The sequence below is a fragment of the Pristiophorus japonicus genome, chromosome 2, assembly GCF_044704955.1.
Source record: "Pristiophorus japonicus isolate sPriJap1 chromosome 2, sPriJap1.hap1, whole genome shotgun sequence".
Taxonomy (NCBI): Eukaryota; Metazoa; Chordata; class Chondrichthyes; family Pristiophoridae; genus Pristiophorus; species Pristiophorus japonicus.
In genome coordinates, this window is record NC_091978.1 from 69,508,003 (window position 1) to 69,652,181 (window position 144,179).

General features: G+C 44.2%; 1 protein-coding gene across 1 annotated transcript; it reads right to left on the bottom strand.

Annotated features, from left to right (window-relative positions):
- Positions 1–31,350: 31,350 nt before the first annotated feature.
- Positions 31,351–114,694, bottom strand: lman1 (lectin, mannose-binding, 1). The gene is made up of 13 exons (XM_070867897.1): positions 114,485–114,694; positions 103,090–103,244; positions 102,892–102,999; positions 99,338–99,399; positions 89,913–90,012; positions 79,640–79,763; positions 79,407–79,465; positions 74,510–74,645; positions 72,453–72,643; positions 70,436–70,506; positions 51,622–51,766; positions 47,128–47,249; positions 31,351–32,029 (listed from the first exon to the last, which is right to left on the bottom strand). Exons 1-13 carry the CDS (start codon positions 114,660–114,662, stop codon positions 31,993–31,995), a joined length of 1,488 nt encoding a protein of 495 aa, XP_070723998.1. The 5' UTR covers positions 114,663–114,694; the 3' UTR covers positions 31,351–31,992.
- Between the last annotated feature and the right edge of the window lie 29,485 nt (positions 114,695–144,179).

Consider the following 144,179-nt stretch of genomic DNA (forward strand, 5'->3'; position numbering starts at 1 on the left):
GGAAGAGTGACCATAATATGTAGAATTCTTCATTAAGATGGAGAGTGACACAGTTAATTCAGAAACTAGGGTCCTGAACTTAAGGAAAGGTAACTTCGATGGTTTGAGGCGTGAATTGGCTAGAATAGACTGGCAAATGATACTCAAAGGGTTGACGGTGGATAGGCAATGGCAAACATTTAAAGATCACATGGACGAACTTCAGCAATTATACATCCCTGTCTGGAATAAAAATAAAATGAGGAAGGTGGCTCAACCATGGCTAACAAGGGAAATTAAGGATAGTGTTAAATCCACGGAAGAGGCATATAAATTGGCCAGAAAAAACAGCAGACCTGAGGACTGGGAGAAATTTAGAATTCAGCAGGAGGAGGACAAAGGGTTTAATTAAAAGGGGGAAAATAGAGTACGAGAAGAAGCTTGCCGGGAACATAAAAACTGATTGCAAAAGCTTCTGTAGATGTGAAAAGAAAAAGATTAGTGAAGACAAACATAGGTCCCGTACAGTCAGATTCAGGTGAATTTATAATGGAGAACAAAGAAATGGCAGACCAATTGAAAAAATATTTTGGTTCTGTCTTCACGAAGGAAGACACAAATAACCTTCCGGAAATACTAGGGGACTGAGGGTCTAGTGAGAAGGAGGAACTGAAGGATGTCCATATTAGGCAGGAAATTGTGTTAGGGAAATTGATGAAATTAAAGGCTGATAAATCCCCGGGACCTGATAGTCTGCATCCCAGAGTACTTAAGGAAGTGGCCCTAGAAATAGTGGATGCATTGGTGATCGTTTTCCAACAATCTATCGATGCAGGATCAGTTCCTATGGACTGGAGGGTAGCTAATGCAACACAATTTTTTAAAACGGGAGGGAGAGAGAAAGCGGGTAATTATAGACTGGTTAGCCTGACATCAGTGGTGGGAAAAATGTTGGAATCAATTATTAAAGATGAAATAATAGCGCATTTGGAAAGCAGTGACAGGATCGGTCCAAGTCAGCATGGATTTATGAAGGGGAAATCATGCTTGACAAATCTTCTGGAAGTTTTTAAGGATGCAACTAGTAGAGTGGACAAGGCAGAACCAGTGGATGTGGTGTACTTGGAATTTCAAAAGGCTTTTGACAAGGTCCCACACAAGAGATTGGTGTGCAAAATCAAAGCACATGGTATTGGGGGTAATATACTGACGTGGATAGAGAACTAGTTGGCAGACAGGAAGCAGAGAGTCGGGATAAACGGGTCCTTTTCAGAATGGCAGGCAGTGACTAGTGGAGTGCCGCAGGGCTCACTGCTAGGACCCCAGCTCTTTACAATAAACGTCAATGATTTGGATGAAGGCATTGAGTGTAATATCTCCAAGTTTGCAGATGACACTAAACTGGGTGGCGGTGTGAGCAGTGAGGGGGACGCTAAGAGGCTGCAGGATGACTTGGACAGGTTAGGTGAGTGGGCAAACACATGGCAGATGCAGTATAATGTGGATAAATGCGAGGTTATCCACTTTGGGGGCAAAAACGCAAAGACAGAATATTATCTGAATGGTGGCAGATTAGGAAAAGGGGAGGTGCAACGAGACCTGGGTGTCCTGGTTCGCTAGTCATTGAAAGTTGGCATACAGGTACAGCAGGTGGTAAAGAAGGCAAATGGTATGTTGGCCTTCACAGCTAGAGGATTTGAGTATAGAGCAGGGAGGTCTTCTGCAGTTGTACAGAGCCTTGGTGAGGCCTCACCTGGAATATTGTGTTCAGTTTTGGTCTCCTAATCTGAGGATGGACGTTCTTGCTATTGAGGGAGTGCAGTGAAGGTTCACCAGACTGATTCCCGGGATGCATGAATCCCAAAAAGTTAGTTTGCAGGTGCAGCAGGTAATCAGGAAGGCGAATGGAATGTTGGCCTTCATTGCGAAGGATGGAGTACAAAAGCAGGGAGGTCCTGCTGCAACTGTATAGGGTATTGGTGAGGCCGCACCTGGAGTACTGCATGCAGTTTTGGTCACCTTACTTGAGGAAGGATATACTAGCTTTGGAGGGGGTACAGAGACGATTCACTAGACTGATTCTGGAGATGAGGGGGGTTACCTTATGATGATAGATTGAGTAGACTGGGTCTTTACTCGTTGGAGTTCAGAAGGATGAGGGGTGATCTTATAGAAACATTTAAAATAATGAAAGGGATAGATAAGATAGAGGCAGTGAGGTTGTTTCCACTGGTTGGGGAGACTAGAACTAGGGGGCACAGCCTCAAAATACGGGGGGGCCAATTTAAAACTGAGTTGAGAAGGAATTTCTTCTCCCAGAGGGTTGTGAATCTGTGGAATTCTCTGCTCAAGGAAGCAGTTAAGGCCAATTCATTAAATGTATTCAAATCACAGATAGATAGATTTTTAACCAATAAGGGAATTAAGGGTTATGGGGAGTGGGCGGGTAAGTGGAGCTGAGTCCATGGCTAGATCAGCCATGATCTTGTTGAATGGCGGAGCAGGCTCGAGGGGCTAGATAGCCTACTCCTGTTCCATGTTCTTATGTTCTTATGGCTGGACTGACATGAGGACAGACTGGATCAACTGGGCCTTTATACATTGGAGTTTAGAAGGATGAGAGGGATCTCATAGAATCATACAAGATTCTGACGGGACGGGACAGGTTAGATGCGGGTAGATTGTTCCCGATGTTGGGGAAGTCCAGAATCAGGGGACACAGTCTTAGGATAAAGGGCAGGCCATTTAGGACTGAGACGAGGAGAAACTTCTTCACTCAGAGAGTTGTTAACCTGTGGAATTCCCTGCCGCAGAGAGTTGTTGATGCCAGTTCATTGGATATATTCAAGAGGGATTTAGATATGGCCCTTACGGCTAAGGGGATCAAGGGGTATGGAGAGAAAACAGGAAAGGGGTACTGAGGGAATGATCAGTCATGATCTTATCGAATGGTGGTACAGGCTCAAAGGGCCGTATGGCCTACTCCTGCACCTATTTTCTATATTTCTATATCATACAGTTCCTTAGGTGGTAGGCCGCGACATTTGGGAAGGGATTCTTCTACAGGCAATTGTGTGACAATTTTGTTCTGGTCCTCTCTGATTTGAGCACATCACCAGCAAGGCAGAACTTCCCCAATCACAAGAATTGTTTGCTCAAACCCAGCTGAAATTCAAGTCTCGGGCTTTATATTTACAAAACGGGGTGGAAAATTGGGGCAGTGGGTCAGTTCATGGGAACAATTGGAGCACTTGCACAGACCCGTGGAGCACTTGCCCAGACCCAAGCATCCCAATAGATTTCTTCTTTTCCTCCATCACCCCTGACCTCAAAACACTGGACTGGACTTACTAGGAGAGGGCAGCAGCAGCCAAGTTCATGGCACCGTGGGTGGCCCTGCTGCACAGGAGGGCAGGAAAGAGAGTGGGAGAGCTATAGTGGTAGGGGATTCTATTGTAAGGGGAATAGATAGAAGTTTCTGTGGCCGCAATCGAGACTCCAGGATGGTATGTTGCCTCCCTGGTGCAAGGGTCAAGGATGTCTTGGAGCGGCTGCAGGACATTTTGGAGGAGGAGGGTGAACAGTTAGTTGTCGTGGTGCATATAGGTACCAACGATATAGGTAAAAAACAGGATTAGGTCCTACAAGGAGCTAGAAGTTAAATTAAAAGTAGGACCTCAAAAGGTAGTAATCTCAGGATTGCTACCAGTGCCACATGCTAATCAGAACAGCAATCACAGGATAGCTCAGATAAAAACATGGCTTGAGGAATGGTGCAAGGGGGAGGGATTCAAATTCCTGGGACATTGGAGCCGGTTCTGGGGGAGGTGGGACCAATACAAACCGGACGGTCTGCACCTGGGCAGGACCGGAACCAATGTCCTCGGGGGAGTGTTTTCTAGTGCTATTGGGGAGGGGTTAAACTAATATGGCAGGGGGTTGGGAACCTATGCAAGGAGATAGAGGGAAGTAGAATGGGGGCAGAAGCAAAAGTTAGGAAGAAGAAAAGTAAAAGTGGAGGGCAGAGAAACCCAAGGCAAAAATCAAAAAGGGCCACATGATAGCAAAATTCTGTGCCTCAATGCGAGGGGTATTCGTAATAAGATGGATGAATTAACTGCGCAGGCAGCTATTAACAAATATGATATAATTGGCATTACGGAGACATGGCTCCAGGGTGACCAAGGTTGGGAACTCAACATCCAGGGGTATTCAACATTCAGGAAGGATAGACAGAAAGGAAAAGGAAGTGGGGTAGCATTGCTGGTTAAAGAGAAAAATAACACAATCGTAAGGACATTAGCTTGGATGATGTGGAATCTGGATGATAGATAGAGCTGTGGAATACCAAAGGGCAGAAAACGCTAGTGGGAGTTGTGTACAGACCACCAAACAGTAGTCGTGAGGTTGGGGACAGCATCAAACAAGAAATTAGGGATGCATGCAATAAGAGTACAGCAGTTATCATGGGCGACTTTAATCTACATATAGATTGGGCTAACCAAATTGGTAGCAATACGGTGGAGGAGGATTTCCTGGAGTGTATTAGGGATGGATTTCTAGACCAATATGTCGAGGAACCAACTAGAGGGTTGGCCATCCTAGACTGGGTGATGTGTGATGAAAAAGGACCAATTAGCAATCTTGCTGTGCGAGGCCCCTTGGGAAAGAGTGACCATAATATGGTAGAATTCTTTATTAAGATGGAGAGTGACACAGTTAATTCAGAGACTAGGGTCCTAAACTTAAGGAAAGGTAACTTCAATGGTATTAGACGTGAACTGGCTAGAATAGACTGGCAAATAATACTTAAAGGGTTGACGGTGGATAGGCAATGGCAAACATTGAAAGATCACATGGATGAACTTCAACAATTGTTCATCCCGGTCTGGAGTAAAAATAAAATGGGGAAGGTGGCTCAACATTGGTTAAAGGGAAATTAAGGATAGTGTTAAATCCAAGGAAGAGGCATATAAATTGGCCAGAAAAGCAGCAAACCTTAGGGCTGGGAGAAATTTAGAATTCAGCAGAGGAGGACAAAGGGTTTAATTAGGAGGAGGAAAATCGAGTACGAGAGGAAGCTTGCTGAGAACATAAAAACTGACTGCAAAAGCTTCTATAGATATGTGAAGAGAAAGAGATTAGTGAAGACAAACATAGGTACCTTGCAGTCAGAATCAGGTGAATTTATAATGGGGAACAAAGAAACGGCAGACCAATTGAACAAATACCTTGGTTCTGCCTTCATGAGGGAAGATGTAAGGGGTGGTTTGCAGGGGGTCAGCTTTCCCTTCTGACCTTATATGAGCGGTTCCGAATCGCTCCCACACCCGTGGTTCTAGACACTGGAATTATGAAGGGACTGTGACAGACTTGGACAGACAATCGGTTTCAAGGTAGGAAGCAGGTATGGCTTTATTGTGTTTACAAAGAAGTAAAAGGCACACCTTTAATAACACACACAGACCAATACACACTGAGGGGTACAACACATTGAATAAATTGTCCAATTACAGTCTGTGGGGAAAAGAATACAGCTTAAACTCTAAATGGGGTAAAAAGGCGAATTCAGATACATTTACACAAGTTATCCCAGCCTCCCTCCTCCCAATTCCCCTAACTAACGAAGTTATAGCTCTGGGGGGTTCAGGGGCTATGCTCACCAATCCCTTTAGACAGTTGCTGGTGAATCACGGTTTCGGGGTTCGCTGCACTTGGCCTTCTAGGTGAGCCGTACCCCGGATGGAGAAGAGGACTTCGGACTGCGTAGTCTTCGGTTGGGGTGCATCCGTTGATGCGCGAAGTTGCGTTTTGGATGTATGGGGTAAATACCCACTTTCTTTGGTTAGGAATAGTTTTAGTTAGTCCTTTTTGGTAATTTCTCACCCGTTGGTCGTTCCGAAGTAGATTGTAGAGTGGAAATAAATGTCGATTCTTTGGTTTTTGCTGAGTTGGTTTCGGTTGGTCGTTTCGCTGGTTGTGGTGGCCCGGGTTTTCAATTTGGTTGCTGACAACCTTCCATTTCGTGAGCCTCGTGCTCAGTCAGTTCTTGATGAGTTCTAATAGTTTCCTTCACTGCTCCATTGCTTCACTCCCCAGCTCCAGCTGCTTGTGTCTGTGTCTGTGTTCCAGTCTGTGTGCTGCTCCTTGCTGGTCTTTCCTTGTAAAACTGGGGGATAGATATATTCCAAAAAAAAGGCTCCGTTATCTCCCATCAAATCTCTTGGGCTCTGTTTGAACTGTTCTGTCCACTGATTTACAAATGTCTCCTTTGTCAGCAGTAACTCGATTAGGGTGTGAGAATGTGCTATCACTGGTTTTGCATTGTTTTAGAATTGTCCAGTTTCTTGACCATGATTTCCATTGTGCTTGATTGGGTAATTCGATTATCTCTTAGAGGGTGAATAGTTCCCCCAGACAGTCTGGGGTCTTTAATACACGAATTTGGCCCCACCTCCTGTATTTGGTAACTTTTTTTTTGCAGCCAAAATTTTGTAGAATCTTAAAATTGATATGCTCCTTCCCATAGATGTTTAGGGGATCTCAAGCTTCTGTAATTTAGGTCCATTTTGAATTCCCTTTCCTATGAGTCCAAACACGGTGGGGGGGGGGGGGTCTCCATGAATGCATCCCCTTTTATCCCCCGTAAGCTTCGTCTGCCCCATTAAACTCATTTTAAAAGCCCAGAAAGGGATTCTGCTCCTCTGTAGGGGAAAGGTACCTGGAATCTTTGCGAGATATTGGTAAATTCTACATTCCCCCCTGTGATACCATATCACTTATGGTATCATTCTTCGAGGTGAGCAAAGTTCCTGACTCCCAAGAGATAAATTAGCTAAACTAATACCCAAAATGCATTACACTTATGCAACATATCCATAGATGCACACTTTTCCCTTTACAGGTACAAACTTTTTACATTTATACCCTCCCAGCTTGGAGGGGGTTCAATCACGACAATTGCATTTCAGTACAGTTACATTTCATTTCAGTTACATTATATTCACCAGCATATAGGCAATGTACAACCACATTACAGAAGGAAAAAAACATAGATTAAAATTAAACAACATCAATTGGTCTTCTGGTAATGTTTGGATCCTGCCCTTGAGAACTGCTCTCAGGCTGGCTGACACACAAGACAAACTCAAAATAATCACCTAAAGATTACTGCAATATTACCCTCAATTCTAAACTAAACCTTAAAATATCCTTAAACTAAAATTAGAGCTATGTACAACCGCCACCCGTCTTCGGGTGGCCTGGTTAGTCCCTGTCAGGCCCATGCCTTGTGCGGCCTGATAGCCGCCTGGATGCTAGGGTTTCCCTGCAGCCGGTGAGCTGGAGACCCTTGTGTCTGGGACAGCTCGTTGCTACTGCTCCTGTGAGACCCTCACTGCTGGAGGCGGCTGGCTGGTGGTCCCTACTCTGAGCGGCCTCTGTACTTCTGACCTTCAGCCTTTCCTGTCGGACTGCCCTTCTCCTAGGGTAGAATCGCTGAGGTTCAGATGCCGGTGACCACGGTATCTTTGGCCGTGGTGTACGGAGGGTCCTTCTCAGGGCTTGGGTTACTGGGGGTGCGTCCGAATCCCAAATGATGGGTGAGATAGCCCCTCCAGTACTGCAATTCACCGCCCCCATAGGTACCGTTTCTGAGCCTGCCACATTCCCTGTGGGCCCTCTACCGTCAGGGGCGGTCAACTGTCCTGAGGACGGTTCACCCCTCCCGGCTGCCCTCTGTGGTTGGCTGACCCTGGGTTGTACAGCTTGCACTGGTCGCTGAGGCGTGAGTCCGGGGATCAGCAGAGGCCTATAAAAGGCCGCGAGAGGCAGCAGGAGTTCGTGGTCGCTGAGGCGTGAGTCCGGGGATCAGCAGAGGCCTATAAAAGGCCACGAGAGGCAGCGGGAGTTCGTGGTCGCTGAGGCGTGAGTCCGGGGATCAGCAGAGGCCTATAAAAGGCCGCGAGAGGCAGCGGAAGTTCGTGGTCGCTGAGGCGTGAGTCCGGGGATCTGCAGAGGCCTATAAAAGGGCGCGAGAGGCAGCGGGAGTTCGTGGTCGCTGAGGCGTGAGTCCGGGGATCAGCAGAGGCCTATAAAAGGCCGCGAGAGGCAGCGGGAGTTCGTGGTCGCTGAGGCGTGAGTCCGGGGATCAGCAGAGGCCTATAAAAGGCCGTGAGAGGCAGCGGGAGTTCGTTGGTCAGGCGTGAGTCCGGTGATCAGCAGAGGCCTATAAAAGGCATGACTTGTGCAGCTACAGGGAGAAGGCAAAAAAGAAGTAGAAAGAAACTGAAAGGTGACATCACAGCCTAGGGGGTAAGTGATTGGCTGGTGATTGGTGAGTAGTTTTTCTTTTTCTTTTTTATATCAATCAGTAACTTTTAACATTGTTGTTGACAATTTAAGTGTATCTAAGGGTTAAGTCATGGCAGGAGAGCTCGGTCGGGTGTTATGCTCCTCCTGTACCATGTGGGAACTCAGGGACACTTCCGGTGTCCCTGACGACTACGTGTGCGGGAAGTGTATCCGCCTCGAGCTCCTGACGGTCCGTGTTGCGGAATTGGAGCTGAGGGTGGATTCACTCTGGAGCATCCACGATGCTGAGAATGACGTGAGTATCACGTGTAGTGAGTTGGTCTTACCGCAGGAGAAGGGTCCACCGCCAGATAGGGAATGGAAGACCAGCAGGAAGAGTAGTGCAAGGAAGGTAGTGCAGGGGTCCCCTGTGGTCATCCCCCTGCAAAACAGATACACCGCTTTGAATACTGTTGGGGGGATGACTCATCAGGGGAGGGCAGCAGCAGCCAAGTTCATGGCACTGTGGCTGGCTCTGCTGCATAGGAGGGCAGGAAAAAGAGTGGGAGCGCAATAGTGATAGGGGATTCAATGGTGAGGGGAATAGATAGGCGTTTCTGCGGCTGCAACCGAGACTCCAGGATGGTATGTTGCCTCCCTGGTGCAAGGGTCAAGGATGTCTCGGAGCGGGTGCAGGACATTCTGAAATGGGAGGGAGAACAGCCAGTTGTCGTGGTGCACATTGATACCAACGACATAGGTAAAAAAAGGGATGAGGTCCTACGAAACGAATTTAAGGAGCTAGGAGCTAAATTAAAAAGTAGGACCTCAAAAGTAGTCATCTCGGGATTGCTACCAGTGCCACGTGCTAGTCAGAGTAGGAATCGCAGGATAGCGCAGATGAATACGTGGCTTGAGCAATGGTGCAGCAGGGAGGGATTCAAATTCCTGGGGCATTGGAACCGGTTCTGGGGGAGGTGGGACCAGTACAAACCGGACGGTCTGCACCTGGGCAGGACCGGAACCAATGTCCTAGGGGGAGTGTGTGCTAGTGCTGTTGGGGAGGAGTTAAACTAATATGGCAGGGGGATGGGAACCAATGCAGGGAGACAGAGGGAAACAAAAAGGAGGCAAAAGCAAAAGACAGAAAGGAGATGAGGAAAAGTGGAGGGCAGAGAAATCCAAGGCAAAGAACAAAAAGGGCCACTGTACAGCAAAATTCTAAAAGGACAAAGGGTGTTAAAAAAACAAGCCTGAAGGCTTTGTGTCTTAATGCAAGGAGTATCTGCAATAAGGTGGATGAATTAACTGTGCAAATAGATGTTAACAAATATGATGTGATTGGGATTACGGAGACGTGGCTCCAGGATGGTCAAGGCTGGGAACTCAACATCCAGGGGTATTCAACATTCAGGAGGGATAGAATAAAAGGAAAAGGAGGTGGGGTAGCATTGCTGGTTAAAGAGGAGATTAATGCAATAGTTAGGAAAGACATTAGCTTGGATGATGTGGAATCTATATGGGTAGAGCTGCAGAACACCAAAGGGCAAAAAACATTAGTGGGAGTTGTGTACAGACCTCCAAACAGTAGTAGTGATGTTGGGGAGGGCATCAAACAGGAAATTAGGGGTGCATGCAATAAAGGTGCAGCAGTTATAATGGGTGACTTTAATATGCACATAGATTGGGCTAGCCAAACTGGAAGCAATACGGTGGAGGAGGATTTCCTGGAGTGCATAAGGGATGGTTTTCTAGACCAATATGTCGAGGAACCAACTAGGGGGGAGGCCATCTTAGACTGGGTGTTGTGTAATGAGAGAGGATTAATTAGCAATCTCATTGTGCGAGGCCTCTTGGGGAAGAGTGACCATAATATGGTGGAATTCTGCATTAGGATGGAGAATGAAACAGTTAATTCAGAGACCATGGTCCAGAACTTAAAGAAGGGTAACTTTGAAGGTATGAGGCGTGAATTGGCTAGGATAGATTGGCGAATGATACTTAAGGGGTTGACTGTGGATGGGCAATGGCAGACATTTAGAGACCGCGTGGATGAATTACAACAATTGTACATTCCTGTCTGGCGTAAAAATAAAAAAGGGAAGTGGCTCAACCGTGGCTATCTAGGGAAATCAGGGATAGTATTAAAGCCAAGGAAGTGGCATACAAATTGGCCAGAAATAGCAGCGAACCCGGGGACTGGGAGAAATTTAGAACTCAGCAGAGGAGGACAAAGGGTTTGATTAGGGCAGGGAAAATGGAGTACGAGAAGAAGCTTGCAGGGAACATTAAGGCGGATTGCAAAAGTTTCTATAGGTATGTAAAGAGAAAAAGGTTAGTAAAGACAAACGTAGGTCCCCTGCAGTCAGAATCAGGGGAAGTCATAACTGGGAACAAAGAAATGACAGACCAATTGAACAAGTACTTTGGTTCGGTATTCACTAAGGAGGACAAAAACAACCTTCCAGATATAAAAGGGGTCAGAGGGTCCAGTAAGGAGGAGGAACTGAGGGAAATCTTTATTAGTCGGGAAATTGTGTTGGGGAAATTGATGGGATTGAAGGCCGATAAATCCCCAGGGCCTGATGGACTGCATCCCAGAGTACTTAAGGAGGTGGCCTTGGAAATAGCGGATGCATTGACAGTCATTTTCCAACATTCCATTGACTCTGGATCAGTTCCTATTGAGTGGAGGGTAGCCAATGTAACCCCACTTTTTAAAAAAGGAGGGAGAGAGAAAACAAGGAATTATAGACCGGTCAGCCTGACCTCAGTAGTGGGTAAAATGATGGAATCAATTATTAAGGATGTCATAGCAGCGCATTTGGAAAATGGTGACATGATAGGTCCAAGTCAGCATGGATTTGTGAAAGGGAAATCATGCTTGAAAAAATCTTCTGGAATTTTTTGAGGATGTTTCCAGTAAAGTGGACAAAGGGGAACCAATTGATGTGGTATATTTGGACTTTCAGAAGGCTTTCGACAAGGTCCCACACAAGAGATTAATGTGCAAAGTTAAAGCACATGGGATTGGGGGTAGTGTGCTGATGTGGATTGAGAACTGGTTGTCAGACAGGAAGCAAAGAGTAGGAGTAAATGGGTACTTTTCAGAATGGCAGGCAGTGAGTAGTGGGGTACCGCAAGGTTCTGTGCTGGGGCCCCAGCTGTTTTCATTGTACATTAATGATTTAGACGAGGGGATTAAATGTAGTATCTCCAAACTTGCGGATGACACTAAGTTGGGTGGCAGTGTGAGCTGCGAGGAGGATGCTATGAGGCTGCAGAGTGACTTGGATAGGTTAGGTGAGTGGGCAAATGAATGGCAGATGAAGTATAATGTGGATAAATGTGAGGTTATCCACTTTGGTGGTAAAAACAGAGAGACAGACTATTATCTGAATGGTGACAGATTAGGAAAAGGGAAGGTGCAACGAGACCTGGGTGTCATGGTACATCAGTCATTGAAGGTTGGCATGCAGGTACAACAGGCGGTTAAGAAAGCAAATGGCATGTTGGCCTTCATAGCGAGGGGATTTGAGTACAGGGGCAGGGAGGTGTTGCTACAGTTGTACAGGGCCTTGGTGAGGCCACACCTGGAGTATTGTGTACAGTTTTGGTCTCCTAACTTGAGGAAGGACATTCTTGCTATTGAGGGAGTGCAGCGAAGATTCACCAGACTGATTCCCGGGATGGTGGGACTGACCTATCAAGAAAGACTGGATCAACTGGGCTTGTATTCACTGGAGTTCAGAAGAATGAGAGGGGACCTCATAGAAACGTTTAAAATTCTGACGGGTTTAGACAGGTTCAAAGCAGGAAGAATGTTCCCAATGTTGGGGAAGTCCAGAACCAGCGGTCACAGTCTAAGGATAAGGGGTAAGCCATTTAGGACCGAGGTGAGGAGAAACTTCTTCACCCAGAGAGTGGTGAATCTGTGGAATTCTCTACCACAGAAAGTAGTTGAGGCCAATTCACTAAATATATTCAAAAGGGAGTTAGATGAAGTCCTTACTACTCGGGGGATCAAGGGGTATGGCGAGAAAACAGGAAGGGGGTACTGAAGTTTCATGTTCAGCCATGAACTCATTGAATGGCGGTGCAGGCTAGAAGGGCTGAATGGCCTGCTCCTGCACTTATTTTCTATGTTTCTATGTTTCTATGTGGAACCACTTAGTACGGCGGGGCAGCTTTATGGCATAGACCATCGGGCTTGCCTTGTCCACAATGCTGTATGGCTCCATATATAATGATTCAAAAACCCCGACCCGAGCATTGTTCCTCACCATGACCTGGTCCCCTATCTCCCATTCGTGGTGTTTGCTGGGTTCTAGCAGCAATCGGTTACTCTGATGCTGTCTGCCCATGTTACTAGCAGCCTGCCAGTGAATCTGTTTGAGGTGTTCAAACAGGTTCCTGATAAACCAGTCCCGGTTCACCTCTCTGAGCTGACCTTCTGTGAGCACCGGGGCTAGGACATGGGTGGGGGTCCGCATGATCCGGCCAGTCATGAGCTCGTATGGGGAATACCCGGTGCTCTTTGACTGGCTAGCTCGGATCCCCATTAGGACTTTTGGGGTGAGTCTCCCGTTTCCTTCCGCAGCCTTTCTTTAATGGTGCGGTTTAAACGCTCCACAATACCCGATGACTGGATTGTGGGCAACGTGCCATTTCCCCTCAATGCCGAGCACCTTAAGGGTTGCCTGCATTACCTGCCCGGTGAAATGGCTCCCCTGGTCCGACTCCACATACTGTGGGAGTCCCCACCGGGAGAACACTTCCCTCACTAGAATCTTAGCTGTCCCTAGTGCGGTGGCTGTTCGGCAGGGGAAGGCTTCAACCCATTTTGAGAACACGTCCACCAGGACTAGGCAGTATTTGTAGCCTCCCTGGGCGGTGGGTAGGGGCCCGATGTAGTCAATTTGGATTGACTGCCATGGTCCCTCTACTCTCCTGATGTGTCCTAGGGACACCTTCCTTTTCTGGGTGTCAGGGTTGTTCGCAGCACACACCAGGCAGTTCGCACAGAACTCGCGGACGTCCTCCCTGAGTCCCGGCCACATCCTGCCTGTTCCACCCATTGCCAGGTGGTCTCAGGCCCGGGGTGTCCCGCTCCTGGACCCTCATGGGCCAGTTTTAGGAATTCCCTCTGGTGCTGCTGTGGCACGACCCATTGTCCCTCTTTAAACAGCATGCCTTCCTTAACGGTAATGGCTGCTGTGCCGTACGGACCTTCTACTCTCTCTCCTCTAGCTAGCGCATTCAGGACAGCTTTCAGGACCGGGTCCTGTGCCTGAACTGTTTTTAAGTCCGGGGCCAAAGCTATCCCTGTACTCTCTGCTGCCCTGTTTTTATTCTGGACCGCTGCTATGCGGCCGGTGTCATAGGGGTCCCAGAACTTTCCCGTGCGGGCACCTTCTTTGGCCAGTTTGCCAGTCTGTTGGTTTCCCTCTGCACGGGGTTCGGTTTTTGAATGGGCCTTCACCTTATGTATGTAGACCTTTCCCTCTTCCCCCACCGCTCTCATGATTTTCTCCAGCAGGGGCTTGATTGCCAGGGGTCTCCCGTCAGCGGACGTGTATCCGCGACGGGACCAGATAGCCAGGTACTCCGTACATGAATTGCAGGTGAACATACTGTCCGAGCAAATCGTGTACGGGGTAGGGAATTCCTCGGGGTGGGTCACCACGTACATTATGGTGGACAGTTCAGCGTGCTGGGCGCTCATGGTGCTGGGGAGCTTGATTGCCAGGGCAATACCTGCCCTTGGGTCATAGACTCCGCACCCAGTGAGTTGTTCGCCAGCAGATACCGTGCTGGACCCGTCCACGTAGATGTCCCGGCCTGTAGGGTGTAACCCAGCCCTAAGGCCAATGTTCACCTCCCATACCCCTTCTATGGAGCACCTGTGAGCTTTCCCTGGATAGATTAGGTTGGCTGTGAGCCTTGGCTCGTGGGGACTTTCTACTCTGAGGTCCATCTGGGAGAGGAGCAGGGTCCAGCGAGCAATGCGGGCACTGCTCACCGTCCCGTCCTTAATCCTCCCATCCAGGAGCATCTGAGTAGGTGTGTGGTGGGTTAGGAGTGTTAGAGGAGACCCTCCCGTGAAGATCAAGGATCTTTTCACTGCCCAATGTGTGGCTAGGAGGTGTCTCTCGCAGTTGGAGTACCCCTTCTCCACATCTGTGAGGATCCTGGAGGAGTAAACCACCGGTCTCAGCTGGTCGTGCCGCTCTTGAAGCAGCACTGAGCTCAAACTATCCCCCCTGGCTGCCACCTCCAGGAAAAACTCCTTTCCTACATCTATCGCTCCCAAGGCTGGCGTAGTCTGCAAGTCCTTCTTGAGCTGATTAAATGCTGCCTCGCAACCCTCATCCCAGTCCCAGTCTACACTCTTGTGTAGGAGCCTGAGCAGAGGGGCTGCGGTGGCTGCATAATCCTCAATGAAGTCTCTGCAGTACCCGGTGAGCCCGAGAAAGGATCTTACCCCTGTCACTGTGTTGGGGGCTGGTAACTCCTGTACTGCCTCCCTTCTAGCCTTGTCTATGGCCCTTTCCCCAGCGCGCACAGTCAGCCCCAGGAATTTGACTTCCTTCTGGCCGATCTGTGCCTTCTTGGGTTTACTTTAAATCCTTCTTCTTTTAGCAGCTCCAGCAGCTCAGCCAGCAGTGGGCCATGCTCCTCCCCCTGATCGGTGAACAGAAGCAGGTCATCCACATACTGCACCAACTGCTGGGGTCTGCTAAAGCCCTTTAAACAGTTCGCCATACATCGGTGAAAAATGCTGGGACTATTGTGGAAGCCATGGGGAAGACAGTTCCACGTGTATTGTTGGCCCTTAAAGGTAAAGGCGAACTTGTACTGGTCCTCCCGTTTTAAAGGAATGGACCAGAACCCATTTGAAATATCCAGCACCGTGAAAGTGGTCGCAGATGCTGGAATACTCCCTATGAGATCCGCTACGGCTGCTACAGTGGGTGCACAGGTAGGGATATTCTTATTTAGTACTCGATAGTCCATGATGGCCCTCCATGAGTTTTCCGGTTTCTTAACCGGCTACAGTGGAGAGTTCACATGGGTTGCTATCGGTCTTAACACCCCTTGCGCTACCAGTGATCCCAGCACCATTGTCAGGTCTGCCTATGCCTCCCTGGGGAAGTTATATTTCTTTTGTGGTCGGGTCATGGGGTCCCCTACTATACTAACTTCCACCCCCCGTTACCCTACCAGAGTCATGTTTGTGGGTGGCAAATGCTGCAAGATGTGCCCGTACATATGCCTGGTACTCCACTGGGGTGTTACTGACCAGTAATTCCAAGTCATAACCCTCCTTTGGCTTCACGGTACACAAGGTTCCCTTGGCCCCTTTTTCTGGAATCACTGCCACCTCACCTTCCCTGTCAGTCACTATGGCTTCCCATAGACAGTGGTTCCTGAGATCCACTAGGATCTGGTGGCCAATGATAAAATCAGCTCCCAGGATCCCTTTTCCCTTCTGCTCCCATTTCATCAGGACACACTTCCATTTGGTTTTGAGTGTCCCTAACTGAATGGTGAGCAGGATGGAAAATGAACCAGTTTGCTCATTGCCTGTGAACCCCACTAGACTGTACGGGACCCCGTTCGATAGAGGTGAGGTAGCTGGGTTATCTGCATATACAAGGGTGCTGGAAGCACCAGTATCTAGCAGGTAGGTCGCTTTCACTTTCTCCATCTCCATCGTAACGCACGGTCTCTTCCAGGCATCGTACTCTAGGGAACACAGGTACACAGGCTGCACTGGCCTTAGTCATGCATCTGGGTGGGTTGGAGCAGAGGGTTTTACCGTACCGGCTACTGGACCGGTTGCAATAGTTACTGCTCCCTGTCCGTTTATGAGTGTCTGTAGGGCGGCTACGAGTGTCTCATATGTGTCGGGTGTTCCTGCCCCGGCCTTACGGGCTGGGGCTGGAGTGGCCTTTCCCTTAGTCTCTTTCCAGGGGTTCCTACAATCCTTCCTCCAGTGCCCACTTTTCCCACACCCAAAACACTCGCCCCCTTTGTGGGGAGGGTTCCCACCTTCCTGATGCCACTCGCTCTTGCCTTGGCTGGGTTTAATCTCATGGACCCTCCCTTTAGAGGAGGGCTCCTCTGTCCCTCTACTGTTTCGGTAAGCCAGTGTCAACTGTCTGACCACTGTCTCCTCGGTGGTTCTGGGATCTCTTGGATCAAACCAGACCTCGGCTTTTGCCTTTACTCCAGGTAGGCTGTTTGCCACCAGGCTGTGGAGCCAGTGAGCCAGCTCGTTAAGGTTCAGGTGGGCCCGGTCAAGAACCCCACTACAGGCCCTTTCGTAGACCGGCCACAACCTGTCGGCGAAAGCCTGTGGAGTCTCCCCATCGAGCTGCACTGTCTTCTCCACTCGGGAGAAAGGACTCCCATCGTTCATACCCATGGCCTCTAGAACCTCCTCCTTAACCGTAGCGTACGTGTTTCGCCCCTTTCTGCTGTCTGCAGAGAGGGAATGGCACAGCTTGGTGTCTAGCGAGAAAAGCAACAGCTTAGCCAGCTCTGAATCATCGCACCCGTTAATATCCCCTGTGTGTTCCACTTCCAGGAAGTGTACCGAGGGATCTCCCTGTTGGGTGAGCTTACTTAGGTGGCCTATCATAGTCCTCAGTTTTTGGGTGTCGTGGGGGACTACGAAGTTGCTTTCTAGGGGTCCTGCTGCCCCATTGGCATCAGGCGGGCCAAACTTCTGCTGCCGGACCGGGTGCATTGGCCCTGGTTCTGGCCCTTGTATTGGCTCGCCCTTTTCCCCCTGCTGCCGAGCCGAGTTAAAACTCGGGGCTGCCAGTGTTAGTAGTTCGCAATCCTTGCCTGCCCCGCACTCTGGCTGACATCCCTGCTGCTCCGGGCCGTTCCCGGGAGCTACAGGCGGTGACTGAGAGGTTTCTCCTTGCCCAACCAGGTGTTCCTGGGCTAAACCCGGGTTTAACAGGCACACTATGCCTTTAGCCCGGGATAGAGCAAGGTTCAAGCTTTGGATCTGCTGCTGGCAGGGGCCGTGGTCTCCTGCCTCAAATTCCCTGGTACTGGCTACCTTATAGGCTACCTGAATGTCTCTCACCCTCTCCCCGTACTCTTTAACTTGCTTGGCGAGGCAGGAATTCTCTTCCCGCAATGCCCGTTCGCTATTCTTGGCTTCAATAATCTGACACTGTAAAAGGTCCAGTTGGGTTTTGTGCCTTTCTTTAGTGAGCTCTCTACTTTCCTTTAACTGTCCCACCTCTGTCCACAGCCTTTCCCCGACTGTGGCCCTTGCGCTGGACCTCTCTTCTGCCTGTCTCAATACTCCCTTTAATTTCTCATTCTCCTCATCGAGAAGCTGGATCTGTTGCTGAAGGCAAATTAGACAAATGGCCTTCTCTATCGACCTTTTATGGTCCTTGCTCTCGGTCCATTGAGCTGCAGCATCTTCTGGACGCTCAGCATACAATAGATCGAGTACCCACTCCTTAGCCACATTTACCCTCTTAAACACATACGAGGAAATGCCCTCTTCCATTTTGCTTCGTTTCCTGAAACCAGTCTCTATCTTATCACGTCCCTTGTACCAGTGTTCCATCTGGGTCGCCATTATGTAAGGGGTGGTTTGCAGGGGGTCAGCTTTCCCTTCTGACCTTATATGAGTGGTTCCGAATCGCTCCCACACCCTTGGTTCTAGACACTGGAATTATGAAGGGACTGTGACAGACTTGGACAGACAATCGGTTTCAAGGTAGGAAGCAGGTATGGCTTTATTGTGTTTACAAAGAAGTAAAAAGCACACCTTTAATAACACACACAGACCAATACACACTGAGGGGTGCAACACATTGAATAAATTGTCCAATTACAGTCTGTGGGGAAAAGAATACGGCTTAAACTCTAAATGGGGTAAAAAGGCGAATGCAGATACATTTACACAAGTTATCCCAGCCTCCCTCCTCCCAATTCCCCTAACTAACGAAGTTATAGCTCTGGGGGGTTCAGGGGCTATGCTCACCAATCCCTTTAGACAGTTGCCGGTGAATCACGGTTTCGGGGTTCGCTGCACTTGGCCTTCTAGGTGAGCCGTACCCCGGATGGAGAAGAGGACTTCGGACTGCGTAGTCTTCGGTTGGGGTGCGTCTGTTGATGCGCGAAGTTGCGTTTTAGATGTATGGGGTAAGTACCAACTTTCTTTGGTTAGGAATAGTTTTAGTTAGTCCTTTTTGGTAATTTATCACCCGTTGGTCGTTCCGAAGTAGATTGTAGAGTGGAAACAAATGTCGATTCTTTGGTTTTTGCTGAGTTGGTTTCGGTTGGTCGTTTCGCTGGTTGTGGTGGCCCGAGTTGTCAATTTGGTTGCTGACAACCTTCCATTTCGTGGGCCTCGTGCTCAGTCAGTTCTTGATGAGTTCTAATAGTTTCCTTCACTGCTCCATTTCTTCACTCCCCAGCTCCAGCTGCTTGTGTCTGTGTCTGTGTTCCAGTCTGTGTGCTGCTCCTTGCTGGTCTTTCCTTGTAAAACTGGGGGATAGATATATTCCAAAAAAAAGGCTCCGTTATCTCCCATCAAATCTCTTGGGCTCTGTTTGAACTGTTCTGTCCACTGATTTTCAAATGTCTCCTTTGTCAGCAGTAACTCGATTAGGGTGTGAGAATGTGCTATCACTGGTTTTGCATTGTTTTAGAATTGTCCAGTTTCTTGACCATGATTTCCATTGTGCTTGATTGGGTAATTCGATTATCTCTTAGAGGGTGAATAGTTCCCCCAGACAGTCTGGGGTCTTTAATACACGAATTTGGCCCCACCTCCTGTATTTGGTAACTTTTTTTTTGCAGCCAAAATTTTGTAGAATCTTAAAATTGACATGCTCCTTCCCATAGATGTTTAGGGGATCTCAAGCTTCTGTAATTTAGGTCCATTTTGAATTCCCTTTCCTATGAGTCCAAACACTGGGGGGGGGGGGGGTCTACATGAATGCACCCCCTTTTATCCCCCGTAGGCTTCGTCTGCCCCTTTAAACTCATTTTAAAAGCCCAGAAAGGGATTCTTCTCCTCTGTAGGGGAAAGGTACCTGGAATCTTTGCGAGATATTGGTAAATTCTACAAAGACACAAATAACCTTTCAGAAATACAAAGGGACAGAGGGTCTACTGAGGAGCAGGAACTGAAGGAAATCCTTATTAGTCAGGAAATTGTGTTAGGGAAATTGATAGGATTGAAGGCCAATAAATCTACAGGGCCTGATAGTCTGCCTCCAAGAGTACGTAAGGAAGTGGCCCTAGAAATAGTGGATGCATTGGTGATCATTTTCCAGCAGTTTATCGACTCTGGATCAGTTCCTATGGACTGAAGGGTAGCTAATGTAACACCACTTTTTAAGAAAGGAGGGAGAGAGAAAACAGGGAATTATAGACCGGTTAGCCTGACATCAGTTGTGGGGAAAATGTTGGAATCAATTATTAAAGATGAAATAGCAGTTCATTTGGAAAGCAGTGACAGGATCGGTCCAAGTCAGCATGGATTTATGAAAGGGAAAACATGCTTGACAAATCTTCTGGAATTTTTTGAGGATGTAACTACTAGAGTGGACAGGAGAACCAGTGGACGTGGTGTATTTGGACTTTCAAAAGGCTTTTGACAAGGTTCCACACAAGAGATTGGTGTGCAAAATTAAAGCACATGGTATTGGGTGTAATGTATTGACGTGGATAGAGAACTGGTTGGCAGACAGGAAGCAGAGAGTCGGGATAAACGGGTCCTTTTCAGAATGGCAGGCAGTGACTAGTGGGATGCCACAGGGTTCAGTGCTGGGACCCCAGCTATTTCCAATATACATCAATGATTTAGATGAAGGAATTGAATGCAATATCCTCAAGTTTGCAGATGACACTAAAGCTGGCTGGCGGTGTTAGCTGCGAGGAGGATGCTAAGAGGCTGCAGGGTGACTTGGACAGGTTAGGTGAGTGGACAATTGCATGGCAGATGCAGTATAATGTGGATAAATGTGAGGTTATCCACTTTGGGGGCAAAAACACGAGGACAGAATATTATCTGAATGGCGGCAGATTAGAAAAAGGGGAGGTCCAACGAGACCTGGGTGTCATTGTACATCATTTATTGAAAGTTGACATGCAGTTACAGCAGACGGTGAAGGCAGCAAATGGCACGTTGGCCTTCATAGCTAGGGGATTTGAGTATCTGAGCAGGGAGGTCTTACTGCACTCATACAGGGCCTTGGTGAGACCTCACCTGGAATATTGTGTTCAGTTTTGATCTCCTAAACTGAGGAAGGACGTTCTTGCTATTGAGGGAGTGCAGCGAAGGTTCACCAGACTGATTCCTGGGATGGCAGGACTGACATATGAGGAGAGACTGGATCGACTGGGCCTGCATTCACTGGAGTTTAGAAGGATGAGAGGGGCTCTCATAGTAACATAAAATACTGACGGGACTGGACAGGTTAGATGCAGGAAGACTGTTCCCTATGTTGGGGAAGTCCAGAACCAGGGGACACAGTCTAAGGATGAAGGGTAAGCTATTTAGGACTGAGATGAGGAGAAACTTCTTCACTCAGAGTTGTTAACCTGTAGAATTCCCTACCGCAGAGAGTTGTTGATGTCAGTTCGTTGGATATATTCAAGAGGGAGATGGAAATGGCCCTTACGGCTAAAGGGAGCAAGGGGTATGGAGAGAGAACAGGACAGGGGTACTGAGGTGAGTGATCAGCCATGATCTTATTGAATGATGGTGCAGACTCGAAGGACCGAATGGCCTACTCCTGCACCTATTTTCTATGTCTATGTCTATCCTGTCCATACTGGCATTTATGCTCCACTCAAGCCTGCACCTGTCTTTCCTCAATCAGCATGACCCTTTATTCCCTTCCCCTCCATGCTTATAAATGCATTCAAGGGGAGGCTAGCTACTATTCACTTCAACCACTCCTTGTGGTCATGAGTTCCACATTCTCACCACTCACTGGGGAAAGGAATTTCTTCTGAATTCCCCATTTGATTTCTTGGGTGACTATCTTGTATTGATGGCCTCTAGTTTTGCTCTTCCTTACAAGTGGAAACACTTTCAATGTCTACACTATCAAAACCTTTCATAATTTTAAAGACCTCTATTAGGTCACCCCTCAGCCTTTCCAAGAGACCCCAGCCTGCTCATCCTTTCCCAATAGATATATGTATTTATCTTATGTATATTTAAATTAAATGCACACTTCTTGCACTGCACAATGCGCATGTGGGTATGTTCCCAAGCAATCTAGACTGACTAGGATAAAGTCGGGACACAAAGTTGTTTGTGGGATCTTGCTGTGTACAAACAGCTAAATTAACAGTTAACACACTTCAAAGTAGGTGAGCACTTTGAAATGTTTGAGACACGAGGTGCCATATAAATGGATCTCCTAATCAACTGCTTAATATTGGATACACATGGGTAGACATCTCAAGCCACATAGCACTAATAATTGTTCCTAAATTAAGGTTTGACCCTTCTGTGCCACTATTAAAGACCAAGGAGGTTAACTTGAGTAATGCCAAAAATGGGTGTGGGCATCACGGTATGCAATAACCCATGCCCATTCATTGCATTGCAAGCAGCAAATTAAATTGGTGCTGCCTCCTGTTTTAAAGGATTTCTGCCTGCAGCCAACGCTACCTCCACTGTTCATTGGCTGCATGCATTAGCAGGGGGCACGAAATTGAGAGTGACTACCGCTATTTAGAAGGCAGCCTGGATCTCAAAGGGGAGGTGCACTGTGGCTGCAAGAAGCAGTGGGAGTTTTTGAAGTGAATCTGGGCTAAGATACTTTGAGAAATGGCTGAACATGAGAGAGTGAGGGCCAAGATTTTCTAACAATGCACTAGAGGTCTTGATTCAAGTCATGGAAAGGAGACATCCTGTATTTTCAGGGGGGCAGGAGACCCTTCAGACATGTGTTCAGTTGGCAGTAGTAGTGGCAGAGGTCAATGTCAGGAGTGTTGCTCTAAGAAGCAGTGCAAGAAGACGTTTAATGATCTGAATAGAGTTGCCGAGGTGAGTGAATCTTCAAATGGCATATCCTACCAACTGCACTATCAGTCTCATCCACTGCTCAATTCACACCTCCATCACCTAGCTACCAAATATCTCTAGCAATCAGTACAGAACCCTTAAATTCATACGCTTTACCTCACCCTCACACACTTAGCACAAGCCTCACATCCACAACTTGCACACACTGGCAGCTATCCGACCATTACAGCCACATTCAATGTTGTCCTTGCCCTTCAGCTATTGGCAAATTTCACTCACAGCCTCTTTTGTGAAGAGAAGACATCTCATGTATTAATCCTTGCTTAAGCTGAGGTAAGGAAATTACTCCTGAAAGATCCTCACAGGATATCATCATCATAGGCGGTCCCTCGAACAAGGACTTGCTTCCACAAGTTCACAGGTGTTTCGACGAAGGATCCGATGGTCCAGTCCTGAATTCCAATTGAGGGGGTGGAAGATGACCGTGCATGAATTTCTTTTAAACATGTGGTGACCGTTGCACCACACGGGTTTGACAGAGCTAGGCCTTTATCCAGTGGCAACGGTTAACCAGGACAACTGGAGACCTGCTCTGCTGCACGGACCTAGCACGCACACGTATCGCAGTGTGAGCTGGCCTGTGCTGCCCCTGGGCCCGCGGCTCTTCTGGGCCCCGTACCCTCATCTGTCGCCACAAATACTCGCCGCTCATCCGCTCCTCTGTACCCGGGCCCTGCCGATGTTCCTGCCCACTCTCCAAATAGGCGACCAGGGTTTTGATGGCCTCTTGCTGAAAGCCCTTTCTCCCCCCGTCCTCCTCCTCCTCCTCCTCCTCCCTCTTCTAGCAGGTTGTCCAGCTCTGCGTGGCCGCTCTTCATTCTTTGTCGTGCTAAATTTCCAAGAGGAAGGCCTACCAGGCCACCCATGTCAGGAAGTAACGTGTTTCAGCACAAGCTTTTAAATGAAACAGGAAAGTACCTCAGCACCAACCAGACCACTCCCTGTGGACTATTCAAATTTAAGCCAGTACAGGAAAGCTCCAAAAATGCATACAATTACATCAGCAGCCAGAAGAAATAAGCTAGCAACTAACCTGCAAGTAATTCATGATCCCTTTTAAACAGTGCCGGTGGAGGGTCCTTCTTTGCGTTTAACGTTGTGTTCAGCTGTGAGAGGTCAAGACAAACCATTGGCTGGAGTGTGGTTCAAAAATGGTAGCGCTGGCATCAAAGCAGCGTTGCACACTGACGTCATAATCTGCCTGCCGCTGTCAGTCGTTACCTCAAGCGCTAGGTTGACACGTAGGGCCCAAGTTTCCACAGGATAAAAAACGGGCGCCCCTCCGAGCTAGGCACCCATTTTTCGCGCCTAAAAAAAAACACGCTATTCTCGAGCGCTTTGCAGCTCCTTGTCTGTTTGGCGCGGCGCCCAGGGGCGCGGAGCTTACACTCGCGCCGATTTTGTAAGTGGGAGGGGGCGGGTACTATTTAAATTAGTTTTTTTCCTGTCGGCAACGCTGCGCGTGCGCGTTGGAGCGTTCGCGCATGCTCAGTGTGAAAAAAACATTGGCACTCGCCCATTTTTGTAGTTCTTTGTAGCTGTTTAATTTTTGAACATTTTTTAATAAAAGCACATTGCCATCAGCACTGAGGCTACCCTTCTCACTGTCTCCCTCCCCTCCGCAGCAACAAACAGCTGTCTCCTTCCCCACCCCCGCGGGAACGAACGATGGCTGAAGCACTTTCATACAGGTAGGAAGATGGTTTATTTAATCTTTTCTTTGCTTATAAATGTTTATTCAGTTTGGATTTATTTGTATAATATTTGTAGAAGTATAAATAAGGATTGATTGTAGAATTTAATGACTTCCCTTCCCTCCCTCGCCCCTCTTCCCCCCCCTCCTCTCTCCCCTTCCCTCCCCCCCTCGCCCCTCTTCCCCCCTCCTCCTCTCTCCCCTTCCCTCCCCCCCCTTCCCCCCCTCCTCTCTCCCCTTCCCTCCCCCCTCCTCTCTCCCCTTCCCCCCTCCTCTCTCCCCTTCCCCCCTCTTCCTCCCCCTTCCCCTCCCCCCTCCTCCTCTCCCCTTCCCCCCTCCTCCTCTCCCCTTCCCCCCTCCTCTTCTCCCCTTCCCCCCTCCTCCTCTCCCCTTCCCCCCTCCTCCTCTCCCCTTCCCCCTCTCTCCTTCCCCCCTCCTCCTCTCCCCTTCCCCCCTCTCCCCTTCCCCCCTCCTCCTCTCCCCTCTCCTCCTCTCTCCTTCCCCCCCCCCTCTCTCCCCTCCTCTCCTCCCTTCCCCCTCTCTCCCCCCTTCCCCCTCTCTCCCTCCCCCTCCCCCTCCCCCACCTCGTTCTGGATGCCTAATTTGTAACCTGTGCCTGATTTTTTAAATGTGTAGAACAGGTTTTTTCAGTTCTACAAAAATCTTCACTTGCTCCATTCTACTTTAGTTTGGAGTACGTTTTTACTGTGGAAACTTTGAAAGCAGGCGTTAGTGGCCGGACACGCCCCCTTTTGAAGAAAAAATTCTGTTCCAAAGTAGAACTGTTCTACCCGACTAGAACTGCAGAAAAAAAAAATGTGGAGAATTGCGATTTCTAAGATAGTCCGTTCTCCACCAGTTGCTCCTAAAAATCAGGTGCAAATCATGTGGAAACTTGGGCCCATAGTGTCTAAAAATGGGTGCTTGAGAGCTCAATTTAGTCCCCTAAATTTTTTTTTACCAGTAACTTTAGTTCATGTATGAGTTTTTAAAAATAGTATCAAATGCAGAAATATGCAAAACACATTTATCTTTAAAAGTGCTTGAATACTTAAGACACAAATAACCTTCCGGAAATACTAGGGGACAGAGAGTCCAGTGAGAGGGAGGAACTGAAGGAAATCCTTATTAGTCAGGAAATAGTGTTAGAGAAATTGATGGGATTGAAGGCCGATAAATCCCCACGGCCTGATAGGCAGCATCCCAGATTATTTTAGGAAGTGGCCCTAGAAATAGGATGCACTGGTGATTATTTTCCAACATTCTATTGATTCTGGATCAGTTCCTATGGACTGGAGGGTAGCTAATGTAACACCACTTTTTAAAAAAGGAGGGAGAGAGAAAACAGAGAATTATACACCGGTTAACCTGACATCAGTAGTGGGGAAAATGTTGGAATCAATTATTAAAGATGAAATAGCAGCGCATTTGGAAAGCAGTGACAGGATCGGTCCAAGTCAGCATGCATTTATGAAAGGGAAATCAGGCTTGACAAATCTTCTAGAATTTTTTGAAGATGTAACTAGTAGATTGGACAAGGGAGAATAAGTGGATGTGGTGTATTTGGACTTTCAAAAGGCTTTTGACAAGGTCCCACACAAGAGATTAGTGTGCAAATTAAACCACATGGTATTGGGGGTAATGTATTGACGTGGATAGAGAACTGGTTGGCAGACAGGAAGCAGAGTTGGAATAAACGGGTCCTTTTCAGAATGGCAGGCAGTGGGGTGCCGCAGGATTCAGTGCTGGGACCCCAGCTCTTTACAATATACATCAATGATTTAGATGAAGGAATGGAGTGTAATATCTCCAAGTTTGCAGATGACACTAAGCTGGGTGGTGGTGTGAGCTGTGAGGAGGATGCTAAGAGGCTGCAGGGTGACTTGGACAGGTTAGGTGAGTGGGCAAATGCATGGCAGATGCAGTATAATATGGATAAATGTGAGGTTATCCACTTTGGTGGCAAAAACAGGAAGACAGAATATTATTGAAGGGTGACCGATTAGGAAAAGGGGAGGTGCAACGAAACCTGGGTGTCATGGTACATCAGTCGTTGAAGATTGGCATGCAGGTACAGCAGGCACAGCAAGCGGTGAAGGCAGCAAATAGCATGTTGGCCTTCATAGCTAGGGGATTTGTGTATAGGAGCAGGGAGGTCTTACTGCAGTTGTGCAGGGCCTTGGTGAGGCCACACCTGGAATATTGTTTTGGTCCCCTAATCTCAGGAAGGACATTCTTGCTATTGAGGGAGTACAGCGAAGGTTCACCAGATTGATTCCTGGGTTGGCAGGACTGACATATGAGGAGAGACTGGATCAACTGGGCTTGTATCCACTGGAGTTTAGAAGAATGCGAGGGGATCTCATAGAAACATATAAAATTCTGACGGGATTGGACAGGTTAGAGGCAGGAAGAATGTTCCCGTTGCTGGGGAGTTCCAGAACCAGGGGTCACAGTCTAAGAATAAGGGGTAAGCCATTTAGGACCGAGATGAGGAGAAACTGCTTCACAGAGTGGTTACCATGTGGAATTCTCTACCACAGAAAGTTGTTGAGGCCAGTTCGTTAGATATAGATATATTCAAAAGAGAGTTAGATATGGCCCTTACGGCCAAAGGGATCAAGGGGTATGGAGAGAAAGCAGGAAAGGGGTACTGAGGGAATGACCAGCCATGATCTTATTGAATGGTGGCGCAGGCTCGAAGGGCCGAATGGCCCACTCCTGCACCTCATTTCTATGTTTCTAATATAAAGTGGTTCTCAAAACTTTACACGTCAAATAAAATTAATGACACGTGGTTATTACTTGTGGTTACAGAAGGTGAAGAAAAGTAACAAGGATAAAAAAAAGATATGGTAGAGGCAGAAAAGAGTGATTAGGTAAAGAGGCTTGAGTTTTAAAAGACCAAAATTATAGGAAGATAGCTAATGAGTTCATCAGTAAAGGAATTGGGAAAGAATGAGTTAAGAGCAGGCGACAGTATAATAATCTGGATTTCAAAACAGTGAGGATGTAGGGCAAAGGAAGCATATGTAGGATGGCACAGCGGGAGTTGAGGAAATAAGAGGGGAAAGTTCAAAGAAGCACTAACCATATTGACTTTAAAAAAAGCTGAGATAAGAGTTTTGAGACTAAAGGCGAGGATAATTTTGGTATAGAAACATAGAAAATAGGTGCAGGAGCAGGCCATTCAGCCCTTCTAGCCTGCACCACCATTCAATGAGTTCATGGCTGAACATGAAACTTCAGTACCCCCTTCCTGCTTTCTCGCCATAACCCTTGATCCCCCGAGTAGTAAGGACTTCATCTAACTCCCTTTTGAATATATTTAGTGAATTGGCCTCAACAACTTTCTGTGGTAGAGAATTCCACAGGTTCACCACTCTCTGGGTGAAGTTGTTTCTCCTCATCTCAGTCCTAAATGGTTTACCCCTTATCCTCAGACTGTGACCCCTGGTTCTGGACTTCCCCAACATTGGGAACATTCTTCCTGCATCTAACCTGTCTAAACCCGTCAGAATTTTAAACGTTTCCATGAGGTCCCCTCTCATTCTTCTGAACTCCAGTGAATACAAGCCCAGTTGATCCAGTCTTTCTTGATATGTCAGTCCTGCCATCCCGGGAATCAGTCTGGTGAATCTTCGCTGCACTCCCTCAATAGCAAGAATGTCCTTCCTCAAGTTAGGAGACCAAAACTGTACACAATACTCCAGGTGTGGCCTCACCAAGGCCCTGTACAACTGTAGCACACCTCCCTGCCCTGTATTCAAATCCCCTCGCTATGAAGGCCAACATGCCATTTGCTTTCTTAACCGCCTGCTGTACCTGCATGCTAACCTTCAATGACTGATGTACCATGACACCAGGTCTCGTTGCACCTTCCCATTTCCTAATCTGTCACCATTCAGATAATAGTCTGTCTCTCTGTTTTTACCACCAAAGTGGATAACCTCACATTTATCCACATTATACTTCATCTGCCATGCATTTGCCCACTTACCTAACCTATCCAAGTCACTCTGCAGCCTAATAGCATCCTCCTCGCAGCTCACACTGCCACCCAACTTAGTGTCATCCGCAAATTTGGAGATACTGCATTTAATCCCCTCGTCTAAATCATTAATGTACAATGTAAACAGCTGGGGCCCCAGCACAGAACCTTGCGGCACCCCACTAGTCACTGCCTGCAATTCTGAAAAGTACCCGTTTACTCCTACTCTTTGCTTCCTGTCTGACAACCAGTTCTCAATCCACGTCAGCACACTACCCCCAATCCCATGTGCTTTAACTTTGCACATTAATCTCTTGTGGGACCTTGTCGAAAGCCTTCTGAAAGTCCAAATATACCACATCAACTGGTTCTCCTTTGTCCACTTTACTGGAAACATCCTCAAAAAATTCCAGAAGATTTGTCAAGCATGATTTCCCTTTCACAAATCCATGCTGACTTGGACCTATCATGTCACCATTTTCCAGATGCACTGCTATGACATCCTTAATAATTGATTCCATCATTTTACCCACTACTGAGGTCAGGCTGACCGGTCTATAATTCCCTGTTTTCTCTCTCCCTCCTTTTTTAAAAAGTGGGGTTACATTGGCTACCCTCCACTCCATAGGAACTGATCCAGAGTCAATGGAATGTTGGAAAATGACTGTCAATGCATCCACTATTTCCAAGGCCACCTCCTTAAGTACTCTGGGATGCAGTCCATCAGGCCCTGGGGATTTATCGGCCTTCAATCCCATCAATTTCCCCAACATAATTTCCCGACTAATAAAGATTTCCCTCAGTTCCCCCTCCTTACTAGACCCTCTGACCTCTTTTATATCCGGAAGGTTGTTTGTATCCCCCTTAGTGAATACCGAACCAAAGTACTTGTTCAATTGGTCTGCCATTTCTTTGTTCCCCGTTATGACTTCCCCTGATTCTGACTGCAGGGGACCTACGTTTGTCTTTACTAACCTTTTTCTCTTTACATACCTATAGAAACTTTTGCAATCCGCCTTAATGTTCCCTGCAAGCTTCTTCTCGTACTCCATTTTCCCTGCCCTAATCAAACCCTTTGTCCTCCTCTGCTGAGTTCTAAATTTCTCCCAGTCCCCAGGTTCGCTGCTATTTCTGGCCAATTTGTATGCCACTTCCTTGGCTTTAATACTATCCCTGATTTCTCTAGATAGCCACGGTTGAGCCACCTTCCCTTTTTTATTTTTACACCAGACAGGAATGTACAATTGTTGTAATTCATCCATGCGGTCTCTAAATGTCTGCCATTGCCCATCCACAGTCAACCCCTTAAGTATCATTCGCCAATCTATCCTAGCCAATTCACGCCTCATACCTTCAAAGTTACCCTTCTTTAAGTTCTGGACCATGGTCTCTGAATTTACTGTTTCATTCTCCATCCTAATGCAGAATTCCACCTTTTTATGGTCACTCTTCCCCAAGGGGCCTCGCACAATGAGATTGCTAATTAATCCTCTCTCATTACACAACACCCAGACTAAGATGGCCTCCCCCCTAGTTGGTTCCTCAACATATTGGTCTAGAAAACCATCCCTTATGCACTCCAGGAAATCCTCCTCCACTGTATTGCTTCCAGTTTGGCTAGCCCAATCTATGTGCATATTAAAGTCACCCATTATAACTGCTACACCTTTATTGCATGCATTCCTAATTTCCTGTTTGATGCCCTCCCCAACATCCCTATTACTGTTTGGAGGTCTGTACACAACTCCTACTAACGTTTTTGCCCTTTGGTGTTCTGCAGCTCTACCCATATAGATTCCACATCATCCAAGCTAATGTCTTTCCTAACTATTGCATTAATCTCCTCTTTAACCAGCAATGCTACCCCACCTCCTTTTCCTTTTATTCTATCCTTCCTGAATGTTGAATACCCCTGAATGTTGAGTTCCCAGCCCTGATCATCCTGGAGCCACGTCTCCGTAATCCCAATCACATCATATTTGTTAACATCTATTTGCACAATTAATTCATCCACCTTATTGCGGATACTCCTTGCATTAAGACACAAAGCCTTCAGGCTTGTTTTTTTAACACCCTTTGTCCTTTTAGAATTTTGTTGTAGTGGCCCTTTTTGTTCTTTGCCTTGGGTTTCTCTGCCCTCCACTTTTCCTCATCTCCTTTCTGTCTTTTGCTTTTGCCTCCTTTTTGTTTCCCTCTGTCCCCCTGCATTGGTTCCCATCCCCCTGCCATATTAGTTTAAATCCTCCCCAATAGCACTAGCAAACACTCCCCCTAGGACATTGGTTCCGGTCCTGCCCAGGTGCAGACCGTCCGGTTTGTACTGGTCCCACCTCCCCCAGAACCGGTCCCAATGCCCCAGAAATTTGAATCCCTCCCTGCTGCACCACTGCTCAAGCCACGTATTCATCTGCGCTATCTTTCATAGTTTTAAAGATCTACGGCATGTTTTTTTTCCAGCAACTTTTTCCTGTGTCCTATCTAAAAGTGAGAGAAAAGGGGTCAGACGTGCCTCCCAGGTATGGGAGCAGCAGTCAATTCCAGAGTATTTAGGGCTAGAATCTCCCCAGCCTAACGCACGATTTAACGTGATTTTTTTTTGCATTGAGTGTTTTTTTGTTCTTAAAATGAAGTGGTCAAAATTTCCCAAATCTTAACAATGGCGTTTTGAAAATATTTTTAAAAAATGGGTCGCCCTGGTGCAACGCAAAAAAGAAATGCACCAAGTTCGGCCATTCGGCAAATTAGTTTTGGGATGAAAAAAATGCACAAGAAAAATAGGCGTTGCAGCCTCAAACATTGATAAGTAGGCAGACCTGCAAAAAAGGCAACTTAAAGTTTTTATTTTTCAATTCTTTTGCAGCAATTACTTAGTTAAGGGTCCTGTAAATGTTTTGTGCTTTTTGATTTTTTTTGCAATTTTTTTTCGTGTTTTCTCCCCTCCCAGGGCCTGTATTTTTACGTTGATAGGCCTCAAGCTAAAATTGGTGAAATCGCCATTTTTAAATGCGAATCGTCCTTTTTTTTTAAGGTCAGGCATATTTTGTGGCTAAATTTACCCCCTTAAAAAAAATTGTGAAATTTTGATTCTTATTTATTCACTAAAATGATGCTATTTATCAACTAACGACAGGCTGGGGAATTTCTAGCCCCACGGCTTTATACTGAATTGTACATTTTTAATTTTTTTTTTAAAAAGAGAGAAAATCAAGTTACTTAAAGGTCACTAACAATGGAGGAGTTTCATTTGAGGTCAAAGATTAGATCTGGTAAAAAAAAAATTGTAGATAAATTATAAAACTGATTTTTTAAAACCTCATTTTAATTTTTTTTCCCAAAGAACAACTTCATCCTGATGGGCAAGAAAAAAAATTCTAGATTCAAGAAAAAATACATGTGGTAGTATTTAAAAGTCAAAACCGAGTTACAGGAAAAAATATAAAAGTTGAACATGGTCATAAAATGTGTACTTTTACAGTATTCTAACGGACACATTTAAAGAAAACACAAGGCACAGACAGTGAACCAATATAGTTGTAAAATCAAACAATGCTTTTTGGCACCTAAGCATTTTCATCCAGTGCTGGTTAACTCATTTGAGGTACAACTCCAAAATGAACAGAAATTGGCATCTTCTTAGTTATTGCTTTTTTCCTATAAAGTGTATTTCTTTGTCATCATGTCAACGTCTATTTAATTCTTCTGTAACTTTGTAACTCCACAATGCAGAATTTTAAAAAAAACTATCCACAGCTTCACCTTTATAGCTGTAGAAAAATAATTCTTATGCCCAAAATAGCTTTTTAAAATTGTCACAAGGAAATAACATACCACAATAACTTAAGTTTGTTGAAAAATATTATTTTTTAAAAAAATTCCATCATTTACAGTTTTCCTTTGTTTCATTCCAGGACACTAACAAAGTAAAAACTACGAACAATTACATCAAAAGAACTTCTTTGCGGCTGCTTCTTGCTGGCTCCTGTGTGAGAAAGGAATAAATTATTAGTACAGGTATTAGTTTATGAAAAATGTGATTACACAGGTTACAGGATTGTACTATACAAGTTAAGGGAAGTTCCCAAGTATGCTGCAGAAAGCAGAGTGAGGAATAACTTCTTTCCATTTAAAAAAAATGTTTCTCTACATTTTGAACATTTATAAACAGGAACAATTAGTGATTTTTATTGAGTCATCTTACTTAAGTCAAATATCTCAAATGATCGGTAAAGTGTCTTAACCGGAGTGCGCTTAACCAGTAGAAGCTGTATAATAGTGAAATTTAGTTCAACATTTTGATTTAAACCTAGAACTTTAAAAACTGTAGTTAACAGAAGCTGCCTGCCAGTGGCAGTTAACTGTCAGTCAACTGTGCTTGTCCTAACCACCGAGAGCAGGGAAGTGGAGTCATCACTTGTAACTTGGGTAAGGCTGCTATAGTATCAAAGTAAACAGGTCTGCAGAAGAGGAGTGAGCTGTACAGAGTTTCTTAACCAGAGTGCACTTAAGCAGTGTTTTATATTTAGGAATTTGGAAAGAGTGGGAGTTCGGAGAAGAGGGGGAAGGACCTAATTGGAGGAGGTATCAGCTAAAGAAAAAGTATTCACTAACCTAGGATTGTGGTTTAAACTAGGTGCAGGAAACTATAAAGTACTGTATTAAACTTATAGCTTAACTAGTTAAACTAATTCATATAACTATAAAATAATCATTGAATGAAGATTTTAATTAATAATTAAAATAAGGCTAGATGAAGATATGGCAGAGCCAGTTATGTATCTGGACAGCAATATTAAAAACGAGGAGCAAGGAAATGGCAGAGACTTTGAACAAATATTTTATATCGGTCTTCACAGTAGAAGATACTAAAAACATTCCTATAATAGATAATCAAGGGGCTACTAGAGCCAGGGGGGAGGTGGGGGGGGGAGATTTAAAACAAATCACTAAAGAAAAAGTACTCAGTAAAATTATGGAACTAAAGGTGGACAAGTACCCTGGACCTGAAGGCCTGCATCCTAGGGTCTTAAAAAAAAATGGCTGCAGAGATAGTGGATGCATTAGTTGTAATCTGCCAAAATTCCTTGGAGTTTGGAAAGGTCCCAGTGGATTGGAAAACTGCGAATGTAACGCTCCTATTTAAAAAAAATGGAGTGAGACAGAAAGCAGGAAACTATAGACCAGATAGACTAACATCTGTTGTTGGGAAAATGCTAGAGTCCATTATTAAGGAAGCAGTAGCAGGATATTTTGAAAATCATAATGCAGTCAAGCAGAATCAGCATGATTTTATGAAAAGGAAAATAATGTGTGTCAAATTTGCTGGAGTTCTTTGAGGATGTAATGAGCAGGGTGGATAAGGGGGAACCAGTGGATGTGGTGTATTTGGATTTCCAGAAAGCATTCGATAAGGTACCACATAAAAGGTTACTGTACAAGATAAGAGCTAACAGGGTAGGAGGTAATATATTAGCACGGATAGAAGATTGGCTAACAGAGTCGGGATAAATGGGTAATTTTCTAATTGGCAAACGGTAACTAGTGGGGTGCCACAGGGATCGGTGCCGGAGCCTCAACTATTTACAATCTATATTAATAATTTCGATGAAGGGACCGAGTGTAAGGTAGCCAAGTTTGCTGATGATACAAAAATGGGTGGGAAAGCAAGTTGTGAGGAGGACAAAGAATCTGCAAAGGGATATAGACAGGCTAAGTGAGTGGGCAAAAATTTGGCAGATAGCATATAATGTGGAAAAGTGTGAGGTTATCCACTTTGGCAGGAAAAATAAAAAAGCAAAATTATTTAAATGGAGAGATTACAAAATGTTGCAATACAGGAAGGACCTGGGGTCCTTGTGCATGAAACACAAAAAGTTAGTATGCAGGTACAGCAAGTAATCAGGAAAGCAAATGGAACATTGGCCTTTATTGTAAGGGGGATAGAGTATAAAAGCAGAGAAGTCCTGCTCCAACTGTACAGGGTATTGGTGAGACCACACCTAGAGTACTGCGCACAGTTTTGGTCTCCTTATAGAGGATATACTTGAATTGGAGGCAGTTCAGAGAAGGTTCACTAAGCTGATTCCAGAGATGAAGGGGTTGACTTATGAGGAAAGGTTGAGTAGGTTGGGCCTATACTCATTGGAGTTTAGAAGAATGAGAGGTGATCTTATTGAAAAATGCAAGATACTGAGGGGGCTCGACAAGGTAGATGCAGAGAGGATGTTTCCAGTCGTGGGGGAATCTAGAACTAGGGGCCATAGTTTCAGAATATGAAGTCGCCCATTTAAAACTGAGATGAGGAGGAATTTTTTTCTCAGAGGATTGTAAATTTGTGGAATTCTCTGTCCCAGAGTGCTGTGGAGGCTGGGTCATTGAATAAATTTAAGGTGGGGATAGACAGATTTTTGAACAATAAGAGAGTGAAGGGTTATGGGGAGCAGGCAGGGAAGTGGAGCTGAGCCCAAGATCAGATCAGCCATGATCTTATTAAATAGTGGAGCAGGATCGAGGGACCAAATGGCTTATTCCTGCTCCTATTTCTTACGTAATGTGGGATTTTGTGGACAGCGAGACTGTCCCGAGCAAATACGTCTGCAGATGTCTCCATCTCGAATTTCTACGGCTGAGAGTCATTGAGTTGGAGTGCGAGTTGGAGACACACTGACACACAAAAGGAGGGCTAGGAATTTCTGGACAGTTTTATCCAGAATACAGTCACACCCCAGAGGAAAAAACAGGTTCAGGAAAGGGAGGGTGCAACTGTTAAGGAGCCGGGTAGCGGGGATTTAGGAGATTGAGAAGGAGGCCCCGCAGACACTGGTCCCTTGTCGAACTGGTACGATGTACTCGCTATCTGTGAGATTAAGGAGAAAGACTGCAGGGAGGATAGTCACAATGCAGATCAAGGCGCCGTGACTTCGAAGGTTATCCAAGGGCAAAATAGAAATGTGGTAGTGATGGGGGACCCTATAATTAGGATCCTCTGCAGCCAAGGGTGCGTGCCTACCTGGTACGGGTTAAGCAATATCACACAGCAGCTGCAGAGGAACTTGGAAAGGGATGGGTCCATGCTGGAACAAATGACATAGGTAGGAACAGGGAGGAGGTCCCGCTGAAACAGTATCAGGAGTTAGGCTCTAAATTTAAAAAGCAGGACCTCGAAGGTAATAATCTCTGGATTATTGCCTGAGCCATGTGCAAATTGGTATAGAATCACAGGAGAATTAACACGAGGCTAAAGGGCTGGTCTATAGAGTGTCCTCCATTTTGGATGCCCCCAAAAGTTGATCACCATCCTCCGCCTGCTCCACGACGGCATGCAGGCCGTGATCCTTACCAACGGATCAATCACAGACCTATTCCACGTCCAGACCGGATTCATCAGGGCGGCGTCATCCCCCCAACTCTCTTCTCAATCTTTCTCGCCACCATGCTCCACCTCACAGTCAACAAGCTCCCCGCTGGAGTGGAACTAAACTACAGAACCAGTGGGAACCTGTTCAACCTGCGCCGTCTCCAGGCCAGATCCAAGACTGCCCCAACCTCTGTCTTCGAGCTACAGTACGCGGACGACGCCTGCGTCTGTGCACATACAGAGGCTGCACTCCAGGACATAGTCCGTATTTACTGAGGCATACGAAAGCATGGGACTTACGCTAAACATCCGTAAGACAAAGGTCCTCCACCAGCCTGTCCTCACTGCACAGCACTGCCCCCTAGTCATCAAGATCCACGGCACGGCCCTGGACACCATGGACAAATTCCCATATCTCGGGAGCCTCCTATCAACAAGAGCAGGCATCGATGACGAGATCCAACATCGCCTCCAGTGCGCCAGTGCAGCCTTCGGCCGCCTGAGGAAGCGTGTTTGAAGACCCGGCCCTCAAAACTGCCACCAAGCTCATGGTCTACAGGGCTGTAGTAATACCTGCTCTCCTGTATGGCTCAGAGACATGGACCATGTACAGTAGACACCTCAAGTTGCTGGAGAAATATCACCAACGATGTCTCCACAAGATCCTACAAATCCCCTGGGAAGACAGGCACATCAACATCAGCGTCCTCGTTCAGACTAACATCCCCAGCATTGAAGCACTGACCACACTCAATCAGCTCCACTGGGCAGGCCACATAGTCCGCATGCCAGACATGAGACTCCCAAAGCAAGCGCTCTACTCGGAGCTCCTTCATAGCAAACGAGCCAAAGGTGGGCAGCGGAAACGCTACAAGGACATCCTCAAAGCCTCCCTGACAAAGTGCAACATCCCCACTGACACCTGGGAGTCCCTGGCCCAAGACCGCCCTAGGTGGAGAAAGTGCATCCGACAGGGTGCTGAGCACAGAGTCTCAACACCGAGAGCATGCAGAAATCAAGTGCAGACAGTGGAAAGAGTGTGCGGCAAACCAGTCCCATCCACCCCTTCCCTCAACTATCTGTCCCACCTGTCAGAGTCTGTGGCTCTCGTATTGGACTGTTCAGCCACCAAAGAACTCACTTCAGGAGTGGAAGGAAGTCTTCCTCGATTCCGAGGGACTGCCTATGATCAAAGGGCTGGTGTGGGAGAGGGATTCCTTTTCATGGGACACTAGAACCAGTTCTGGGACAGGAAGGAGCTGTACCGATGGGATAAGCTCTACTTGAACCGGGATGGGACCCACGTCCTAGCGGAAAAGGTATATAGGAGCTACAAGATAACCAGCTTAAATATAAAAACAGGAAAAGAACATAGGAAAGAATAAAGTAAGGGAGGACATTGATGGTAAGGGAATAGAGATATAGAACAGGAGTCTAAAAAGATGGTTAAACATAAAGTGAGAGGAAATCCTATTAAAAGAGTTACAAACTGTCTGTACAGCAATGCACAAGTGTCCATAATGAAACAGGTAAGCCTTAAATCTGTGTCCTCTGGTTCTCGACCCTTCCGCCAATAGGAACAGTTTTTCTCTATCTACTCTGTCTAGACCAATGATTTTGAACACCTCTATCAAATCTCCTCTCAAATCTTCTCTGCTCTAAAGAGAACCCCAGCTTCTCAGATCTAACCACATAACTGAAGTCCCTCATCCCTGCAACCATTCTTGCAAATCTTTTCTGCACCCTCTTTAAAGCCTTCACATCCTTCCTAGAGCACGGTGTCCAGAATTTAACACAAATACTCCAGTTGTGGCCGAACCAGTGTTTTATGAAGGTTCATCATAACTTCCTTGCTTTTGTACTCGAAGCCTCTAACTGGCTGAACCAGTGTTTTATGAAGGTTCATTATAACTTCCTTGCTTTTGTACTCGAAGCCTCTATTTATGAAGCCTGTATGCTTTAACAGCTTTCTCAACCTGCCCTACCACCTTCAATGATTTGTGCACATATACCCCCAGATCTCTATTCCTGCACCCCCTTTAGAATTGTTCCCTTTAGTTTACATTGTCTCTCCACATTCTTTCGTCCAAAATGTATCACACTGCACTTTCCTGCGTTAAATTTCATCTGCCACGTGTCTGCCCATTCCACCAGCCTATCTATGTTTTCTTAAAATCTATGTTCACTCTACTTCCAAGTTTTGTGTCATCTGCAAATTTTGAAGTCGTTCTCTGTACACCCAAGTCCAAGTTATTAATATAAATCAGGAAAAGCAGTGGTCATAGTACAGAACCTGAGGAACACCACTGTATACCTCCCTCCAGTTCAAAAATAACCGTTCACCACTACTCTGTTTCCTGTCACTTAGCCAATTTCATATCCATGCTGCCATAGGCTTCAACTTTGCTGGTAAGCCTATTATATGGCACTTTATTAAATGCCTTTTGGAAGTCCATGTACACGAAATCAACTGCATTGTCCTCATCAACCCCCCTCTATTACATCATCAAAAAAATTCAATCAAGTTAGTTAAACACGATTTGTCTTTAACAAATCCGTGCTGGCTTCTCTTAATTAATCCACATTTGTCCAAGTGACTTAATTTTGTCCCGGTTTATCGTTTCTAAAAGCTTCCCCACGGTTAAGCAGACTGGCTTGTAGTTGTTGGGTTTATCCTTGCACCTTTTTTTGAACAAGGGTGTAACATTTGCAATTCTCCAGTCCTCTGGCAACAGCCCTGTAACCAAGGAGGCTTGGAAGATTATGGCCAGTACTTGCGCATTGCCGCCTTTACTTCCCTCAGCATCCAAAGATGCATGCCATCCAGGTGACTTATCTACTTTAAGTACAGCCAGCCCATTTAGTACCTCATCTTTATAAATTTTTAGCCCATCCAGTATCTCAACTATCTCCTTTCACAATCTCCTCTTTGACTTTGGAAGCATCATCTTCCTTGATAATGACAGGTGCAAAGTACTAATTTAGTACCTCAGCGATATCCTCTGCCTCCATGCATAGGACTCCTTTTTGGTTCCTAATCGGTCCCACCCCTCCTCTTCCTACTCGTTCACTATTTATATGCCTAGAAAAGACCTTTATATTCCCTTTTATGTTAACTGCCAGTCTATCCTCAATCTCTCTCTGCCTCTCTTATTTCCTTTTTCAACGCCCCTCTGAACTTTCCATATTCAGCCTGCTTCTCACTGGTATTCTCAATCTGACATCTGTCACAAGCCCTTTTATCATGCTTCATCTTATGCTCTATCTCTTTCGTCATCCAGGGAGCGCTGGCTTTGGTTGCTCTACCTTTCCCCCTCATGGGAATGCACCTCGACTGCACCTGAACCATTTCCTCTTTAAAGGCAGCCCACTATTCAATTATAGTTTTGTCTGCCAATCTTTGAATCCAATGTACACGGGCCAGGTTTGTTCTCAACCCATTGAAATTGGCCCTCATCAAATCATGTATTTTAACTTTAAATTGCTCCTTGTCCTTCTCCATAGCTCATCTAAACCTTATGATACTATGATCACAGTTCCCTAAATCATCATCATCATCATAGGCAGTCCCTTGAAATCGAGGAAGACTTGCTTCCACTCAAAGTGAGTTCTTAGGTGACTGAACAGTCCAATATGGGAATTACAGTCTCTGTCACAGGTGGGACAGACAGTGGTTGGAAGGAAAGGGTGGGTGGGGAGTCTGGTTTGCCGCATGCTGCCTGCGCTTGCTTTCTGCATGCTCTTGGCGACGAGACTCGAGGTGCTCAGTGCCCTCCCGGATGCTCTTCCTCCACTTAGGACGGTCTTTGGCCAGGGACTCCCAGGTGTCAGTGGGGATGTTGCATTTTATCAAGGAGGCTTTGAGGGTGTACTTGAAACGTTTCCTCTGCCCACCTGGGGCTCGCTTGCTGTATAGGAGTTCAGAGTAGAGCGCTTGCTTTGGGAGTCTTGTGTCAGGCATGCAAACAATGTGGCCCTAAATGTTCCCCTACTGACACTTGATCCGCTTAACACACCTCATTCCCCAGAACCAGCAATACCTCCTTCCTTGTTGGGCCGGAAATGTACCGATCAAGAAAGTTCTCCTGAACATACTTCGGAAATTCTGCCTCCTCTCTATCTTTTGCACTATTACTATCCCAGTCGAAATTAGGATAATTGAAGTCCCCTATTATCACTACTCGAAAGTTCTTGCACCTCTCTGATCTCTTTGCAAATTTGCTCCTCTACATCCTTCCCACGAGTAGATGGCCTATAGAATACACCTAGTAATGTAATAGCACCTCTATTGTTTCTTAACTCTCAAATAGATTCTGTCCTTGACCCCTCCAGGCCATCCTCTCTCTCCAGCACTGTAATATTCTCCTTAAATCAATTCTGCCAACCCTACCTCCTTTCTTTCCTTCCCTATCTTTTCTGAACACCTTGTATCCAGGAATATTTAGTACCAAATCCTGCCCTTTTTTGAACCAGGTCTCAGTTATTGCCACATCACATTCCCATGTGGCTATTTGCGCCTGCAGCTCACCAACCTTATTAACCATGCTTTGTGCATTTACACACGTGCACTGTAAACCTATCTTACACCTTGTATTCTTTTTTGGTCTGACCCCACCCAATACTGTACTATCTCTGACTTTAGTGCTGTCTCTCCCACTCCTTTGTGCATCTTGGTTCTCTTTTCTAAAGCTACATCCTGGTGCCCATCCCCATGCCAAATTAGTTTAAACCCTCAACAGCACTAGAAACCCCTCTCCTCCTCCAAGGATACTTGTCCCGTCTCGGTTTAGGTGCAACCTGTTTGGCCTGCACAGGTGCCACCTCCCCCAGAACTGCAATGTCCCAGGAATCTAAAGCCCTCCCTCCTGCACCACCTCTCCAGCCACGCATTCATTTGCTTTATCCTCCTATTTCTATTCTCACTAGCGTGTGGCACTAGGAGTAATCTGGAGATTACTATCTTTGACGGTCCTGCTTTTTAATCTCTTTCCTAGCTCCCTAAAATCAGGACCTCGTCCCTCTTTCTACCTACGTCATTTATACCGATATGGACCACGACCTCTGGCTGTTCACCCTCCCCCCGCAGAATGTTCTGTAGCTGATCAGTGAGATCCTTGACCCTGGCACCAAGGGGGCAACATACCATCCTGGAATTCCGTCTGCGGCCGCAGCAGTGCACATCTGTTTTCCTAATTATTGAACCCCCATCACTTTTGGCTTCCTGATCTGCCCTCTCGCACCCCCCAATACAGCTGAACCACCCGTGGTACCGTGGACTTGGCTCTGGCTGTACTCCAGAGGAACCATCACCCTCACCAGTAGCGGTTGGAGAGTGAGATCTACTCGGGATTCTTGCTCCACCTGCCTGGTCCTCCTTTTATATCTGGTGGTCACCGATTGCGTGTCTGCCTGCACACTCCTCAAGCGCCGGGGTGACCACCTCCTGAAAGTGCTACCACGTATCTCTCAGCCTCATGGATGCACCGTAGGGATACCAGCTGTTGCTCAAGCTCCAAAACCTGGGGCTCGAGCTCCTCCAACCGACAACACATCTTGTGCCATTTGGGAACTCCAGGATGTGCAAGATGTGCATTCCACAGGACTAAGGTGCCCTGCCATGCCTCTATTTGATATACTAACTAACTTAGCAGAAATTTTAAAAATTCACCAGCTACTCACCAATTAGCTCCTTCCCTTGTGCTGGCACCACTTTAGCTATTTTTACGTATTTATGGTGTCAAATTTAAATATTTAAGATTGCCAGTAGTAAAAAGGAGTATTTTCCACAGAATACCTCTCTAATGATCTCCTTTGATTATGTTTCAAATAACTATATAGTGGTTGCCAATTTTTCCCAAAACTTTTTACACCAAGGTCACTTTTGTTACTGCAATGGTACTGTATGTGCAAATTCATGACTCAAGTGCTTTAAAGGATACAAGGAAATGAAAAAAAATAGGGAATTGGTATTCCTACAAAGGGCAACTAAAAGATAGCTAAAGAATGTATTAAAGAGAAATAGATAAAATCGCAGAGGGCAGCAAAAGGGATATAAAAAGTTAACAACTTTATTAATAGTAAAAGGAAGGTCAAAGAACAGGATAAACAGTAAAACTATTACAGATGAAATAAGTTATGACCGATATTGAATTGATTAATCTTTAAATCACTTCACAAATTCAACTAATTCCAGTCAACAACAGGACAGCCACACATAGAACAGGTTAGAGACTAAAATGTAAGATTAAATATCCACAGGGCACCTGGGCCATTTGGGATACATCCTAGAGTCGGCAAGAAATTAAAGGAGGAAATTATGATACTTTGGCTCATGTTTTAAGAGGTCCATGAATACTGAAGTAGTAACAAGACATAACAGACACAGGGCCCAAGTTTCGAGCCGCGCCTAGAACGGCGCAGTCCCGACCTGGACGCCCATTTCTCGCGCCACAAAGTGCGCCTAAAAAAAACTTCCAGATTCTCCAGCTCCCCGCAGGTCGTTTGCAGCTCGGCGCAGCGCAGCACGAGCAGTAGGGGGTGGAGCCAGGTCCCTGCGCTGAAAACATTGCCGGGACCTCTGCACATACGCGCTACAGTGGGCGCGCATGTGCAGTAGCTCCAGGCGCCCAAAACTGTGTGGGAGGGGCCGAAGCACGCAGCCCCTAGCCCTGGCCCAATGGCCTCACTGGGGCTGCGTGAATAAGGCTCTTCCCACGACCAGCTCCTGCTTTCTCGCGACCAGACTCGACTCCCGCTTCCCGCCCCCGGACCGGACCCGACACGACTCCCGCTCCCCCCCCGCCCCTGACCCGACTCCCGCTCCCCCTCCGCCCCTGGACCGGACCCGACCCGACTCCCGCTCCCCCCCCCCTGCACCGGACCCAACCCTGACACCCGCTTCCCCCCCGCCCCCGGACCGGACCCGACTCCCGCTTCCCCCCGCCCATCGCCTCCGGACCGGACCCGACACCGATCAGACTCCCGCTTCCCCCTGCCCGCCCCCGGACTAGATCCGACCTGACCTCCCTCCCCCCGACCTGACCTCCCTCTCCCCGACCCGAACCGACCTCCCTCCCACCACACCCCCCGACCTGCGCTCCCACCGACCCGACCCAACGCCACCTACCTGTAAATCTGGTGCTGGGGACGGGTCCTGCCCGAAGTCTCGGGCCCGGCCCATTCAGCCTCCCTATCTCCTTTCCCCCCCCCTCCCCCATCTCCTTTCCCCCCCCTCCCCCATCTCCTTATCTCCTTTCCCCCCCTCCCCCATCTCCTTTCCCCCCCCCTCCCCATCTCCTTTCCCCCCCCCCCCCCGTCTCCCTCTACCCCCCTCCTCTCGCTGTCAGAAACAAACACAGACACTGACAGACAATGAGAGACACGCAGACAGACAGATAGAGACACTGACAGAGACACATTGGGGGGGGGGGGGGGGCATCCCAGCACGCTGTTGGAGGGCTCCCGGTGCTGCAGTCGGTAAGTAGAAAATGTTTTATTTATTAATTTTTTTGGATTGATTTATTGATGTGTTTATCATTTATTATTGATGATGGCTCTTTATTTGTAAAACTGAAGTATTTAATGTTTGTAAACTTCCCTCTAAACCACCCCCCCCCCCCACCACCATTCCCTACGCCTGATTTGTAACCTACGCCTGATTTTCTAAAGTGTAGACAAGGTTTTTTCGAGCGTACAAAAATCTTCACTTACTCCATTCTAAGTTAGTTTGGAGTAAGTTTTCACTGACGAAACTTTGAAAACAGGCGTAAGTGGCCGGACACGCCCCCTTTTGGAAAAAAAATTCTGTTCCAAAGTGAAACTGTTCTAACTGACTAGAACTGGAGCAAACTAAATGACGAGAATTCCGATTTCTAAGATACTCCGTTCTACACCAGTTGCTCCTAAAAATCAGGAGCAAATCATGTCGAAACTTAGGGCCATAGTTCCAATATTCAGAAAGAGTTAGGCAAGATCCTGGTAGTTGCAGGTCCGTCAGTCTAACATCCATGGTGGGAAAAATGGTTGATGGTATTCTACAGGATACAGTCAGGAGGGTTTCTAGTAGCAGCAAGTCATACTGTACAAACTTACTGGAATTCTTTGAGGTAACTAAACTGGAGAAACAGCGTAATCCAGTAGATACAGTTCACTTACATTTTCAATAGGTATTTGATAAAAACTATGTAATCTTATGGAATACATAATTTCTCTTGATGGATCAAAAACTGGCTAAACAGGAGGGGGTATTAAATGGAAAATGCTTTGTTTGAGAAAGTATCCAGCAGTATTACACAGGGATCTGTTCCAAGACCCATTCCGTTCACCATATTTATGAAGGATATAGGAATAGTATTTAAACTTGCTGATGGCAAAACTATGGATAGTAAATTTAAAAAAATTACTTGGCCCGAAATTTGCGGTCAGCGGCTAAGCGACAGCTATCGCCGCTGACTTTGAAGAAAGCTGCCCAAAAAGATCTTGCGATCTTGGTGGCAAAATTAGCTTTTGCGACCTTAATTTGTAGTGCTGTCAAAAGGGGATCCCCAGAGTACATTAGCAGTGATGTCATCAAGTTGACTAAGCAGCCAATCAAATAATTTTCACACAGCAAACCAGGAAATAAAAAGCACTGATTATCAATTCCCATTTTAAGTATTTCACTCTCTGCAAAATTAAGATTGGGACATACACATGGGGCCAGAAGGCATTTGACAAGGTGCCACATAAAAGGTTACTGCACAAGATAAAAGTTCATGGGGTTGGGGGCAAGATATTAGCATGGATAGAGGATTGGCTAACTAACAGAGTCGGGATAAATGGTTCATTCTGTGGTTGGCAACCAGTAACTAATGGGGTGCCCCAGGGATCAGTGCTGGGACCCCAACTATTTACAATCTATATTAACGACTTAGAAGAAGGGACTGAGTGTAACGTAGTCAAGTTTACTGATGATACAAAAATGAGAGGAACAGCAATGTGTGAGGAGGACACAAAATATCTGCAAAAGGACATAGACAGGTTAAGTGAGTGGGCAAAAATTTGGCAAATGGAGTATAATGTTGGAAAGTGTGAGGTCCTGCACTTTGGCAGAAAAAAATCAAAGAGCAAGTTATTATTTAAATGGAGAAAGATTGCAAAGTGCCGCAGTACAGCGGGACCTGGTGGTACTTGTGCATGAAACACAAAAGGATAGTATGCAGGTACAGCTATTGATCAGGAAGGCCAATGGTATCTTGGCCTTTATTGCAAAGGGGATGGAGTATAAAAGCAGGGAAGTCTTGCTACAGCTATACAGGATATTGGTGAGGCCACACCTGGAATACTGCATGCAGTTTTGGTTTACATATTTACGAACGGATGTACTTGCTTTGGAGGCAGTTCAGAGAAGATTCACTAGGTTGATTTTGGGATTGACTTATAAGGAAAGATTGAGTAGGTTGGGCCTCTACTCATTGGAATTCAGAAGAATGAGAGGTGATCTTATCGAAACATATAAGATTATGAGGGGGCTTAACAAGGTGGATGCAGAGAGGATGTTTCCACTGATGGGGGAGACTAGAACTAGAGGGCACGATCTTAGAATAAGGGGCCGCCCATTTAAAACAGAGGCAAGGAGAAATTTCTTCTCTCAGGGGGTTGTTAATCTGTGGAATTCACTGCCTCAGAGAGCTGTGGAAGCTGGGGCATTGAATAAATTTAAGACAGAAATAGAGAGTTTCTTAAAGATAAGGGGATAAGGGGTTATGGGGAGCAGGCAGGGAAGTGGAGCTGAGTCCATGATCAGATCAGCCATGATCTTATTAAATGGCAGAGCAAGCTCAAGGGGCCGTATGACCTACTCCTGCTCCTATTTCTTATGTTCTTATTTTCCCAACCACAGATGTTAGGCTAACTGGTCTATAGTTTCCTGCTTTTTATCTGCCTCCTTTTTTTATACCTATTCCAACAAGACTTCACTTTATAATGGAGTGCTTATAACAGCGATATTAGAGTGGAAAAGGAGAGGTTTTTGTCAATTCAAGTGATTTTATCACTGATCGCTGGCAATGGGGAGTTCCGCAGCACAGCCTGTGGCAGGAAAGGAAATGACTGAACGCAACTTCAGGATTTCCATGTTTATCGGCATATGTGCTAATTCCTGAGGTTACGGCCAGTTAGAGGGGTAATGACAGCAACTGCCGACAGTTTCTCTGTCATTACCACCGCAAAATCTGGGTTATTATCTTCGAAACAGTTAGATTAATTTTGTAGATGGTTTGACATATAGAAGTCTGATTTTAAGGTTTATAAATGCAGGGTAATGCATTTAAGCACAAGAATGAATTTCTCAGAAACAGTAAACATGTCCAGCATGACAGGGGTTTACATGTCCAACTTCTGTCAATGGAGTTGCAAAGAAAAGGATCTGGGAGTAACCACTGATCATACCCCAAAAGGTTAACTCAGTGTGAAGCAATTAATTGCGCAATTCAGGAACTGGGATGCACAGAGCGTTTCAGATCAGTGCCCTTTCATCTGACCTGAAGCATTAGCTTTGTTTCTCTCTCCACAGATGCTGAGTATTTCCAGCATTTGCTGTTTTTATTTCAGATTTCCAGCATCTGCAGTATTTTGCTTAAGTTCTATATTGTTGTTGGTCAATCACAAAGCCAACGACGTGCACTTTTAGTGGCACTACCTGGAAAAGCATATAGATGCATTTGAAATGAATCGGGAAGGTGAGCAGGATGGTCAAGAGACCAAGTTGTGAAGAAAGGCTCAAGCAATTAAACATTTTCACTGAAGACAAGAAATTATACAGGTCTTTAAAACACAAAGATATAGAGAAGGCTAAAGAAAGCAAACTACGGGCAATGAGAAGGCGACTAGAAGATAGTCTAAAATTCACAATCTCTCAGCACAGTTAGAGATTAGGAACTGCTCTCCCAAAAGATTACTGGGCATGTGGAAGAGTTCTCATAACAGATATCTGATTTGGGGCGAACGGCAACTTTAAAAATGAAGGAGAGATGAATGCTGAGAAGGTCAAGAGAGCGAGCGATTAGCAACTTTGCTAGATTTTCTTTTTTAGGGCAAGAAACGTAGTATTCCTTAAAGTAATGATCAATTGGTGGCGATGAAGAAAGTCCATGACACAATAATCATAAGTGGACTCTGGATGGAGCAAGCTCAGTAGGCTAATGCCCTTTTCTTCTTCTGGACATTAAGTTCATGACTGGATTACACTCAACATTTCCCCATTTCCTACAAATTAATTGGCTCAATCCATCAATGCACTGAGTCATTAGGCTTGCTAAGGATTTTCTTTACTATATGTAAAGTGTCAGGTATTTACAAAAAAATAATTTCTCTCGGGTTTGATCAATAGAAAGCACGCACCATTAGGAGAAATGCAATAGACATCCATACACAAGGTTAATTGAGTAAGTGCAACATTAAGACTTTCGTAGCAGCAACGATGCTAAGCTGATTTGGTGCTGTGAAGTTCAATGTCAGTCCAATTCCTCTGAAGAATGTTTATTTTAAGAGGAATTGGACTGACATTGAACTTCACAGCATTTAGCCAAAACAAAATTAGTGGTAGTGAACATAGCATATCTAAACACCTATTATTCTTCGGACAATTTGCATAGCATCTAAAATAGCATCTAAAATTAAGATTTACCATTTACACTCCGAGAAGGGCAAGTAAAAGCTGCTTCATCAATAAAGATTATACTTACCTATACATGATATAACCAATAAACAATACAGTTTGAATTGCCACAAACATGAAGAAATGAGTTGTAGACAAACATGATGGGAATGGAGGCAACTCTGGGCATTTAGGCTTTTCAAGGATTACCTGTTAAAGACAATAACCACATATTAGTCCTGAATTAAAACTAGTATTAGTTAATATACAGTGGAACCTGCCCTCAAAGTTGCCTTTATGAAGCAAACCGGTCTGTAGTGAGCGGGCTTGCTTGGACCATCATCAATTAATACACCCAATATGAGTTGGCTGATACAAGAGCAGTTGCCTGTGCATTTTATATTGTGGCCACTCAATCTAGCCATTCCCTATTATGAGGCCCGAATTTCCCAACCCCAACCGGTTTGCACTCAGTACCGACAAAAGTTTGTCTCGAGGGCTGACTTTCAATAGATCACAACGAGATAGCTGCTCTGCTACGTACGAAACCCTGAGCCAGAATCAGGTCATCTACGAATAATTTAGCACCAGGTCCCCCACGAACATGCTATGCGTAAACAGGAGAGAGGCGGCGCCCATCCGTCCGTACTCCAGCCCCGAAACGAGCGGCACTACACACCGACCGAGATGCGCCGTCTTTGTGCATTCAAAACGGCGCCCAAAAACTTACCAATGATTCTGGCCGCTCTGCTGTGTGTCCTGGGTCCTGGTGCGGAGTTTCTCGTGGAGTGGGGAGCGGAGCGACAGCCCTGCAACGAAAACAGTGCTGGCAGCTGCGCACATGCGCAGTAGCTCCTCACCCTCCCAGCGCGTCCTGCAGGCTGTGAGCCGGACCCGAACCCGATGCTTGCCGCCCCTTTTCTTGGCCGAAGGGACAGCCTGTTAATCTTCAACAGCATCTCCCAATAAAACATGGTCCAGCAGGCAGCACGTTGCATTTTGTGTGGGCACATGTCAAATCGTTATGACCCAACACTGATTTAAGTTTTCCCTGGAGAGAAGTCCAGTTCCTCGGGGGTCCGAGTTAGAAAGGTAGGACATAAGCTTTATTTATTTATTTTTGGTAGTTTTTATGCTTCTTTAATATTATTGTGAAGGGGTTTAGTGCTTTGCAAGATCCTCTGTGCTTCCCTCCACCTACCCCCCCTCCCCTTTATCTCTGGCTACCTGCGCTGATTTCTTAACTCTCCGAAAGGGTTTTCTGTGCGGCCACCAGCAAAATTAAAGCACATGGTATTGGGGGTAATGTGTTGACGTGGATAGAGAACTGGTTGGCAGACAGGAAGCAAAGAGTAGGAATAAACGGGTCCGTTTCAGAATGGCAGGCAGTGACTAGTGGGGTACTGCAAGGTTCAGTGCTGGGCCCCCAGCTATTTACAATATACATTAATGATTTGGACGAAGGAATTGAGTGTACTATCTCCAAGTTTGCAGATGACACTAAGCTGGGTGGCAGGATGATGCCAAGAGGTTGCAGGGTGAATTGGACAGGTTAGGTGAGTGGGCAAATGTATGGCAGAAGCAGTATAATGTAGATAAATGTGAAGTTATCCATTTTGGTGGCAAAAACGGAGGCAGAATATTATCTGAATGGTGACAGATTAGGAAAAGGGGAGGTGCAACGAGACCTGGGTGTCATAGTGCATCAGTCATTGAAAGTGGCATGCAGGTACAACAGGCGGTGAAGAAGGCAAATGGCATGCTGGCCTTCATAGCGAGAGGATTTGAGTATCGGAGTAGGGAGGTCTTACTGCAGTTGTACAGGGCCTTGGCACATGTTGAATATTGTGTACAGTTTTGGTCTCCTAATCTGAGAAAGGATATTCTTGCTATTGAGGGAGTGCAGCGAAGGTTCACCAGACTGATTCCCGGGATGGCAGGACTGACATATGAAGAAAGACTGGATCGACTAGGCTTATATTTATTGGAATTTAGAAGAATGAGAGAGGATCTCATAGAAACATATAAAATTCTGACGGGACTGGACAGGTTAGATGCAGGAAGAATGTTCCCGATGTCCAGAACCAGGGGTCACAGTCTAAGGATAAGGGGTAAGCCATTTAGGACGAGATGAGGAGAAACTTCTTCACTCAGAGTTGTGAACCTGTGGAATTCTCTACTACAGAAAGTTGTTGAGGCCAGTCCGTTAGATATATTCAAAAGGGAATTAGATGTGGCCCTTACGGCGAAAGCAGGAATGGGGTACTGAAGTTGCATGATCAGCCATGATCATATTGAATGGTGGTGCAGGCTCCAAGGGCCGAATGGCCTGCTCCTGCACCTATTTTCTATGTTTCTATGGCTTAAATGGCCAAAGCAGGTGTAGGTGGCTGGTAACACCCCCTTTTGAAAAGAAAACTAAAAAAAATCTTAACTCACTTACACTGGCGCAAAAAAAATCTTAACTAACTCACTTCAATGTGCAGAATGGGGATTTTTAAGATACTCCAGAAAAATCAAGTTGCTCCAAAAAAAACCCAGAAACTCCTGGCCAAATTTGGGCCCGTGGACACTAATTGCAGCTGCATTGAGTCAGGATCGAGAAATGTTAAAGATCAATCATAGCCCCTGTACCCTCTTGTATAAGGTTTTCCAGAAGGGCCGATCAGAATGCCTGCAGCAGAATGGCTGTTAAATCTAGGGAATCTATGTAAAGAAAGGTGGGTGGATGATCATGTATACGTGAGATGGGGCAGGGAGCAACAGCAAGGGGAATCTCCATACATAACCAGAGATGTTGTGCATATGTTGTGCTTCAGATCATCAGGTCACTGATCTAAAACGTTAACTAAAATGTTTCTCTCTGCAGATGCTTCCTGATCTGCTAAATGTTTTCAACATTTTTTGCTTTTATTTCAGATCTCCAGCATTTTGCATTTTGATGATGACTGCCTGTAGTTGTGCTTAGCTGTAGTCATGTATGAAGTTAGGGAGATTTAGCCTATCCTCTTGCTTGAGGATTTGAAGTCATATCCTTAAATGCTTCCTTGCCCAAAGAACTTGGGAGACATGCTCGTCAAGGTGCCAAAACTAGTGTGCAAGATTGCAAATGGGCAGCACATAAGAGGTAAACAAGGCTGGAGTTGAAGCGAGGGAAATGTTAAACTTCTTGTTCCACAAATCATTTATTCAACTGTCAAATCGAGAGAAGGAAGTTGTTCTATCTAAATTTAAGAGCATGGTAGAATTTGTATCAGTCTTTACGGTCGAGGACACCAACAATATTCCAACAGTGGATAGTCTAGGGGCTATGGGGCGGGGGGAACTTAACCCAATCACAATCACTACGGAGGTGGTACTCAGTAAGATAATGGGACTAAAGGCAGATAAATCCCCTGGACCTGATGGCTTGCATCCTAGGGTCTTGAGAAGTAGAGGCAGGGATTGTGGATACATTGGTTGTAATTTACCAAAATTCCCTGGATTCTGAAGAGGTCCCAGCAGATTGAAAAACTGCAAATGTAATTCCCCGATTTAAAAAAGGAGGCAGTTCTTTGCTGGAGTTCTTTGAGGATGTAACAAACAGGGTGAATAAAGGGGAACCAGTGGATGTGGTGTATTTGGACTTCCAGAAGGCATTTGACAAGGTGCCACATAAAAAGGTTACTGCACAAGGTTGATTCTGGAGATGAGGGGGTTGACTTAATGAGGAAAGGTTGACCTCTACTCACTGGAATTCAGAAGAATGAGAGGTGATCTTATCGAAACGTATAAGATTATGAGGGGGCTTAACAAGGTGGATGCAGAGAGGATGTTTCCACTGATGGGGAAGACTAGAACTAGAGGGCATGATCTTAGAATAAGGGACCGCCTATTTAAAACAGAGATAAGGAGAAATTTCTTCTGAGGATTGTAAATCTGTGGAATTCATTGCCTCAAAGAGCTGTGGTAGCTGGGACATTGAATATATTTAAGACAGAAATAGACAGTTTCTTAAACGATAAGGAAATAAGGGGTTATGGGGAGCGGGCAGGGAAGTGGAGCTGAGTCCATGATCGGATCAGCCATGATCTTATTGAATGGCGGAGCAGGCTCGAGGGGCTATATGGCCTACTCTTGCTCCTATTTCTTATGTTATGAAAAGTAATATTTGGTTGGATACTGTATTTTGTAACTAATTTACCACTTAATCAAAAGGAAAAGAATATACAAAGCAGTTGTGTGGCTGCAGCTGACCTACTGGACTGGATCAAATGCTGGACAGTAAAGTTCTGTTGAGCAAGTGAGCAATGGCTAAGAGTTCTGCATTGTTAAATATTGTGCTACTGCACAACAGATTGTTGTACTTAAAATTTCCTGTTCTCTCCATCTCACCCAAAACTGGGTTTTCTGAACTTTCTTGCTTCATGCAGAAATGGGCAATATGTTGTAGATCCCAACGTGCATTTTTGACCATAAATTAAGGTTTCCTTTCTGAACAGTACAGGAGAAATTACACTAAACACAAGATCTTCTGGGGCAGGAAATATTTTACAGTATATTTAAGAATATATAAAGCATTAAATTTGAAAGCAAGACTTACATTTCTCTGTACTAATGCACCAATGTCTCTTTTAACTATATGAAGGTGTTCTTTGATGTCATTGAAATGTTGACTTGTTTCATAACTTCCAGTTCCACCACCTGGAGGTTGAGCTGCTTGATTCAGGGCATTCGTTACTGAATTCCTATAACAGATACAATATATAAATTCCAGTTAAGAGTGCTTAAAGGCATCTGGCAACATTTATTACTGTTCAGAATAGTCGTTATTACTACAAAGAAAAGAGATAGCACCTTCCATAATCTCAGGACCTCCTAAAGCACCTCACAGCCAATGAAATACTTTTGAAGTGCAATCACTAATGTAATGTAGGAAATAGGAAATGCAGCAGCCAACTTGCACACAAGGTCATACACACAGCAATAAAGTAAAGTGACAAGATCATCTGTTTCAGATGTTGGTTGAAGATAAATATTAACCAGGACATCAAGAGAACTCCCCAGCTCCTTGTCGAATAGTATCGTGGGATCTTGAACACCCACCCGAGGAGGCAGATGAATGTTGGAACATCTCATCTAAAAGATCGCAACTCAGAGTGCAGTATTCCCTCCGTACTACACTGAAGTACCATCCTAGATTGAATGCTCAAGTCTCTGGAGTGGGCTTCAACCCACAACCTTCTGACTCAGTCAAGAGTGCTACCAAGCGAGCCATGTCGGACACCCTTATTACAAGCAGGCTATCATTTATTATTGTAATTTAGGACACTTCCCTTCCACGGTGCACCTTGTTAAGATTGTTCCATCAAGCAGATCCATCAATATTGTTCTTCTACTTAAGCACTAGGAGATATAGTCAAAGTGAGAAAAGTGGTCACTCCCAGACAAACCCTCGAGACTAGGACGTTCTCTGATCCAGTCAATGTAGCAATTTTAGTCAAATCTCCTTGTCAAAATTCAAGTCCAATTGAGAGGGCATAATCCTTCAAGATTTCTGCTCAGGTTAAAAAGTAGAGATCAGATCCATTTTATTATATATATCAATTTACAATAGTTTAACAAAAATTACAGCTTGTGGCAAAGACACTATTGATGGCCAGTTCTTGGTTTTAGAAGTTGTACAGCTCAAGAAATTCAGCTGCTCCGATTGAAGCAAAACAACAAGGCTACAGTACAAAATTACTTCCTTAATGAAGGATCAAACCGCTTATCGTAAAACAAACTGGACTGAGATCACTGTAGTTATACTGTAGACAGTGTTGATTCAAATGAATTCACAGTAATTTAATGGTTTGTTAGAAAATAAACTTACAAAAGCATCGCAAAGAAAAGTACACACACAAGGGGAAAGCAGTGTCCAATTTTTTTTAAATCCATGAATGCTTAGATTTAAAAAAAAATTGAGTTTGGAAATGCTTTGTTTCAATTTTTAAGGCAACATTTCAAATTCATAAGAATACATAAATAAATGATTTTATGAAGATACTTGATTTTAACAAATACAAGACATTGAGCGATTGTGCCATGCCTCTTCACTGTTCTAAAGTAGATTAAAATGAAAGCTAGAGGCATTTTTATTGGACCTTTAATCCGGCTTTAATGTTTGCCTGTTAACGTAATACACAATCATGAATTTGAGCTTCGAACCATTCCTCAGTTAATCTGTCTGAAACCACACATTTCATTCAAATTGGGTCCTCATAAATCTCCACTCACTTCATCTAACAGCAATACTAGAGCAAATGAAGAGAAAGGAATCTCCTGTGGTAGTGAATAGCAACTGTGTCAGTACAGTCATGTATTTCACTTCACAGCTATAAAGGATTTAGTTGTTCCGAGTTTCAATGTCATTTTAAATTAAGTGTACAGCTGCTAAAATTGAACACTTCTAAAAAGGTGGTAAAATATTTGAACTTAAATCAAAAGCAGTAGTTTGTGGCAGGGGTAAAAGATAACAAAAAAGAAAAGCCCTCAAGACAGAGAGCGCGCGCACTGGAACGAAGTATCGTATTTGATATTAAGAAACCTCTGGTCAACCTTTACTTTCATTATAGATCTGTAATTATGCAGTTAGAGAGTGAACATTCTTTTCTTTATATTCTATACTTCTTGTACAGTAAAATAATGTGTTAAATAGCATAGCTGATCGACCTGTAAAGTTACCAAACCAATACCATTATTTTGTAAAAACTGATTTCTTTATTACACTTTCCAAATCAATGCAGTGATTAGAAGTTGATTAGATTTAATTTTATAAAGTATTCAAAAAGGACTATTTAGATCAATTAAAATATGATGTACTTTAAATATAGTAAATGTTTAAAAGATAATTACATAGCAAGGTTGGGACAAGACAATGATTTTGAAAATAGCCCCCAAAAAGCACAACTTCCAAGGGGTTTTAGGGGAAATGGGAGAGGTAGTTACTGCTGCTAATTGCATATTAGGCGATGATAGGATGGTTCTCAGCTGTGATACCCAGTGTGGTTGAATAGACTGCAAAATTCGCCCTCAAGGCTCAAACATGATGAATGAACACTTGGGCAAGGCACCAGAGAACTGCCCTTGTCTGTGGAACCATACCCCAGCTCATACAAGGTGAAAATAAAATCTGAAATTCAAAAGCTGGTAGCAGCAAAAGTGACCATGAAGCTGTCTGATTGTTGTAAAAACCCAACAGGTTCACCAATTTCTTTTAGGGAAGGAAACCTGCTGTCCTTACCTAATCTGGGCTTTATGTGACTCCAGTCACACTGGTGTAGTTAACTTTTAACTTCCTCTGAAGTGGCCTAGCAAGCCACAGTTGTATAAAACTTGGGCAAGTAGGAATTGGCAATAAATGCTGACCCAGCCAGTGATACCCACATCTTGAGAATGAAGTGAACCAGTTGGACTTTCATCTCTGTTGGAAAGACAGGGGAAAAAGGAGACACTAAGGATAGAGTGAGAATATAGGTAGGACAGCAGTAGGTTTAGTGTATCAGCTCAGCCCAATTTGACAACCCAACAACAGGAACTCTAGCCTTTGATCTACAAAAGCTCATACTGTTACAGTTGTTTGTTCTTAACTGGAAAACTGTTCACTTCAAAACTATAAAAGTATTATCGACTGTGTGTGCCAACACTTCACACAGAATTACAGCATTGCTGCAGTTTGTGCAGCTGGAAAACATCTGGTATACATTCAAAACAGTCATAAAACATAAATTATATAAAACACAAATATCTGAATTTCCGTTTTAGTGCACTGGAAAAGAGTTATTACGCCTCAAATTAATTGTATAAATTATGTTTAAAATTTTAAAAAATTGAGAATCTGGATGAGAATTGAGAAGCTCCCACAAACAGCGAGAATGACCAAATAATCTGTTTAATTATGTTGGTTGAGATAAATATTGGCCGGGACACCGGGGATAACTCCCCTGCTCCTCCTCAAAGTAATGCCTTGGGATCTTTTACGTCCCGAGAGCAGACAGGACCTCGGTTTAACGTCTCATCCGAAAAGGCGCACCTTCAACAGAGCAGCACTCCCTCAGCACTGCACTGGAGTGTCAGCCTAGATTTACGTGCTCAAGTCTCTGGAGTGTGACTTGAACCCACAACCTTCTGACTCAGAGGCGAGTGTGCTACCCATTGAGCCACAGCTGACAGAGGGAAGTAAGGAATTCCAGTTTTGAAGACTGAATAGTGGGAATTTTAACCCCTTGAAACTGGTGGGTTTGGGTCAGGAGAGATATAAAAATGTTAAAACTGGAAATGGGCGGGTTGGGTTTGAGGTTTTTAAACAGAGGCGGGGCAGGTGACCATCCTGCTCCCAGGAGGTGGGTTGGTCATTTAGTTATTATCATGAGGCTGCATACCTCAGATTTAATCTCCATTTTAAATTTAACCTTGGCCAGCCGGGTTCCCGAGCCTTGGGAAACCCGGCAGCTAACAGAAAGTAAGGACTGCTGCATCTACCAGGTAAGTGCCTTTTAATTTACCTACTGGATTCAGCTTACCCACTGCCACCCTCCCCCCACCCCCAACATCACAACCAAACATCCATACGAACCATGATCTCCTACTGATCTCTTCCCCCACCCCACCTCCCAATCTCCCACCTTCACAGCCACCCCCGCGCCTTTTCGATCCCCCCCCATCTCAGACATCCCAATGTTTCTCCGCTTTCCCCTCCCCCAAAGAAGCCACAATCTCTCCATCCCTTCCACCTTTCCCCGGCTGTGGCCTGATGCCGCAGGCCTTCCCTGCCCGCCAGGCAGCCTCTCAATCTGGAAACAGAGACAAAAAATTATAATCAGCCTTGCTGTGAAATTCGGCAGGGCCTGGAGGAAACCTGTTCTTCCAGTTTCCTGACCGCAAATAGCACCCCCTTCCCCTCCCTCAGTGAGGCCAATGAATCACAAAGTCACAAAAGAATGGCAGCAGGAGTCTCAATTGGGACTTTAGGGAGGAGGAAGAGCAACTACAATGGTGCATTTGGATCGAGAGCTCAGGAACAGAATGGAAGGGTAGGAAAGAAAAAAGTTTAAGCGAGTAACTATAGAAAAATAAACGGGAGTGAGCAAAAAAGTCTGACAACCAACCCTGCACTCGTTTACAATTTGTTACATCTCTAACTTTTTCTAGTTCTGATGAAAGGTCATCGACCTGAAACATTAATTCTGTTTCTCTCTCCACAGATGCTGCCTGGCCTGCTGAGTATTTCCAGCATTTTGTTTTTAACTCTGGTACATCCTTGAGGGACTTGGCACAATGAGAGGTGGTGGCAGTTATAATCCAAAAATCACCGATTGTAAAGGCAAAAGCTGAAGAAATCATTTAATCTTTAGTGACATCCATTAAGATGATTTTCAGCTGTTGTGACAGCAGTGTACATAAACTATACCATTGAATTATTGTCTTTGGTTCCATTTCTGTAACTGGCAGGAACCCAGTAACATAGATTAGGAGTCAGTGGAGTTGTTGTAAGTCACACTTTCTTGAACCGTACTGCTACTAACAAAATAAATTCATAATGGGTAGCATTTCAAAGAAAATATTTCCATTTTTCACTCAGCAGTACTGTGACACAGCTGGAATTATGGCAGGTTAAAAATGGAAAACAAGTGCAGCATGCAGGATATTCAATGCAGGCTTCCCATGCCATCGGTTACAGAAGTTTCAGGTTTTAAAAGAACAAAATTGCTAAACAGTATCACTGGAGACACTGACTCCTCAGTGCTAGCGAGGCTGGGGGGGGGGGGGGGGTGGGGGGGTGTCAGCCGTATGATGCGGTGGAGGGTTTAGGGTCTGGCAGTACTGAGATGGGGTCTTGGAGGCTAGTAGTATTTTGAGGGGTGTACTAGAGCATGGGAACACTGGGAGGGTGATCCCAACAATTTCAGGGACACTGGAGAGGGAAGTTCTGAGATCATTGGGAGAGAAACATAGAAAATAGGTGCAGGAGTAGGCCATTTGGCCCTTTTGAGCCTGCACCACCATTCAATATGATCATGGCTGATCATTCACCTCAGTACCCCGCCCCTGCCTTCGCTCCATACCCCCTGATCCCTTTAGCCATAAAGGCCACATCTAACTCCCTTTTGAATATGTCCAATGAACTGGACTCAACAACTTTCTGTGGCAGAGAATTCCACAGGTTCACAACTCTCGGTGAAAAAGTTTCTCATCTCGGTCCTATATGGCTTACCCCTTATCTTTAGACTGTGACCCCTGATTCTGGACTCCCAACATCGGGAACATTCTACCTACATCTAACCTGTCCAGTCCTGTCAGAATTTTATAAGTTTCTCTGAGATCCTCTCTCATTCGTCTAAATTCCAGTGAGTATAAGCCTAGCCTAGCCGATCTAGTCTTTCCCCATGCGTCAGTCCTGCCACCCCGGGAATCAGTCTGGTGAACCTTCACTGCATTCCCTCAATAGCAAGCACATCCTTCCTCAGATTAAGAGACCAAAACTGCACACAATACTCAAGGTGTGGTCTCACCAAGGCCCTGTACAACTGTAGTAAGACCTCCCTGTTCCTATACTCAAATCCCCTTGCTATGAAGGCCAGCATGCCATTTGCTTTCTTTACTGCCTGCTGTACCTGCATGCCGACCTTCAATGACTGATGGACCATGACACCCAGGTCTCTTTGCACCTCCCCTTTTCCTAATCTGTCACCATTCAGATAATAATCTGCCTTCCTGTTTTTGCCAGCAAAGTGGATAACCTCACATTTATCCACATTATACTGCATCTGCCAGGCATTTGCCCATTCACCTAACCTGTCCAAGTCCCCCTGCAGCCTCTTAGCATCTTCCTCGCAGCTCGCACTGACACCCAGCTTAGTGTCATCTGCAAACTTGGAGATATTACTCTCAATTCCTTCATCTCAATCATTAAAGTCCTGGGGTCTGGGAGCATTGGCAAATTAGATCTCAAGATTGGTAATGGATTTAGAACTAGATCCCAGCATGGGTCCTGGGATCTGGGACGGGAGAAATTAGGTTCTCCAACTTTTTGAAGTAGCTGCTTCCTGTCTTAAACCATTTAACAGCATATTTTCTGCTTCTTAAAATTAATGAATGTAACATCAGGCCAGGGAATGCACAACTTCCCAACATGCATCAGGATGCAGAGGCAGAAAATCTATTCTTTCGTACACTATTAGTGAATTTGTCAACCTACTTGGCCTTTAGTAAGTTCCATAAAAAATTACCTGATCAAAGTTGATTATTTACAGTTTTCCAAGTATTTAACATTTTTTGTATTAATCAAAGTATCCTTAAGTTTCAAAAAATACCTCTTTACTGAAAAATAATTTGATCATCATTTTGTTCTGATCTTTAAAGAACCCACTGTTCTAATCATATGTTGCCGCGAAGATCATATTAGAAAACTTTGGGGCCTAAATTGGTGGACCACCCAATTCTCGGCGGTCTCGCGGTGGTCGGTCAATCTTCTTCACCCGGTACCGCTGGGGTGGAGTGCTGGCAACATTGGTCCAGGCGGTCCTGAGCGGTGCCTCAGCGGAGTGAGACGGATGGTCTGCTCTGGTAGTGCAGGGATAGTTATCTGGGATTTAGGACTCTTCGGGTTAGGGTCTTCTATCGACTTCCATCCCCCGCCCCCGAGAAGAGCAGTCCGGAGGCCAGAGACTGGCAACGTCAGATCGCAGGTAAGTGTCTCCTGTGAAGTTTAGATTTTTAATTGTTTTGTGCAGCGTTTATTTATTTATAATACTTATATTGTTATTTATTTATGCATTTTCCTGAGGGGTGGGGGGGGGGGGGGTGGTGGGGTGTGGGGAGGGGAAAGGACCAGATCTCTGGAGGGGGAGGAACCAGATCTCTGCTTGGGTGAGGGGGGGGGGAGAGAGAAAGAGAGAAGAGGGACCAGATCGCGCCTGGAGGAGGGGAGGGGGCGGCGGGGGGGGTGCTGCGGGGCAAGAAATAGATAGCGGGGGGGGGGGAGGGAGGAATAGATCGCTTGAGGGGGAGGGGGCGAGGGTCGGGTAAGGAACATTGTAGTATACATACCGCCGATATACCATCGGCATAAAACCACCTTTTTTCAGATAGTGTGCAGCTCTGATGGTATGTTACCAATGACTTTTGGGCGGTCTGTAGGTTGCTCCATTTGGGCAGACTGTATGCATACCGCCCAGCGGTATGTCGCTGATGAATTTCCTGCCGGGCAGTTTGTACGTATTTATCAATTTCGCGATTTTGGCATGTCGGTGGTCAGTATGCGGCAGTATGTCCACCAATTTCGGCCCCTTTATTTATTAATAAATGTAAACAAAATGTCAGAATTGCCTGAAATGTTAACTTGTTTGAAAGTCTTCTGGAAAAAGCAAATAAATTCTTATAGGGTAGATTGCCTTCTGATAAATTCTGCAAACTGCACATGCTCAGAATGCAGATTATGGTTGAAAGCTCTGCCTAATTGTTGAGATGAAAATAGTCCTTGAAGTAAAAAAAATTAAAAAGGTATTCAAATGGATAAAATTCACATGAAATGCAATTGACAAAAAATTGTTAGAGGGAAAAATGGGCTTTCCCCCCCCCCAAAAAAACACAGTAATTTCAATGGTTTGTCAACAACCCACATGATGGCAAAAAGTTGGCATCTGTTTTTTCCCTCTCATTATAAAATGTTGGTTAATCCTTTTCCTGTTATAATAATCTTCATTTGTAAACATTTATAAACGCTCAAACACATTACAGAAAGTAATGTCATAAAACAGAAAAAAAAATTAAATCGGTGCTTTTTTTTTAAACCACCGGTGATAAATCACTGATGAATTTAACACTGGTGGTATTTCATTACTAAATTATGAAATCGATGGTAATCTGTGATCAATTTACCATTGGTGGTATTTTCGGTGGTAAATGATAGGGATAAAAAAATGACGAAAATACAGCCCCATCATGCATGCCATATGCAAGAGTTCGATATACGAAGGTCTATATTGTTGATGAAAATTTCAGTAAAAACAAAGTTAGTTCAAAAGTTAGAGACTTCAAAAAAAATAAATAACTGGTTCCAAACATAATCCAGAAAAATGTAACCAAAGAAAGTCCATCATAGTTCGAATGTATACAAAACTCATTTCATAACGTGTAAGGAACGCAAGAATATACCTGTTACTCGAAAACATTTCAAATTATACACCTACATTACAGATTCTCCGTTCTTGTGTGTTAGTGGAACATAGGAACAAGAGTAGATTATTCAGCGCCTTGAGCCTGTTCCAACATTCAATTAAATCATGGCTGATCTGTATTTTAACTCCATCTACCCACCTTGGTTCTGTAACCCTCAATACCCTTGCCTAACAAAAATCTATCAATCTCAGTCGTGAAACCTTCAATTGATGTAGCCTCAACAGCTTTATTTTTTTTTGAGAGAGTTCCAGATTTCCATTACCCTTTGTGAAGAAATGCTTCCAATTTCACCCCTGAAAAGCCCACTTCTAATTTTAAGGTTATGCCCCCTTGTTCTGGACTCACCCACCAGAGGAAAGGCGAGATAGATAACTATTAACTGCTTTAATTACTTTAAATACCTCAATTAGATCGCCCCTTAATCTTCTTTACTCAAGGGAATACAATCCTAGTCAATGCAACCTGAACTCATAACTTAACCCCTTTATCCTCAATATAATTAAGGTGGATCTGTGCTGCACCCCCATCAAGGCTAATATTGTCTTCCTGAGGTGTGGTGCCTAGAAATGAATGCAGTACTCTAAATGGGGTCTAACTAGAGCTTCATATAAATGCAAAACAAGTTCCACCCTATTGTATTTCAGCGCCCTTTAGATAAAGGGTAACATTTCATTAGCCTTTTAAATTATTTTTTATACCTGTCCACTAGCTTTTAGTGATTTCTGCAAGTCCTAGATTGCTGCCATTTCATCTAAAATACTACTTCTACCTCATGCCCTAGAGAGATTCTAAAGGGCTAATTCTGGAATTCCAGCAAAGAGCTACACTCTCAGGGAATGTGGATGAGGAGGTAGGGTTACTGCACTGAAACACCAAATTTCCGTTCATCCGCCCCCACACCACTCTGAGTATAGCTCTCTACTGGGGAGGGGATTACCCCTTAAAATACTTGCCTAAATTTAGAAACTAGCTAGTTACAGTGTATAGCAATATTTTAGTTTTAAGATTCTGTTGAGGTTTGCAAACCACACACTCTATTTTTGTCTTTTCATTTCATCAGTGCTGGTCAAATGACTCATCATCATCATAGACAGTCCCTCGGAATCGACTTCCACTTTTAGCATAAGTTCTTAGGTGGCTGTACAGTCCAATACGAGAACCACAGTCTCTGTCACGGGTGGGACAGACAGTGGTTGAAGGAAAGGGTGGGCGGAGAGTCTGGTTTGCTACACACTCCTTCCGTTGCCTGCACTGGATTTCTGCATGCTCTCAGCGACGAGACTTGAGGAGCTCAGTCCCGGATGCACTTCCTCCACTTAGGGTGGTCTTTGGCCAAGGACTCCCAGGTGTCAGTGGAGACGTCGCACTTTATCAGGGAGGCTTCGAGGGTGTCCTTGTAACGTTTCCACTGCCCACCTTTGGCTTGTTTGCCATGAACAAGTTCAGAGTAGAGCGCTTGCTTTGGGAGTCGCGTGTCTGGCATGCGAACTGTGTAGCCTGCCCAGCGGAGCTGATCAAGTGTGGTCAGTGCTTCAATGCTGGGGATGTTGGCCTGGACGAAGATGCTAATGTTGGTGCGTCTGTCCTTCCAGGGGATTTGTAGGATCTAGGAGACATCATTGGTGATATTTCTCCAGCAAATAACTACATGGTAACTCACTGGCAGCCATTATCCCAATTATGAGGATTTTTTTGAAGTGTAACCAGTAAGTTATCAATTTTAGCTGTGGTACTGTCACAGGATAGAGTGGGAAGTGCTACTTCACTAGAACAAGGGCAATGAAAACATGGGATTGTCATCTGGGTGCACTTCAAGTAACACCCAGCAGCCATTTCCCTAAACACCCTCTTGATTCAGTTGCCTTTAGGAGGACACCAACAGAAAAGGAAAAGTACAGATCAAACAAATATTTAGTTTTTAAACTAGAAAATAAAATTTCCTGAAATAATTAATGAGCCAAGCTCCAGCTCCTTCAGACCACTAAAAAGTTGGTCAAATGACCTTTTAAAAGTGAACAAAAATATCCAAGGGTAAAATGTTAGTTCTGGAAAGAACAATCCTATTTTGTGTTCTTCTAAGAGGATATTGCAGATTAATAAATGGGCATCTACATATGCACTGCATCTTATCAAAAAGCATTGGGAATGAAATTTAGAAATTAAATTGTTAGATTGAACATACAAATTCATAAAAGAACATGCAAGAAATTAAGCCCCAAATCTCAAACATTGAAAGAGTTATCATTTGGGAGTATTACAGATAATAATTTTCCTAATCCTTCTGATCGAGATCACTGCTTAATAAAGAGATGATGTTGCTTTCAAAGTTACAACTTGTTCTATATATTTTTGCTGTTCTGATTAAAGTAATTAATAATTCTCAGAAATTCAACAAGCAAATCCATTGGAAACCTAAAGTTGCTCTAAGACTTATAAATTATGGCTGCGATTATTTCTCATGTTTTTATCAGACATTTCTGTAATCCAGTAAGTTTTGTGATCAGACATGCCATCTCTGCCATGCACGCTAATGTATAACAAAAAGATGGAATGAGACATGGCAGTAATTGCATGGAAATCTAATCTGTTTTCTTCCAATAAAAGTCAAGATTATTAAAATCAAAGTCTGTTGAATGAACGTAATAAGATTGCCGATTTGTCTAATCTATAATTTTCCAGATGATCATCTCTGCTCAGCTGTCTCAGTAATTCAATAACATTTACTGCACTGTAAAAACATGGGATTCTGTGACATGACAAATATAAGCTACCCATTGGCTACAAATAATACCAACCTACCTGTCTATAAATTGAGTGGAAAGCAATGACAGCACCATAGAAAAGAAACATTTGACTGTCCCATTTTGAAAAAGTACAGTAATTTATTTAAGTAGGAAATAGAAAGTAAATTGTCCACACTTTGAGCTGCACAAGCATAACAAATACAACAGTGGCATCCTTTCTCCAAAATGTCTCTAGTGAGGAGTTAGAGAACGCAGAAAGAAGCAGATGCCCTGCATTCCCAACTCAAAAATTGTGCTTTTGTTGAAAGCACTCATTTTTTAAATGTTACTAGCTATGTTCAGGTTGAACCCTAAAATTCAAAAATCAGCTAGAGCTACCACATCTCAGCTTCTGAAGGTCACATACCAGAAAAAAAATTCTTACTCATCACATTTTCTATTCATAAATTCAAGAACAAACTTCAGCAACTCACTGTAAGAACCATGGCTAGTATGGATTTCATTGCCAAAAGATAATAAACTTTAAAGTATACTACTCCCAGTTGCCTTTAAATTCTTGAAAATCCCATATGGTTTTAAAAAAATAACTTTTTCACAATGTCTTTAGGAACAGAGTGGGAAAATTAGAACTAGCACCAAAGAAATAACCTGCCTAATTATGACTTTTCTTTTGGTTGACACTGTGTTGTCACAAAATCAATAGTTGGTTAGAACAATCACACACCTCAATTAACTGCCTGAGAAGTTACTCAGATGACAACCATCCTATTTTGATGCTAGTAGCTATCCAAAGGTGAAATGTCTTAATTCTATAGCATCATGGAAAAATTGTATTTTCTAGTTAGGACTGGAGCCATTCAAGTAAGCAAAGTAAAAAGAACATGAATCATGACAGAAACTTAACCACAGATTAAAAAGAAAGTCAAGTTGGATGTCATCTTACTAATAAACTGGACTGGGAGCTCTTCATAGATCTGACATGTGACAAGAAAAAAAACTTACATTTATACAGCACCTTTCATGGCCTCAGGATATCCCAAAACATTCACAATCAACAAACAACAGTGACTGCACTTCAAAAGTAATGTAGGAAAATATGGCAGCCATTTTGTGCACAGCAAGGATCCACAAACAGCAATGGAATAAATTGACAGTGATGTTAGTTGAGAGATATCTATTAGTCAGTACATAAGGAGAACTCTTGTTTTTTTTATTTGAATAGTGCCATGGAATCCATGATAGCTACCTGAGCGAGCAGAGGGGGTTTCAGCAGTGTAGCATCCCCTCAGTACTGCATTGAAGTGTCACCATATATGTGCTCAAATCTCTTGAACAGGGCTTAAACATATGACCTCTGACTCAGTGGCAAGACTGAGCCAAGACTGACACCAATGTGAAGAGTTTGATGTTTTTGTTTCTAAAAAGGTCCAGAGAGTATTTTCTAAACATTGAAGGTAAACAAATATTCAGAACATTTAATAAAATTTGGAAATTCACTAGTTTAGTGCCGAATAAAATTCAGAATGCTTCTATTGACAATGGGACTATGTTGTCACATCCCACCCCTGATGTAACATCTATGGATGTAGTTTTATCTTGGTTTTCTGCAAAAAAAAGTGCAGCAGTTCTATTTGAATAGGACATCTCTATCTTGGGATGTCCTTCCATTAGGTCATAAACTCAAGCTTTATTATCTGTCCAAAAAGAGCTTGCATCTCCTGGCCAACTTCCACATACAATTAATTCCCTAATGTCACCATCTTTGACCTCAGCACACCTGGACAGTAGTTTGAATAGTTTAACTAAGATAGCTGTGCTGGTCAACACTGCATCATCATCTATCTCTGCCAGAGAAGGGTTTATAACCTTGAATTTACTAGTAGTGTGGTCAGCTTGGATATTGGGAGTACAGCTGCTTCCAAGACATAACGGCTAGAGAAACACTGATCCATGCTGATATGACCTAGTAGGTGGCATCTTTTAAATTGTGCCGCATAATATGCTTGCCAGCAAAATTGAAGCCCATGGAATAAAAGGGACAGTGGCAGCCTAGATATGAAACTGGCCAAGTGACAGGAAACAGAGCAATGGCGAACGGTTGTTTTTTTGGACTGGAGGATGGTATACATTGGTGTTCCCCAGCGGTCAGTTCTAGAACCACTGCTTTTCTTAATATATATTAATGACTTGGACATGGGTGTACAGGGCACAATTTCAAAATTTGCAGATAACACAAAACTTGGAAGTATAGTGAACAGTGAGGAGGAGTGTGATTATCTTCCTGAAGTCAGACAGGCTGGTGAAATGGGCAGACACATGGCAGATTCAATTTAATGCAGACAAATGTGAAGTGATGCATTTTGGTAGAAAGAATGAGAGGACATATAAACTAAATGATGCAATCGTAAAGGGGGTGCACGAACAGAGAGACCTGGGGGTGGGTATGTGTGCATAAATCGTTCAAGGTGGCAGGGCAGGTTGAGAAAGCAGTTTAAAAGGCTCACGGGATCCTGGGCTTCATAAACAGAGATATAGAATCCGAAATTGCCCCTCTGAGAAAGGCACCCGCCCACCCCCGCAGAATTGCTCTCGAGGCTCGGCGCGCCAGCCCCTTATCGCCCTGCGCTGACCTCTTTGCGCACTGCGGGGGAAATTGCCCTAAGGGACACGAGGTTGGCGTGGGGCGATGCCACTGAGGGGCAGTGGTAGCGGCGCCCCCATCTTTTGTGTCATCCGACCTTTCAGTCAGCCCGACAGCCAATATACAGAATTCTCTACCCCAGAGAGCTGTGAAAGGTGAGTCATTGAACATATTCAAGGCTGAGATAGACAGATTCTTGGACTATATATAGGGGAGTCAAGGGTTATGGGGAACAGGCAGGAAAAAGTGGAGCTGAGGCGAAGGTCAGATCAGCCATTATCTTATTGAATGGCGGAGCAGGCTTGAGGGGCCATATGGCCTACTCCTTCTCCTATTTCTTATGTTCTTATGCTACCCTGATATCAAGGGCAGTCATTTTCACATCACCTGAGGTCTGGAGCAGAGTGGTCCTGGCAGAACCCAAAATGATCATCGGTGAACAGGTAAGTGCCACTTGATAGCACCTTCCATCACTTTGCGGAGGATAGAGAATAGACTAATGGGGCGATAATTGGCCAGATTGAATTTGTCCTGCTTTTTGTGGACAGGGCATACCTGGGCAATTTTCCACTTAGTCGGGTGGATGCCAGTATTGTAGTTGTACTGAAACAACTTGGCTAGAGGTGCGGCTAGTTCTGGAGCACAAGTCCTCAGCACTACAGCCAGGATGTTGTTGGGGCCTATAGTCTTTGCTGTATCCAGTGTGCTCAGCCATTTCTTGATATCATGTGGAGTGAATCAAATTGACTGAAGACTAGCTTCTGTGATGGTGAGGACCTCAGGAGGAGGCCAAGATGGATCAGCCACTGGGCTGTATGTGGTTGCAAACGCACTTTCGCACTCATGTGCTGGGCTTCGCCATCTTTGAAGATGGTGATATTCATGGAGCCCCCTCCTCCATTCACGACTGGATGGGGCATGTCTGCAGAGCTTTGATCTGATCAGTCGGTTATGAGATCGCTCAAGCTGTCCTGTGTTGTAGCTCATTTTTAGCTACGCTTGTTGTCGCTCCTGGCATGCTCTTCTACACTCATTGATTCTTCGGCTTGATGGTAAGAGAGTGAAGAATATGCTGGACCATGAGGTTATAGATTGTGGTGGAATACAATTCTCTGCTGCTGAGAGGCCCACAGTGCCTCATGGATGTTGATACTCAACTGCAACCTTCATGCTACTTGTGCCTCTTAAATGCCTCTAGCTTTGCCACAAACACAAAGCTCCTGACAGCAACATCATATTGCTCAGGAACTGCTTGGGTTGGTACCAATACTCCCTGTAAGCTGCACGGCATTCCAGGGAACTAGCGCAGCCAGTTTTTCAATACAAAAACCGTGCATGCGCGGTATTTTGATTGGATCGCGCAGCTCCTTAAAGGGGCTGCGCAAGGACAAACAAAATTTGAGGGAACACTGGTTGGTATACCCAAGGATCTTCAGTTCAGCTCACATGATAGTTATGAATGAAATGTTAACTCTGTTGCTCTCACCACAGATGCTACCTGACCTGCTGAGTATTTCCAGCAATTTCTGTTTTTATTTCAGATTTCCAGCATCTGCAGTATTTTGCTTTTAACTTCATATCAATCCTTGAGTTTCTGAGCAGGTGGTGATGGGCCTTGCCTTTAAACTTCCAAAATTAAAGAAAACCATTTTTGAATGGGCAAGCAATTTGTCTAGGTGTTAATTTGAATAGATTAACTACAGTTGACTATTTAAAAATACAAACATGCATTTGTTCATCTGATATGACAGCATACTGTTCAGTCACAACTAATAATCCAGAAAATAAGTTCAATTCCCACAGTTTGAGAATGTGAATTGAGTTTTTTTTTAAAATAAACTAGAATTTAAAAGCTGCTACCGGTAAAACAAAAAGTGAGCATGAAGTCGTGAATTGACCTTTGGGGAAGAAACCTGCTGTCTTTATTTGATCTGGCCTATAAGGACCGCAGTTCAAATAGCAACATAGTTGACTAAATACCCTCTGAAGTAGCCTTGCAAGCCACTTGTTATAGGCAATAAATGCAGGCCTTTCCCGCAGCACCCGATAATGAATTCAAAAAAGATAAAGAAGAAATTTTAAGCTACTCAAAATAGTCAGAATAGTTGTGGTCCTAAAGATGAAAGGGATGGAACTGCTGTGTGAATGGGCAAATACAGATATAAATTAACAAGAATGAAAAAGCTTCAAGATGTGGCACAGTTTCGCAGCAGATTTTGATTTTTTTTAAAAACTAGGATTAACTCAGTCCACAATGTTGTGAAACATTGGCACTAGTCCCTTCAGAAAAATTGTGAAGCCACCTGTGTAGACATAACCTACAGCATTAAGAATTTATCTAGATAATCTCCTCTATCCAAGGCTTCTACTGTACGATTAACAGATAAAAATTTAATTTACTAGAGCTATTCCACAAAGTACAGCAACATCTGATCACCTTGTGACCGTGAGAAAGCTACAACAATATCCAGAACCTTGTGTGCTCTGGATTTTAATTAATCCATTTGGCAATCTAAATTACCTAATTTTGGCAGAATACAGCTCTAATTTTAATATGTGCTAACCCAGTTTGAACTTTTTTTTGGAATATTAGTACAGATCAGATTTAAGAAATACAAATTATATATATTATATATAAATTTATATTCACTAATAGATCTCCCATAGTGTTGTTCACAATGAGTCAGAAGTTACACTGTTGCAAGGGAGAGAGGTTCATGCTTCACTTTGTTTCGATGTTGTAAACAACAAGAACATTTATATTGTGCCTTTAATGTAGTAAAATGTCCCAAGGCATTTCACAGGGGCCTCATCTAACAAATGTTAACACCGAACTACATAAGGATACACTGTATTAGGAGAGGCAATGGAGGCAGGTTTTAACAAGCGCATTAAAGAGGAAAGGGGGATTTAGAGGCAGAGTGGTTCAGGGAGGCAATTTCAGAGAGATCCTCAGCAGCTGAAGGACGGTCGCCAATGCTGGAGCGATTAAAATCCGAGAATTGCAAGAAGCCAGAATTGGAGCGGCGCAAAGATCTCGGGGCTGTAGGAGGTTGCAGAGATGGGGAGAGGCGAGGCCATGGAGGGATTTGTAAACAAGGATAAGAATTTTAAAAATCGAAGCATGGCCGGACTGGGAGCCAATACAGGGGTGATGTGTTCACAGGACTTGGTGCGAGTTAGGATATGGGTAGCATAGTTTTGAATGAGCTCAAGTTTATGGATGATACAAGGTGAGAGGCCAGCCAGGAGAACATTGGAATAATAGTTGAGGTAATAAAGGCATGGATGAGGTTTTCAGGAGCAGATAAAACTGATGCATAGGTGGAGACAGGTGATGTTACAGAGGTGAAAATAGGCTGTCTTGGTGATGGGATCTGAAGCTCAAAATAACATTGGCCAACACCCAAAATCAATTCTTTGGGGAATTTCATGCATAGAAATTTTTCTTGAGTGACTGGGATTTACAAACAAGTCCTGGAATGCTCTGCGAATAGTCAGTCTTACAGCCAATCAAAAAAGTCCCAGAAGATTTAGACTGGGAGCTGTAGCATGCTATCCTGTTTAATCTGTTTAACTGAAGTGATATTTCAGGGAACCTACACAAATTCAAGACTTCTCCTATTAGGTACAAGTTTTAGATAGAAACACTGCTACAGGAATTTCAAACAAAAAATACTACTGAACATGTAATGTTAATCATTTTCTTTTGAAATTTTATGTTTGTTACAAACTTCATCTCCTCTAGTAAGTTCTTGCCTTTGTAAAGAAATTGCGGTGGCAACAGAAAGGATGTTCAAACAATATCTGAAAATATAATTAGTTTTTCTCTTTTATTGGTAGATTTTCCACTGTTCATACTGAATGTTTTTATATTTCCTTGTAGTTTATTGGAAATTTACCATCTTGTGTTTGATTCATTGACAACGTCTTCAGCTGTCATTTGTTATTTTAGGAATATGAAATTTGAGCTAATCAACTGAAAAAAAATGTGCATATTTTTCCTTTCTTACTGGCACTGAAATTAGCCAGCTGGTATGGCACATAAATTTGAACTAGGACTTGTTCAAAATCTGATCCATTAAATTCTTTACAGAGTCGCTCATTAACTGTACCAATTGCCAACATCAATGGAATAACTTCTTGCTGAAAGGGGACACGAAAATTTAAAACCAAGACAAGTTAAGAGGGTTACCATTTTAGAATACCTTGATTTTTGGGATGGGTGAATGAAGAGCAAGTAGATACCTGTCAGTTGTGGCTCAGTTGGTAGCATTCTCACCTCTGAGTCAGAAGGTTGTGAGTTCAACTCCCACTCCAGATACTTGAGCACAAGAAAATCGAGGCTGACACTCCAATGCAGTGCCGAGGGAGTACTGCACTGTCGGAGGTGCTGTCTTTCCGATGAGATGTTAAACTGAGGTCCTGTCCGCTCTCGGGTAAACGTAAATGATCCCATGGCACTATTTTGAAGAGCAGCAGGGGAGTTATTCCCAGTGTCCTGGCCAATATTTATCCCTCAATGAACATCACAAAAGCATTATTTGGTCATCACATTGCTGTTTGTGAGCACAAATTGGCTGCTGCATTTCCTACATTATAACAATGACTACACTTCAAAAGTACTTAATTGGCTGTCAACCACTTGGGACGTCTTGAGGTCATAAATACAAGTCTTTCTTTTACTCACCACAGACAATTAAAATAGGATTTTCTGAACACAATACAATGATTTTCTTGAGCTACATCTTACAAACACAATACAAAAGTGTCATGTGAAAAAGTATTATTGGAAACCATTAGTCACTCACTTCAATTCACCAACATGCCTAAGCACCTCTTGCTGGTATCTCACAATATTGTCAAGTTCTCCTTGAGGGAGCTAAAATAAAACACAGAAAATAATTTTCCTTAAACTTTAACAGAACAGCGATGTAACATACAAACCAGCTTTAAAAAGATTGTTCCTCCCATATTTTGTATCAATCAGTATACTGAGAATTTCTAAAAAGCAGTCAGTTTCACATGTGTAGATATAAAGTGCATTAAAAAGCCAGTTTCATATCAATATGATGTGTCTTTTGCACCTGAAAACTTCATGTCAACTTTTCCATTATAAATACCTACATCTGCATTTACAAAGCAAACTACTTCACTGGCAAGAGACTAATTAGTGTGCCAAGTTTACATAGACAGTTCTCATTATAAATGTAAACACAGGATTTTATAATGAAAATATAAAAATAAGCACAGAATGCACCACTTCAATAGCAGGACTAAATTACATCTCTGCACCATGGTCCAATTATCTCCTACCCTCTAACCTTAATTCACCTGAAACCTTTGTCTTGAACCCCTCCCAATCTGTGCAATCTGGAATGTGCAACTAGATTTTAACATTTTATTAGTGATGACATAGTGGCTATTTTAAAGATATTTTAATCTAGATAAACCACATTATCACTAACTCAAATACACTTTAAATAAAAAAAAATGTAAATAAGTGAGCAGATTAATAACGCAATAAAATATTCATACAGGTACTAACATAATGCAAGCGCCTAGTTTCTTGGGACTTTCTCTTGCTGATTTTGCACAAATGTCCAAAAGCTCTCCTCAAATTTCCTTGTTGTAAAAATGTCATCGCATTTGCACACCTATGAAACTAGAGTTTAAATCTTACCTAGACTATTGGAATAAGACAAATTTCACCTTTGGTTGCAAGTGGAAGCTTGAGACAGCCTCAATCTAGCTTCAAATAGGCATTGATTCACAGCACTCAGACAAAAAAAAAATGCCTATAATTTAATATAAATTGGAAGCCTCAGAGTAGTTACAAAGGATATCTTGTCTACAAATGATAATGTCTCGCTGATGAAGTGCGGCTGTTCAAGTTGGAGGTTAAGCCATATTGATGGGCGAGAGCAGCAAGAGCATCACTCTGCACTCTCTGCCTGCTAAATTCAACCTGAACCTGCAGGACAGCAGAAGGGAGAAATTAGCAAAAATCAACTCACAAAAGAAATAGTTAGGCCAAAATTTAAATCCCTTTAACAGTGATTTTTTTTATTTTCTAATTACATTAAAATCAGCTTATTTCCTGTCTCAAACATTGAGGAACAGGGAAGGTTAAGGAGTGACCGAATAGAAGTTTCCAAGATTATGAGGTTTTTATAGAGTAGGTGGAGGAAAACCATTCCCTCTGGCGAGTGGGTCAATAACCAGAGGTCAAAGATTTACAATCATGGCAAAAGATCTAAAGGGGAGATGATAAATGTTTTCACCCAGAGTGTTGTCAGGATCAGGAACGCTCAATCTGAAAAGGCGGTTGTCTAGCTTCTGGAAAACTAGACAAAAATGATTTACAGAACAGCAAAGAAAATGATTTTCAACTATTTATCTTTTGTAGTTTTTAGTTCAAATGAGTGATTTCAGTTTTGTAAAATGAACAGGATATCCAGCGTCGAGACTATAGAACAGATACAGACGCATAGTAAAGATTCTTGTAATTTTGTATCAAAATTCTCTATCAATTCCAACTTCAGAAGTAACACTCCCTCACTAACTTTTTTTTAAAAAAACTGTCCAACTCACCATCAACTTGTGGGCATAGAAGGTAGTTTGTTCTTCAGCCCGATACTTACAAAACTGAGTTGAAACTGATGAGGCACAGAGGAACATCTTCACGAATGCTACCACTGAACCACTGCTGACAGCTTACCATTCAGCCCCTGATCTGGTTTATACTTAAAAACTTAGTGACAAGAAAATTGAAGCACAGCTTTTAGTCTGAAAAACTAACTGAGAGCCACATATTGCAATACTCACTTGTCCTGTTTGTGGTGCGGTATTACTTCCCTTCTTCGCCATCTCATCGGTCACTAGGGTGACATACCTCCTTTGCTCATCCAGAATCATGTTGAGTTGTCTGTTCAGCTGTTTGATTTCAAGATGGATGCGGTTCTGACCTTCAAATATCTGTCTCAACTCTCGCTCATTCACAGTTTCAAACAAATCAGCTACAGAAATGTAAAGTAAGCTTCAGTTGGGCTTCTGGTCACTGATTTACTGCTCGCCAGTTGCAGAACTATTTATACTCATTACAAAATACACCTGATGGTGAAACTTGCACAGAAGTGCATAATCAGAAATTTGGGCACATACTGCCATGATTATCCAACCATTATTTTAAATGACCAGAAAATCATGTACGCCCAATTATCTGATAAATGCTCCTGGCCTTTGAGGCTCCCTGCCAGAAACACAAAATTAACTCTCAGAACTTAAAAACAAGGCTTTTATTAGATATTAAAGTTACAAGCTTAAAAAAAAAAGTTTGTCTTGAGAGAAAAAAAATTCCAAAATTCCTCATTACCTAGCTTGGGTATGGTCTTCCTCATTATTGGATTGAAATTCTACATCCACAAATAGGAGGATATTGTCAACTATCCAACCAAGTGAGAACTGGATTCCCTTCAAACAATTTCCATTTAGTGGGTTCCCCCAAAGATAGTGAATTTATTCAGTGAGAAACTGAGCCACACAGAGCAAGTAGTTTCCAGACTCATTCCCTGGTCTGAGCAGAGTTAGCCGATTTTAGCTAGCACTGCTACAGGGGCATTACAATTGGTGTTGTGTTAGAGCAGAGTTGTGGTGAAACTCGGGCTGTTTATCTGTGAGGGAGCAGCATGCGGCAGCCCGGCCTGGAAATCGGTGCGGTCCCAGCCTGCAAGACCATCAGCAGGCCGGGGCCATTAGAGGGAGCAATGTGCGGCGGCATACCACTGCAGGGAGCAGCACATGCTGCTGCAGGAGGGCAACAGCTGACTGCAGTGCGGGCAGGTACAGCAGGAGTGGCGAGGTCAGGGCGAAGGAGCGGCAAGAGTTCGTAGAGGGATGTGATCGGGGGCCCAGGAGAGGTGAGAGTTTGGGGCCCAGAAGAGGCGAGAGCCCAGGGGCAGCACGGGCCAGCCCACAATGCGATGTGTGTGCACACTAGGTCCGTGCAGCAGAGCTGGTCTCCAGTCATCTTGGTTAATCCTTGCCACTGGACTAAGACCTAGCTCAGTCAAGACCGTGTGGTGCCTGGGATGCAACGGCCACCACACGTTAAAAAAAAATCCACGCACAGGCATCTTCCACCCTTCAAGATGTAGTTCGGGACTGGAATATTAGATCCTTCATTGAAACACCTGTGAACTCATCCCTTTTCGGCGTGGAAGCAAGTCATCCTCGTTTTGAGGGACTGCCTATGATGGAGAGGTATAAAAATGTTCCGAGCTCCTAATCACTATCCCGGTCCAAAGTGTTTGTGTGGACATGAAGAAGGACAGGATCAGGCGTGGGACTGATGTTGCCCTATGGTCAAAGAGCCTGTCAATATTCTGACAATGCATCATTAAGTAATCCTCAGTGCTTAACCTCGTGATGGTATTAAGTGTGCTATCATAGCTGTTAAATAACTTCAGAAGTGTACTGCTGTACTGTGGAGATTAGATTTAGTTTGGATAATTATCGCTGTAATGAGTATGGGACAGTCCAAAGGTAATTAATTTGATATTTTATAAATTCTAGATATGATGCATACAATGTGGGGACAAGAGATCTTTTTAACATACAAATTACACATTGAAATTTTCATTAAATAATTCTTGCACATGTAGAATGGCTAAATTCCACATGATACTACAGTAGCAGTTTGAGACTTAAAACTGAGCTTTTATTCCCTCGTGTTAGAGGGAAAACAGGAATTTACATTAAAATTTCAAAGAATTCCTGCACAAATCTATAAATCACAAGTGAGGGAACAAAGCTTCAACAGTTTACATCTATATATACACATACTCAAACATGAATTTAATTGTTAAAAAAAATCTTGCCCCAACCTGGTTCTCCTTGCATATCCGGGTGATCTTTTTGGAACTCTTCTTTCTTTTTATCAAGTGCCTGTTGGAAATTTTCATACTCCTCTCGATATTTCTCTTTTTCTTCTTGGGGAATTCCTGAATCAGCAGGCTCCTCCTATACCAGACACCAAAAGTTAATCATATTTAAACCAAAATATAAAAATGTTAAAACAAATGTAATTCAAGGACAATGGTTTTAAAACCAAAAAGGACCAGTTACTTGTTCGAGCAATTTCATCTTCAAAGCACATGTAAGGAAGGAACGGCCCAGATTTTGCAGTTGCAATGACAGTGAAACTGTCAGTTTGCAGACATCACCTTGAAATTGACAGCAACTTCTGGTGTCCACATATGCGCAGTTAAACGTGGAAATTCAAAAGTTGCTGTCAGTGATTCCCTGCTCCTCCACAGGGTTGAAGAACCCACAGATGGCAATCTTTGAAAAATCACTGTACTGATGTGAACTTCCCCTTTTACTCTGTAATATTGCTGTTTAAACTGCATCCCCCTCCATCCACCCCTCAACAAAACAGTTGTATTGTTCAATGAAATGTAATTGGGTTTTTAAACTATGTACGAAGTCATAATTACTGCTGTACAACCTCTCTGGTCCTGAAAAACAAATTTCATATTAGTGGATAAATTTCCTTTTTTTTTTAAATATAAATAAAAATATTTTTGAAATTTATGATATTTTAGTTTCTACTTTAATCCCATGTGTATGTCCGAATCTTTATTTCGCTCTCTGTAAAATGTAAAGATAATCAATGCATTCTGATTTGCTATCTGTGAGAATTCTTCAATGTGGCTGGCTGCTTAGCCTGCTTGATGACTTCACTGTTGTTAAGATGCTGGCGATCCACCAGAATCAAATTAACATCGGGAAAGGTGAAATCAATGCCAGGGATTGCTAGATCTTTGTGGGCAGCTTTCTTTGAGATCAGCAGCTAGAGCCTTCACTGCACTGCTGACTGCAAAATCCGGGCCAATAGTTCCATAGTTCTCTAAAAAACCAGTATAAAGTGTAACAAGGCTCGTTAGAAAAAGATTGTTTAATTATGGGTCGGTAGCTAAATACACCATATTGTATTGTATCGAATCAGACAAGTCATGAAGGATCCTATTTCAATCCTTGGTCTGTGTTGAGTCAGCTGATCTCAACCAAGGCAGCAGTGAGGTGATATAATGGGTTACAGTTTTCCTGGGCTTGGACAGGGAAAGTTATGTGAATTCACATGAGTGGCCACCTGGGTGAGGGTTGCAAGTATCTGTGGAACCAGCCCTCAGAATTGAGCTGCTAACTTTGGGGGTTGGGTGTGGGGGGGGAGGAAAGAGGTATATGAAAGAGAAAAAAAAAGTTTAAACTCAGACATATGGCTTTAATTCTAGAGCGAGTAATTAATTAAGCCATCTCTTACAATTCAACCTTTAAAGCTAATATTCTATTATATATTTTATTGCAAAGGGAATGGAGTATAAAAGTAGAGAAGTCCTGCTACAACTGTACAGGGCATTGATGAGACCACACCTGGAGTACTGCGTACAGTTTTAAGGAGGGATATACTTGCATTGGAGGCAGTGCAGAGAAGGTTTACAAGGTTGATTCCGGAGATGAAAGGGTTGTCTTATGAAGAAAGGTTGAGCAGGTTGGGTCTATACTCATTGGAGTTTAGAATTATGAGAGGTGATCTTATTGAAACGTATAAGATTATGAGGGGACTTGACAAGGTAGATGCAGAGAGGATGTTTCCCCTCGTGGGGGAATCTGAAAGTAGGGGGCATAATTTCAGAATAAGGGGTGGCCCATTTAAAACGGAAATGAGGAGGAATTTCTTCTCTGAGGGTCGGAATCTTTGGAATTCTCTACCCCACAGAACTGTGGAGGCTGGGTCTTTGAATATATTTAAGGTGGAGATAGACAGATTTTTGAATGATAAGGGAGTCAAGGGTTATGGGGAGCGGGCAGGGAAATGGAGTTGAGGCCAGGATCAGATCAGCCATGATCTTATTGAATGGCGGAGCAGGCCCGTGAGGCCAAATGGCCTACTCCTACTCCTTGTTCTTATGTTCTATTCGTAAGACCCTGTGATTGCCCAACAGACCAGTTGCCACACTGTAGGCATTTTAAATACTTCCATCCCGTTGGCACAAAATTGAAGAGAAAATGCAGTAACAGTAGGATTGATGACAGCACTTTGATCATTGCACTTTGTTTAATGTGTGCTGCTAATGAACATCATAGTAATTTCTCTATTGCTAGCTTCTATATGTCTGATTGGAAATCACATAGCATATAAAATCAGACAAATTGTAGAGAAGTGATATTCAAGAAGATTATTAGATAGGAAAATCCAGTCATTATATGCCAAATGCTCGAGTGGTACGCTGTTGTATGGTTCTGTACAAACTATAACCACAAAACCCTAGACTTAAGTCTTAGTTGATTAGAGGGATCCACTAGAAATGTAATAGATTCTAGGCCGAAAATTGCGGCCTCACCGGGTGCGTACATAATGCACACACACCTGACGAGGCCTCACAAATGCTGTTTCCCGGCATGTGATGCGCATGCGCAGAGAACCGGTTTTTCCGATGTCAAAATTTATTTTGACAGATCGAATGTATCCCCACAGGAAGAAGCCTTTGACGGCAATTTCTCCCCCCCCCCAAAGAATTAATCATTTTTCCAGTTTTACTGGAAATACATTTGGATTCAGTCATTGTATATTTTTTTCACATGGTGATTGCAGGAGCCTACATTAATATATTAGGTCTGCTGGTATGGATCTACACACTTGGGACAGCCTTGAACATTTTGAGGGTCATGCCATTTTGTTGGTAGTAATGTTTCAATCAATACTTTTGGCACAAAGCAACTTGCAAAATTTTAATGAGAATATATAGGTGCTTAGTCAGACACCATAAGGTAGTGTAGCTTATAGATAGCCCTTTAATTACACATTTCAATTCTGGAGCTGACCACTGCATTTGAGAAATCATTGTTTTTTAAAAATGTTATTTTTGCAGTATCTCCGAGAATACTCAAAAGATTTACAATATAATCCAAACAATATCCAATCTAAATAAATACAACTTCAATTTGTTCCAGGAATGTTTATCTCCACAGACCAGTTCTTACTTAGATAGTGAGAGCTCCATTTTGATCCCTACAATCTATTATAGCATACAACTAAAGCACAATATTGAACTCTAGATACAGACAATTGATAATGGTCTGGGGTGAAAAAACTCTCCCCAGTACTGACATTCTTCACATTGATGAGCACAAACCTATTCCAGTCCAGAAGTGTCTCATTCTAAAAACAGCCACACATATGGATCTAGTCACGTAGTGCTCAGTATGCCATTATATAATTTTAAACTTTTGCTCTTTGGCATTTATGGACCGAAGACTCTAGATAACTGTGCAATACAAATGCTGTACTGAAGAACTGCTGGAGTACAGTACAGCCTTCACTTCTCATTGTTTCTCTATGCAGCAATATTGATTTAGGTTGCACAACCAAATTGGGTTACAAGTGTTCTTTGACCTAGTCAAAATCCAAACACAGAAAAAATGGATGATACAAAAGCAAGATACTGTGGAGGCTGGAAATCCGAAATAAAAACAGAAAATGCTGGAAATTCTCAGCAGGTCAGGCAGCATCTATGGAGAGCGGAACAGAGTTGACATTTCAGTCTGACGACCTGTTGTCAGAACTGGAAAAAGTTAGAGAATGTTTTGAACAAGTTTGGTCTGCTTTTTCCTCCCAACAACATGGCATCAAAAATAATGGCACTCAAGGGTAAAGGAAAACAAAATGGATCATGACTTGAAATACCATGTGGAGCATTTTATCTGGTCCAAGCTTTCTGCACACCAATTCTGGATGTGGGTGATCCAACATGCAGAATCAAGTGCGGTCCTGAAACTATAAGGACTATTTGGACCACTAATGGGGAAGATAGTTTTGATGGAAAGACATCCTTGAGCTTACAAGGGATATATGCCATTAACAGCAATTGACTGATTTTGCCTCTGGTATTTGTGATCATTTGCAATTTAAAACAAAGGTCAATCATTTGCACTCCATAAATCTGCAACTGGTATACAGTAAGATCTTGGACAATTAACCAACCATAGAGCACATTGCAAATTAATTCACTTATGCAGGCATGGTCAGGCTGCAGAGGCCATCAGTGAGTTTCTTCGTTGACATCAGTACTGCCCAGTTTGGATTTAATTTGTGACCATGTCAATCCTCAGAATGCACTTTCAATTAGCTGATGAAATTGCCTTTAATATACGGTCCACGGAACAGTGCAACCTATGGTATTCGTTGCCATTATGATGACTAAGCCATGCTTGCAATGTTATGCGAATTTTTGAGCTCTTACTATAGGAGGAATACAAATGGTCTATAGAAAGTACAAATCAGATTTACTGGAATGACACTGGGGATGAGGGATTCGAATTACGATGGAAGGCTAAATCAAATAGGGCTGCATTCCCTCAAACTAAAGAGTATGGATGGATTTGACAAAAAAAAATAGAACATGGTAAACAAAGACAAACACAAGCCACCAGCTCAAGATAAGCACGAGAAACATTAAAGGGGAAGATCAGAAGATATGCATTCCAGAGTTACCAGAATGTATAATGATCTGCACAAGCGTGATATGGAGCAAAATTCATTAAAATTGGAATAGTCAGGGGAGAAAATGAGATTCTGTCCCAATCTCATCACCTTCAGTCTTCCTTCTCTTTCAGTTACGATTTACCAATTTTCCCATATTCCCTGACTTTAAGTTGTATTATTCTGCATCACGTGCTTTGGTTTGTCACCTATCTTAATTAATAATGACAAAATCTTACCACTGGTTTGCCAGGTTCCAAAAGTCTGAACGTCAAAAAAGATAAGACATCATGGTCATCTGTCAAGAAACAAATATAATGCAACATTTCTAATTAACTTGTCTTATACGGAAGTATGATTGTGAAGTTCGTATTATGCTCGAGTTCCAGCTTCAAACAAACTTTTCAACAACACTTCAAAAAAAAAAAATAAATAAATTTTGCCCACCTTCACAATTTTGCTACAAACCCACCTGCAAGACCTCCAGTTGCTGCAGAGATTCCATAATAACCCTCAGATGGAAGTACCATATTTTCTACTCTGGCACAAAGTTCATAATCGTCATTATTTGGAGTAAAGCCATTATGTATCATAACCTACAACAGAAAACATATAGACTTGTATTTTTGAGAGTCTTATGACTACGTGCAATAGTGGCACTAGTTTTATTTTTTTCTTTAAATTATGCAGGCTGGCTATTTTATTCTTCATATTTCATCCAAATTGCTGCCAATCTGGCTGAATAAAAGAACTACTTAAAAGGGATCCCCTTCGGCTGTTAATGGAACATAGCCAGGTGAGTTTTTTTTACAAAAAAAAACTAAAAATATTATAGCCTATTTTAGAGAGGTCTTCATAATACAACAACAGTGCAAAAATATATATTTTTTGAAACAAGAACAACTTGTACATCAAGGCATGAAAGCCAATAGGAGCAAACAAGCATCAACAGACAAGATGAGCCCAACATCTGTCATTGGGAAAATGCTAATGCTAAAGTCCATTATTAAGGAAGCAGTAGCGGGACATTTGAAAAAGTACGATTCAATCAAGCAGAGTCAGCATGGTTTTATGAAAGGGAAATCATGTTTGACAAATTTGCTGGAGTTCTTTGAGGATGTACCAAGCAGGGTGGATAAGGTGGAACCAGTGGATGTGCTGTATTTGGATTTCCAGAAGGCATTCGATAAGGTGCCACATAAGAGGTTACTGCACAAGATAAAAGCTCACGGGGTTGGGGGCAATATATTAGCATGGAGAGAGGATTGGCTAACTAACAGAAAATAGAGTGTCGGCATAAATGGGTCGTTTTCCTGTTGGCAAACAGTGCCGCAGGGATTGGTACTGGGTCCTCAACTATTTACAATCATTATTTAATGACTTGGGTGAAGGGACTGAGTGTAATGTAGCCAAGTTTGCTGATGATACAAAGATGGGCAGGAGAGCAATTTGTGAGAAGGACACAAAAAATCTGCAAAGGGCTAATATAGACAGGCTAAGTGAGTAGGCAAAAATTTGGCAGGTGGGAAAGTATAATGTGAGGTTATCCACTTTGGCAGAAATAATAGAAAAGCAAATTATAATTTAAATGGAGAAAAATTGCAAAGTGCGACAGTAGAGAGAGACCTGGAGATCCTTGTGCATGAAACAAAAAAAGTTAGTATGCAGGAACAGCAAGTAATCAGGAAGGCAAATGGAATGTTGGCCTTTATTGCAAGGGGGATAGAGTATAAAAGCAGAGATATTGGCTCTAATGAACAAAATGTTGAATCATTGTGGGTGGAGATTAGAGATAGTAAGGGGAAAAAGTCACTGGTGGGTGTAGTTTATAGGCCTCCAAATAATAACTTCACAGTGCGGCGGACAATAATCAAGGGAATAATAGAGGCATGTGAAAAAGGAACGGCAGTAATCATGGGGGATTTTAACCTACATATCAATTGGTCAAATCAAATCGCACGGGGTACCCTGGAGGAGGAATTCATAGAATGCATACGAGATTGTTTCTTAGAACAGTATGTCACAGAACCTACAAGGGAGCAAGCTATCTTAGATCTGGTCCTGTGTAATGAGACAGGAATGATAAACGATCTCCTAGTAAAAGATCCTCTCGGAATGAGCGATCACAGTATGGTTGAATTTGTAATACAGATTGAGGGTGAGGAAATAGTGTCTCAAACGAGCGTACTATGCTTAAACAAAGGGGACTACAGTGGGATGAGGGCAGAGTTGGCTAAAGTAGACTGGAAACACAGACTAAACGGTGGCACAATTGAGGAACAGTGGAGGACTTTTAAGGAGCTCTTTCATAGTGCTCAACAAAAATATATTCCAGTGAAATAAAAGGGCGGTAAGAGAAGGGATAACCAGCCGTGGATAACCAAGGAATTAAAGGAGTATCAAATTAAAAAACAATGCATATGAGGTGGCCAAGGTTAGTGGGAAACTAGAAGATTGGGAAAATTTTAAACGACAGCAAAGAATGACAAAGAAAGCAATAAAGAAAGGAAAGATAGATTACGAAAGTAAACTTGCACAAAACATAAAAACAGATAGTAAAAGCTTTTACCGATATATAAAACGGAAGAGAGTGACTAAAGTAAATGTTGGTCCCTTAGAAGATGAGAAGGGGGATTTAATAATGGGAAATGTGGAAATGGCTGAGACCTTAAACAATTATTTTGCTTCAGTTTTCACAGTGGAGGACACAAAAACCATGCCAAAAATTGCTGGTCACAGGAATGTGGGAAGGGAGGACCTCGAGACAATCACTATCACTAAGGAGGTAGTGCTGGACAGGCTAATGGGACTCAAGGTAGACAAGTCCCCTGGTCCTGATGAAATGCATCCCAGGGTATTAAAAGAGATGGCGGAAGTTAGAGCAGATGCATTCGTTATAATCTACCAAAATTCTCTGGACTCTGGGGAGGTACCAGTGGATTGGAAAGCAGCTAATGTAACTCCTCTGTTTAAAAAAGGGGGTAGACAAAAAGCAGGTAACTATAGGCCGGTTAGTTTAACATCTGTAATGGGGAAAATGCTTGAAGCTATCATTAAGGAAGAAATAGCGGGACATCTAGATAGGAACAATGCAATCAAGCAGACTCAACATGGTTGTACAGGGCTTTGGTGAGGCCACACCTGGAGTATTGTGTACAGTTTTGGTCTCCTAACTTGAGGAAGGACATACTTGCTATTGAGGGAGTGCAGCGAAGATTCACCAGACTGATTCCCGGGATGGTGGGACTGACCTATCAAGAAAGACTGGATCAACTGGGCTTGTATTCACTGGAGTTCAGAAGAGTGAGAGGGGACCTCATAGAAACGTTTAAAATTCTGACGGGTTTGGACAGGTTGGATGCAGGAAGAATGTTCCCAATGTTGGGGAAGTCCAGAGCCAGGGGTCACAGTCTAAGGATAAGGGGTAAGCCATTTAGGACCGAGATAAGGAGAAACTTCTTCACCCAGAGAGTGGTGAACCTGTGGAATTCTCTACCACAGGAAGTAGTTGAGGCCAATTCACTAAATATATTCAAAAGGGAGTTAGATGAAGTCCTTACTACTCGGGGGATCAAGGGGTATGGCGTGATGGCAGGAAGTGGGTACTGAAGTTTCATGTTCAGCCATGAACTCGTTGAATGGCGGTGCAGGCTAGAAGGGCTAAATGGCCTGCTCCTGCACCTATTTTCTATGTTTCTATGTTTTTATGATTCATGAAGGGGAAATCATGTTTAACGAATTTACTGGAATTCTTTGAGGATATAACGAGCATGGTGGATAGAGGTGTACCGATAGATGTGATGTATTTAGATTTCCAAAAGGCATTCGATAAGGTGCCACACAAAAGGTTACTGCAGAAGATAAAGGTACGCGGAGTCAGAGGAAATGTATTAGCATGGATCGAGAATTGGCTGGCTAACAGAAAGCAGAGAATCGGGATAAATGCGTCTTTTCGGGTTGGAAATCGGTGGTTAGTGATGTGCCACAGGGATTGGTGCTGGGACCACAACTGTTTACAATATACATAGATGACCTGGAAGAGGGGACAGAGTGCAGTGTAACAAAATTTGCAGATGGCACAAAGATTAGTGGGAAAGCAGGTTGTGTAGAGGACACAGAGAGGCTGCAAAGAGATTTAGATAGGTTAAGCGAATGGGCTAAGGTTTGGCAGATGGAATACAATGTTGGAAAATGTGAGGTCATCCACCTTGGGGAAAAAAAAAAAAACAGTAAAAGGGAATATTATTTGAATGGGGAGAAATTACAACATGCTGCAGTGCAGAGGGACCTGGGGGTCCTTGTGCATGAAACTCTTTTTGGAGTTCACCTGCAAAACATAAAACATTAAACAGTGCCACCCGACCTGGGTGACACTCCAGACATTTACAAGGCCCTTTTTTTTTCCCCCCCCTTTTTTTTTGTTTTTTTTGTGTTTTTCTTTTTTTGGTTTTTTTTTTTGGGCACTAAAATCACAATTTTCCCCAGTGCCCCCTATAAAAGGGAAGGGGGACACTAAAAGCACCGGCAATTAAAACAAATTAAACTTAAAAACGTAAAATCAAATTAAAATTTGGTTGCCGGGCGTGATGATGCACTCCAGTCCCTCCGGTGCCCACCTCTCGCGGAAGGCCGCGAGCGTACCGGTGGACACCGCGTGCTCCATCTCCAAGGACACCCTGGACCGGATGTAAGAGCGGAAGAGAGGCAGGCAGTCAGGTTGAACGACCCCCTCGACCGCCCGCTGCCTGGACCGGCTGATGGCACCCTTGGCCGTGCCCAGGAGCAGTCCTACGAGGAGGCCTTCGGACCTACCCGCTCCCCTCCGCACAGGGTGCCCAAAGATCAGGAGAGTGGGACTGAAGTGCAGCCAGAATTTCAGGAGCAGCCCCGTGCACTCAATAAAAACATGGAACACTGACTCCTCCAGACCGCAGAAATTGCAGGCGGCCTGGGAGTCCGTGAACCGGCTTAAAAATTTGTTGCACGGCACTGCTCCATGCACCACCCTCCAGGCCAAGTCCCCGATGAATAGTGGGAGGACCCCTGCGTAGAGTGCCCTCCATCGGGGACCCCCGCCTCCTCCGGACGGCAAGATGGTACGCCATGGCGTGTCCGGACGGCCGGCGAGGATGGCAAAGTTGTGGGTGTGCAGGAGCAGCCCGTACAGGAAACCTCTCCGCGCGGAACTGAAAGGCACGGAGGGGATTTCCCCGAGGCGGCTCAAGTTGTGAGGCGCCGGCCCCCGAGGGAGGTTCCGGGGTTTGGCGCCGATGAGGAATTCCGTCCGGACGGGGGTCAGTTCGGACGGGATCTCCCCACGTGCTTGAGCCTCCTCGATGCACCTAACGGAGTCAGGGCCCAGAGCTGCTTTTAGCGACTCGATGGCATCGGCCGCGTGGCGGACGTTGGCAGAATTTAGGCGCCGCGCCAGCGTGTCTGGCGCCATCCAGCCCGCTCCTCCGCCATCGAGCAGGTCCCTGACCCTGGTCACCTCACCAGCCACAGCCCTCTCTTCCGACCGCCACATAAAACCTCGGCCGTGGAGGTACGGATTCCCGAGCAGCGGTTCCTGCAGGACGGCCGCCACTCCAGCCGGCGGAGAGCTGCGCTTGGTGGAGACTTTGTTCCAGACCCTGATGAGTTCCCTGTAAAAGACAGGCAGCTCCCGGAGGGCGGTCCTGGCACCCCCCCAAGTTCACAAACAGGAGCTGCGTGTCATAATTGAGGTCGCGCTGCTGGCGGAAGAAATACCTCGCCAGAGCACACCACTTAGGAGGGGGCTCGACGTAAAGGTATCTCTGCAGGGTCTGAAGACGGAAAGTCGCGAGCTGGGCGCTGACGCACACCAACGACTGACCGCCCTCCTCAAGCGGGAGACTCAAGACCGCAGCAGAGACCCAGTGCTTCCTGTTGTTCCAGAAGAAGTCCACCAGCTTCTTCTGTATCTTGGCGACAAACGCAGGGGGAGGGGTCAAAGTGACCAGCCGGTACCACAGCATTGCGGCCACCAGCTGGTTTATGACTAGCGCTCGACCCCTGTAGGACAGCACTCGGAGCAGTCCTGTCCAGCGCCCTAGGCGAGCGGCGACCTTGGCCTCCAGCTCCTGCCAGTTCGCCGGCCAGGCTCCCTCGTCGGGGCTAAGGTAGACTCCCAGATAGAGGAGATGGGTCGTGCTCCAGGCAAAAGGCCCGAGCTCCTCCGGCAGGGAGTCCACCCGCCACTGACCCACCAGGAGTCCGGAACATTTCTCCCAGTTGATCCTGGCGGAGGACGCGGCCGAGTAAATTCCTTGTGCATGAATCCCAAAAAGTTAGTTTGCAGGTGCAGCAGGTAATCAGGAAGGCGAATGGAATGTTGGCCTTCATTGCGAGAGGGATGGAGTACAAAAGCAGGGAGGTCCGGCTGCAACTGTACAGGGTATTGGTGAGGCTGCACCTGGAGTACTGCGTGCAGTTTTGGTGACCTTACTTAAAGAAGGATATACTAGCCTTGGAGGGGGTACAGAGACGATTCACTAGACTGATTCCAGAGATGATAGATTGAATAGACTGGGTCTTTACTCATTGGAGTTCAGAAGGATGAGCGGTGATAGAAACATAGAAAATAGGTGCAGGAGTAGGCCATTCGGCCCTTCTAGCTTGCACTGCCATTCAATGAGTTCATGGCTGAACATTCAACTTCAGTACCCCATTCCTGCTTTCTCGCCATACCCCTTGATCCCCCTAGTAGTAAGGACCTCATCTAACTCCTTTTTGAATATATTTAGTGAATTGATCTTATAGAAACATTTAAAATAATGAAAGGGATAGACAAGATGGAGGCAGAGAGGTTGTTTCCACTTGTCGGGGAGACTAGAACTGGGGGGCACAGCCTCAAAATACGGGGGAGTCAATTTAAAACCGAGTTGAGAAGGAATTTCTTCTTCCAGATGGTTGTGAATCTGTGGAATTCTCTGCCCAAGGAAGCAGTTGAGGCTAGCTCATTGAATGTATTCAAATCACAGATAGATTTTTAACCAATAAGGGAATTAAGGGTTATGGGGAGCGGGCGGGTAAGTGGAGCTGAGTCCACGGCCAGATCAGCCATGATCTTTTTGAATGGCGGAGCAGGCTCGAGGGGCTCGGTGGCCTACTCCTGTTCCTAATTCTTATGTTCTTATGTTATAAGTCCTGCTACAACTGTACAGAGTACTGCGTACAGTTTTGGTCTCCGTATTTAAGGAAGGAAATACTTGCCTTGGAGGCAGTTCACAGAAGGTTAACTCGGTTGATTCCGGAGAGGAGGGGGTTGACTTATAAGGATAGGTTGGGCCGATACACATTGGAGTTCAGAAGAATGAGAAGTGATCTTAAATTGAAATATATAAGATAATGAGGGGTCTTGACAAAGTGGATGGAGAGAGGATATTTCCACTCTTTGGGGAAACTAAAATTAGGGGACATCGTCTCAGAATAAGGGGCCACCCATTTAAATCTGAGATGAGGAGAAATTTCTTCTTTCAGAAGGTTGTAAATCTATGGAATTCTCTGCCCCAGAGAGCTGCGGAGGCTGGGTCATTGAATATATTTAAGGCGGAGATAGACAGATTTTTGAGCGATAAGGGAGTAAAGGGTTATGGAGAGCGGGCAGGGAAGTGGAACTGAGTCCTTGATCAGATCAGCCATGATCTTATTGAATGGCAGAGCAGGCTCGAGGGGCCAAATGGCCTACTCCTACTTCTTATGTTCTTATGAGATTATCTTTTAATTATCCAATTGTTTAAAAAAAACATAAAAATAGACACCATATCAGATAAATATTAAAACAAAGCTGCAATTAAAACCTGGATCTTAAAGCTCTCGAAGGCGAAACAAAAAGAATCATGTTGTTCAAATATAATTTTTTAAATAAAGAAATAAATTGGAGCTGCACTGATGCCCTACCCAATGCAGTTTTTGTCTGTGGTGGATTGATTATCTGTGGGTTCTCCCTCACTGGTCTCAGTACATATATTAAAAAAAGTTACCTTTGAGGTAAAAGTCGATCCTGTGGGATGTAGAAAGTGACAAAATGAACTACTCTGGCTAGATATCTCTAATGCTAAAATTCAATGCTAATACGAATAGATTATAGTCCACTTAATCAGAAGAAGGATAAATTGCTCCATTAAGTGATAGGAAGGCTGTGTAAGAACAGGAAAATAATTTTAAATGGGAGACTTCAATCAAACCAACATAAACTGAGAAAACCCTTGTGGTTTAGACTCAAGTTGGTAAATATAATGTATGAATTTCTTGGACCAGTGCATCAAAGAAGCCATGACAGGCATGCTCATTTTGATCGGATATTCGTTCATAACCATATACAGGGCACTGGGGAGGCCACACCTGGAGTACTGTGTACAGTTCTGGTCTCCTTAGCTAAGGAAAGACATGCTTGCTTTAGGGGGAGTGAACAAAGGTTCGCTGGACTGATTCTTGGGATGAGGAAATGGCCCTATGAGGAGAGATTGAGTAGACTAAGCCTATATTCATTGGAGTTTAGAAGAATGAGGGGATAATCTAATTGAAACATGTAAAATTCTTAAGGGGCTTGACAGGGTTAATGCTGAGAAAATGTTTCCCTTGACTGAGGAATCTAGAACACGGGGTCACAGACTCAGAATAAAGGGTCGGCCATTTAGGACGGAGATGAGGAGAAATTTCTTCACTCAAAGAGTTGTGATTCTTTGGAATTCTCTACCCCAGCGAGCTGTGGATGCTCAATCATTGAGTATATTCAAGACAGATACATTTTTGAGAACTAGAAATGGGGATAGTGCAGGAAGGTGGAGTTGAGGTAGAAGATCAGCCATGATCTTGTTGAATGGCGAAGCTGGTTCGATGGGCCAATGGCCTACTCCATCTCTTATTTATGTTTTTATGACCTAGAAAATGTACAAGATATGGAAATCATGGCACCCTGGGGACAGCAACTACAGAATGATGGAAGTTTAACATGATCTGTCAGTCAGAAATACTTAAGACCAGGAGTTAGGTACATAACTTTAAAAAGGGCTAAATTAGGGAACAACTAAAGCAAATGAATTGGGGGAAGGTTCTTCAACACATCAATGGAACACCTTTTAAAAGGTATAATACTGCACCTGGAGGACTAAGAAACATAGGATGGAAATAAAATATAATATTCAAGGGTATAGAACATTTAAAACTCAGAAGTAATAAACATGACCCTACTTGGACAAGCCAATTAAAGTGAGATAAGAGGGAAAACAGCCTGGACAAATCCCACAGGTGGAACAGAGGAGTGGCTCACTAGGATGACAAGAAAATGCAAATACAAGTAAAATGATTGACTAGAGGGCAAAAATGACATGTAAAAAGTCAAAGGAGTGAGGCTAAACAGTAAAAAAAATACTCAGTACTACAACAGCAAGCAGGCAGAAGACATGAAAACTGTAACAGATCAAACAGGATTGAAACAGAGAATGAGCATGAAATTTTAAATATCCTGAATGACTATTTCCTCCAAATATTCACTGGAAAACATGAGCAACCTGCCCATTCCAGATAAAGATATCCCAAGTAAAATAATGACTTCTAATAACTGAAAACAGCAGGGCTGCCTCAAAAGAACTTGATAACAGGAGCGAACAGCTGCTTCAATTACACAAAATAGTTGGAGTGCTTAAAACGATCAACTGACTTTGTAATTGACCCTTATGGCAATGGCAAATGGTTAGCAGCAGATATAGGCGGCTGTTTGAGATAAACAGGGAAGGTGTAAGTGGTAGGGACAGTACCCATATTTAAAATGAACAACAATACAGACATAGTCAACTACAGGCTTAGAAATCTTACTTCTATGCCTTGTAAAATAATGAAATGGGTTATCAGGAGTAAATTTTAAAACAATCTTTACAATCGCCTAGTTAACAGCAATCAACCCGAATGCAGATGGGGGAAGATCCTGCCTGACCAACTTCCGTGGCTTCTGTGAAAAAGTGACAACCTAAGAGGACTGTCCTTCAAGTTGAGGGGCATATGGTGCCCCTCAACTTCCAAAAAGCTTTTGGAAAAAGAAACTATTAAGCAAACACAAAGTGAGGGATTCTGGGTAAATCCTAGGCATGGATAAGAAACTGGACGAAGTATAGCAAATGAGTACGTTAGAGGAACTGTGTCAGAGTGGGGGGGGGGGGGGGACAGGTGGATAAAGTAGAGTGGTGTGTCTCAGGGATCGGTGCAAGGACCACTGCTGTTACTAATGACTCAAATTCAGAAACTTAATGAAAAACTGTCAAATTGCAGACAGTACCGAACTAAGAGAGGCAGTGGAATCGAAAGAGTTAGACCAGAAAGTGCAAAATGATTTAGACAAAGAATGCAAGTAGGCAGAACAATGGCAGATGAAATGTAATGTAGACAAATGCAAAGTACTACACATAAAAAGAACAGATATACAATAAACAAACTTTGTCAATGGTGTTGAAGTAGCTATGCTGAAAGAGCAACTAGTCTTAAAGCAACACAAGACGTAATAATATTTTGTAATATTTGCCAAAAAACATTTGATTTTACCTTCTGAATCTTGGATATATCTATTGAAAAACTGTTTCAAAAACATTTTAAACAAATATAGGTTCTTCGGAGAAGCTATGGCTGTTCCCAATATAATTGCTCAGACCAGATTTCTTTGACTAAAATAGAGTAATCTTATCAAGGCTGCAATATATTTTGAACATGTCAAAGCACAAGAGACTTACAGTCAGTGTTTTTCTGTAGTAGATGATCCTAGCTCTCACAGGGTAAGGCTTGTTCCTAAAATCTCTCAGACAAGAGCCCAATGCTTGTGTTGTACCATCGCTGCAGAAGCAAGTAAGTTATTACTGTGTTTTGACAATGGCATAAGCTAATCTTTTCAAGACTAAACCAAAGTTATTTCAAATCAGCAAACATAATGAACATAAAATTGGCTGTAGTTTCATATGCTGCCTTAATTCTGGTTTAAAAGTATTCAAAATTTAGTGCACAGTGTTCTTGCTATTTTTGAACTATCCATTTTTCTGACCAAGTAATGGACATACTTTTGGTCTACATATACCTTTAATTATTAAAAGGTCTCTTTAAAATACAATAATTTTGCTCCAGTCTTCCCAACAATACAAAAATCACTTTTACATCTACAGTGGGATCTTGATTATTCAATGAATTGCTGTGCAGAGCCAATCTGCTAAAGGGAAACAAGTGCCTCCATCTCAACTTTCACATATTAGTTGGACATAATTCAGAAATGACACTGCAGATTTTTAGCTGCTATTTATAAATTGGGAGTTAAACATATTTCAAAAGAATTACTCAATTAAAGAAAAATTTGTTGACAAACATTTAAAAATAGAACATTCTGAATTTGGCATACAATCACAGCATGATGCAATTCGACAATTTGCATCATACTGTGCATTTACAAACAAATCAAGAGATTAGTCACTTTTGCAAAGACAACTCCCCTTAAAAAAAAGTACAAGAGTGAAATCAGCAAAGAGAAAGTGCAGTCAGTTCAGTGGACAGGCATTTGTAGTTGTTTTGCTCACAGCAAAGACCCACAAATAGTAATAAACTGAATAACTAGTTAGTCTATTTTCATTGGTGTTGGCACAAGGAAGAAGTTAGCCGGAACACAGATCTCTTCAAATCGTGGTATGGAATCATTAACATCCACTGAATCACGAAAGAGGCAGACTGGATGTTGGTTTAGTGTCTCATTCAAAAAGATGGCAATTTTGACAATGCAACACTCCCTCGCTCAGCATTGTACTCGATGGTCAACCTAGATTTCCAGCAAGTCCTAGGGCTCAATTTTGCCCAAAGCCGGTTTTTGGCGTATTGCCAGAGTTAAGCCCGTTTGTCTAGGCCACAACTACTTCAAAAGTAAATGTGCCAAGTGTCCCCGCTCTACTTTTCCAAATTGGCACAGCGCAACCTGTCCTGTAGCATCGGGGATGGAGCCAAATATCTGCTGAAAAAACTATGCTGCCCCTTCTGCGTATGCGCGAAAAAAAAGACATTTTTGACGTGATTCCTATGGGTGCGCATGCACAGTACAGCTCCTCGTCTGCAAATCGGCCATTTTTAAAAAGAGCCAGTTGTGTGGCGAGAACTTTAATTATCACGAACAATTGGAGCTGCAATACAAGATGCAACATGGAGCTGCAATACAAGATGCAACACGGAGCCAAGGACCAAGAATTTCTTACAGGATGAAGTGGATTGAGAGCAGATGGCAGGAGCTGGACACTAGCAGAGGTCACATAAAATTTCCACCCCAAAAAAATGAAGAAACACTGGAACCAAGTTGCAGAAGATTACTGAGCAATCCGAGGTCTGGAGGCCAGTGGAAAAAGAAGCCGCAGGACCTTGGTCAAGTAGCTGGTGTAAGTAATATTTTCATTTTTCAATGGAATTGCAATTGTAAATGTAACCGTCTGTATATGTCCCACCCAGCAGAAAGACACCCTCGCTAAAATGTTAAGATTTTCATCTTTGCAGAGGCAAGTGGCACACAACAAACAAGAAAGAACTCGAACAGGAGGAAGCCCGGCAAATCTTTACCCACTGACACCCTTACGTCATTGCTTTGATGGGTCCTGCCAGGAGAAAAGCAACCACACCGCACAAGCTGGGCCCACAGTCAAGGCCTGCAAATTCCACAGTCTGGCTTTCCTAAATGTTAACTACTGCACGGGCTAGCCATGCTTCAGTTCATGGGGATGTCTCCCTCAGCTACGCTTCGATGATGTAATGTGCCATCATTCATCGTGGTCCTTTAAATCAGCCTGCTGCTTGTGCTGTGAGCCTACTCATGCCATCCTGTCCCCTCCTCTGCTGCTGTCTGTTCGGTTATATTTTGCAGAACTTGAGGCCAACCCAGACGATGCAGAAGATTATTAGATGAGGACGAGCCTGAAGAGGAGAACATCTTCCAATCCCACCTTCCAGACCAAGAGCATAGGGGTGAGGTGGGGGTGATGGATGAAGTCCCCACTGTTGTACTCACTTTGGAGGTGGTGCAGGTGCCGCCCACTGAGGTGCTAGCCCCTCCAGAGTAGTGGTTTGAGTGTTGGTGGGATATTCCATGGTTTCCCACCGTCCGAGGCTGGGGATTCCAGTGAGATGCAGCAAGGCACACCCAGGGCCCCACCATCCGAGGTTGCGGGTCCCAGTGGGATGCAGCGAGGCACACCCAGGGCCCTACCGTCCGAGGCTGCGGGTCCCACTGGGATGCTGCGCGCCACACCCAGGGTGAGGAGGGGGAAGGAGAGCTCGACCGTGCTCTCCTGAGGTGCAGAATCTAACAGATGTGGTTCACATGATGGCCATGAGTGCGGAGAGCATTGACCTTACTCGATCACTCCTGGACACCACCAGTGGGGTGGGTGATGAGGTATCGGGACAGTCTGGAGAAGTAACAACACTCTCACAAGAAATGGGAATGCTGTCCGGAAACATGAGGGAGGGAATGTTGCAGGTAGTGGACACACTTTTGCTCAACATGTGGGAGGGCATGTCACAGGTAGGTGAGACACAGTTGGCGAACATGAGGGAAGGAATGTTGGAGGTAGTTGAGACACTGTCAGGACACATGAGGGAGGGAATGTTGGAGTTAGCTGCTGCAATAAGGGAACATGCCCATTGACAGAATGAACTGCCACTCCCACTCCAATACCAGACGAGCCTCTGAAGAGGCCCAAGCCGGGCCTTCCACATTACCAGCTGCCCTCCCCAACCCCCAATCAAGAAGTGCGCATTACTAGAGATGTTCGAAAGAACCAACCCGAGAAACACTGTGCCACCGGCTACAGACAGGGGTGGTGGAGTCACCAAGACCAAGCGCAGCGGGAGGTTTTAGAATAAGGTGGAGGAGAGATGGATGCAGCCTTTCTTTGCTGCTGCTATTATTGTTGTTTTACTGTTGTAACGTTTCTCAAATTAAAATTTTTTGTAAGTTATGTAAGTTTACGTTAGTAAAAGTTAGTAAGTGATCTTAGAGTTTGTAATTGATCTTAAGTGAAAACTTTAAAGTTTGATACAAGAATATGTTTATTAAAGCTAAGTACAAACAAATGTTTAAGCTTTTGAATAAAATATATTTTAAATTATAACAATTATTTCCATTATTTGGTTCCATTATTAACACAATTTTTTGAAGTAAACAAAAATCGTTTCCATCATTTGTTCCATTAACACAACACAACATTACGGAACATGTCCAAACAGTAAACATGGTCCATGCGGAATAGTTGCCGCTGAGCATTCAGGCAGCAAAGCGTTCACGGATGAGCTGCTGACGCAAGGGTCGAGCAATCGTTAAAGGGGCACGACGGCCCGCCCTCCTTCGCCGTCGTGCTCCGGGTTCAGGAAGCATGGCTTCCTCATCCTCCTCGTCATCTGCATCTTCCTCATCATTACCATCAGCCACTCTCGGTTGGGTCTTCTACTACCAGCTGCTGCTGCTCATGATGGCTAAGTTATGCAACATGCAGCACACAACAGTGAATTGACTGACAATCTCAGGGGAGTATTGCAAGTAGCCTCCGGAATGGTCCAAGCATCGGAAACACTATTTGCTCTGCCCTTCTGGCTGCTGCTGAAACATGGCAGATATAATGCTCTCGCATAGGATGAACGCATCATGGGTGTTCCCAGGGTATCTTTCATCAACTGACATGATGCAATGCATGTTATCACACACGTGCTGCACATTAATGGAGTAAAAACATAGAAACATAGAAACATAGAAAATAGGTGCAGGAGTAGGCCATTCGGCCCTTCGAGCCTGCACCGCCATTCAATGAGTTCATGGCTGAACATGTAACTTCAGTACCCCATTCCTGCTTTCTCGCCATACCCCTTGATCCCCCTAATAGTAAGGACTACATCTAATTCCTTTTTGAATATATTTAGTGAATTGGCCTCAACAACTTTCTGTGGTAGAGAATTCCATAGGTTCACCACTCTCTGGGTGAAGAAGTTTCTCCTCATCTCGGTCCTAAATGGCTTACCCCTTATCCTTAGACTGTGACCCCTGGTTCTGGACTTCCCCAACATTGGGAACATTCTTCCTGCATCTAACCTGTCTAAACCCATCGCAATTTTAAATGTTTCTATGAGATCCCCTCTCATTCTTCTGAACTCTAGTGAATACAAGCCCAGTTGATCCAGTCTTTCTTGATATGTCAGTCCCGCCATCCCGCGAATCAGTCTGGTGAACCTTCGCTGCATTCCCTCAATAGCAAGAATGTCCTTCCTCAAGTTATGAGACCAAAACGCTACACAATACTCCAGGTGTGGCCTCACCAAGGCCCTGTACAACTGTAGTAACACCTCCCTGCCCCTGTACTCAAATCCCCTTGCTATGAAGGCCAACATGCCATTTGCTTTCTTAACCGCCTGCTGTACCTGCATGCCAACCTTCAATGACTAATGTACCATGATACCCAGGTCTCGTTGCACCTCCCCTTTTCCTAATCTGTCACCATTCAGATAATAGTCTGTCTCTCTGTTTTTACCACCAAAGTGGATAACCTCACATTTATCCACATTATACTTCATCTGCCATGCATTTGCCCACTCACCTAACCTATCCAAGTCACTCTGCAGCCTCATAGCATCCTCCTTGCAGCTCACACTGCCACCCAACTTAGTGTCATCTGCAAATTTGGAGATACATTTAATCCCCTCGTCTAAATCATTAATGTACAATGTAAACAGCTGGGGCCCCAGCACAGAACCTTGTGGTACCCCACTAGTCACTGCCTGCATCACATTAAGACACCCAGCTTGACTCGAGGCTTTATCAATTGGATGTTAACTTGGAGCACCAGCTTTGTCCTGAATACCAAGTAGATATCTCTTGAACAATTAACATTTATCTTTGACGTCACCTCTGCAAAGTCTATTTTGTAGTTCAGCCAAAACCAACACACCATATTTAAATTTTTCTTGCAAATAGATGGCTTGAAGTAGGTAACAACCAAATTTGTAACCTGGCAGGTTTTTCCCACTGGTTCTGCCCGGCTTCTGCAAATGTCACTAATTGACAACTTCAGCTGGCAATATAGTTGTCATTTTTATTACATGTTTCAGGCCATTTCAATATTGGCATAATGCTTCCATCTACTCGCCCTGAGGTATATTATGTTTATGAACCCCATTAAAATATTAACCAGAATCCTTCCCGATTACTGCTCACATTCCCTTGAGCATTCTAGAGTGGATACCAGTTAACTTGTCGACACTGATGGGTGGTTTTCCACGTTGGTGCTCTAATCCCATGTATATCAGGAAATTATACAATCCCTTTACCCCAGCCTGTGATTTTCCATCCATTAAAATTCATGGAAGGAAAAATCATTGACTTGGGTGTGCAATTCTCCAATATGCACCTCGAAAATTGCCCCTCAAATCTATTGAGTTTCTTCATAACACATCCTTTAATGATATGCATGTATGTCTCAAATCCCTGAGCCAAAAGGACTAGATCTGCAATAGTCAACTTGCATTTTTGTAACATCCCAACATATCTTCATCTTCCAGATCGAATCCCTTAAAGGATGTGTCTGGTCTCTTCTACAGACCAGCTTTCAGTAATTATAAGTCGATGATATTGTAGTGGCGGCACAAACACCGTATAAAAATTGTCAGGATAATATTCTATAGCTGGTCAGCTGATGGAGACAGATGGGCCTTTTGGGCTTTAATTAATAAACTATAAACAAAAGATATTCTGTGATGCCCTTTGGCTGCCACAATGTAGATGAATACCACATATCCAACTGGTGATATTTAAGGTGGCTGTGAATTCAAGCCATTTAGATTAATATAGAGGCACTATGGATTAAGATTTAAAACTAATTTGGAGGTTCCTTTGGTGGGCCACTAGTCAAAAAATGTCACATCACAATATAGTTGGGGCCAAAATTGTCACTTTTTTTTTAAGGCTCGTTAAAATGGAACGGGAAGGCCTCTCCAACCGGGGGCAGGCAGATAGTGTAACCCGTGTTTCCATCCCTTCGACCCGTTGTTGGCTGCACGGCGACGCCTTTTTCGCCCCGCGGGGGAAATCGCCCCACGGGAGCACAGCCGCCGCTGCTCAGTGCCCCTAACAGGTTCGCGCGGTGGGAAGCTGCCAGTGGCTGGGCGACACATCCGTCCTTAAAGGGGAGGGCGCGCCGCCACAGCCGCCATTTTGTTTTATTTGTTGGCCGAATCTGCAGTCGGCCAGACAATGGCGGCCACTGGTTTGGCCAGGCCACTAACAAGCAGCCAGCACCCCCTCTTGGGTGCCGGGCCAGCCTTCCCTAGTGGCCCAGTGGGTGCCAAGGAGGCCTCGCAGTGTCCCTCCCCTTTAAGTGAAGGGGAGGGATCTTGCTACACATCAGCGCTGCGCCGACGACACCACTTGCTTTCCGCCCCGACTCTCTTCCGGCCCCAACACCGCCCCCGTTCATTTTTTGCAGTCAAAAGTGCCCTATTTCCCTCTATTCCCCGCCCCATCTGTACTGGCGGTAATTCGAATTATCCATCCCAAACAGGGCGAAGGGCAATTTTGGCCCCGTTATCTCTTACCCCCAACCCCCTTGTTTTTAAAAAAAAGTGTTCTTCGAATGTGGGCACCGCTGGCAAGGCCAGCATTTATAGCCCATCCCTAATTGTCCTCAAGAAGGTGGCGGTGAGCCGCTGCAGTCAGTGTGGTGAAGGTACTCCCACAGTGCTGTTAGGGAGAGAGTTCCAGGATTTTGACCCAGCGACGACAAAGGAATGGCGATATATTTCCAAGTGTGTAACTTGGAGGGGAACTTGGAGGTGATGGAGTTCCCAAGCACCTGCTGCCCTTGTCCTTCTAGATGGTAGAGGTTGTCGGTTTGGGAAGTGCTGTCGAAGAAACCTTGGCGAGTTGCTGCAGTGCATCTTGTAGATGGTACACACTGCAGCCACAGTGGTGGTGGAGGATGTGAATGTTTAAGGTGGTGGATGGGGTTGCCAATCAAGCGGGCTGCTTTGTTCTAGATGGTGTCCAACTTCTTGAGTGTTGTTGGAGCTGCACTCATCCAGGCAATTGGAGAGTATTCCATTACACTCCTGACTTGTGCCTTGTAGATGGTAGAAAGGCTTTGCTGTGCCCTAACACGAGTCAACCGTGGAGTGCTAAGTATTGGCAGCTCAGCCAGCAGCTACTAAGAGACAATCTTGTGAAAACAAATTCTGTGATATATACATTTTAATAAATTGCCTTGTTACGCTCATCTCGAATGGTTCTTTTTTTGTGCATTTTGCGAGTGGAAGCCTTTTCTATTTCTGCACATCTCGGAATCCTCCAAAAAGGTGCTCGCAAGGCGATGTGGTTCCAATCAATGCAGCCCTGTACCTTTGGGAAGCCACCAATCCTGGAGAAGTCCACAGCCCTGTCATGCATTGCCTGGGCGCTCATGGGGAACTTTATATAGTCATTCTTCCGGGCATATAGTGCAGCAGTCACCTGCCGAATGCAGACATTTGTCGCATGTTGCGAAATGGCATGCACATCCCCAGTTGTAGCTTGGAACGATTCAGATGCATAGAATGAAAGTGCAGCTGTAACCTTCACTTCAACTGACAAAGCAGTCCGCCTGATGCTTCTAGGTTGGAGGTCTGCTTTTACTAACTCACAGATCTGAGTTACAATTTCATTGAGGAAAAGCAGCCTTCTGACACAGTCTGCATCACTCAGGTGCAGGTACAAACGCCTGTCTCTATATGCCCGACGTGGGTAAGGCCTCCTGCCCATCACCCTACGGGCTCTGAGGTTCCTCGTCGAATCAATTGTCTCCTCCGCAGCACCAACATGCAAAAGGCTTCTATAAGGTATGGCATTGGCAGTATTGCCCCCATGCTTAAATTTTACCTTTGCAAGAAGCTCAAAACAGCAGGCAGGCAGGACAAGGTTCTTTGTTCTCTCTCCCCACAAGGTCTGTATGGACTACACCCAAGTCTGAGCAGGCGCAGTGATCGGGTGCCCCCCACCGCCCCCCTCCCCGGGCTAAATTTGATGCGTAGTGCAGGCTACTGATGCCTTCCGTATGCGTTCCACAGCGCCCGCCCCCCCACTCCCCACCCCCGGGCTTCTTTTGCAGCCGAGCCCCAAACCCGTGTGTCCGGGCGCGGGACCGATCCTGCTGGCCTATGCTCCAACCCTCGAGCCCGCTTGCAGACGTTCGATGGCAGGGTGTCAGTTTAAAAAAAATGAAAACTTACAGAATTCCATCAAACTTCCATTTACTGCATTAAGGTAAAAAAAAATTAATCTTTATTATGCATATTTAAGTGTTCTTGACTCCCTCCAAAACTTTGCTGAAAAACAGTGGCGTCTTTCTGCACAGATTTTTCAATGTGCGCTGGTTTTTCTTAACTCACCAGGTTTTTCGGGCGTGGTCACATGTGCCGACCTAGGAGAATTTTTTTTTGGGCAAACTTACATAATTGACAAAAACTGGTGCAGAAATCAGGTTACGCCCCCTACTACGCAAAAAACAACAAACCTAAAAAAAACTAACTAATGGAGTTACGCTGGTGCACATTCCTTGGGGAAACTTTAATTTTTTTTTAAACGTACGCCAAAAAATTACTGGAGAAAGTTGAGCCCCGAGAGAGGCTTGAATCCACAGCAAGATTGCTACCAACTGAGCCAAGTTGACAGTGATAAGTGTTGTAAACACATACATTTATCAGAAAATAGGTTGGTTAAATTTGGCCATGTAAAATAATCAATTTCTGATTGTTAACTAGTTTCATAGCTCCTTCCTTCCGGTAAATTTTTTCTTTCCCTGCTGACTTTATTTAAAGGTTCAGCGGACATTAAAGGATAGCGCAGAAGATGATGGAGAAATAAATTGCAAAACAGATACCTTTTTTCAAAATGATTTTTTTGCTTAAAAAGTGAGGGCTATCCATGCTGGGAAATCGAACACGTGCCATTTCAAGTTTTCAGCCTCAGTATCAAGCACTCTCAGGTCAGATATAGCCCATTAGATAGAGTATAACCCCTTCAATCCCCACCCTCCACCCCAACCCAAAAATGTGCCTCAGTCCAATCAGTAGCTACATTAATTACAAAAAAGCTAAATAGCTGCATAAATTACTTTAGAAAACTTACTTCTGATGATCATAAAGATGTTGCCCATTGTTTCCAACGACTAGTATTACTGGGTTATTCTTCTACAAGTTACAAAAAGAAACAGTCAGCTCATCTTTCCACAATAATTATTTTGCAACATCATGATTGTTTTTTTTAAACTTTTGCTTCTAAAATGAAAAATTAACTTCTATTCACTGGCATAGCTTAAAAGATTCCACGTCAGCAATTCAACATCAGCACACTAATTCAATGATTACCATCTTACATTATTAATGTTCAAAATAATTTTTTTTGACTCACCACAAGTTTTTATATAGCGCCTTTAACGTAGCAAAACGTCCCAAGGCGCTTCTCAGGAGTGTTACAAGTCAAAAATTTGACACTGAGCCACACAAGGAGAAATTAGGGCAAATGACCAAAAGCTTGGTCAAAGAGGTAGGTTTTAAGGAGTGTCTTAAAGGAGGAAAGAGAGGTAGAGAGGTTTAGGGAAAGAATTTCAAAGCTTAGGGCCTAGGCAGTTGAAGGCACAGCCACCAATGGTTGAGCGATTATAATCAGGGATGCTTGAGGGCAGATATCTCGGGAGTTGTGGGGCTGGAGGAGATTACAGAGATAGGGAGGGGCGAGGCCATGGAGGGATTTGAAAACAAGGATGAGAATGTTGAAATCGAGGCATTGTTCAACCGGGAGCCAATGTAGGTCAGCAGGGTGATTGGTGAATGAGACTTGCTGCAAGTTAGAACATGGGCGGCCAAGTTTTGGATGACCTCAAGTTTACGTAGGGTAGAATGTGGGAGGTCAGCCAGGAGTGTGTTGGAATAGTCAAGTCTAGAGGTATCAAGGGCATGGATGAAAATTTCAGCAGCAGATGAGCTGAGGCGGGAGCAGAGATGGGCAATGTTAGAGGTGGAAACAGGCAGTCTTAGTTATGCCGCAGGTATGTAGTCGGAAACTCATTTAAGGGTCAAATATGATACCAAGATTGCAAACAGTCTGGTTTAGCCTTAGACAGATGCACTGTGCTGAACACCTGAGTGTTGGCTAAAACATTCAAAAAATAGATAGAGCAGTGAAGTAAACTATTGAAACAGGATTGAAACAATTATTTAAATCAAATGCCAGATGTATGAAGCTCTACACAACTATAATATTGAGAACAGAGCTCAAACGCCATTGGCATCTAAATGAATGGCACACATTAAAGCAGATTATGCAGTCACACAAGTCTGTGTTAATGTCGCTGAAATCTAGAACCCAACCCAGTACACTAACAAAGTACTCTTCAATTTACATTTAACTTCAGCCAGCAAGTGTTGTGTCATCTGGTATCAAATCAAGGATGATACCAGAAATACGAGGTTGTACCTATCAGGAAAGGATGAACAGGCTGGGTCGCTTTTCTCTTAAAAAGAGAAGGCTAAGGGGTGACCTAATAGGAGGTCTTTAAAATTATGAAAGATTTTGATAGAGTAGACATAGAGAGAGAGAGTTTCCACTTACGGGGAAGAGCAAAACTAGAGGCCATTAATACAAGATAGTTACCATGAAATCAAATAGGGAATTCAGAAGAAACTTCTTTACCTAGAGAGTGGTGAGAATGTGGAACTCTGCCATATGAAGTGGTTGAAGCAAATAGTATAGATTCATTTAAGGGGAAGCTAGATAAGTATACAAAGGAAGAGAGGGTTATGCTGATAAAGAGTTAGATGAGGAAAAACAGGAGGAGGCTCGAGTAGAGCATAAATGCCAGCGTCGACTGGTTGGGCTGAATGGCCTGTTTCTGCACTGTGTAATCCTATCTAATACTTCTGGACTCACGATTCATATGATTGAAGTCAGTTCTGTACAGCACATATTGCTATATGCTGGGGAGGAATTACAGTGCAAACTGTTTATGATGGACTAATTTTTGTCTGCTAAATGTGAAGTCTGAAAGGATTTAAGAGCCACAATTTGTGGAGTCATGAAAAACTGGAGAGCTGAAAAATAAAGTGAGCCGTGGCCATTTGTGGATTAAAAATGAACATGCATCCATTGGTATGTCAAAAAAGAAACAGATTATAGGAGAACTGTCAAATGGTTATTCAAATTCTCTCAAGACTGAGATCGCTAGATTTTTATGCACTAAGAGAATCGAGGGATATGGGGGCAAGGTGGGAAAGTGGAGTTGATGTTGAAGTTCAGCCATGACCTTATTGAATGGCGGAGCAGGCTCGAGGGGCCATGATACCTACTCCTGCTCCTATTTCTTATGTGCTGATGACATTTTGTCAAATGGTACATAAGGACATAAATAGGAATAGGAGTAGGCCATACGGCCCCTCGAGCCTGCTCCGCCATTTAATATCATGGCTGATCTGATCATGGACTCAGCTCCACTTCCCCGCTCGCTCCCCATAACCCTTTTATCGTTTAAGAAACTGTCTCTTTCTGTCTTAAATTTATTCAATGTCCCAGCTTCTACCACTCTGAGGCAGTGAATTCCACAGATTAACAACCCTCAGAAGAAATTTCCCCTCATCTGTTTTAAATGGGCGGCCCCTTATTCTAAGATCATGCCCTCTAGTTCTAGTCTCCCCCATCAGTGGAAACATCCTCTCTGCATCCACCTTGTCAAGCCCCCTCATAATCTTATACATTTCGATAAGATCACCTCTCATTCTTCTGAATTCCAATGAGTAGAGGCCCAATCTACTCAACCTTTCCTCATAAGTCAACCCCCTCATCCCCAGAATCAACCTAGTGAACCTTCTCTGAACTGACTCCAAAGCAAGTATATCCTTTCGTAAATATGGAAACCAAAACTGCATGCAGTATTCCAGGTGTGGCTTCACCAATACCTTATTTAGCTGTAGCAAGACTTCCCTGCTTTTATACTCCATCCCCTTTGCAATAAAGGCCAAGGTACCATTGGCCTTCCTGATCACTTGCTGTACCTGCATACTATCCTTTTGTGTTTCATGCACAAGTACCCCGAGGTCCCGTCGTACTGTGGCACTTTGCAATCTTTCTCCATTTAAATAATAACTTTCTCTTTGATTTTCTTTCCGCCAAAATGTATGACCTCACACTTTCCAACATTATACTCCATCTGCCAAATTTTTGCCCACTCACTTAGTCTGTCTATGTCCTTTTGCAGATTTTTTGTGTCCTCCTCACACATTGCTTTTCCTCCCATCTTTGTATCGTCAGCATACTTGGCTACATTACACTCAGTCCCCGCTTCCAAGTCGTTAATATAGATTGTAAATAGTTGGGGTCCCAGCACTGATCCCTGCGGCACCCCACTAGTTACTGCTTGTCAACCAGAGAATGAACCATTTATCCCGACTCTCTGTTTTCTGTTAGTTAGTCAATCCTCTATCCATGCTAATATATTACCCACAACCCTGTGAACTTTTATCTAGTAACCTTTTATGTGGCACCTTGTACACTCCAACTGCCCAAATCAGAGGAAAAATGCACTGAGTGCACATATACGAACATAATAATTGACGAGATTTTATTGAAACAAGTTAAAATAATTGCTTTGGCTTTTGATTTCTGTGAAATAGTCTTATATTTGTACATACCTTTCCATCATTGTCAAAGGAGTCAAAGAAAATACCAACACCATTCCACGAGTCAGCTGCTCCAAAAACTGGACCATCCAATCCTTGATCTGCTGTGTACCAGAGTGCCTAATCAGAAGAGGTGGGAGAAGTGAATTATAGTTGCAAATACCACAGCAATTTCTCACAATATAAAATAGAATTTTAAGATGTCATTACCAGTCCATCAGCTCCGACCCTTCCTCTCCCTGTCACACGGAAAGTAACTTCAATTTCCCAATTTTCAGAGTTAAATTTGCTTTTTGTCCAAACAGACCCCTTCTGACTTCTCAGTGATGGTGTTATACGGATTTGATCTGCACTAGGGATTGCGTCTAAAGAAAAAGAAAATGTCTCAATACATACAAATGTACAGAGTGATGAAACAACATTTGGCTGACTGAACCGGTTCAGTCCATAGAACATATTCAAATTATCCCATTTTGGACTCGACCCAGCCCACTCAATCTCCTGACGTAGGCAACCAACTACTGACAAGATCTCCAAAAAGATAAAACTCTGAAATTTTACTAATTCCTAAAAGGTAATCAAGTAAAACACCACGATATTAATCTGGATATTCAATTCTGACCAGCTGTCTTCTACCAGATGACTCCTTTACAGCAGCATATTAATCTGGTCCTCCATGTCTATCTTCATAACTTTTAATGATGCACACTAAAGGTGAAAAAGGCAAGCAAGCTAAAATATTAAAATTATGAAGTTACCAAAATGAGAACATCCAAACAAAGCATATTAATTACTGTCATGCAAGTAAAGATTTTCTTTAAACAATAATTTTTATACTTTAGCCTAATTGAGAGCCACACAAGCAATTTATACAGCTAAACCATTCACAAAGGAATCATCAGCAACATACTAAGAGCCATGTTATATTTGGGAGCTTTATAGTGGATACCTATGATACTTTAATTGATTTACATTAGTAACTCATAACTATCTCACATTTCAGTATAAAGACTGGAATTAATGATCAAATTAATTATGAAGCAAAGATTAATTGCCTGAAATTCTCAGTATCTAATTAAATGTACCAATCCATGGATTAAAATACAAATTTCATATTTTTCTGATATTGTAAAACCACTAGGGTAAAACCACGAGGATAATTGACAATTCCCAAGTTGTAGTCTTACATGTGAAGTACTGTAATGGTTACAAGTACAACAAAAACAGACTGAATCTTTCCTGTCCATTGTTCATGTAAAAGAAATCTAAACAGCATTAGCCAGCTTTGAGACCACATAGGCATTACAACAGAAATCAATCCTGTCCTCATCCAACAGCCATTTCTAGCAGTGATCATCAACTACAGATCAACAGCAGGAACCCTGGTCAACTTTCCCCTTCCTAACCCAGGGGTGCTGAAGCCAACTGTTATATCACCAGCACCACTCTAGCCGATATCAGTTAACTTTGTGTGGATAAGGGACCAAGCCCAAGGACCCTATTAATCTGCACAGGTCAGCTATTAACCACCTTATAACTTGAGTTGGTGATTTGGTAATGTCTATAGCTACTTACAATCTATATTCATGGCTTAGACGTCAGTTGTGGTTCAGTTGGTAGCACACTTGCCTCGGAGTCAGAAGGTTGTAGGTTCAAGTCCCACTCCAGGGGCTCGAGCACATAAATCTAGACTGACACTCCAGTGCAGTGCTAAGGGAGTGCTGCACTGTCAGAGGTGTCGTCTTTTGGATGAGACGTTAACTGAGGCCCCGTCTGCTCCCTCAAGTGGACGTAAAAGATCCCATGGCACTATTTCAAAGAGCAGGAAAATTATCCCTAGTGTCCTGACCAATATTTATCCCTCAAACAACTGATCATTATCACAGTGCTGTTTGTGGGAGCTTGCTGTGCACAAATTGGCTGCCATGTTTCTCACATTACAATAGTGACTACACTCCAAAAGTGCTTAATTGGCTGCAAAGTGCTTTGAGATGTTTGGTAGTCATAAACTATGCCATAAATGTCTTTCTTTCTTTAAATGAAGCGGCCGAGTACAATGTATCAAAGTTTGATGAGTATACAAAGCTAGGTGGGAAAGTAAGCGGTGAGGAGGACAAAGAGCCTGCAAAGGGATATAGCCACGTTAAGTGAGTGGGGAATGAGGTGGCAGATGGAGTATAATGTGGGGAAATGTGAGGTTATTCACTTTTGTAGGAAGAATTTTAAAAAAAACTGAATTTTTTTTTTAAATGGTAAGAAACTATTAAATGCTGGTGTCCTCGCACAGAAAACACAAAAGGGGGCGAAAATGCCCAGCGCCCCAATTGGGGACGGTAACCATCTGGGACCTGGCACAGAAGTTCCACCCCGCCACTGAATTTGGCTTACCGCCCCTCAAAAGAAGCGGACTGCAATCTCACCCACTCCACTTCCTTTTGGGGGGGGCAGTTTCCGGGGCGTTACTGGGCAAGGATAGCAGCGCTACGCGGATGCTCCACGTAGTAGCGATGACGCGCTTCAATGCCCCTCCCCTTCACTTAAAAGGGAGGGCTGCTGTGCACACTGCAAGGCCTCTGATGGCCTCCACTAGGCCACCAGGGCAGCCCGGCACCCAAACCGGATTTCCGGGCTGCACAATGATGGCCCGGACCATGCTAGGGCTACCATAGTAGAACCTACCCGAGAGTCGGCAATCAACAAAAGATGGCGGCCCGGGGCGCTGGCGCCTTCCGCTGTAAGGAACACCCAGAGAGCGGATGTCGACCAGCTTGGCAACTCGCGAAACTGACGTTGACATCCGCTTGCCCCAGCCTCACAGCCTATGGGGTGCTAACCATGGGGCTGCCTAAAAGATAATCAAATAAAACATCACGATATTCATCGCTGATTGTGCGGTGGCCCAGGGCGCTAACAGCAGGGTTGCCGTGACAGCGCCACTGCAAACTCCAGGGAGGCGGTACGCCCTCTCCCCCAGGCAAAACGACTCCTCCGCCCCATTAGTGCCCCCCTCCCCCGGAGGCATTAATGGGGCTTTAAAAAGGGGTAATTTCGCCCCAGAGAGTTAGCATATAGGTACAGTAAGCAATTATGAAGGCAAATAGGATGTTGGCCTTTATTGTAAGGGGGTTGGAGTACAAGAGTAAAGAAGTCTTACTACACTTATACAGGGTTTTGGTGAGACTACATCTGGAGTACTGTACACAGTTTTGGTCCCTATATCTGAGAAAGGACATACATGCCTTAGAGTGGTGCAACAAAGGCTCACTCGATTGATCCCTGAGATGAAAAGGTTGTCCTATGAGGAGAGATTGAGCCTATACTTTCTGGAGTGTAGAAGACTGGGTGGTGATATAATTGAAACATACAAGATTCTGAGGGAGATTGACAGGGTAAATGCTGAGAGATTGTTTCCCCTGCTGGAAAGTCTACAACTAGGGGGCATAGTCCTCGGATAAGGGGCCGGCCATTTAAGACAGAGAGGAGGAGGAATTTCCTCACTCAGTGGATTGTGAATCTTTGGAATTCTCTATACCCAAAGGGCTGTGGATGCCGAGTTGTTAAGTATATTCTGAGTTAGATTTTTTTTTTACTGTTGGGGAATGAAGGGATATGGGAATCAGATGGGAAAATTGAGTTGAGGGGGTTGTAGGAGGCAAAAAAAAAAAGAGAATATTGTTCACGATTCAAATGTTCGCCTAGTACTAGGCGGACTGCATGCAATGTTCGCATTCTCAAGATCATTCTCTTTGTACCAATACACCTCAGATTCAAACTGCATCCATGGAATATTGTGTTCAGTTTTGGTCTCCTAATCTGAGGAAGGACGTTCTTGCTATTGAGGGAGTGCAGCGAAGGTTCACCAGACTGATTCCCAGGATGGCAGGACTGACATACGAGGAGAGACTGGATCAACTGGGCCTGTATTCACTGGAGTTTAGAAGAATGAGAGGGGATCTCATAGAAACATATAAAATTCTGACAGGATTGGACAGGTTAGAGGCAGGAAGAATGCTCCCGATGCTGGCGAAGTCCAGAACCAGGGTCACAGTCTAAGGATAAGGGGTAAGCCATTCAGGACTGAGATAAGGAGAAACTTCTTCACTCAGCGAGTTGTTAACCTGTGGAATTCTCTACCGCAGAAAGTTGTTGAGGCCAGTTCGTTAGATATATTCAAAAGGGAGTTAGATATGGCCCTTACGGCTAAAGGGATCAAGGGGTATGGAGAGAAAGCAGGAAAAGGGTACTGAGGTTGAATGATCAGCCATGATCTTATTGAATGGCAGTGCAGGCTTAAAGGGCCGAATGGCCTACTCCTGCACCTAATTTCTATGTTTCTATATAGATGGGGTGCATTAGCCATTTCTGTATTAATGAATTTTAAACAAAATTACAGACACATCTGCAGCAACCTGTAATGAGAAACCGATTTCATGACTATCTGGCTACTTTCAAAATGATCAGCCCAATAGGCTAATTTGTTCCTATGTTTTGATGTTTCAATAAATATATTGGCTGCACTGGTTAATCACCAAAAGCTTGCTTTGCCCACCTTGATTATTGCTCTGTATTTATGTTTTGGGTACTTTCTAATGAGTTGCTTGGCTTTTACTTAAAAAACTCAAAACCATGCTCCAAAATCTACTACCTTCTGATTTCAACAAAGGATTTCTAATCAAAATATTACAGATCATTTTGACTTCTCCAGATATTTAAACATGCCCCCAGGGTATATTCTTTTTTAAAAAAACAACCTACACATTATTTTCAAGCCAGTAGCTACGTAAACAATAGGAGCATTGAACCTGCTTTCAGATTTCACAACATAGCAATTACTCGAGTCAGAAGAATACCAACAATACTTTTAGTTTTACAATTCCAAAGATGAGAGAAGTTACTGGTTTTTAATTTATTCTTTAGTCTTGCAGTGTGGGCATTGCTGGCAAGACCAGTATTTATTGCCCATCCCTAGTTGCTCGCTGAAGGAAGTGGTTGGCCGCATTCTTGAACCATTGCAATTCATATAGTGGTTAGATACAACTGTGGCTTACTAGGCAACTTCAAAGTTGAGGATTGACCATGCCAGTGTGTCAGATATAGGCCAGCTCAAGTAAGAAGGTTTGCTTCCCTAAAGAACATTAGTGGAGCAGTTGGGTTTTTACAATGCTTCATTGTCGCTTTTACTGTTCCAGCTTTTTACTTGCAGATGTTCAAATTCGCAAACGGCTATGGTGGGATTTGAACACTCACTCTTTGGGATTATTGGTCCAGAACTCTGGATTATTAATGCAGTAACATATCCACCACATTATCGTTCACATGTAAATTTCTATTAAATTATAAATTATACAACTTTCCAAGAGGTAAATAATACAAAATATCACCAGAATATTAACATTTCTAATGAGTGTAATGTTTTAGATAAAATGTAAAGAAGCCTACCAACACCAAATGATAAGGCAGATTAAAGGATCCCCAATAAATAACTTATCATGCTTGCTACTGATACAACAGGCAGTATTCGACTTTTCACATATGGTTTTTTCACAACAGTAATCTATGTTAGATGTTCCAAGGTTCAATGGAAATTATCACTTTCACTCCCCCAACATACCACACAATTATGATTGTAACTGCACAAATTTTCCACGTTGAAATTCCAGCACAATATTTCCCAACAATTATACTATGGGGATTATACAGACATCAAACTGTGTTAATCATTACAATCAGGAGCACAATCTCAATAAAATTAAAAAGTTAAAAGGAATGTGAATTTTAAGTTATAAAACATGATTTCAAACAGATGAAATCATCAGTGAAGAGCACTTTTGGTTCAACACAAAAATAGTAGTAATCCTGGTGTGATAACTAATTATCAAAATATAATTTACAGGTTATGCCATGCCCCATCACATGCAGTGAAATAAACAATTTATGTTCAAATCGCTTAATTCAATTACAGGAGTCTCATCTGCTATTTCATTAACTACTGGCAAAAATGCACAAAAAAATAACTAAACCTAACAATTTAGGTTTAAACAATTAAACCTAAAAATAAAACACTGAAGGTGGCTTAACCATGGCTAACAAGGGAAATTAAGGATAGTGTTAGATCCAAGGAAGAGGCATATAAATTGGCCAGAAAAAGCAGCAAAACTGAGGACTGGGAGAAATTTAGAATTCAGCAGAGGAGGACAAAGGGTTTAATTAGGAGGGGGAAAATAGAGTACGAGAGGAAGCTTGCCGGGAACATAAAAACTGACTGCAAAAGCTTCTATAGATATGTGAAGAGAAAAAGATTAGTGAAGACAAACATAGGTCCCTTGCAGTCGGACTCAGGTGAATTAATAATGGGGAACAAAGAAATGGCAGACCAATTGAACAAATACTTCGGTTCTGCCTTCACGAAGGAAGACACAAATGACCTTCCGGATGTACTAGGGGACCGAGGGTCTAGTGAGAAGGAGGAACTGAAGGATATCCTTATTAGGCGGAAAATTGTGTTGGGGAAATTGATGGGATTGAAGGCCGATAAATCCCCAGGGCCTGATTGTCTGCATCCCAGAGTACTTAAGTGGCCCTAGAAATAGTGGATGCATTGGTGATCATTTTCCAACAGTCTATTGATTCTGGATCAGTTCCTATGGACTGGAGGGTACCTAATGTAACACCAATTTTTTTTAAAAAGGAGGGAGAGAAAACAGGTAATTATAGACCAGTTAGCCTGATATCAGTAGTGGGGAAAATGTTGGAATCAATTTATTAAGGATGAAATAGCAGCACATTTGGAAAGCAGTGACAGGATCGGTCCAAGTCAGCATGGATTTGTAAAAGGGAAATCATGCTGGACAAATCTTCTGGAATCTTTTTTGAGGATGTAACTAGTAGAGTGGACAAGGGAGAACCAGTGGATGTGGTGTCTTTGGACTTTCAAAAGGCCTTTGACAAGGTCCCACATAAGAGATTGGTGTGCAAAATCAAAGCACATGGTATTGGGGGTAATGTACTGGCGTGGATAGAGAATTGGTTGGCAGACAGGAAGCAGAGAGTCGGGATAAACGGGTCATTTTTGGAATGAGAGGCAGTGACTAGTGGGGTGCCACTGGGCTCAGTGATGGGACCCCAACTCTTTACGATATATATTAATGATTTGGATGAAGGAATTGAGTGTAACATCTCCAAGTTTGCAGTTGACACTAAACTGGGTGGCGGTGAGAGCTGTGAGGAGGATGCCAAGAGGCTGCACGGTGATTTGGACAGGTTAGGTGAGTGGGCAAATGCATGGCAGATGCAGTATAATGTGGATAAATGTGAGGTTATCCACTTTGGTGGCAAAAGCACGAAGGCAGATTATTATCTGAATGGTGGCAGATTAGGAAAAGGGGAGGTGCAACGAGACCTGGGTGTCATGATTCATCAGACTTTGAAAGTTGGCATGCAGGTGGTGAAGGCGGCAAATGGCATGTTGGCCTTCATAGCTAGGGGATTTGAGAATAGGAGCAGGGAGGTCTTACTGCAATTGTACAGGGCCTTGGTGAGGCCTCACCTGGAATATTGTGTTCAGTTTTGGTCTCCTAATCTGAGGAAGGACATTCTTGCTATTGAGGGAGTGCAGCGAGGGTTAACCAGACTGATTCCAGGGATGGCTGGACTGACATATGAGGAGAGACTGGATCAACTGGGCCTTTATACACTGGAGTTTAGAAGGATGAGAGGGGATCTCATAGAAATGTATAAGATTCTGACGGGACGGGACAGGTTAGATGCGGGAAGAATGTTCCCGATGTTGGGGAAAGTCCAGAACCAGGGGACACAGTCTTAGGATAAGGGGTAGGCCATTTAGGACTGAGATGAGTAGAAACTTCTTCACTCAGAGAGTTGTTAACCTGTGGAATTGCCTGCTGCAGAGAGTCGTTGATGCCAGTTCATTGGATATATTCAAGAGGGAGTTAGATATGGCCCTTACGGCTAAAGGGATCAAGGGGTATGGAGAGAAAGCGGGAAAGGGGTACTGAGGTGAATGATCAGCCATGATCATATTGAATTGTGGTGCAGGCTCAAAGGGCCGAATGTCCTACTCCTGCACCTATTTTCTATGTTTAATTTATAAGATGACCCAGAATTTGCGATCAGCAGCGAAGCGGCGATGATAACCGCTAACCCCGAAGAAAGCTGCCCACAAAGATCTCATGATCTCTGTGGTGACAATTTTATCTATAGTGGGAGATCCCTATTGTGAGCTGTGACATCAACAAGCTATCTAAGTAGCCAATCACAATGCTGAATTCTCAGACGGGGAACCAGTGAAAGAAGTTGCTTTTATACAGATTTTTTAAAAATGTTAGAGTGAACACAGATTGGGGCACCCACATGGGTAACAGGTAAACCTGAAATAAGTATGAACAAACTTAATAAAAAAACTTTTTTTTAAGTTTAACAACTGTAATTTATTATGGAGAAATTTGACACTCCACAAAATTAAAATGTATTTTTCAGGGCCATAACTTTTGTTTAGCAGTCAGTACGGTGTTAAAACCCCAGTTTCACTTAATCCAACAAAGCCCAACTTTGAATGGGGCATTTAGCAGTGATATTACCACAGAAAAGCCAAAGTTTGTGTCAGTTTTGCTGATTGCTAGCAATGGGGGGGCGTGGGGGAAAAGGGAGGGGAAGGCACCACAACGCAGCCAGTATCGGAGCAGTGAATGACTGGCCGCAACTTCAGGATTTCCGCAATTAAAAGCACATGTTTAACGCCTGAAGTTGCAGTCAGTTTCAAAGCAATCACGGTCTTTGCTGTTATTACCCACCACAAATTCCAGGCCAATATAGGCTGAAGGATACAGCAAAGTTGAGAGGATGCTACCAAGCTGTGAGAAATGACCTCTCATGGCATCATAGCAACCTCTCAACAGGTTACTCCCTTTCAATAGGTTATGATATACAGTTTATTCCACTTAATTTAAACATTTTAAGCATTAAATTTCCACTTTGCTATGTTAGTCACATTACTCAATTCAAATTACTGGATAATTCAAAAACCTTTTAGTGCAAATTATAAGTTAAGAGTTACTAGGAATAAACAGACTTTTTCAAAATTGAATCTGAAAAAGGTGCCCAAGGTCATCAGATTTCAGTCTGCCAGGGGCTGGGCCACAAGCACAGCATCTGTATATTCCACATTTTTTTCCTTTATATTTGTTAGTACTGAGTTGTATAAATTGAGCTGCTGTATGATAATGCCAGGAATTACTACCGTATTTGTACATTTGAGTATAAAACTTTATAAGAAACAGCCTTTCTAGTATTAAAAAATATTTTCTGCAATGATTACATCAATGGAGTACTAAAGTACCATGTGCAGTTCTGGTCACCACATTACAGGAAAGATGTGATTGCACTGGAAAGGGTGCAGAGGAGATTAACAAGAATGTTGCCTGGACTGGAGAATTTTGGCTATGAGGAAAGATTGGAAATGCTGGGTCTGTTTTCCTTGGAACAGGAGGCTAAGAGGAGACCCAATTGAGGTGTATAAAATTATAGGGGGCCTGGATAAAGTTGATAGGAAATACCAGTTTCCCTTGGCAGAGGGGTCAACAACCAGGGGGCATAGAGTTAAAGTAATTGGGTAGAGGTTTAGAGGATATATGAGGGGAAATTTCTTTACCCAGAGGATGGTGGGGGTCTGGAACTCACTGCCTGAAATGGTGGTAGAGGCAGAAACCCTCATCACCTTTAAAAAGATACTTGGATGTACACTTAAAGTGCCGTAACCTACAGGGCTACAGAACAAGTGCTGGAAAGTGGGATTAGGCTGGATAGCTCTTGGTCGGCCAATGCGGTCACGATGGGCCGAAATGGCCTCCTTCTGTGCTGTAAATTTCTATGATTACATTGACTGCCTTATGAAAGTCTGGACAGGAGCAACACTTTCCAGTATCTATCATGTATATATTATTTAGGATTTCTTTTTTTTACTTTGAGCTAACAAAGACAGACACAGCACTGTCTCAGTGCTTGATTCGGGATGTAGTGGTCATGATACTGGACTAACAAACCAGAGGTTCTGATTTCAAATCTTACTAGTGGAAAGCTGTGAAATTAAAATGTATTAAACTTGGTTATTTATGGACTAGCACCAGAAAATAATTACCACAAAAGTCACTGGACTGTCAAAAATGCACTGTCTTTGAGCGAAGGGAATCTACCACCTTCACCCAGTCTGGCTTATGTCATGTCCCACACAATACAGCAGGACAACTCCAACCCAGCCAATTACTCTGCTATCTACAAAGCACAAGTCAGGAGTGTGATGGCATATCCTCCACTTGCTTAAACGAGGGCAGCTATAACACCACTCAGAAATCTCAACACAATCCAGGGCAAAGCAGTCCATTTGATTGGCACCCCACCCATTTCCTCCACCAAGGTGTACGATTTACAGAATACACTGCAACACCTCAACAAGGCTTCCTCAGCAGCACCTCCCAAGCCCGCAATCTCTATCACCTTGAAAGGCAAGGGTAGCAGATACATGGGAACAGTATCACCTCAAAGTTTTCCTCCCAACACCATCCTGACTTGGACATGTATCGCTGTATCAAAATCTTCAAACTTCCTACGTAACAGCACTATGGCAGCACCTTCACCTCATGGACTGCAATTAAAGAAGCCCCCCACCCCTGCCGCCACCACCTACATAAAAGGGTAACAGATGCACACCGACATCCTCAAAACAAATAAAAGTTGACAATGCAATCTGAGGTGGCCTAGCAAGCTAAGTTATATGGAGCAAGATGATTCCATAAGAACTCACAGTTGCCTGTTGAGCTTATGTCTAGTACATTAAATTTGTGCAAAAATTCCCATAAAGTTCAGTAGTTACGGATACCAATGTAAGGATGTAACAAAACATAATTCTCTTCCATGCATTTTTAATTCCACGCTAGAATCAGTATGTTGCAGCCCATATAGAAGTGTTGGATCTCAGAATGCACCTAGAACAGTTCAGTCAAGAAAATATTGAAATTCTCAGATTTACCTGAAAAGTCACATCAAAACAAGAAACACTGGACAACTTTTTAAACTGATCTCAGTAAGCCTTTTTACTGTTAGCACAGACACACACAACACTTTTATTACCTGTGTGCACATATATAAATAACGTAGAATGTTGATTTACATTTAAATCCGTTTAAGTTTTAGCCAGGGCCTGAGAAAACTTGAACAGTTCCAGTGATGAGGGGGAATAACGGTTAAAATAACGGTTAGGGCTCTTTCATTTGGAAGTGGCGCGCACACTGGCTTTTTTCCTGAAAAAAAAGTCAACTATTCTGATGTGCAGCACTTAAAAGGCTCAGTAGCAGCCAGACGTGTCCGGCTCTCGGTGACCTCCAATCCTGCTGCTGGCAGCTCTGGGGAAGCTGCACCAACTTCATGAAGCTTCAAGATCGGCAGCAAACCTCCTCTTATTTAGACCACGACCTTGCCGAGACTGGCACGGGGCCTCACTACCTGCCGCGACCCCCATGAAGCAGCTTAGCCCAAACCCACCTTATCCCTCCCCCCCGTCCGCATTGATGTACAGTGACCCGCTCCGACTTACTGCCCGTGTGCATCCAGAAGGGGACGGTGCTGTCGCTGTGCACCAGGTGAGGCCCTTTGAAGCTGTACTTGTACTCGAACCGGCGGGTCGGCACCTCGCCGGCGATGACCTGGAGCAGCAGCAGCTGGAGCTGCAGGAGGACGACAAACGAGCCGACCACTGTCACCCGCGCCGCCATCTTCGCACTGCCGACACCGCGGCCGCGGCACGCCGGGAAATCTGCTAGAGCCAACACGGCGCTCTCCCATTGGACAGCGCGGCCGCGGCTCAGCCCGGGTGAAGGGACATGTGCAGCCTGCAGGGCTCAGGGGGGCTTCACCTGTACCCGGTACATGGACAGAGAACCACTGGCAAGCCTGGTCAACTGCATCTTCAACATGACTACTTAACTAGTAAACATTGGCTTTACTGGAGGCTAACCAGGTTTGGTAACTAGAAAGTACTGTTGCCAGTGTTAGCAGCTGGACTTAATGTATTTAACTTTTTTTTTCCTGGAGGCATAACTTGTTTAAAATAAACAGGTTAATGTTACCAATAATGGAGAGAGGAATGCCATAGAAATGTATTAAGAGTTCAACTGCTAATAGAGACAACAGTAATTTCTGTTATTCTCTATCTAGCTATCATTCTGTCTGTCTATCTATCTATCTGTATCTTATTAAACACCTTCAATCTGCGTGCACTTTGTTATGTATGTAAACTTTATAATAGTGTAAGACGTGCCACCAGGAGGAGCACCTGTTAGAGACCCAAGGGTCACCTGCACACCTCGTGCAAACAAGTATAAAAGATTGTCTGCCATGCTGATTCTTCAATCTGGAGTTAGATTAAAGACAACAAGGTCATATCAGTTTGAGCTTACAGCATACAGTCTTGTGGAGTTATTCTGAACATAACAATTGGCAACGAGTAACACATCACGAACCTTCAAGTGGTTATTGTTGTGTATCTGTAAAGCATGCACTCCCATGTTCCGCCACCAGCGAGCTCATTCCCTGAAGTCCCACCCTTGGGAGCACTGTATATAAGGCCTGTTCCTCACTCTGGAGTGTCTTATTAAAGACTGAGGTCACTGTTACTTTAACCTCCCTATGTGCAGCCTCATCTGTGTTAGGAACACAATAACTGGCGACGAAAATACGAATCCAACGCAAAGATGCAGCAAACTGGGCCTCCTGGAGAAGTTCTCGGAGGGTGAGGACTGGGAAGCCTCTGTCGAACGGCTAGACCAGTACTTAAGAACATAAGAACATAAGAATTAGGAACAGGAGTAGGCCATCTAGTCCTTTGAGCCTGCTCCGCCATTCAATAAGATTATGGCTGATCTGGCCTTTGTAGCCAACGAGCTGGACGGAGAAGGAAGCGCTGCAAAAAGGAGAGCGGTCTTCCTCATGGTCTGCGGGGCACCGACCTACAGCCTCATGAAGAATCATCTGGCTCCGGTGAAACTCACAGATAAGTCATATGAGGAGCTGTGTACACTGGTTCTGGAGCATCTTAACCCGAGGGAAAGCGTGCTGATGGCGAGGTATCGGTTCTACACGTGCCAGCGATCTGAAGGTCAGGAAGTGGTAAGCAACGTCACCGAGCTAAGGCGACTTGCAGGACAATGTGAGTTTGATGGCTACCTGGAGCAAATGCTCAGAGACTTTTTTGTACTGGGCATTGGCCACGAGACCATCCTACGAAAACTTTTGACTCTAGAGCCACCGACCCTCAGTAAGGCCATTGCGATAGCACAGGCGTTTATGTCCACCAGTGATAACACCAAACAAATCTCTCAGCACACAAGTGCTAGCAATGTTCATAAATTAACTGGAACTGTGTTTTCAAGCAGAAATGTACAGGGCAGAACCCACGAGTCTGCAACTGCCAGCAAGCCTCAGGTGACCCAGATGACGCAGAGTCCCCAACAAATGATGAATGCAAGGCAGTTCACACCTTGTTCACGTTGTGGAGGCTTCCATTCAGCCTATTCATGCCGCTTCATAGGGTATGTTTGCAAGAATTGTGGAACAATGGGGCACCTCCAACGAGCTTCCAAACGAGCTGCAAGCTCTGCAAAACCTGCTAACCATCACGTGGCAGAGGAAGATCGGTCCATGGTGGATCAAAGCAATTTTGAGCCTCAGAGAGAGGAGGCAGATGCTGAAGTACATGGGGTGCACACATTTTCGCCGAAATGTCCACCTATAATGCTAAACGTAAAAATGAATGGCTTACCCGCGCTAGTCAATCCATCATGAGTAAAAAGATGTTTGAGAGACTGTGGTGCAACAAGGGATTCAGACCAGCCCTCCTGAGCGCCATCCACACGAAACTGAGAAGGTACACCAAAGAGCTTATCACTGTCCTGGACAGCGCTATGGTAAAGGTCACCTATGAGGACACGGTGCACGAACTGCCACTCTGGATTGTCCCGGGCGATGGCCCCACACTGCTTGGAAGGAGCTGGCTGGGCAAAATCCGTTGGAACTGGGATGACATCCGAGTGCTATCACATGTTGATGAGGCCTCATGTACCCAGGTTCTTAACAAATTTCCTTCCTTTTTGAACAAGGCATTGGAAACTTTTCCGGGGCGAAGGTGCGGATCCACTTGGTCCCAGAGGCACGACCCATTCACCACAAGGCGCGGGCGGTGCCTCACATGATGAGGGAGAGAGTGGAAATTGAGCTGGACAGGCTGCAACGCGAGGGCATTATCTTCCCAGTGGAATTCAGCGAGTGGGCCAGCCCGATTGTTTCAGTACTCACAAGTGATGGCACAGTCAGGATTTGCGGCGATTATAAAGTAACTATTAATCGTTTCTTACTACAGGACCAATACCCGCTACCTAAGGCAGACGACCTATTTGCAACGCTGACACGAGGCAAGATGTTCACCAAGCTCCACCTGACTTAGGCCTACATGACGCAGGAGCTGGAGGAGTTTACGAAGGGCCTCACCAGCATCAACACGAACAAGGGACTGTTCATCTACAACAGATGCCCGTTTGGAGTTCGGTCGGCTGCAGCGATCTTCCAGAGAAACATGGAGAGCCGACTCAAGTCGGTACCACACATGGTGGTCTTTCAGGACGACATATTGGTCACGGGTCGGGACACCGCCGAGCACCTACAAAATCTGGAGGAGGTCCTCCAGTGACTGGATCGCGTAGGGCTGTGGCTGAAGAAGTCGAAATGCGTCTTCATGGCAACAGAAGTGGAGTTTTTGAGGAGATAGATCGCGGCGGACGGCATTCGGCCCATAGATGCCAAGACAGAGGCTTTCAAGAACGCGCCCAGGCCACAGAATGTCACAGAGCTGCGGTCGTTCCTGGGACTCCTCAACTATTTTGGTAACTTCCTACTGGGGTTAAGCACCCTTTTAGAGCCCCTGCATGTGTTATTACGCAAAGGTGAGAACTGGGTATGGGGAAAAAAAACAAGTAATTGCTTTTGAGAAAGCCAGAAACATTTTATGCTACTATTTACAATATACATCAATGATTTAGATGAAGGAATTGAGTGTAGTATCTCCAAGTTTGCACATGACACTAAGCTGGGTGGCGTTGTGAGCTGTGAGGAGAATGCTAAGAGACTGCAGGGTGACTTGGACAGGTTAGTTGAGTGGGGAAATGCATGGAAGATGCAGTATAATGTGGATAAATGTGAGGTTATCCACTTTGGTGGCAAAAACACGAAGGCAGAATATTATCTGAATTGCGGCAGATTAGGAAAAGGGGAGGTGCAACGAGACCTGGGTGTCATGGTACATCAGTCATTGAAAGTTGGCATGCAGGTACAGCAGACGGTAAAGAAGGCAAATGGTATGTTGGCCTTCATAGCTAGGGGATTTGAATATAGGAGCAGGGAGATCTTACTGCAGTTGTACACGGTCTTGGTGAAGCCTCGCCTGGAATATTGTGTTCAGTTTTGGTCTCCTAATCTGAGGAAGAATGTTCTTGCTATTGAGGGACTGCAGCGAAGGTTCACCAGACTGATTCCTGGGATGGCAGGACTGACATTTGTAGAGAGACTGGATCGACTGGGCCTGTATTCGGTGCAGGCTCGAAGGGCCGAATGGCCTACTCCTGCACCTATTTTCTATGTTTCTACAACAAGCTGCTTGTATTGTATAACCCGTGTAAAAGACTTCTGCTACTATGTGACACATCGTCGTACGGAGTCGGGTGTGTATTACAACAAGCTAACGTTGCGGGGAAGTTGCAACCTGTCGCCTATGCCTCCAGGAGCTTGTCTAAGGCTGAGAGGGCCGACAGCATGATTGAGAAAGAGGCATTAGCGTGTGTGTTCGGGGTAAAGAAAATGCATCAGTACCTGTCTGGCCTCAAATTTGAGCTGGAAACTGATCACAAGCCCCTCACATTCATGTTCGCTAAAAACAAGGGGATAAATACTAATGCCTCAGCCCGCATACAAAGTTGGGCACTCGCGCTATCAGCGTATAACTATACCATTCGCCACAGGCCAGGCACCGAGAACTGTGCGGATGCTCTCAGTCGGTTACCATTGCCCACCATGGGGGTGGAAATGGCGCAGCCTGCAAACTTGTTGATGGTGGCGCAGCCCGCAGACTTGTTGATGGTCATGGAAGCGTTTGAAAATGATAAATCACCTGTCACGGCCCACCAGATTAGGACTAGGACCAGCCAAGATTCTCTGCTGTCCCTAGTAAAAAACTGTGTACTGCATGGGAGCTGGGCCAGCATCCCCGTTGAAATGCAAGAGCTAATCAAACCGTTCCAGCGGCGAAATGACAAGCTGACCATTCAGGCAGACTCCCGGTTGTGGGGTAACTGCGTAGTGCTACCCAAAAAGGGCAGGGAAATGTTCATCGGATCTCCACAGCACACACCCTGGTATAGTAATGATGAAAGCAATAGCCAGATTCCACGTGTGGTGGCCCGGTTTTGACTCTGACTTAAGAGTCCTGTGTATGGCAATGCAGCGTGTGTGCTCAGTTGAGCAACGCGCCCCAAGAGGCACCACTAAGTTTGTGGTCCTGGCCCTCCAGACCATGGTCGAGGATCCATGTCGACTATGCGGGCCCGTTTCTTGGTAAAATGTTCCTGGTGGTAGTGGATGCTTTTTCAAAATGGATTGAATGTGAAATAATGTCGGGAAGCACCGCCACCGGCACCATTGAAAGTCTGAGGGCCATGTTTGCCTCCTGACATACTGCTCAGTGACAACGGGCCATGTTTCACCAGTGCCGAATTTAAAGAATTCACGACCCGCAATGGGATCAAACATTTAAACCAGCCTCCAATGGGCAGGCAGAGCAGGCAGTACAAACAATCAAACAGAGCCTTAAACGAGTCACAGAAGGCTAACTCCAAACCCGCCTGTCCCACGTGCTGCTCAGCTACCGCACGAGACCCCACTCACTCACAGGGGTGCCCCCGGCTGAGCTACTCATGAAAAGGACACTTAAAACCAGACTCTCGCTGGTTCACCCCAACCTGCATGATCAGGTAGAGAGCAGGTGGCAGCAACATAATGTAAACGATGGTTGCGCCACTTTGTCACGGGAAATTGATCTGAATGACCTTGTGTATGTGCTAAACTATGGACATGGTCCCAAGTGGATCGCAGGCACGATGATAGCTAAAGAAGGGAATAGGTTGTTTGTCGTTAAACTAGACAATGGACACATTTGCAGAAAGCACCTGGACCAAACGAGGCTGTGGTTCACAGACTGCCCTGACAACCCACAGCAGACACCACCTTTTTTGAGCCCACAACACACACCCAAAAGATCAACGACACCATGCCGGACCAGGAAATCGAACCCATCACGCCCAACAGCTCAGCAAGGCCAGGCTCACCTAGTAGCCCTGCAGGGTCAACAATAAGCCAGCCCAGCGAGGGCACAGCCAACACACCAGAACAGACATTTGTACCGAGGCGGTCCACTAGGGAAAGAAAGACTCCCGACCGCCTCACCCTGTAAATAGTTTTCACTTTGACTTTGGCGGTGGGGGCGAGTGATGTGTATCTGTAAAGGATGCACTCCCATGTTCCGCCATCAGGGGGCTCATCCCCTGAAGTCCCAAGGGATCCCTTTGGAGCACTGTATATAAGCCAGCCCCTAAGGCCTGTTCCTCACTCTGGAGTGTCTTATTAAAGACTGAGGTCACTGTTCCTTTAACCTCCCTGTGTGCAGCCTCATCTGTGTTAGGAACACAATAGTTATGGCTGCCTTGGTATTCTTGAGAGATTTGTTGAGGGTGATGATTGGGAAACCTTCATTGAGCATCTTGACCGGTACTTCATAGCCAACGTGCTGGATATGGACAGTAACGCAGTCAAGCGCAGGGCGATTCTCCTCACCGATTGTGGGTCCACGATATATGGTCTCATCAAAAATCTGCTAGCACTGACAAAACTAATGGACAAGACATATGCAGAGTTGTGTAGGCTGGTTCAGGAACACCTCAAGCCGAAGGAGAGCATCTTAATAGCCAGGTATCGCTTTTATACGCACCATCGCTCCGAGGGCCAGGATGTGGCGAGCTATGTCGCGGACCTAAGGTGCCTTGCGGGACCGTGCGAATTTGCCGGATTTTGGGGGAAATGTTGCGGGACTTTTTTGTGCTTGGAATAGGCCACAAGATCACACCTGGAATATTGTGTACAGTTTTGGTCTCCTAATCTGAGGAAGGACATTCTTGCTATTGAGGGAGTGCAGCGAAGGTTCACCAGACTGATTCCCGGGATGGCAGGACTGACATATGAAGAAAGACTGGATCGACTAGGCTTATATTCAATGGAATTTAGAAGAATGAGAGGGGATCTCATAGAAAAATATTAAATTCTGATGGGACTGGACAGGGTTAGATGCAGGTAGAATGTTCCCGATGTTGGTGAAGTCCAGAACCAGGGGTCACAGTCTAAGTATTGTGTTCCCAACACAGATGAGGCTGCACACAGGGAGGTTAAAGTAACAGTGATCTCAGTCTTTAATAAGACACTCCAGTGTGAGGAACAGGCCTTAGGGGCTGGCTTATATACAGTGCTCCCAAGGGATGCTAGGATCCCTTGGGACTTCAGGGGATGCACTCCCTGGTAGTGGAACATGGGAATGCATGCTTTACAGATACACAACACTAAGGATAAGGGGTAAGCCATTTAGGACCGAGATGAGGAGAAACTTCTTCAATCAGAGAATTGTGAACCTGTGGAATTCTCTACCACAGAAAGTTGTTGAGGCCAGTTCATTAGATATACTCAATAAGGAGTTAGAAGTGGCCCATACGGCTAAAGAGATCAAGGGATATGGAGAGAAAGCAGGAATGGGGTACTGAAGTTGCATGAACAGCCATGATCATATTGAATGGTGGTGCAGGCTCGAAGGGCCGAATAGCCTACTCCTGCACTTATTTTCTATGTTATTCTTCGCGAACTGCTGTCTGCCGAATCCCTAGATCTGAGCAAGGCCATCACGATAGCTGAGGCTTTCATGTCCACGAACGATAACACCGAAGCTCACTGGCATAAAAAAACACCTTCAGCAGGCAGAACTGTACATGGCAGGGCCTACATGCCCACAGAGGCCAGACCTAGGATAACTCAGATTCTGCCGTGGGGCATGAATGCGAATCCATTAGCACCATGTTGGCACTGCGGGGGTAATCATAGAGCCCATCATTGTTGATTCAAGCACTATGTGTGCAAAGGCTGCGGAACAATTCGGCACTTCCAGCGAATGTGCAAATGTGCTGCGACTCACCACATGGCAGAGTCGGCAGAAGATGACCGATCTGGAGTGGATCACGAGTAAGAGAGGCAACTCAACCCGAGGCTGAAGAGGAAGCGTATGGGGTACACAGCTTCACCAAAAGCCCTCCGATAATGTTGAAAATCAAATTAAACGTTGTTATAGCGGTAAATTCTCCCCTAGGGCAACGGCACCTGTAGCATAAGGTTTAGAACTAAATATGTAACCCCAATATCATAAAAATGGCTGCCCGTGAAGCCTCAAGGGATTTCTGTTAGCTAAAAGAGACTGCATTCCTAGTTATCGATAACGGCTATATTCTCACGCAGAAACACACTACAGCTCCGCAGATATTCCCCAGACGAGACATCCTGGCCCATAGAACAGTACGACTCTGTAACAGGACTAAGATAAGGAGGCTACCCAAAGACAGCCAAGGACAGTAAGATAAGGGAGGCCTGGACCATAGCAACACATCTCGTAGCAACACACCTTTAGCAACACATCTCTTGGCAACACATGAGCCATTTTACATTTAGAGACTAACTATCGATTGGTCTAAATGAATTTATATGTAATCTATTATCAATATGATTGGATAGTGTCCGGCCGAAATGGGCTGATGTAACTGTAGTAAACTGTAGTAAACAGTTGCAAAACATATAAATATCCATGAAACCCTTTGTTCGGTGGAGAGAGGTACCTGGACCCACCAGTTGCTTGATCTCCCCGCCGGCGTAATAAACTGTTTTGATGTATGGACCGACTCTGAGTGACGAGTGATTCTTGGCTATCAATGGCGTAGTCGGCAGGATATTGCCGAGGCCCTTAAAGGATACCCATGGAGAGTCCGGGTGAGTATATGTCCAAGAAAAAAAAAATGCGGGGTGCGGAAGGTGAACTACAAGTTGATCGACACGGATGGATAGTCCAGTATCTCACACACCTAGCCTGAGCTGGAATTAAGAGAACTTAGTCCCACGTGACGGCCAGGATCAAGTAGGCATAGAGAACCCCCTGAGACCATAGGATCGTGAAACCAAACGACACCTCCCGGACCCAGTAAGAAAGGGAGGGCAACAACTCCCGGGGGGAAGGGACCAGGTGGTGTCCGGAGGCCGACGCAATATCCAATAAGGAGGGTCGGTCCAACATACAAAACGGTGATAGATGGTCATTGAGGGGGAATAGAGCACTGCGGGAATTGCTTGGAACGCATGAAGGAATTGCGCGGGTTTGTGTAATAGCAGATTCGTAACCCGACAGTGTATAGAAAAACCTACAAGTTAAGAAAGGGAGCACCTCTGAGAGGCGATCTACTACAAGTCACGCTGGTGTAGGCGGACCACTGAGAGTTAGATCTCTATTATTCCCAATCCTTAACGTGCTATCACCAAATTTAATAGCTATTAAAAAGCCTGCTACAAGTTGCGTCGGGGAGATGGATCTCTGAGAGCAAGGTGGTCTTACTCCAAGTCACGCTGGTGTAGACGAACCCCTGAGGGTTAAAGACCTCTAGCTATCCCTACTTATGAGTTATTAAAAAGCCTTCTCCAAGTTGCGTTGGGGGAGGCGGACTTCTAGGGCAGGTGGTCTTGCTCTAAGTCACGCTGTGCGCAGACGGACCGCTGAGGGCTAAAGACCTCTAACTCCACTGAGTATTAAATGGCCAATATAACATCAGAACTCGAGTGGGGACCCGAAGGGTCCCTTACCCACCACTTGGTGGAGAAACAGAAAAGGTTGATAAGTCATATGATTACATCAGGTTGGAAACCCTACGACTCGCCGGAGGATCAGCGAAAGTGATGGAAACAAGAAAGGAAAGGTAAAGATCGAAAAGCCTGGGTTCTGATTCTTTGAGCCCATGTAAAATTAACAGAGAAAGTAAATCAATCATGTATATGGATACAAAAAAAATAGAACCGGCTAAACAATAAGCTTTGTTGAATGAAGAGAGACTTTTGTGAATGTCTGTCTTTGAGTGAGAGTTGTTTGTGTAAAATTTCTGACTGCGGAATGAATGAAAGCCTGTTTGGAAAAGTGGTGAAGCTGTCTGTTTGTTTTAGCTCCACCCACTTTTTCAGACAGAGTGAAAGTTTTTTTTAACCCTTTGTAGTGTTGTCCTGTATGTAGGACGTTTTAAGTTAGAAACACAGGTGTGGATTAATTGGATGATATTAAAGAGAAGGCACAGCAAAATACTGAGATAGATTCAAACTAAAAAAAAATTAAATTAAATCTGATGTTAAAACGGCAAGCTTTAGCAGTTTAGAAAAAAGGACATTGTAACAACCTTGAAACTGGAATATTTGAGATAACGAAAAGCAACCACACAATCTCAATCAGATCCAAAGGGGGGAGGTACCAGACTGGATAGACAGCTCACACCTATCTCAGCTAGCCAAGCTAGAGGGGAAACTGGACAACTGCACTCTGAAGGGACTAACCAGAGTATACCCAGCGATCCCAAACTGCCAGATGGGCACAGCCGCGGGAGTGGGGATTGTCTTGATGATCCCTATAGTCACACGAGACTCAGGTCCATTTCTCCTTTATCAACTGGAGAATATCGGGGTTGTACGGGACAATGCCTCCCTCCGTTACTACTTAACCGCAGACTCTGCTATCCGTAGAGATAATACACTATACGGCGTCTCCCTGACAGGGTGCAAACAAAGGGGCGAGATCACAGTGTGCTCCCACCCGGTGCGACAGGGAGAATTAGACGAGTGTGGTTTTAATCGAACCGATGGATGCGTTCTGGAAATAGCACCTGCCCCTACACATTTTGCCCGGTCCGGGTATGAGGGCAAAGGGAGATACTGCGTCTCCATCACAGAGCATTCATATCAGTATAACGGATTGCAATGCCAGATCTCGCAACCAAACTTCTGCTTTACACCCCTACGACTCGTTACTATAGGGCAAGCCCGCATTATCCAAGTTAGACGGCGAGATACCGAGACCATTGATGCCACCGATCAGCTCCATGATCACCTGCAGGACTATGACGAGCCAGAACAAGCCCCTATTCCCCATTTAGCAGAAGTACTAAGGGAATTAAGACTCAGTGTTGGACAGTCTGTCAAACTCTACCACCAACTGCGGACGAAGGTTGAGATACTGGAGAAGGACACCGATACAGAGCTGCAGGGTGAGAGTTAGTGGAGACGGGTCTGGGACTGGGGGATGAACTTTAACATCCACCCCTGGATTCGAATTATATCACACATACTGGTCGGAGTACAGCTAGTTTTAGCATTAACATGGGGTGTCATGGCTTGCCGGTCTTGCAGACATTATGCACAACAACGGAGGTTTAACACCGAAGCTCAGATAAGCAAGGAGATTTGCGTAATAAGCGAAAGGGGTAATTTGAACTATATTGATTTGATCTAAAACAACTGGGACTCCTGAAATCGCGTGACTGGCCAGCACGTCGAAGCAGGGAGTACCGGGTGATACAAAACTATAACAGAATATAAATTAGTGTCAGTTTCAGGGGGCTAAGACTAGCCCCTTGACCGAAAGGAAGGGTTGTTATAGCGGAAAATTCTCCCCTAGGGCAACGGCACCTGTAGCATAAGGTTTAGAACTAAATATGTAACCCTAATATCATAAAAATGGCTGCCCGTGAAGCCTCAAGGGATTTCTGTTAGCTAAAAGAGACTGCATTCCTTGTTATCGATAATGGCTATGTTCTCACGCAGAAACACACTACAGCTCTGCAGATGTTCCCCAGACGAGATGTCCTGGCCCATAGAACAATATGACTCTGTAACAGGACTAAGATAAGGAGGCTACCCAAAGACAGCCAAGGACAGTAAGATAAGGGGGGCCTGGACCATAGCAACACATCTCTTAGCAACACACCCTTAGCAACACATCTCTTGGCAACACATAAGCCATTTTCCGTTTAGAGACTAACTCTATCTATTGGTCTAAATGAATCTGTATGTAATCTATAATCAATATGATTGGATAATGTCCAGCCGAAATGGGCTGATGTAACTGTAGTAAACTGTAGCAAAACATATAAATATCCATGAAACCCTTTGTTTGGTGGAGAGAGAGGTACCTGGACCCACCAGTTGCTTAATCTCCCCGCCGGCGTAATAAACTGTTTTGATGTATGGACCAACTCTGATTGACGAGTGATTCTTGGAAGGGTACATTCGCACTAACAAACGGCATTCCAGTTTCCATGGAATTGGACATGGGAGCGAATCAGTCAATTATGAGCCAGAAGGCTTTTGAGAAACAGTGGGGCAACAAGGCACAAAGGCCAAAACTAAGCTCGATTCATACAAAGCTGCGCACTTACACCAAAGAGCTCATACCAGTTATTGGCAGTGCGGCAGTGAAGCTATCGTATGATGGAGCTGTGCATTATTTATCACTATGGATTGTACCAGCCGATGGCCCAACGCTGTTCGGCAGGAAAGATCCGATGGAACTGGGATGACATCAAAGCGCTGTCTTCGGTAGATGATACCTCGTGCGCTCAAGTGCTAAACAAATTTCCGTCGCTATTTGAGCCAGGCATCGGCAACTTCACAGGAGCCAAAGTGCAGATCCATCTAGTCTCTGATGCACGGCCCGTTCATCACAAGGCCCGAGCAGTTCCATATATGATGCGGGAGAAAGTCGAGATCGAATTGGACAGATTTCAGCGAGAGGGAATTATATCGGCAGTCGAATTCAGCGAGTGGACCAGTCCAATTGTCCTGGTGTTGAAAAGCGATGGCACAGTCAGAATCTGTGGAGACTACAAAGTAACGATCAACCGAGTCTTGTTACAGGACCAGTACCCACTACCCAAAGCGGAGGACCTGTTCGCAACGTTAGCAGGGGGAAAGTCGTTCTCCAAGCTGGATCTAACCTCTGCTTACATGACACAGGAGCTGGCTGAATCTTCGAAAAGATTGACGTGCATCAACACGCACAAAGGACTATTCATATACCACAACTCCCCTTTTGGGATTCGCTCGGCTGCTGCCATCTTCCAGAGGAACATGAAGAGTCTGCTGAAACCGCTTCCGCGCACTGTTGTGTTCCAAGACGACATCCTGATCACTGGCCGCAACACCACCGAACACTTGCACAACCTGGAAGCTGTTCTAAAGCGACTGGACAGAGTGGGATTCAGGCTGAAACACTCCAAGTATGTTTTCCTGGTGCCAGAGGTCAAATGTTTGGGGAGAAAGATTGCGGCAGATGGCATCAGACGCACGAGCTCTAAGACGGAGGCCACCAAGAATGCACCCAGACCACAGAATGTGATGGAGCTGTGTTCATTCCTGGGACTCCTCAACTATTTTGGTAACTTTCTACCTGGGTTGAGCACTTTGCTGGAACCTTTGCATTTATTTCTACGTAAAGGTGACGACTGGGTTTGGGGTAAATCTCAAGAGAAGGCCAGAAACCTGCTATGTTCTAACAAGTTATTTTTATTGTATGACCCGTGTAAACGTTTAATACTAGCTTGTACGGGGTCAGCTGTGTGTTACAGCAAGCCAATGTGTCAGGCAAACTGCAACCAGTTGTATATGTGTCCAGAAGTTTATCCAAGGCCGAAAGAACCTATAGTATGGTTGAGAAAGAAGCATTAGCATGCATATATGGTGTTAAGAAAATGCACCAATTCCTATTTGGACTCCGGTTCGAGCTCGAAACCGCCCACAAGCCGCTCATTTCGCTGTTTTCAGAAAGCAAAGGTATTAACACCAATGCTTCGTCCTGCATTCAAAGATGGGCACTAACATTATCTGCGTATGACTATGTAATCCGCCACAGACCAAGCACTGAGAACTGTACTGATGCCCTCAGTCGGCTACCATTGCCCACCACCGGTGTGGAAATGGCGCAACCCACAGACTACTACTTGTAATGGATGCTTTTCAGAGCGAGGGGTCACTGGTCACGGCTCCCCAGATCAGGACCTGGACTAGCTAGGACCCTGTGCTATCACTAGTAAAAAAAACTCATCCTTAATGGGAGCTGGTTGACTGTTCCCGGGGAAATGCAAGACAAAAATAAGCCCTTTTACTGACGCAAGGATGAAATGTCCATCCAATCAGATGGGGGAATCTCGTGGTTTTGCCAAAAAAAGTCAGGGAAACGTTTATACGTGACCTACACAGTACCCACCCAGACATAGTCATGATGAAGGCTACCACCAGGTCGCACGTTTGGTAGCCCGGCATTGACTCGGAATTGGAATCATGCGTACACCAATGTAACACTTGCTCACAGTTGAGCAATGCACCAAGGGAGGCCCCATTGAGTCTGTGGTCATGGCCCTCCAAACCGTGGTCCAGGGCCCACGTAGATTTCGCTGGCCACTTTCTAGGAATGATGTTCCTTGTAGCAGTGGGCGCTTACTCTGAATGGATTGAATGTGTAATAATGTCATTATGTACGTCCACTGCCACCATTGAAAGCCTCCGGGCCATGTTCTCCACCCATGGTTTGCCCGACGTCCTTGTTAGTGACAATGGACTATGTTTTACCAGCTCGGAATTCAACGAGTTCATGACCCGCAATGGCATCAAACATGTCAGGTCTGCACCGTTTAAGCCCGCATCCAACGGTCAAGCAGAACGGGCAGTCCAAACTATCAAGCAAAGTTTGAAACGAGTGACGGACAGTTCCCTGCCGACCCGGTTATCTCGGTTCTGCTCGGCTACCAGACGTGACCCCACTCACTTACTGGGGTACCCCGGCAGAATTATTAATGAAGAGAGCACTCAAAACCAGGCTCTCCTTAGTCCACCCGGATCTCAATGATCATGTAGAAACCCGGCATCACCAGCACAACATGTACTACAATCGCGCGGCTGTACTGCGTGATATTGAGGTTAATGACCCTGTATTTGTTCTTAATTACGGTCATGGTCCCAAATGGATTGCTGGCACTGTTTTAGCCAAGGAGGGGAATAGAGTGTTTGTTGTCAAACTTCTTAATGGACAAACGTGCGGAAAGCATTTGGGTCAGACCAAACTGTGGTTCGCTAACAACCAAGAACAGTTTGAAGAGGACATTACCATCATTGATCCACCAACACACACCCAACGAGAAATCGACCTCACTGTCAATCACGAGGATGAACCCACCATGCCTGACGGTCCGATCAGACCAGCCACGCTGCAGTGCAGTAATGATCCGATCAACTCGCCCATGCCAGGACTTCAACTCAGGCGGTCAACCCAGGAACGAAGAGCCCCTGATCGCCTCAACTTGTAAATAACTTGTATCTAAGACTTTTTTTGGGGGGGGAGAGTGATGTTATGTATGTAAACTTTATAATAGTGTAAGACTTGCCACCAAGGGGAGTACCTGTTGGAGACCCAAGGGTCACCTGCACATCTCATGCAAGCAGGTATAAAAGGTTGTATGCCATGCTGATTCTTCACTCTAGAGTTAGATTAAAGAGACCAAGGTCACATCAGTTTGATCTTACAGCACACAGTCTTGTGGAGTTATTCTGAACATAACACACTTCTTGTCAGCACCACTTTATTTCCTGTTCTCAAATTTTTGTTACACGTTTTATGTCAACTTTTTCCCATTATAAATTCCTCACTCCTTGTTTATTATGAGTTTTGCCAATGTAAGCTGTCACTCATTGCGCAATGTGACCACTGGGTTCCATAAATCCCTTAAATTACCGTCATACCACCCACTACCCCCATCTCATGAGATATAAGTCAGAAAAAGAAGAGAAAGCCGAAGATAGAAACAAAGGTGGTCAATAGAGAGAAACAGCAACACAAATAAAAAGATTTACATTTATATAGTGCTTTCACAACCACCAGACGTCCCAAAGCACTTTACAGTCAATGAAATATTTTTTGAAATGTAGTCGCTGTTGTAATGTAGAAAACACAGCAGCCACTTTGCACAAAGCAAGCTCCCACAAATAGAAATGTGATCATGACAAGATAACCTGTTTTTTTAGTGATGTTGATTGAGGAATAAATATTGGCTAGGACACCAGGGATAACTCCCCTGCTTTTCTTCAAAATAGTGCCATAGGATCTTTTATGTCCACCTGAAAGGGCAGACAGGGCCTCAGTTTAACGTCTCATCCGAAAGAAGGCACCTCCGACAGTGCAGCATTCCCTCAGTACTACACTGGAGTGTCAGCCTAGATTTTTGTGCTCATATTCTTGGAATGGGATTTGAAACCCACAAACCGACTGACTCAGTGGCGAGGGTGCTACCAACTGAGCCACAGCTGAAATTATCAGAGATAAGTAAGAATTACAGAGAATCTATACCATAGAAACAAACTATTCAGCCCAATTGGTTTATACACATGAGTTTCCTCCCACTATAATTACTCCTTCCCACACTCTCCCTGAGTCCCTATATTTCCTTCTTCCAAAGAGTGACTCATCATGTGCCACACTACAGGAGATCAACTAGTAAATTAAAATCTTATGTCTGCAACTTTTTTCATTATAAATTCCTAAATCCACATTTATAATGGAACTGCTATTCTAAAACTTGTCAGACTGTAATTGCACTTCTCCCCCAGTGGAGGCACCGCAGAGACCTGTTGATAGAATAAATGGTGAAAAGCTCGGAACAGTAGAGGTCCAAAGAGATTTAAAGGCCCATGTGCACAGTTCACTAAAATGTAGTAATCAGGTACAAAAAAAAATCAAAAAAGCTAATGAAATGTTAGCTTTTATAACTAGATGGCTAGAATATAAAGCGGAGGAAGTTTTGCTACAGCCGTACAAAGCCTTGGCTAGACCACATCTGGAGTACTGTGTATAGTCCTGAACATTGCACCTTAGAAAGGATATTGGCCTTGGAAGCACAGATTCGCCAAAATGTTAACAGGGCTCCAAGGGTTAGATCATGAGGAGAGATTACATAAATTAGGCTTGTATTCCCTGGAAGAGAGAAGGCTGATAGTTGATTTAATGAGATTTTTAGGATTTTGAAAGGAATTGATAGGGTCGATAGAGAAAAACTTTTTTCTACTGGTGGGGGTGTCAAGGACAAGGGGACATAACTTTGAAATCAGAACCAGGCTGTTCCAGAGAGAAGTTACGAAACATTACTTCATACAAAGGAGGGTAAAAGTGTGGAACTCTCTCCCACAAAAACAGTAGACGCTGGCTCAATTAATCATTTAAAATCTGAGATCGATAGATTTTTGCTAGACAAGAGTATAAAAGGATATGGAGCCAAGGCAGATGGATGGAGTTAAGATACAGATCAGCCATGAACTCCTTGAATGGCGGAGCATGTTAGAGGGGCTGAATGGCCTACTCCTGTTCCTATGTTCCTATATATATCTGCTAATCCTGCAGTTCTGCTTTGATTATGTCTAAGGACAATGGCAGCAATTTCCAATGAGGCTTTTCCCATTCTGTTGTCATAACGTCTGCAGAAGTTCTGCAACAAATAGGCGGAAACTCTATTTATATGTGTAAATGGGGTTTCAGCCGACATTATAGTGGCAGAGCAGGAGAAGGCCTGAGGAAATTCCCAGTGAATGGCAGAACCCTGAGGAGGTAGACAGGAAGATTACTGCACCCACATACGAACATCATATCAGGAAGTTTTTGAAAGTTTTACGCACAGATCTTACCGTATGTTGGATCATGTAACAAAAATCTTTGCAGACTGATTCAATATTTGTTATTTTACAATTGTATTTGTCCGTATTTTGCTGTTTGCCTTTGCTTATGTGTAAGTCTAAATTTTTGAAATGAATTTAATGACCAGTTGTAGTCTGAATGATATGGTCTGATAACTTAGACAAGAAAATATTGTGTGGCAGGCAACCTGTGGTGCAAAATAATTCCATAAAATGGTAATTGTTGGTGCTGTGGCATGCTACTGCCATTCAACAACAATTACAACTTGCATTTATATAGTGCCTTTAACATAGTAAAATGTTTCAAGATACTTCACAGGAGCATTATCAAACAGAAAATTTTTACACCAAGCCACATAAGGCAATATTAAGACAGGTCAAAGAGGTAGATTTTAAGGAGTGTTTTAAAGAAGGAGAGAGAGAGATAGAAAGGCGGAGAGGATTTGGGGAGGGAATTCCAGAGCTTAGGGCCGATACAGCTGAAGGCACGGTCGCCATCAGTGGAGCAATTAAAATCAAGGCTGCGCAAGAGGCCAGAATTGGAGGAGCGGAGAGAGTGGTAGGGCTGGAGTAGGTTACAGAGACAGGGAGGGGTGAGGCCATGGAGTGATTTGAAAACAAGGATGGGAATATTAATATTGAGGCGTTGCCATTTGGGAGTCAAAGTAGGTCAGCAAGCACATAAAAACATAAGAACATAAGAATTAGGAACAGGAGTAGGCCATCTAGCCCCTCGAGCCTGCTCCGCCATTCAACAAGATCATGGCTGATCTGGCCGTGGACTCAGCTCCACTTGCCCGCCCGCTCCCCGTAACCCTTAATTCCATTATTGGTTAAAAATCTATCTATCTGTGACTTGAATATATTCAATGAGCTAGCCTCAACTGATTCCTTGGGCAGAGAATTCCACAGAATCACAACCCTCTGGGAGAAGAAATTCCTTCTTAACTCGGTTTTAAATTGGCTCCCCCTTATTTTGAGGTTGTGCCCCCTAGTTCTAGTCTCCCCGACCAGTGGAAACAACCTCTCTGCCTCTATCTTGTCTATCCCTTTCATTATTTTAAATGTTTTTATAAGATTACCCCTCATCCTTCTGAACTCCAACGAGTAAAGACCCAGTCTACTCAATCTATCGTCATAAGGTAACCCCCTCATCTCCGGAATCAGCATCGTGAATCGTCTCTGTACCCCCTCCAAAGCTAGTATATCCTTCCTTAAGTAAGGTGATCAAAACTGCATGCAGTACTCCAGGTGCGGCGTCACCAATACCCTATACAGTTGCAGAAGGACCTCCCTGCTTTTGTACTCCATTCCTCTCGCAATGAAGGCCAACATTCCATTCGCCTTCCTGATTACCTGCTGCACCTGCAAACTAACTTTTTGGGATTCATGCACAAGGACCCCCAGGTCCCTCTGCACCGCAGCATGTTGTAATTTCCCCCCATTCAAATAGTATTCCCTTTTACTGTTTTTTTTCACAAGGTGGATGACCTCACACTTTCCGACATTGTATTCCATCTGCCAAACCTTAGCCCATTCGCTTAACCTATCTAAATCTCTTTGCAGCCTCTCTGTGTCCTCTACACAACCCGCTTTCCCACTAATCTTTGTGTCATCTGCAAATTTTGTTACACTGCACTCTGTCCCCTCTTCCAGGTCATCTATGTATATTGTAAACAGTTGTGGTCCCAGCACCGATCCCTGTGGCACACCACTAACCACCGATTTCCAACCCGAAAAGGACCCATTTATCCCGACTCTCTGCTTTCTGTTAGCCAGCCAATTCTCTATCCATGCTAATACATTTCCTCTGACTCCGCGTACCTTTATCTTCTGCAGTAACCTTTTGTGTGGCACCTTATCGAATGCCTTTTGGAAATCTAAATACACCACATCCATCGGTACACCTCTAGCCACCATGCTCGTTATATCCTCAAAGAATTCCAGTAAATTAGTTAAACATGATTTCCCCTTCATGAATCCATGCTGCGTCTGCTTGATTGCACTATTCCTATCTAGATGTCCCGCTATTTTTTCCTTAATGATAGTTTCAAGCATGTTAAACTAACCGGCCTATAGTTACCTGCCTTTTGTCTGCCCCCTTTTTTAAACAGAGGCGTTATATTAGCTGCTTTCCAATCCACTGGTACCTCCCCAGAGTCCAGAGAATTTTGGTAGATTATAACGAATGCATCTGCTATAACTTCCGCCATCTCTTTTAATACTCTGGGATGCATTTCATCAGGACCAGGGGACTTGTCTACCTTGAGTCCCATTAGCCTGTCCAGCACTACCCCACTAGTGATAGTGATTGTCTCAAGGTCCTCCCTTCCCACATTCCTGTCACCAGCAATTTTTGGCATGGTTTTTGTGTCTTCCACTGTGAAGACCGAAGCAAAATAATTGTTTAAGGTGTCAGCCATTTCCACATTTCCCATTATTAAATCCCCCTTCTCATCTTCTAAGGGACCAACATTTACTTTAGTCACTCTTTTCCGTTTTATATATCTGTAAAAGCTTTTACTATCTGTTTTTATGTTTTGCGCAAGTTTACCTTCGTAATCTATCTTTCCTTTCTTTATTGCTTTCTTAGTCATTCTTTGCTGTCGTTTAAAATTTTCCCAATCTTCTATTTTCCCACTAACCTTGGCCACCTTATACGCATTGGTTTTTAATTTGATACTCTCCTTTATTTCCTTGGTTATCCACGGCTGATTATCCCTTCTCTTACTGCCCTTCTTTTTCACTGGAATATATTTTTGTTGAGCACTATGAAAGAGCTCCTTAAAAGTCCTCCACTGTTCCTCAATTGTGCCACCGTTTATTCTGTGTTCCCAGTCTACATTAGCCAACTCTGCCCTCATTCCACTGTAGTCCCCTTTGTTTAAGCATAGTATGCTCGTTTGAGACACTACTTCCTCATGCTCAATCTGTATTACAAATTCAACCACACTGTGATCACTCATTCCGAGAGGATCTTTTGCTAGGAGATCATTTATTATTCCTGTCTCATTACACAGGACCAGATCTAAGATAGCTTGCTCCCTTGTAGGTTCTGTAACATACTGTTGTAGAGAGTCGAAAGATATATATAGACTTAGGCATTAGGCACCTGCTGGATATTTAGAACTCACATAAGCTTAAGTGGCCACACATAAAATGGCTGCCCAGGCATGATGGGAAATCAGGTAGTCAAGCTGTGAACTGTTGAATGTTCAATGACCGAGCAATAACCCTGTGAGGCCCACTATAGGAATGCCTTGGATGCAGGATAAGAATAATGAGGAGAGAACCCATCTCCCATATTCAAGGCCATAAACCAATTAATTCCCCAGGAAGAAAGAGATAAGAGAACCCATCTCCTGTAAACAAGGTTAGAAACCAATTATTTCTCCAAGAAGAAAGAACTAGTGAGAGAACCTATATCAATCAGCCCAAGCTGACAAAAGACGAACACATGGTTCCTGAGACATAAGGGGAATTCTATTGGGTTAAAATAACCTATATGTAATCTATAATCATTGTGATTGGCTTGTGTCCAGCCGTGATGGGCTGTGTAGCTGTAGTAAACTGTTTTGTAACTGTTGTGAAACATATAAAGGTGCATGTAATCCTTTGTTCTGTGAAGAGAAACCTGGATACGGTCCTGAGTTTTTCCTTCCCGCTGAGCGTAATAAAAGCTGCTTCAGCATTGGAACCGACCCTGAGTGTTGAGTGATTCTTCTAAGAAAACACTAACGCTAACAATGGCGTAGTCGACGGGATTTCCCGGAGTCGCTGGACGCCCTTGGAAAAAACCCGGGTGAGTATAAAAAACAATTTTTAAGTATAAAGGGTGCGGAAGGTGGAAGCTGGTTGATCGACATGAGGAGACGGTCTAATATCTCAAACGCCTAGCCTGAGCCTGAATTAAGAGGACTTTTGTCCCACGTGACGGCCAGGAACCAAGTAGGCGTAGGGAACACACTTAGACCGTGGGATCGTGATACCGAGAGACATCTTCCGGACCCAGTAGTGAAATTTGAAATACCCCGGGGTAGAACCAAGCGGTGTACAGCGGCTAACGGAATCCAAACCTGTGAACAGGGTCGGACCAACGGGCTGAGCGGTGGTAGGTAGTCGTTAAGGATACGTAGAGCACTGCGGGAATTGCTTAAACGCGTTTTTAAGAATTGTATAAGTTTGTGTAACAGCAGAACTTGTGACCTGACAGTAGCCAAGAGACAGTTTACTACAAGTCGCGCTAGAAAGAAAGCGGACCTCTGAGAGTAGATTCCTAACGATACCAGTCCTACCCAGGAATGGCCATGAAAACAAGTAAACTCGAGTGGGGACCAGAAGGGTCGCTTACCCGCCACCTGGCGGAAAAACAAAAGAAGCTAATTGAAAAAATGATTAAAGCAGGGTGGAATCCTCAGGAATTAGTTATGTGAGGAATTATTTAGATAAAACTACGAATTCCCTGAAAGGTCATGGATCCAAAAATAGAGCTGGCCAAAACAAGAAGAGAGACTGTTGTAAATGTCTGATCGTTGAGTGAGAAGTGTCTGTGTGATTTTTGACTGCAGAATGAATTTTTTATGTTTTCATGTTCCGAAAGCCTGGTTGGAAGAGGAATGCAAGTGTCTGTTTATTTTAGAAACAGAGTGAAAGTCTTTTTTTAAACCCTTTGTAATGTTGTCTGTATGTGGGAAGTTTTAAGACATTTAAGTTAGAAACGCAGGTGTGGATTTATTCGGATGATAAGTTACGGAGCTAGGAAAATAAACAAATAAAGAATAGGTTTGTTGAGCAAAATATTTATTTGACATGCTCACTTACTTGCCGAAAGAAAACATGCAATGATTGATTGGGTTGAAAGACATAAATTTAGTCTCGGAATGAGATAAAGAATGCTTTTAAAAAAAAAAGAGCTTCTAAAAAAAAAAGTTTTAAATAAAGATTGAAATTACAACGTTTGAATTGGGATTTTGAGATATTCAGAGAAGGCACAGGAAATACTGAGGTGGATTTAAAAAAAAAAGAGAAAGATTAAATTAAATCTGATCAGGTCAAACTCCTGGGCAAGTGGCGAGCTATCTGCGAAGGTGTAAAAGGAACTTTTGGAAAATGTTAAAAAACAGCAAGCTTTAGTAACGACTTTGAAACTGGAGCATTTTGAGATAACGAAAGGCAGCACTCAAAAGCTGGACTCCATTCCAGTTATGGAGAAAAAGAAAACGATAAAGACGCCACTTTGAAAGTAAACAAATGATTTTAAATTAACAACTTTATGGAGTTACGAACCCTCCGTGTAAAATACAAAACCTAATTTGAAGAAAGAAAAAAAAAGATGTAACAGACTAAATGGAAAAAGACATAACTTACTAAATACTAGTTGATGTTTGCTGTGAAAAAGATATTGGTTTAATTAGAAGAGAAAAAAAAATTGGAATAAGTAAAAAAAAACACTCTACATGGATTCGAATTTTCAATTATGAAAAAGTTTCAATGCAGTTTGAAAAGATTTCCAAAATGTCCCGAACAGTCTAAACAAGCAGGAGGGTTTTGAAGATAACGAGGAGAAAGAGAGAAATAAAAAAAAAACAGAATTGAATTTCAGTAAACAAAATTGCTATTGTATGTGTGGTCTTGTTTTAAAACAATTAAAAAAAAAAAATTCTTTGGCAAGTACTTGAATTAGAAGTTAAGAAAACATTGGAGTTTACTCTAATGATTAATGCTGTTTTTAACGGATTCCTAATTTCGAAGCCAGTTTTGAAGGCACAAAGACTTTTTTTTCAGATGATTACGTGAAGTCACGTAATGACATCAGGTCTTCTTACAAACCTGGAAAGGAGTTAACCCTTTCCATTGACAGCCGTTTTATACTGAACATTATTAATTTGGATTTCTTAATAGAAAAAAAAAAGACTCACCTAACAGAGGAAACAAAAATAAAAACAGAACTAGCTTATGTAATAATACTTGCCTGATACAATAAAGAAATAGATACTCAATAAAACAAATTGAAGAGTTAAAAGCTAAGATAAACAGGCTGGAAGAGATAACGGGTCTAGACGGATAGTGCAGTGCGCAGCCATAGCACCATCACCTCTGGCAATAGAGCCAATGTACCCCACGGTGGGTAGGTGTAGTCCACAAACCCAACCTAACGGTAAAGCAGACAGCGATGTTTGGAGGAATAGCTTTGGCCTTGGTCATAATAGGAGTTTGGGTAATATTTAAGTGGGTAAAGACACAGGCACACGCCCTACAGATTCAGCTCGAAATGGTTCGATTATAACCTTGTCCTTCTGATTTTGCAGGGTGACAGGGACACTCGTAGAGCAAAAAAACTTAACCCCTGGTGACGACCAGGCCGTCTGTTTAAAATTACAGATAATACTTACCGGAATGGGAATACGAAAGGCGCTACTCGTAATATGGATAGCCCTGCGACATGCACGTACCCTGGGCAACACCGACGGACAGCAGAGCACGCTGGAAATAAACAACTATATGAACTATGGAGTCTTGTTTAATTTAACGGACGGAATGTGCATCCCAGCAGCCAAGGACTGGAGCAAGGACAGGACTTATTTTAATGCATGGTTACAAGTGAATCCTAATAAGAATCCTAATAAGAATAAGAGTATGTGTACAGTGCTCCACGGGTATAAGGAGCAGATGCATTAAACGGAGGGATGTCAAAGGGCCTGATGAATGTACTTTCGGCATAATTTGCGCGCCTCCGGGACAATCCCAGCAATCAGTCATCCGCAAGAAGGGAATGGGGCTGTGTGGGTATTACGAGGAGGCGGGGGCGGCTGCAATATAATTGTATGTATGTTTCTCAGCCCCTCCGACACCGCGCCCCATAAGAATCACTACATTGCCCGAAAAACTGCCTTGTCCCATAACTACTAAGGGACCAGAAAACGGGATTGCAATGTACAACGAAGGGGAATTATTGTATGATAATGTTAAACATGAAATTGTGCCTGTTCCGATCAATATTTCAGGCATCCAGATGCCGGAATATTGTACCGAACAGTCAAGGAAGATGTACAATGTATTAAGTAAAGTCGTAATGCAGCAGGCTGCCGATGCCATGGGTGCCAGTAAGTTCCGGGGACAGGGGTTAGCACCCAGGGTGAAGAGGGAAATAGTAAATGATGTTGCTACCGTTTTCAATACAGGAACCTCCGTAGTGAACTCGATAGACATACAAGGGCTAAATGAGAGGGTGGAACAGCTTAAAGGGGTGATGAAGGGGTTATTGGAGAGGGTGGAGCAAAACCAGGAAGACCAGGCCAACCTAGGAAAGGAGGGTGCCGAAATCCAGTTGGATGGCATCTCAGTCCTGGAAGCTCACGCCAAAACCATTAATCACCTCATTGATAGAGAACAAGAAGATACAATAAAGCAAAGACAGGGGCAACTCTGTCATGCTTATGGTCTGTGGATGGTGGGACAGATCCGCCACAACCTCGACCAGATCCAACGCGGGGAAGTACCCGATTGGATAGACAGTTCACATTTGGCTCAGTTGGCGAACCAAAGGGGGACACTGGATAATTGTACTCTGAAGGGACTGACCCGAGTATACCCCGCAATTCCAGATTGCCAGATGGGTAGGACTACCGGGATAGGGATAGTCCTGTTGATCCCTATAGCAACGCCGGACTCAGGGCCGTTCCCCCTATACCAACGAGAGAATATCGGAGTAATACGGGAAAATGTCTCCATACGCTACTACCTAACCACCACCTCTGCCGTTCGTCGAAACAACATACTTACTGGGATTTCCCTAGCAGATTGCAAGCAAAGGGGGGAAATCACAGTATGCCCTCACCCGGTGGGCCAAGGGGAACTAGACGAGTGCGGGTTTAACCGAACCAACGGGTGTGTACTAGAAATAGTGCCCGCACACATGCACTTCGCGAGGGCAGGCTACGGAGGGAGGGGAAGATACTGCGTCTCTACTACTGAGCGTTCATACCAGTATAATGACCTGCAGTGCCCTATACCGCAGCCAAACTTTTGCTTTACACCACTACGACCTGTCGCGATCGGGCAAGTGCATATCACCCAGGTTAGGCGCCGGAAGTCCGAAGTTATTGAAGTAACTGATCAGCTCCATGATCATTTGCAGGATTATGACGAGCCAGAGCAGGTCCCTATCCCACATCTAACCGAAGTATTACGGGAGTTGAGGCTCAGAGTGGGTCAATCTGTAAAACTCTATCACCAGCTACAAACTAAAATCAAAGAAGATACCGAGGTAGACTTACAAAGTCAGAGTTGGTGGAGAAAGGTCTGGGGAATAAATGTGAACATCCACCCATGGATCCGAATTATTTCACACACACTGGTCGGAATACAATTAATCTTAGCAATAACATGGGGCGTGATGGCCTGCCAGGTATGCAGGCGCCACAAACGGCGGAAACGGACTAATCACCGTTCCCTGGATATTAAACAGGCCTGTTTGATAAGGGGACGGGAGGAGCTAGCCTTTGTTAATTTGATTTAAGCAACCGGAACTCCTGAAACCGCGTGACTGGCCAGCACGTTGAGGCAAGGAGTACCGGGCCGTGCACAAATATCAGATAAAGGCAGTATTTCGGTTAAAAGGGGACTAGGACTAGTCCCTTTACCGAAAGGGGGAATTGTTGTAGAGAGTCGAAAGATATATATAGACTTAGGCATTAGGCACCTGCTGGATATTTAGAACTCACATAAGCTTAAGTGGCCACACATAAAATGGCTGCCCAGGCATGATGGGAAATCAGGTAGTCAAGCTGTGAACTGTTGAATGTTCAATGACCGAGCAATAACCCTGTGAGGCCCACTATAGGAATGCCTTGGATGCAGGATAAGAATAATGAGGAGAGAACCCATCTCCCATATTCAAGGCCATAAACCAATTAATTCCCCAGGAAGAAAGAGATAAGAGAACCCATCTCCTGTAAACAAGGTTAGAAACCAATTATTTCTCCAAGAAGAAAGAACTAGTGAGAGAACCTATATCAATCAGCCCAAGCTGACAAAAGACGAACACATGGTTCCTGAGACATAAGGGGAATTCTATTGGGTTAAAATAACCTATATGTAATCTATAATCATTGTGATTGGCTTGTGTCCAGCCGTGATGGGCTGTGTAGCTGTAGTAAACTGTTTTGTAACTGTTGTGAAACATATAAAGGTGCATGTAATCCTTTGTTCTGTGAAGAGAAACCTGGATACGGTCCTGAGTTTTTCCTTCCCGCTGAGCGTAATAAAAGCTGCTTCAGCATTGGAACCGACCCTGAGTGTTGAGTGATTCTTCTAAGAAAACACTAACGCTAACACATACTGTTCTAAGAAACAATCCCGTATGCATTCTATGAATTCCTCCTCCAGGCTACCCCGTGTGATTTGATTTGACCAATCGATATGTAGGTTAAAATCCCCCATGATTATTGCCGTTCTTTTTTCACATGCCTCCATTATTCCCTTGATTATTGCCCTCCCCACCGTGAAGTTATTATTTGGGGGCCTATAAACTACACCCACCAGTGACTTTTTCCCCTTACTATCTCTAATCTCCACCTACAATGATTCAACATTTTGTTCATTGGAGCCAATATCGTCTCGCACAACTGCCCTGATATCATCCTTTATTAACAGAGCTACCCACCTCCTTTCCCTACTTGTCTATCTTTCCGAATCATCAGATACCCCTGTATGTTTAATTCCCAGTCTTGGCCACCCTGCAACCACGTTTCTGTAATGGCCACCAAATCATAACCCATTTGTAATGATTTGTGCCGTCAACTCATTTACTTTATTTCGAATGCTGCGTGCGTTTAGGTAGAGTGTTTTAATACTATTTTTAAAAACCATGATTTTTAGTTTTGGCCCCTCCTGCAGCCCCTTTATATTCAGTGGCCCTTTTTGTTTTTTGCCTTGGGTTTCTCTGCCCTCCACTTTTACTCATCTCCTTTCTGTCTTTTGCTTTTGTCTCCTTTTTGTTTCCCTCTGTCTCCCTGCATTGGTTCCCATCCCCCTGCCATATTAGTTTAACTCCTCCCCAACAGCACTAGCAAACACTCCCCCGAGGACATTGGTTCCGGTCCTGCCCAGGTGCAGACCGTCCGGTTTGTACTGATCCCACCTCCCGCAGAACCGGTTCCAATGCCCCAGGAATTTGAATCCCTCCCTGCTGCACCACTGCTCAAGCCACGTATTCATCTGAGCTATCCTGCGATTCCTACTCTGACTAGCACGTGGCACTGGTAGCAATCCTGAGATTACTACTTTTGAGGTCTTACGTTTTAATTTAGCTCCTAGCTCCTTAAATTCGTCTTGTAGGACCTCATCCCTTTTTTTACCTATATCGTTGGTACCAATGTGTGCACCACGACAACTGGCTGTTCACCCTCCCTTTTCAGAATGTCCTGCACCCACTCCGAGACATCCTTGACCCTTGCACCAGGGAGGCAACATACCATCCTGCAGTCTCGGTTGCGGCCGCAGAAACGCCTAAATATTCCCCTTACAATCGAATCCCCTATCACTATCGCTCTCCCACTCTTTTTCCTGTCCTCCTGTGCAGCAGAGCCAGCCACGGTGCCATGAACTTGGCTGCTGCTGCCCTCCCCTGATGAGTCATTCCCCTCAACAGTACTCAAAACGGTGTATCTGTTTTGCAGGGTGATGACCGCAGGGGACCCCTGCACTACCTTCCTTGCACTGCTCTTCCTGCTGGTCTTCCATTCCCTATTTGGCTGTGGACCCTTCACCTGTGGTAAGACCAGCTCGCTACACGTGCTACTCACGTCATTCTCAGCATCGTGGATGCTCCAGAGTGAATCACCCTTAGCTCCAATTCCGCAACGCAGACCGGCAGGAGCTGGAGGCGGACACACTTCCCGCACACGTAGTCGTCAAGGACACCAGAAGTATCCCTGAGTTCCCACATGGTACAGGAGGAACATATCACGTGACCGAGCTCACCTGCCATGACTTAACCCTTAGATACACTTAAATCGGCAACACCAATGCTAAAGTTTACTCACTGTTACTCACTGTTATAGAAGAGGAAAAAAAAAACATAGGAGTGATGGGAAAATGGGACATGATGTGAGTTAGGTTACGGGCAGCAGAGCTCATGTTTATGGAAGGTGGATGATGGGAGCCGGCCAGGAGAGGTTGGATTAGTCAAGTCTAGAGGAAATAATTGCATGGATGAGGGTTTCAGCAGCAGATGAGCAGAGGTATGGATGATGTTACGGAGATGGAAGTAGGTGGCCTTGGTGATGGCCTGGATATATGGTCGGAAGTTTATTTCGGGCTCAAATACAACACCAAGATTGCGAACGGCCTGGTTAAGCCTCGTACAGGAGCCAGGATGAGGGATGGATTCGAGTGACAGTGCCTAAGGAACGGAGTTTGTGTTGGGGGCCGGAGACAATTTCTGCTCATCCAATACTGGATGTCGGACAAGCAGTGTGGCAAATTGGAGACAGTGGAGGGGTCGAGAGAGGTGGTGGTGAGGTAGAGCTGGTGTAGTCAGCGTACATGTGGAACCTGGCATGTTTTCGGATAATGTCACTGAGGGTCAGCATGTAGATGACAAATGGGAGGGGGCAAAGGATATGATCCTTGCGGGACACCAGAGGTAACGGTGTGGGAAGAGAAGCTGTTGCAGATAATTCTCTGGCTATGACTGGATAGATATAAAATGGAACCAGGTGGGGACAGTCCCACCTAGCTGGACGATGGAATAGAAGCGTTGGAGGAGAATGTTGTGATCAGCCATGTCAAAGGCTGCAGGCAGGTTGAGAAGGATGAGGAGGTTTCGTTTCCCAAGGATATAGTCACTTAGTATGTAATTTGTGACTTTGATAAGGGCTGTTTCAGTAATGGGCAAGGGAGAAACCTGATTGGAGGGATTCAGATATCGAGTTGCGGGAAAGATGGGCATGGATTTGGGAGGTGACAACATGTTCAAGGACTTTAGACAGGAAAGAGAGGTTGGAGATGGGGTGGCAGTTTGCAAGGACCGAGTGGTCAAGTGTGAGTTTTTGAGGAGAGGGGTGATGACGGCAGATTTGAAGGGGAGTGGGGTAGTAACTGAGGAGAGGGAACCAGTAACAATATCAGCTAACATGGGGGCCAGGAAGAGAAGTTAGGTGGTCAGCAGTCTGGTGGGAATAGGGTCGAGTGAGCAGGAAGTGGATCTATAGTTTCTACTCCTCATCCTGCCTCATCACTGGGGAATCAGCACAGACCAGAGATTGGTGCCTTTATCCACTAAACCATTAGGGAATCAGCACAGACAAGGGATCAATACCTTTTCTCAGTAAACCTTCCAGGGA

What these genes read in the sequence shown, in the direction of transcription:
- lman1 (XM_070867897.1), bottom strand. Translation starts at nt 114,662, where the DNA reads ATGGCGGCGCGGGTGACAGTGGTCGGCTCGTTTGTCGTCCTCCTGCAG. An exon ending in CATCTTTATGATCATCAGAA is followed by an intron (nt 90,013 to 99,337) that starts GTAAGTTTTCTA and finishes TTGCTTCTGCAG; the next exon opens with CGATGGTACAACACAAGCAT. An exon ending in CCGCACCACAAACAGGACAA is followed by an intron (nt 70,507 to 72,452) that starts GTGAGTATTGCA and finishes GTTTTATTTTAG; the next exon opens with CTCCCTCAAGGAGAACTTGA.